We start from the raw sequence: 131,712 nt of genomic DNA, 5'->3' as shown, positions 1-131,712 counted from the left end.
CACGGTACGACGTCGCCGTGACATCACACTATGTCACAATGACGCCAAGGTGACAATGTCATTATGACAATATCAGGCTATGGCGACGTCATGCTATGACAGCATCATGCGTCGATGACAACATCATGCGTTGATGACATCACGCTACGACGTCGCCTTGATGTCACACTATGTCACAATGACGCCAATGTGACAATGTGTGACAACATCCTGCTATGACAACATCAGGCGATGGTAGCGTCACGCTATGACGCCATGTCAACATCACGCTATGTCACCATCATAGCATGACAACATCATGTGATGACGTCGCCTTGACATCACATTGACGGCAATGTCAATCTGTCGACGTCACGCTATGACAACATCAGTCAAGGATGATATCACGCTATGATGCCGTAAATCTGACATCACGTGATGTCATGGTGACATCATTGTCGCATGACATCATCACACGATTTCGTAATCAATGTCATAATAGTGTGATCCCATCACGTGACATCATAGCGTGATGTACTCACGTGACACATGATGTCATCATAGCTCCTGTTGTGGTCACATGACCCACAATAAAGGGGTGTTCCAGGCCCAGGCGGCCACGCCCACAAAGCCATCGCATGACATCACTTCCTCACGAGCCCCCGATGAGGCATCGTTGTGTTTTACGGCCCCGCCCGCCTTGGAGGAAGAGAATAAAGACGACAGGAAGTGGACACTTTTATTGTTCTTTTTACACGTTTGACCGCCGCCGCAAGGACGTCAAAGTTAATGGCTGACGGAGACACCGTCACTAATTAGCGTGCACAGTAAAATAAGTCAAAGTGGTCAAGCTAATGAGTCCACCAGAGGCTCGTTGTTCCAGTCCATTAAAAAGATCCATTGGACTTTTTTATTTGCTGCTTCTTCTTCTTCTTCTTCTTCTTCTTCTTCTTCCTCTGGAACATCTTTCAATCAACATGGTCACTTCATTAGGTACACAACATGACAACCCCATGAAAGTCTTCATTATTGTCTCAGTGCTCCCAAAACTTCCTCCATCTTCTTCTTTGAAAGGACAGAGCCGGAATATTAGGAACAATGTTTGCTAGCTCAGTGCTGTGCACGTTTGGCTGTGCGCGTGCACGTGTGCGTGCACATGCGTGATGAAATAAACGTAATTAACATCTTTCTTGAGTTCAAGCCGGAACATGAAAGGGAATCTCTAATCAAGCAAAAGAGCGAATTAACAAGTCAAGCTGAGGTCCAAACGCATCCGATTCAAACATTCAAACATACGCCCAGTGTAGCCCCGCCCCTAATATGCATATCAATGCAATTTCACTGTGGATGCTTAATGACTTATGCTAATTGATTGACATGATTAGCATATCAAATTGCTGTCATCAGGTGACGACACGTTCTTCTTCTTCATTGTCTACAGGTGTGAAGCTCTCCTGTGATTGGCTCCAAGAGGCTCCGCCCACCTTCCAGAGGGAAAACTTTCCACATTGTAAGTCTTCCTGTGTGTGTGTGTGTGTGTGTGTGTGTGTGTGTGGTTAAGATGAACTAAAGTGTAACTTTTAAGGTGTGGAAGGGGTTTAAAAGTGGATGTTGTGCTAAATAAATGTTGCAAATATTTTGCGTTTTTTTTTATTTTTTTTTTTCAGAAATGATGCAAACCTTTCATATACTTGCAGTTCTAGAAAGTTCCAGAGGAGAAAGAGGAAGAAAAGGGTGAAAAGATGGAAGGGGAAAAGAGGAAGAAGGAAGCCTGAGGTGAGTTTTGATGGGTGAAATGAAGGGAAGAGATGCTAGATGAATGTGATGGAGTGATGATGGATGAAAGATGAAGAGTCTAAAACAGGGGTCTCAAACTCAATTTACCTGGGGGCCACCGGAGCTAGGTTCTGGGTGAAGCCGGGCCGCATCAGGTTTTCAAAAAAAAACACATTTATTAAAAACTGGAAAAAAATCAATAAAAAATAAATCTTCAATGCTTTTGCTTCTGCTATAACCTACACTTTTTCAGTACTTTGGTTCCGGTTTTCCACACTAAAATATCTGTTCTCAAATATCTTAATTTTCATTTTTCTATACACAAAATTATATAAAAAAAATAAACAAATTAAGAATAAAGACAATAAATCTTTCATTCATTCATTTTCTACCGCTTATCCTCACAAGGGTCGCGGGGGTGCTGGAGCCTATCCCAGCTGTCTTCGGACGAGAGGCGGGTACACCCTGGACTGGTGGCCAGCCAATCACAGGCCACATATAGACAAACAACCATTCACACTCACATTCATACCTATGGACAATTTGGAGTCGCTAATTAACCTAGCATGTTTTTGGAATGTGGGAGGAAACCGGAGTACCCGGAGAAAACCCACGCATGCACGGGGAGAACATGCAAACTCCACACAGAGATGGCCCAGGGTGGAATTGAACCCTGGTCTCCTAGCTGTGAGGTCTGCGCGCTAACCACTCGACCGCCGTGCCGCCCTGTTCTCAAATATCTTAATTTTTATTTTTCCATACACAAAATAGTATTAAAAAATAAATAAATAAACAAATTAAGAATAAAGACAATCAATCAGTAATAAATAAGTAAAATAATAATAAAACAGCAAATAAGAAAAACGTAAGAAACCACATACAGTTGGTAGAGAAATTAATTTTTTTCAGATTGAAATGTACAGTATTAACAGTTATTTACCCTTTAACATGAACATTAATGAAACGTAATAATTTGACCCAATTAGCAAGTTAGCATCTGGGAGCAGCGTGGTAACTTTAACAACATGTTTGATGAGATGCTTTATCTTGACGTGTATTTTCCGTTTAATCATTTCCTGCATTTATTTGTACCCAGCGTCATAAGCCTTTAGCTTCATTGCTAATCCAAAGCAAAACAAGGCGGGGTAACAGGGTAGGGTAACAGTATGGGCGGGGCAAAATCATGTTAATTGTGTTTCCGGTGTGCACATAGCTTTAAGCTGTCATTTCGACATTAAACTTTGGTATCGAGTTGTGGGGCCTCAAACTAGCGTCTCGTGCGCCGCATTTGGCCCGTGAGGCCGCGAGTTTGAGACCCCTGGTCTAAAAGCTAATGAGTCGTCTATACCATTCATTCATCTGTTATTTCATCTATTCATTAATTGATTCATCCATCCATCCATTCATTCACTCATCTATTCATGCAGTCATCCATCTTTGTCTGTTTGTCATGTGACCAAGAAGACATTTTGTTTAAAGATTGTATTTTTACGGTGTGTGTGCTTGTGTATGTCTGTGTGTGTGTGTGTGTGTCAGATGACCTTTATTCACATTCATGTGTTTCCCTCCATGGACCGAGGAAGAGGAAGGACCCTCATCTTCCTCTTCATCCTCCTGTGAAGCGTCACTGCGGGGTTAATGTAAGTCATGTATCTCATTACACTCACATCCTTGTGTGTGTGTGTGTGTGTGTGTGTGTGTGTGTGCCGGTTCCTAAAAAGTTGAATGCTGGCCGTGGTTCTGCCTCAGCGGTCCGGTCTCGCTGCTTGTGGTTCCTCTGGGACTGTCCTTGGCTGAGAGTTTTCCATCGGAAGAACAACTCGTCAGCAAGTGGGCAGTTCTCGTTGCAGCACATCTGGATCTGGACTTTTGATTCCAGTCCAGTCAGGGAACATGTTAGAATCCAACGGCTTTGTTGGAGACCCTCCTTGAAGGATCTAGTACAGGGGTCTCAAACTCAATTTACCTGGGGGTCACTGGAGCTAGGGTCTGGGCAAGGCTGGGCCGCATCAGGTTTTCCAAAAAAAAAAAAAAAAAACACATTTATTAAAAACAGAAAAATATACAAATTTTTTCAGTGCTTTGGTTCCGATTTTCTACAATAAAAGCTCTGATAAAACATTCCACTGTTCTCAAATATATTAAATTTTATTTTTCTGCACAAAATAAGATGAAAACTAAATAAACAAATTAAGAAAATCAATCAATCAGTAATAAATAAATATAATAATAATAATAAAACGGCAAATAATAAAAACTTAAGAAACCACATATAGTTGGTGGGTAGACAAATTATTTTTTTCAGATTAAAATGAACAAAGCATTATTAGAGCCCTGTAGACATGACAAAACACGACTATAGTCACATTTATACTCTTTTTATTTACAACATATTGCGCAACTGCAGGGTCTTGAGACACATGCTAACTCGCAAACTAGAGAGCTAGCGACCTAAACGGTAGCCTTCAAGTTATTTCCTTTAAACTTAAATAGCCCAAAACTTACCACTTCCACACGGATAGGGAGGATAACTATTAACAGTTATTTAACCTTTAACATGAACATTAATCAAATGTAATCATTTTTTCTGGGTACATGATACCATACGGCATCCATATCAAACTTGCGCGGGCCGCACTAACATTAAACTTGGCGGGGGCCAAATGTGGCCCGCGGGCCGCGTGTTTGAGACCCCTGATGTACAGTATCTATGTAGCGGCTATATACAGTAAGGTATTGCTGTGTGAGAGCGCCACAGTGTGTTTGTCATTACGCTGCCACCTGCTTCCAAATTGTCCAATTAGAGTAGCCCGGTGTTGTCTTAGACGCTAACGACCCCCTCATAAGCTCCGCCTCCCACAAGGACGCCGTCCATCTGCGGCGTCCACTAAATCCCTGCTCTTAATGAAGACTTCTCCGTGCACGGCCCACTCCATCCTGAAGACGAGCACGTCTGACATGAAATCGATGCGTGCGGTGGGATTTTGTTGCGGAGGGTTCAGGTATCGGATTGCAGGTGGGCCCAGAGGAGCGGGGGCTGCCCCCGGCTGCCCCCCGCTAACGTTAGCGCACGGCAAGCGTTTGGCTGGCGGATAAACACGTCAAGCGCTAATAGGCTCCATTGTGATTACATGAAATCCTCACCTTTACAAGGTCTTCAGGCTCCGCCCCCCTTCAGCATACCGGAGGTCCGAGGAGGATCGGCGCCATAAATAAATCACGCTTCCAACTTTCCGTCTATTAGAAAGAAGAAAAAGTCTTCTTGTTGCCAGGACACTCACAGAATATTCATCAGCTCCTCGGGATGATCCGCTTTCTGGGATTTGACTCATCCCGCTCAGGTAGAACTTTCTCTGCCTCGCGGCCGCCAAACATCCAGAGTGGTTTCGGACCTCGCCAGCCGGAAGGGAACATCTTTTATTTAGGAGAGCACCTGATTTGCATCACTTGCTGCGGGTCGCTCCGACGCCAAACTGCTCCAAAATGCTCCTGTCCAAGATCGGCCTTCGCAATGTTGGACCGAACCTTTGAAACAAGGAACCTTGGAGCAGGATCTGCCATCCCGTGTTGGGATGGGAATGGGAACTCTAGTGACCCGACCTCTGTGCGGAAGTCTCCCTGCCTTGTATATGCTGCCATTTGGCCGCATCACATGACTCTAAATGTGTCACATGACTTAAATGCATGACTCAGGACTCTCAATATGTCACCTGACTAAGCGGTACGTTGCTAAAATTGATACATGACCATGAATGTGTCACATGACTCTAAATGTGTCACAACTCACGACTCTGACTGATTCACATGACTCATGACTCAATGCATCACATGACCCCTAAATGTGTCAAATGACAAATGTCACATGACTCTAAATGTATGATTCATGACTCAATGTGTCATATGACTCTAAATGTGTCAAATGACAATAAATGTGTCACATGACTCATGACTCAATGTATGATTTGTGACTCTGAATGTGTCACATGACTAAATGTGTCACATGACTCATGACTATGTGTCACGAGTCCAAATTTGACACATGACTAAATATGTTACGTGTTACAAGGCTCATGACTTAAATATATAACTCATGACTCTAAATGTGTCATTTGACTCATGACTTCATACGTGTCGCATGACTAAATGTGGTACGTGTTACATGACTCATGACTTAAATGTATAACTCATGACTCTAAATGCATCACATGATTCATAATGTATCATTTGACTCACGACTTAAATGTATGACTCATGACTCCATGTGGTACGTGTTACATGACTCATGACTTAAATGTATAACTTATGACTCTAAATGCATCACATGATTCATAATGTATCATTTGACTCACGACTTAAATGTATGACTCATGACTCCATGTGTCACATGACTCTAAATGTGTCACATGACTCATGACTTAAATGTATGACTAATGACGCCATGTGTCACATGACTCACGACTTAAATGTATGACCAATGACTCTCAATCTGTCACATGACTCTAAATGTATGACTCTTGACTTAAATGTGTCACATGACTAAATATGTGACATTAAATATGACTCATGACTTAAATATATGACCAATGACTCTCAATGTGTCACATGACTCAAAATATATGACTCTTGACTTAAATGCATCACATGACTCCAAATGTGTCATTTGACTCATGACATTAAATGTGTCACATGACTAAATGTGTTACATGAGTCATGACTTAAATGTATAACTCATGACTCTAAATGTATCACATGATTCATAATGTATCATTTGACTCATGACTTAAATGTATGACTCATGACTTAAATGTATGACCAATGATGCGTCACATGACTCTAAATGTATGACTCATGACTTAAATGCGTCACATGACTCCAAATGTGTCACATGACTAAATATGTGACATTAAATATGACTCATGACTTAAATATATGACCAATGACTCTCAATGTGTCACATGACTCAAAATATGTGACTCTTGACTTAAATGCATCACATGACTCCAAATGTGTCATTTGACTCACGACATTAAATGTGTCACATGACTAAATGTGTTACGTGTTACATGAGTCATGACTTAAATGTATAACTCATGACTTAAATGTATCACGTGATTCATAATGTGTCATTTGACTCACAACATTAAATGTGTCACATGACTAAATGTGTTACGTGTTACATTAGTCATGACTTAAATGTATAACTCATGACTCTAAATGTATCACATGATTCATAATGTATCATTTGACTCATGACTTAAATGTATGACCAATGATGCGTCACATGACTCTAAATGTATGACTCATGACTTAAATGCGTCACATGACTCCAAATGGGTCACATGACTAAATATGTGACATTAAATATGACTCATGACTTAAATATATGACCAATGACTCTCAATGTGTCACATGACTCAAAATATGTGACTCTTGACTTAAATGCATCACATGACTCCAAATGTGTCATTTGACTCACGACATTAAATGTGTCACATGACTAAATGTGTTACGTGTTACATGAGTCATGACTTAAATGTATAACTCATGACTCTAAATGTATCACGTGATTCATAATGTGTCATTTGACTCACGACATTAAATGTGTCACATGACTAAATGTGTTACGTGTTACATTAGTCATGACTTAAATGTATAACTCATGACTCTAAATGTATCACATGATTCATAATGTATCATTTGACTCATGACTTAAATGTATGACTCATGACTTAAATGTATGACCAATGACTCTCAATGCGTCACATGACTCTAAATGTATGACTCATGACTTAAATGCGTCACATGACTCCAAATGTGTCACATGACTAAATATGTGACATGACTTTAAATGTATGATTCATGACGCTAAATGTGTCACATGACTCATGACTTAGTGTTCTCCCCGGCGAGGTGTGGTCACCATGTTTTGGACTGTAAAAATAAGGAAATATTTGTTCCCACATAATCTTGGAACAACCCCCCACCTACCGCCCCCCGCCCACACACAGTCCTGGGTTGGCTATGTGCATGAACAGGACCGACCCGAGCAAGCAGCCTTCCCATCATCGCTTTGGACCATCAAATTCTTTTGCAGCCGTGGTCGTACTCTCGCTGCTCTGCTGAGTCCAATTTCCTGTCTCGCTCTCACAAATGTCAACAGTCCATCACGCCTTCCTAACTTTATTAGGACTCCAACATTTGTCCAACATCGTGCTGAACAATTTCACAAGTTCTCTGAGGGCCTCACCTCGTCTTCATCTTCCTCTGGTATGCTAATGAGCTTTTCTGATTGGCTGATTACCTGCTGCTGTTGGTTGGTCAATAAATGACCGCATGTCACTGTCATATGGCCGTGGCCTGAAACAAAGTGGCGGCCATGTTGGTGATGGAACAAGATGGCCGCCATTGAAAGCAGAGTTGTAAAAGTAGTGAGGAGTAAAAAGTGTCATGGCGGTTATTTATGGCCGCGTGCGTCTAATTGGCGTTCTAAAAGTGGCGGCGGGGGGCCAGTCGTGAGAGCCAGAGTCTCTGGGGGGTGCTGAAGGCTGAAGGGGGGTGGGGGGTCTGGAGGGGAGTTTCTGGTGGGCCCATAAAGACCTTGGACCGAGAAGTCAGCCGCTTCTCCTCTGTGGACACTTAGACGCCGTAATGAAGGCGGCGAGTCCTGACCCCGCCTCCAAACGCCCCCCCCCTTTTTTCCCCCACCCATTCTTGGTTTGTTTTGTTTGGCGTCGCTCGCCCCCTTAATTTGATTTGGACTCATAAAGGAAGGCTGTAAAAACACACAGACTGCTTTGTCCCTCCCCAGGACAGAACCTGGACTGTGTCCCTGCTAATGGACTGCACCACTGCGGCGGGGGCTTACTTTCTTTACCTCCAGACAAAAAAGAGAGGAGTCAGCGAGTCAGGTGGGGGGGTCTCCCAAGGGGTCACTTCAGGAAGTGTAACCTGATGTAATTGAAGCCATTAAGTCCCCCCGCCCCCCCCACTTTGAGCAGTGACTATTAGCTGCTAATGGCCACAAAATAAGCTTGTTACAAGTTGGGGGCGGAGCTACAAGGAGATTGTGTGCTTTGGGCGGGTTACCATGACGACCGTAATAAAATATATGGGGGGGGCACGTCGATTTGGTCATCAACGAGAGGTCATTCGAGTAGTGAGAGAAGGAGCTGAGGGTTGAAATATTTGGGGGTCTCCAGAGTGCGCTGAGCTCACAGGAAGTGGACTCTGGCCGTGATGCGTCTTCCAGATGTTTGTGGCCTCCGCACCACAATTAACATCCCTAAATCATGTACCGCCTCACTGGGAATATTCCGGAACATCCAATAAGTCAGCACAAAGTGGAGCCGGAGACACTTGTTGTGTCCCTGTGAGTCATCCACTTCCTGTTCAGAACCTTCATTGACGACCACTATTACCACACGCGGCCACTAGAGGGTGCTCTCTGAGACCATTCAAAACTCTACTGAAAACATTTGACGCCTTCATCGTCAGTCAGTGTGACCAAATATAACTGCAGCCCCCCCCTACCCCGTGTGTGTGTGTGTGTGTGTGTATCCAGTAGTTTTTCACACTAATGAGGTAATGAGGTTGTTAGCATGTTAGCGTAGTATGCCATGTTAGTGTATTTTAGCGTTAGCGGAGTTAGCATAGTTTTGCATGTTTGTGTAGTTAAGTGTGTTAGTGTAGTTCAGTATGTAGCATTGCATCATATAGTGGATCATGTTAGTGGAGTTTAGCATAGTGTGTAACCCTAATACTAATATAGCATATTAAGTGTAATTTAGTGTGTTAGCATGTTCGCATAGTTTTACGTTGTAGCTAAGCGTGTTGACATTTTAGTGTGGAGCACAACGTAGTGTGTCAGTGTAATTTAGTGTAGTTTATTGTATTAATCAGAGTGTTAAGCATAGAGTAGCGTAGATTTGAGAGCGCTAGCTGTCGAGCTAACAGCCTGGACTGTCAACTCAACGTTCAGTGCAACACTATAGCCGCACAGCCATAAGGGCTGGCATCTGTTAAACTAGCATAGCTTAGCATGTAGCTTGTTAGCATAGCTTAATGTGTTAGTATAATGTAGGACGTGACATGTTTGACATGTTACTGTAGCATAGTCTGTCTTGGTGTGTTGTTGTAACTTAGGTTACTGTAGTTAAGTGTAGTAGTGTAGTGTCTTGTGTTTTTAGCATGTCAGTATAGTTTAGTGTAGCTTAGCGTGTTACCATAGAGATGTTATGTGTGCTTAACAAGGTGTAGTGTGTTAGTGCAGTTAGTGTAGTGTAGTGTGTATCGCGTAACAGCTTGTTGTTAGCAGTTGTTAGCATAAGTATAGCGTGTTAGCAGTGTAGCATATTAAGTGTAGTATAGCAGGTCAAGCGCCATGTACCATGTCTAGCGTAATGTAGAATGTTTAGCGTCGTGTGCCATGTCTAGCGTCATGTAGCATGTTTAGCGTCATGTATCATGTCTAGCATAATGTACAATGTTTAGCTTTCTGTATCATGTCTAGCGTCATGTAGCATGTTTAGCATTGTGTACCATGTCTAGCGTAATGTACAATGTTTAGCCTTGTGTACCATGTCTAGCGTCATGTAGCATGTTTAGCATCATGTACCATGTATAGCGTAATGTACAATGTTTAGCCTTGTGTACCATGTCTAGCATCATGTAGCATGTTTAGCGTCGTGTACCATGTCTAGCGTAATGTAGCATGTTTAGCGTCGTGTACCCTGTCTAGCGTAATTTAGAATGTTTAGCGTCGTGTGCCATGTCTAGCGTCATGTACCATGTCTAGCGTAATGTAAAATTTTTAGCATCGTGTACCATGTCTAGCGTCATGTAGCATGTTTAGCCTCGTGTACCATGTCTAGCGTCATGTACCATGTTTAGCATTGCATACCATGTCTAGCGTCATGTAGCATGTTTAGCGTAGTGTGAAGAAAAAGGTTCCTTCCAGTTGAGAAGTGTGTTGATTGTCATGAAATAAGTCAACAAGACGAAGTTGAGAGGACAATGTTAGCATGCTTTAGGAGGTTGGACTGTTAGCGTGTACATTAGCGAGCTTCCCAGGAGTCCGGCAGCATCCAACGTAACCATTAAGAGCGAGGCTAATGAACTGTAGGATTAGTGAGGTGATAATGGCCGCCCTGCTCGCCGCCTTAAGTGGCGCTCTGTGTCGGGAGGACGCCAGCTTGTCAGGCGAGGAGCGGGAAAAGAACAATGTTCTGCTGGCAGGTGAGGGTCAAAGGTCTTGATGATGACATGCTATGCTAACGTTTTTATTCGGATCTTTCAAAATGTTATGTTATGTCCGACGAAGAGTTCGTGGGTGTGCTGCAGAGCAGAGGATTGTGGGTAGCGTAGTGCTCTAGGTGACCTTGTCTTAACAAGGACGTCCTCAGAGACAAACACGCCGTGCGGTCTGGTCGTCACGGCGACACTGTCACCACGTTATTTACATCAATCGATGGCTGAGGCCAGGAGCTGCAGGGGGTGGTCTTACATTTGCACCTCGCCAGGGGCCGGCCGTGCGTCGGCGTCCTCGTGCCTGCGGCGTCACGTCGAGCCTCGCGCCGTTGGCCTTTTCCCGCCTTTTGCCTTTTTTTCCCTCGCCGCGAGTCACGTGGCGGCTAAGGGTCAGCAGGTCCCAAACGCCCCCCGACAGACACCATCATGCCGCATCAGGAAACAAACTTCAACACGAAAGGACGCTGACGTGTCCTGATGGGAGCATTTTGGACATTGATGAGCGTTCAGGGTTGGATGTGTTTTTGTGCGCTCAGTAGGAAACATGTTGCGCACACGCACACACACATGATAAACACACACACATACAGGTTTGGCCTCCCCGAGGAGTCAAAGGCGTTGTTCGAGTCCGGGCCGGGTGTCCCCCGGCGCGGCGCTTCACCAGGTGTTGTCTGCAACAGGCAATTAGTGGACGAGGTGTAGCTGTCAATCATGGGGGGGGGGAGATTAGCTGCTTGGCCGTAATTAGCGAGTTGGAGGCTGGCGGACCCCCAGGATAAAGGCTTTGCCAATAATGGACCCTCGGGTATTAATTACTGAAGGTCGGAGGCGGAGGAAAGGCCGGGATCTTAGCAGCCGAGCTCGTAAGATGATTGTTTAAATTTCAAAAATAATACTGCTCTGACAGTTGTTGGCGGCCCCCCGGGGGGCTGGGTACAAGGTAGCCCACGTAATTAGTTTGAAGAGGGAAAGGCCACGCACACACACACACAGCGTGGAAAAATAGAAATGTGAGTGTGAAAGAGGAGGTGGTGGAAGAGGAGGAGCAACAACAACAACAACATGGCGGACATTTTGTCTAACACACTACAAGGTGGAGGCACACAAATAAAGAACATGGATTGTCTCTAATTGATGATGTCATCCACATGAGACAGTGAGTGTTCACAGTCAGCATAAAAAAAGACAATTAACATTTTATCACATAGCATTATTATTGGACTGCTGCTCTTGATCACGTGACACTTTAATGTAAAGAACTTGTTGTTATTCTGGCTGGTCACAGCTAACAAGCTGTTAGCTTGCTCGTGAGAGAGCTACGAGTGAATGTCCACCAAGTGGATAGCACTAATGTGCTAATGTAGCTAGCCATTAGCCCAATAGGTTGATAGCAAAGATGGTCTAAAGTAGCTATCCATTATCCCACTGGGTTGATAGCAAGGATGGGCTAATGTAGCTAGCCATTTGCCCACTGCGTTGATAGCAAGAATGGGCTAAAGTAGCTAGCCATTTTCCCACTGGGTTGATAGCAAGATGGGCTAACATAGCTAGCCATTTGCCCACTAGGTTGATAGCAAGAATGGGCTAAAGTAGCTAGCCATTATCCCACTGGGTTGATAGCAAGGATGGGCTAATGTAGCTAGCCATTTGCCCACTGGGTTGATAGCAAGATGGGCTAACATAGCTAGCCATTTGCCCACTAGGTTGATAGCAAGAATGGGCTAAAGTAGCTAGCCATTATCCCACTGGGTTGATAGCAAGGATGGGCTAATGTAGCTAGCCATTAGCCCAATAGGTTGATAGCAAGGATGGGCTAATGTCGCTAGCCATTAGCCCAATAGGTTGATAGCAAGAATGGGCTAAAGTAGCTAGCCATTTTCCCACTGGGTTGATAGCAAGATGGGCTAACATAGCTAGCCATTTGCTCACTAGGTTAATAGAAAGAATGGGCTAAAGTAGCTAGCCATTATCCCACTGGGTTGATAGCAAGGATGGGCTAACATAGCTAGCCATTTGCCCACTAGGTTGATAGCAAGAATGGGCTAAAGTAGCTAGCCATTTGCCCACTAGATTGATAGCAAGGATGGGCTAAAGTAGCTAGCCATTAGCCTAATAGGTTGATAGCAAGGATGGGCTAAAGTAGCTAGCCATTAGCTCAATAGGTTGATAGCAAGAATGGGCTAAAGTAGCTCGCCATTTTCCCACTAGGTTGATAGCAAGGATGGGCTAATGTAGCTAGCCATTAGCCGAATAGGTTGATAGCAAGAATGGGCTAATGTATAGCAAACCAATCACAGAGAGTCTGTCTTGTGACCGGTTCATTAAGTACCCGATTCACTTGAGTGAGTGACTCATACAAACTCGAGTCACTTCAAGGAAGTTTATCATCACTCATGACAGCTAGTAGCGTGTAGCATTCTCTTCCTCTACCCGCATAGCTAACAACAACAGATCGCCCCCTAGTATTCGGGAGGCACACTGCATTTGACCAGGACTTTACATAGGAGTGTGGAAAATAGACCAGAAATCTGCTCTGAACCACAAGTATTGTGTCCCCCCCGCCCCCTCCTCCTCCCAGGGGTGCCCCCACAGTAAATGTGTACCGTGTGCACCTGTGGCCCCTAGCAGTCCCTCGCTGATGTCCACAATAAATATGTCAGAGTGCTTGGCCTCCCCCCATCAGCGGCCATAAATAAACATTAACCACAACAGCAGTGCAATTCTGGGAGGCCAGGTGTCATTACTATAAATACATATATACCGTATATATACACAGTATATATACACTGTGTGTGTATGATAATAATAAGTGATAATAATAAGTTGACACGCATTCACACAATAATGTTTGTATGACACCATCAGGTACAGTACTTTAGGTCCTGCCTACACCACTGCACCACCCTGTGGTCACTCCTTGTAACTACACCCTCTTCTTGTAGTGGCCATGCATTTACAAGGACGACTTGTCCCGGGATGAGGGGGCGTGGCCATGGCCAGTGACGTCGAATTAAGGGTGCGTGTGTGTTTGTGTGTGTGTGTCACTGCTCAACTACTGGCAGCGACACATTCATTTTCTATACTGCTTAGGCTGGAGCCTATCCCAGCTAATAATTTATAACAAAACATTACTTTTCACTGTAACCTTGAGTGGCATCATGAGGACCAATCACAGCACCTACCTTCGAGGGGCGGGTTCTAGGCGGCGTCATAGAGAGGCTAATCCACGCAAACGTTGGCGGCCGTATCGCTGACACGATGACTAACGGACGATTAACTTGAGAACCTTCCTTACTGCCTGTCAATCATCCTCGCAGCAAAATTGTTTAATGAATAAATTTGCATGGACAATGGCGGCACTGCGAGGGAACATCTGGCCGGCGGCAAGCGTGCCATCAGATGGCCATATGGACTCCAGTGAAAAGTATCACTCACGTCACTTAGCGAGCTAATTAGCATGAGCGGAGCCGCACCTTACCTACAACAACAACGTCGCTAGCCATTAGGCCGCCAAGTGGACAGCAGTGATGGGCTAATGTTGCTAATGATTAGCTAGCTGCGCCCCCTACATTAGCATGTGGATGCTATGTAGTCGCTTTGGGGGGCGTGGTCAGCTAAGTGAGCAGCAGCAGAGGGGCAGAGCCTATCATGAATGTATCAATAAAGAGGTGAAGTGACAAGACGACAAAGTCAGGCGGTTAGCTTCCCGCGAGGCGCCAGCTGCAGGCGGCGCACCCGGAGGACAGGGCTACGACGGCGCCGGGCCGGGGCGGGCTCCCCCGTGCGACTGCAGTATTGATGAGGCGACAGCACGGCTGCTTGAGGATTCATTAAACATCTGGAAGGACAGATGTGTCGAGACGCCGCTACAGCCCTAAAAAATCACTTCCCATCTGGAGCCTCCAAACTGGAAAAGACAAGAGACCATTTTCTCCCCCACTTTCCCGCCTCACACACACACACACACACACACACACACCCGCACCTCCTTTTAGTCACTTTTGTTTTGCAACTCCATGGTCTTCCTAAGCTCCGCCCCCAACAATGTCAATTATAATGTTGCGTGATCCAGAAGAAAGGCTAACATTAGCTTAGCTTAGCCTAGCAAGGTGAACATCTGGAGAGATGTTGGAGATCCTTGATGGAGACGAGAGGCGTGACATATTTCACACGTCCACGCTCTCATTAAAGATGGAAGGTGCTTGGCGGTCTAATTGTTTTAATTTATTTGTTTATGGCCCAGGCGGCGGGGGGGGGGGGGGCGGAGGGGGCTGGTTGGCACTTTGCTGCTTTACTGGCAACATATGGACCACATTTATCACCATTTGCCGCCATCGGCCTAAACGATTTTATTAACTAATTTGTTACTTTACTCTTTTTTAATCAAACACATGCTGCGCACTCTAATGTGCTCATAATGCTCGGGGGCTTTGTAAAGAGCGCCCCCGCCGCAGGGAAATAAAGCCAGGACTTCAATGTGGGGGGAGGGGCAACGACTCAACGCTGCAGACACGCCTCCTCCCTACTCAAGTGTGTTGCTTAGCGTGTTGGCTAGCCTGTCCCAAAAACTGCTGTTTTTGTTAGCATGTTTGTTAGAACGTTGCTTAGCGTGTTCTCTTAGGTATATTTTTTTTATTTTTTATTGCTGGCATAGTGCTTAATGTGTCCTCTTATGAGTTAGCGGTCATATTTGTTAGCATGTTTGTTAGCATATTGCCTGTGTATTTGTTAGCATGTTGGCTAATATGTCCTCTGACGATTTAGCTGGTTTATATGTTAGCGTGTTGCTTAACGTGCTACTTAGTGTGTCTTCTGATTAGGTTGCTTGTGTATTTGTAAGCATGTTTGTTAGAACGTTGCTTAGCATGTTCTCTTACGAGTTAGCAGGTGTATTTTTTTATTTTTTATTGCTGGCGGAGTGCTTAATGTGTCCTCTTATGAGTTAGGTGATGTATATGTTAGCATCTTTGTTAGAACATCGCTTAGCGTGTTCTCTTACGAGTTAGCAAGTGTATTTTTTTATATTTCTTATTCCCGGTGTAATACTTAATGTGTCCTCTTATGAGTTAGGTAGTGTTTGTGTTAGCATGTTTGTTAACATTGCTGCTTAGTGTCCTCTCATGAGTTTGCGGTCATATTTGTTAGCATGTTTGTTAGCATATTGCTTGTGTATTTGTTAGCATGTTGGCTAATATGTCCTGTGATGATTTAGCTGGTTTATATGTTAGCGTGTTGCTTAACGTGCTACTTAGTGTGTCTTCTGATTAGGTAGCTTGTGTATTTGTAAGCATGTTTGTTAGCATGTTTGTTAGAACGTTGCTTAGCATGTTCTCTTAAGAGTTAGCAGGTGTATTTTTTTGTATTTCTTATTCCCGGTGTAGTACTTCATGTGTCCTCTTATGAGTTAGGTGGTGTATGTGTTAGCATGTTTGTTAGCATATTGCCTGTGTATTTGTTAGCATGTTGGCTAATATGTCCTCTGACGATTTAGCTGGTTTATATGTTAGCGTGTTGCTTAACGTGCTACTTAGTGTGTCTTCTGATTAGGTTGCTTGTGTATTTGTAAGCATGTTTGTTAGAACGTTGCTTAGCATGTTCTTTTACGAGTTAGCAGGTGTATTTTTTTATTTTTTATTGCTGGCGGAGTGCTTAATGTGTCCTCTTATGAGTTAGGTGATGTATATGTTAGCATCTTTGTTAGAACATCGCTTAGCGTGTTCTCTTACGAGTTAGCAAGTGTATTTTTTTATATTTCTTATTCCCGGTGTAATACTTAATGTGTCCTCTTATGAGTTAGGTAGTGTTTGTGTTAGCATGTTTGTTAACATTGCTGCTTAGTGTCCTCTCATGAGTTAGCGGTCATATTTGTTAGCATGTTTGTTAGCATATTGCTTGTGTATTTGTTAGCATGTTGGCTAATATGTCCTGTGATGATTTAGCTGGTTTATATGTTAGCGTGTTGCTTAACGTGCTACTTAGTGTGTCTTCTGATTAGGTAGCTTGTGTATTTGTAAGCATGTTTGTTAGCATGTTTGTTAGAACGTTGCTTAGCATGTTCTCTTAAGAGTTAGCAGGTGTATTTTTTTGTATTTCTTATTCCCGGTGTAGTACTTCATGTGTCCTCTTATGAGTTAGGTGGTGTATGTGTTAGCATGTTTGTTAACATTGCTGCTTAGTGTCCTCTCATGAGTTAGCGGTCATATTTGTTAGCATGTTGGCTAATATGTCCTGTGATGATTTAGCTGGTTTATATGTTAGCGTGTTGCTTAACGTGCTACTTAGTGTGTCTTCTGATTAGGTAGCTTGTGTATTAGTAAGCATGTTTGTTAGCGTGTTGCTTGGAATGCCTTCTGACTTAGCATGTCTTAGCATGTGTTAGCATATTGCTCGGCATGTCCTATGTTGAGGAAGCAGGTGTATTTTGTGTATTTTGGAAACCGCTGTGCTTTATGGTGAGCAACTCTGATAAAACTTTGGCTTATATTCAAGATGGCGGCACTTTGCATAAAAGATGGGACATTTTCTCCATCACTTTGTTCCTGTTAACCACTTTGCTCTGGTGTCTCTTCAAAACAAAAATGGCCGACGACATCTGGCGTGTGGCAGGAGTCACAGAGGAGAATGCCCACATCACATTTTAATCGAACATGTGGCGCCTCCTGCCTCAAGTCCTCCCGAATTCTGTTCAGCTGTTGACTTGACCCCGCCACCTAGGCCGCTGCCTAAGCCGCCTCCCATTTTGTTAGGTCACGCCGCCATCTTTCCTCCTGGTTCTCTTGTTAAAGAAACCCAAGCATTCCTTCTAGAAGCCTCAAAATGTCTTCGGGTGCTACACTCCAACGGGAGTTTCCCACCTCTTCTTTGTTTACACGCAGTCTTGTTGCCGTGGGAGACCACAAAGAGAGGCGAGCAGAAAACAACATCAAATATTAAACACCGACTAAAACGAGAAGGACGAAGACGAGGATGAAGATGATGAGCTGCCCCAAGGTCGTGACTGTCCACCCACTTCCTGTCCCCGCACTACAAACTTGCAATCGAAAGGAAAGGAATCATGGTCTCAGTTGGCACACTTAGTTTGGAATACTTCCATGAGTACACTTCAATAAGTGCACTGTTCCTGAGTGTGCATATGTTGTTACTTTTCAGTGCTTGAGTGCTGATCAGTGAGACGAGGTGTGCGTGCGGTCAGGTGAAGAGGTGGCTTCTGATTGGCTGTGAGACTTTGGTGAAGAGCAGCAGTGCATTGTGGGTAGCATCAAAACAAGCTCTGGTTTCGTCTCCTTGACCCAGAGCTGGCGGACATCTCCGCCCGCGCCCCCCGCCCCCGTTTCTCTCCGTGGACCAGGCTTGGTCCTGAGGGTCCATCGGCCCTTGACTGACTGATTAATGGACTGGACCGCAGTCAGCTGGTGAGATTACAGACTCCGCCTCCTCGTTGTGGGACGCCGCCGCAAAGACGAACATCCAGCATGTTCTGTGCCAACCCCACCCCACCCCCATCCTCCCCTCCCAATCTCCACACACACACACACACACACACAGCGCCCTGGAAGCTGAGACGTTGGGGAAATTAACGTTAGGATGGAGGAGGAGGGTGTGGTGGTGGGGGGGAGCGTGGGGGGCGTCTTGCCAAATCATCTGAGATCTTCGTCCTCCTCCTCCTCTTTTTCTCCTTTTTCCATTTTGTTTGTGCCTGCCGACGAATCCCAGGCCGCACTTTTTCGGCTCTCCATCAAATCCCGACCGTCCTCGCGGATCCTTGGCGTCTCGTTACGGCGCAGAGGCGGCAAAGACATTGAGATCAAAGGGATACTTCCTGTCATCAATCATGGCCGCCAACAAAGCTGCCAGCTTCCTACGTAAACATCACGCCGCCACATAAATCCTCGTCTGGCGCGAGGGCCGTCCTCGGACCCCCACTTCCCCACCCCACCACCACCACCACAATGTGCTCATGATCACGGCGAGCCTGAGCGGGAATAAATTGACCATTTAGTGCCTCAACAAGATGAAGGGGGAGTGACTTGTGGGCTTGTTTGACCTTTGAACCTTTGCTAAAGGGTAACATACCCAACCCGGTACATCTCACCTGCAACCCCGTTGTTTTGGGGTTTTTTTTATGCCAGCTGTCCTCTCTGCTTCCTTTGAGGCTCAATGAAGTGGTGGGTGGGGGCATGTGTGGGGGGGTTGCTAGTGGCAGAGGGAAAACTTCTCCAACAACCCCCCCACTTCCCACCCCCCATCCATCCAAGTTGTTCTGATCCCTGAGCTCTGGCACCATCCAAACCCCCACTGCACTCAGCATCTGCTCAGAGGATGAATAAATGAAGCGCTCCCTGCACACACACACACGCCCCCCCCCCCTCCCTGACTGACAGAGGCCCATCTTAATTGTGGCTGAAAGCTGGCTTTTCTCCCTGCTAATTAGCAGATTGTGGCGTTAAATGATTCAAAAAGTCTGGGCTGCGACGCCGCTGCCGATCATCACTTATTCACGCGGCAAGCGCCGCTTTGTGCCAACATGGCCGCCCGAGGTAAATTAATTTAGTCCAATTAGCAGCCGCTGTCAGGCCGCATCAGCATCTCTCGTCTCCACCGCACATCTCACAAATGTCAACTTCTTTTTTGGTCCTCTGCTATGTCTTCAACGGGAACAGGCCGCCATGTTGGCACCATGTGACCACAACGCGGCCGCCATGTTGACGGTATGTGGATGCCGTGTTGATGCTATATAGGTGCTATCTTGGTGCCATTGTTGGTGTTGTCTGGGCCCCATGTGACCGCTATGTGGATCCCATGTTGGTGCTATTAGGATGTCATGTGACGACCATGTGGCCGCCATGTTGGTGCTATCAGGATGTCATGTGACCGGTATATGGAAGCCATATTGGTGCTATGTTGGTGTTATTTGGATGCCATGTTGCCACTATCTGGATGTCCAGTATGTGGAAGCCATGTTGGTGTTTGTTGTTGCTATGTAGATGCCATATTGATGCTATGTAGATGCCATGTTGGTGTTATTTGGACACCATGTGACCAGTATGTGGACTCCATGTTGGTGCTATGTGGACGCCATGTTGGTGCTATGTGAACACTGTTAGTGGTAAGTGCATCGCCATGTTGGTGTTATTTGGACACCATGTGACCAATATGTGGACGCCATGTTGGTGCTATGTGGACGCCATGTTGGTGCTATGTGGACACCATGTTGGTGCTATGTTGATGCCATGTTGGTGCTATGTGGACGCCATGTTGGTGCTATGTGGACGCCATGTTGGTGCTATGTGGACACCATGTTGGTGCTATGTTGATGCTATGTGGATGCCATGTTGGTGCTATGTGGACGCCATGTTGGTGCTATGTTGATGCTATGTTGGTGCTATGTGGACGCCATGTTGGTGCTATGTGAACACTGTTAGTGGTAAGTATATTGCCATGTTGGTGTTTTCTCGATGCCATGTTGGTGTTATTTGGACACCATGTGACCAATATGTGGACGCCATGTTGGTGCTATGTGGACGCCATGTTGGTGCTATGTGAACACTGTTAGTGGTAAGTGTATTGCCATGTTGGTGTTTTTAGATGCCATGTTGGTGTTATTTGGACACCATGTGACCAATATGTGGATGCCATGTTGGTGCTATGTGGACGCCATGTTGGTGCTATGTGACAACCATCTGAATGCCATGTTGGTGCTACGCGGACACCATGTTGGTGCTGTGATGGTACGATCTGGATGCCATGTTGGTTTTAAATGTACGTGCTATGCCATGTCAGTGCTATGTGTATGCGTGGACGCCATATTTCACTCATGTGGACAGCGCTAGCTCGCGCTTAGCCTTGTTAGCTTAGTTGGCGTCAGTCACGCCAGCGACAATTGGACGTTAAAGTAAACAATAGTTAAACATACGTGCTGAGCTGCTGGTGGTCACAGATGAACGGTGTCTTCATCTGCGTCTTGTTCTTCTTCTGCTCGTCCATATGCTGTGTGGTTAAAGGCGGCCATGTTGCGTAGAAATGTTCACCCCTGAGACGACAGATGTTACCGACTGACTGAGTGAACAAGCAAGACTTTTATCAGGAACTATCTCGCCTCCACGGGCTTGACGCACGAGGGCCGGCCAATAAAGGCCACAGGTCACCTTCGCTATGTACGAAAGAGCGCCCTCAAGAGTGCAACTGATGTCCATGTTCACGTTTTATACACCAGCTGTTTCTTTGACATTTGATTCCTTCTAAATTTGGAAATGAAAGGTTAGCATGCTATTAGAAGCGATGGTACACATGCTAGTAACACGTCTTCAACACGCTAATGACAGCGGCGCAGTCTAAATATTCATCGACAACTCCCACCATTTATGATGGCCGCTTCCTGGTCGCTGACCCGGGCGGTCTGAAGAGCGTCACATGTCGTGTTGCGTGCTGAGAGCGCTCCATCAGGAAACGCATGAGTCATGAGCTTCCTGTGCGTCTCTCCGCGAAACGTGTGGGAGTTTTTAATTTGGGAGGAGGAAAGAACGAGTCGTCCCGGGACCACTTTGTCTTTTTATCAATCTGCCGTTTGTCTTTGAGGCCTCACCCCTCCCCCGCTCGTACACACCCCCTGAACAAAGGCTTTTATTGTGGAAATCTCACAGGAAACTCCCCAGATGTCCATGTTTTTTTTTTTCCACAAAAGCTCTGTGAACATCTTTTTTTACATAAACTGAATAGATGTTATTATTCACTTACTGTGTATATTATATTATGATATGGCGTGATCCAGACATCCATACGTTTTCTATGCCGCTTATCCTCATTAGGCTGGCAGGGGTAACTTTGGGCGAGAGGCGGGGTACACCCTTGACTGGTCACCAGCAAATCACATGGCACATATACAAAAACAATCATTTATACCCACATATGATGTGATATAATACTATATACGTATATCAGCTAGGAGACCAGGGTTCAATTCCATACTCGGGCATCTCTGTGTGGAGTTTGCATGTTCTCCCCGTGCATGCGTGGGTTTTCTCCGGGTACTCCGGTTTCCTCCCACATTCCAAAAACATGCTAGGTTAATTAGCGACTCCAAATTGTCCATAGGTATGAATGTGAGTGTGAATGGTTGTTTGTCTATATGTGCCCTGTGATTGGCTGGCAACCAGTCCAGGGTGTACCCCACCTCTCGCCCGAAGACAGCTGGGATAGGCTCCAGCACCCCTCGTGAGGCTAAGCGGTAGAAAATGAATGAATGAATGAGTTCTCCTCCTATTTTGTGTGGAAGTGGTAACTTTTTGGCGTCTTATTTTGTCTTTCCCCACCCTCGGCCATCTCTGTGTGGAGTTTGCATGTTATCCCCATGCATGCGTGGGTTTTCTCCGGTTTCCTCCCACATTCCAAAAACATGCTAGGTTAATTAGCGACTCCAAATTGTCCATAGGTATGAATGTGAGTGTGAATGTTTGTTTGTCTATATGTGCCCTGTGATTGGCTGGCGACCAGTCCAGGGTGTACCCCGCCTCTCGCCTGAAGACAGCTGGGATAGGCTCCAGCACCCCCTGCGACCCTTGTGAGGAAAAGCGGTAGAAAATGAATGAATGAATATATATATGATGATTCATATAGTGTACCTATCATATGTTACTGTGTGATATCCACCAAAGTAGAAATGAGTGCTGACCTCTGGGCTGCGATGCGTTCTGCCGTGCATCTTCTTTCTTTGTATCAAACTTTTCTTCTCCAATGACAAGTGAGTTGAGAAGCTCGGGTAGGCGTGGCCGCGCCTTCTTCATCTATCTGGTGTGAGTTCAGAAGGATGTGACAACACGTGGGCGTGTCCCCAGGGCCTCTCTTGGCGAGGCGGCGGCCATTGCCGCCGCCATTACAGCGAGGCGTTGCATTCTAGGGGGACTTTTGTGCTTTTGAAGCCCAAATTCTGCCGCTGTTTGCTTTCCCCGCACTCAGATGGGCGTCACATAAATAGCATGGCGGCGGCAGCGGTAGCGGTGGCGGCTTAGTTTGGCAGCGTTGTCTGTTGTTAATGACATTTTTCATGCCAAGCATGCAATCAGTCGCTAATTAGAGTTGGAGCACAGGATTGTGGGAGATGATAATGACTGTGTGGTCATCATCATCATCATCATCATCATCGTGAGAATCGGCACGCTAACACGCCGCCACTCGTATGATGAAGCTCATTTTCTTCGACTTCTTGCCTACTGCCTACATTACCCATAATGCACCTGCTGAGAACGAGCAGCATCTAAACAGGATTTCCTTCTCATGGTCAGCACTGGGCGCCCTGTGCTAGTGAGGTGTTCAAGTACACTGCGTATCTCTGAGTGTTCGACATGATTTTTATTGATTATGGCTGCAAAGTAACCCGCCATGATACCAAAGAAAGATGCAAGAAAGTGCGAAACACAATCAAATGCATGTAAAACTATAATTATTTAGTTTTTTTGTTCATAATTTGTCTGTGAAACACATGTCAGCTAGTCACGCAGAACATTGATGTGACAGTCTGGGTTTTTAGCTCCATGGCTAGCACCCAGGACTCTGTAGACCGTGGTTCAAGCCCACCACTGAAATAGGTAGGTTTGGTTCAGTACCCTAGATGAGGTCTTTAGGGGGGTGAGTGTAACGGGTGACAAAGTATGTTGGTAAAAAAGTAATTCAGAGTATCTGTTGACACCACTTGATTTAATACATAAATGCAATGTAAAAAATTAAAAAAATTAATTGATTTAGATAAACTTTCTAAGTTGCTAACTTTATTTTTTAAGTTATGTTCAAATAATAATGTTGGCTATTACATGAACTTAATTTAGCATGTCTCATACACTCAAGTTTTATTTATTTATTTTATTTAGCAAATTTTATATATATATATAATATATTAAGTTACTGCTACTTAAAAAGCTGTGTGCATTGTTATTATAATTAAGTAGACAACAAATTAAACTACTTTGAATAAAATGATTAAGTCAGTTGATTTTTTTGAGTTACGAACTTAAAAACTTTATTATTTTTATTATTCTTTTTTATTTAAAAACAATTATTCAGTAAGTATTACTTAAAATAAGCTTTGAGTGAAGAGTAAAAAAGCTAATTTGTGCAATGCAATATTGTTTTTTTGGTTCAAAGCAATTTCAAATTAAGTTGAAAGACTAATGGAAATTGTTGTGTTGATTTTTTTGTTTTGTTGTTGTTGAGGCTAAACATTTATTTTTTGAGTGTGGCTAGCGCTCTCGACTCTCTGTGGAACATGGGTCCATCCGGACGAGGCGGGTTCCATCTTGAATGGATTGGATTACGGTCATGAGCTTTGGGTGGTGACTGAAAGGACAAGATGGTGGGTACAAGCGGCCCAAAATGGCTTTTATCCATAGGGTGGCTGGGCTCTCTCACTTAGAGATAAGGTGAGCTGTCATTCCGGACAAAGTCGGAGTGGATGGATGGATGGATGGATGACATTGTTTCCTCTGAAAAAAATTGCTTCAGTTTCCATCTGACCTTTTGGGTTAGGTTTTATTTCATTTGAACATGCATCAGATTACAATTGAATGCATCCCATAATCAGTTCACAGTTCCACATGTCCAAAAGGAGTAGGAAGAAGCAAAGCTTATTAAATCCTACCCCTCCACCTGGTATTTTTACAATCACTAACTGTTACATTTGTTCACTTCCTGCTTTCCATAATACAGTTTCAGATTTTTTTTTTTGTTTTTTTTTAAATAATGTACCTCATACTGAAGTACGAGGTTATATGACATGAATATTTGCTATAACTTGTCAGATCTATTGTTCTGCCAAGTTTTTCATCCATTTTAAATTTCCTGTAAATGACAAAAATGCATATCATGATTGGCAGTTTACAGAAGTAGAGCATGTGCGAATGCGACATATTTGTTAAATGGGTTGGGATGATGCAGAAATCCATAAATTCAACATAAACGTGCGTTGAATCATTTATTGTAGTTAAAAAATCATATTTGCAGTTTGTCTTAGCTTGAAATGACAAAATGTGACAAAAGTGTACAATGAATATTTCAGTGGAATTTCAATCAGCAGCTTCACTTTGGACTTCTACTAAACAACGCGAGCAGAGACAAAACAGTGTGCTGAAACATTTATGTTGATGCACATGTATTTCCACTGCGCCGCACGACCCGGACGACGACCAGGACCAGGACGAGCGAGACGAGGAGTGCAGGGAAATGAGGCAGAAAGCTTTAAGTGCTGTAACGAACTTCCATATATAATGTAGAAGCATCCACATGATTATTATTAAAGACGCTGCTCTCGGAGGGGAAACAAATGTCAAAAAATGTTTGAGACGGCGAGGTCTGGTATCCACGGTAACGCATCCAAATATCCTCTTCTACCAGCACGCTAATTATCCCCAGAGGACGGCCACTTGGACACGTCATCTGATTAAGGACGGGCCAAACAAACTTCCTGCGAACAGGAACACAGGCCTCCTGCAGGGGTACCCCGCCCCCGGCGTGCCGTCACGCCAACACATGTTATCTTCATGTTTAAAATGTCACACGTGCGCTGAGCCATTGATTGAGAAGGACAGCTCCCAGCAGGGGGGGGGGTCTGGCCCCCAATGGACTGAGTTTGAACAAGTTTTTAATGAGGTCGAAGTTGGTTTGTCCTCTAATGGCGGTCCTAGCGTCCCGGGTGCCGTGTGTGTGTCACGCTGCAAACAGGATGAGGGCGTGGCGTGACAGTGACATCACTGACTTTGCTGATGAAGGCGTGAAGGAGAAGCACGGCAGAGAATCAGCTCCGCCCCCTAAATCCAAAGTTCCGCAAAAGCAGAAGAAGCTGGACAGTTCCTCCGTCATGGAATATTGATGACCTTCCTGACCACCTCTGTTTGCATGTTGGATCAACTATTCATGAAAGCACCCCCACCCCCATCCCATAATGAATGTGCAACGTTGCGTCAGGTGAGGCGTGAGGAAGGCAAAGGTGGCGCCCTGAGGAACGCCGTCTTCAGTCGCTTTCCTGGAATAAAAGTTTGGAAAACAACAACAACAATCATGTCGGCCGGCAAGATGCCAGTCATCAGCTCTCACAGCGACTTTGCACAAAGGCCATGTTTGATTTACTCCCATCATTCTTAGCGGCAAGCGCTTTTACACACACACACACACACACACACACACACACCATTGCGGCCATGAGCTCCCTTTTACACTTTTTTAAGGTGCCTTTTTCCCACCTCGCTGTTCCGTGTATGGAAAGGGCAGGGAGCAATGGTGGGGACAGTCGCTTCTCAACTACTCTTCCTTTGGGGGGGGGCATGAGAAATTTACATTATTCAGCATCGTTTCATATGATTCGACAGAATTCGGCATCATTCAGCATCGCATTTATCAACCTCATTCGGCGTTTATCAGCATCACTCAGCATTTCTCAGCATCTTTCAGCATCATCCTGCATCACTTAGCATCTTTCAGTATCACTCAGTATTACTCAGCACCATCCAGCATCACTCAGCACCATCCAGCATCAGTTAGCATCATTCAGCATTTCTTAGCATCACTCAGTATTACTCAGCATTTCTCTGCATCATTCCCTGCATCACTTAGCATCTTCCAGTATTACTCAGCACCATCCAGCATCGCTCAGCACCATCCAGCATCAGTTAGCATCATTCAGCATTTCTCAGCATCATTCAGTATTTATTGGCATTTCACTGCATCATTCCCTGCATCACTTAGCATCTTCCAGTATTACTCAGCACCATCCAGCATCGCTCAGCACCATCCAGCATCAGTTAGCATCATTCAGCATTTCTCAGCATCATTCAGTATTTATTGGCATTTGTCTGCATCATTCCCTGCATCACTTAGCATCTTCCAGTATCACTCAGTATTACTCAGCATCATCCAGCATCACTCAGCACCATCCAGCATCAGTTAGCATCATTCAGCATTTCTCAGCATCATTCAGTATTTCTTGGCATTTCTCTGCATCATTCCCTGCCTCACCTACCATCTTCCAGTATCACTCAGTATTACTCGGCATCATCCAGCATCGCTCAGCACCATCCAGCATCAGTTAGCATCATTCAGCATTTCTCTGCATCATTCACCATTGCACAGCATTACGCAGCATCCTCCAGCGTCATCCTGCATCACTTAGCATCTTCCAGTATCGCTCATTACTCAGCATCGTTCAGCATCACTCAGCACCATCCAGCATCAGTTACCAACAGTCAGCCACATCCGGCATCACTAAGCATCATTAGCATCTCTCAATGTTTCTTAGCGTCTTCCAGCATCATCCTGCATCACTTAGCATCATTCAATATCACTCAGTATTTCTCTGCAGTACTCAGCATCATCCAGCGTCACTCAGTATCATCCAGCATCAGTTGGCATCATTCAGCCGCATCCAGCATCACTCAGCATCATTCAGTATCTCTTAGTATTTCTCTCAGCATTTCTCAGCATCACCCAACATTTCTCTGTATTAATCAGATTTTCTCAGCATCATTCAGCGTCTCTTGGAATTTCTCAGCATCACACAGCACTTCATAGCATCACTCAGCATCACTTGTTATTTTCATCATCATCATTCAGTATCGCTCAGTGTTCTTCGACATCACACAGCACAACTCGACAATGTCAGCATCATTCAGCATCATACAATATTTCTCAGTAACTCTGCATTTCTCAGCATCATTCAGCATCACTCCCCATTTCTCAGTATCATCAAAGGCCATTCTGACGCTGAATCTGAATCATTCTGCATCACTTAAGCGTGACTCAGCATCGCTATCATGCTCGTGTCCAGCGGGAACTTTTGCAATGGAGCGTTACCTTTGAAGTCATGTGATGCATCAACTTCAGCATCAATTACAAATATGATATAAATGATAGCAGCGGCCTATGAAGGAAGTGTGTGCGCGTGCATTGGAATCAAACATGCTGCATGTTGATGACGTTCATGAGTGTGACTTTAGTTTGTTTGGTGTTTCTGATGAGTAATATAAAACAATTCAAGTATGCAATTCCTAATAATATTGACAATTATATAAAGTATTTAACATAACTCAGGTGTGATTGTAGGACTTTAAAAGCTTTATCACCGGATGCAGAGCTTTGGCCCCTGCATAAAAGTCTTTGAGCGACACCTGGTGGCCAAATGCAGATTCGTGTTAGTATCAGTAATATGTAGTATAAGTAAATATTTAGTTTATGGTTTTATTTACACATGTTTTATTATTTTACAATTATTTTAATTTGATAATGTGTTGAGTGTTTGCTATGCCAGCTCCTATGTACTGTATTATACTATACATAGAGGTACAGTATACAGGACTCCGGTCGCATTATCCTCCCCACCACTGGGGGGCGCTGTGTGACCTGACGTCGTTCCGCAAGAAAAAAAGACAACCGAAACGTCACCAGCTTTGTTGCGCGACATTCTTTCACCTTATCGTTGAATAAATGTCACTTTAATGGCGCTTTAACGTCTTAAGCGGTTTCACACCCACCGGGCAGTCTTTATTGTTCAGGTATGTTTAATTTAATCACTAATGCTAATGCTAACACAATGTTAGTGTGTTAAGCTAATGATGCTAGCTAAGTCTCAAACATGTTTGGTTTGGTTAACACACAAAAAAAAACAACACAGGCAGACACAATGTCATGTTAGTAAGTGACTATTTATCGCTTACATGTGCAGTAATTAATGCATGTTTCTATGTTGCGTATCATTCTGTGTGAATGTTCATTATAAACGGGTGTTAAATTGGTTTTGCTAATCTTTGTTTTACTGACTTTCTTAGCCTTTTTCCACACTTGGTCAAACATAAAAGCTTTAGTACGGTGGCCGACAGGAGTCAACAGTTTTTCACAAACTAAACACACAGCACGATAAATAAATACTTGGTAGTTTGTTAAAAAACACTGCGTCAATCGTTCTTACTTTGTTTTATGTAAGGGGATAAAGTCATATAAACCATACATAGATACAATTTCCAGCTTGATTGACTTGATTGACACAGGTCAGTCAGGGAGAGATTTGTATGTTCATCATGGTATCTGCTTGCTCAAATGAACTTCTCCATGTCATGGCTATGTCTGATTATATTGAGCAGCCTGACTCCTTCCTACGTCACAGTAAGTTCCTTCTCTGGTCCGACGAGGAGATGGCTGCGTTGAAGGAGCGGCGTCCTCAGAGTTTTGTTTTTTTTTCTCGTTGATGACACAAGAAACCGCACCAGCATTTCTCCAGGTTTGGCAGTGGTCCACACTGTTGCTCGGGCCTTCCCCTCCTGCCAAGACCCCCCCAACACCTGCCCCACTGATTCCTGTCATGTTTTCACCTCAGTCTTCTTCCCTGGCACTTCTGTCTGCAGTGTCCACGTCCGCTTCCTGCCATGTCTCGCAACCAGCGCCACCGATCATCTCTGTCTGACGCCGACCTCTGGTCTTCTCTGGGATCCACCAGTTTTTCAGACCGCCATCGCCCCTCACCAGACCACGATTTGTATAGGTCCCACTCAGAGTCCGGACAGTTGCCCTTATCCTCCTCCTCCTACCGTTTGTCTTCCTCATCCCGAAGCTCGCCAACGGTCAGCGCTCACAGCCTCCTGAGCAGCTGCGGTCTGGAACCCGATGACTTGTCGCTCCTTGCTGAGCTTCCTGAAGACGCCTTGACTCTGGAGTCGCTGCCACAACTCCTCCATCAGATTAAATCCAACAGAAGTCCGCTCCAGCCTCCTCCTGCTTCTTTGTCTCACTTGCCAAGCTTGGCAAACCGGAGAGACTGGCAAGATCGCTGGAGGAATCCCAGAAGACATGGTTCTGTCTCCCAGAGGGACCCCCCTTCGTCATCGTCAACCTACTACGATGTGGACAGCAGGCTTGCCCATTCCGGGCAAGACGCCCAACCAGGAAGACCAGCAAAAAACATTCCCTCCCTTTTCTCCCTGCCTGGCCCGGCTAACATGTTCTTTGTGCCTCCCATGGAGCGCCAACTGAGAACTGGGTGGGAAGATCTTCCCGACACCTCTTCCAATGAGCCCACCGGTGGCGCCATGCCCTGCAAAAGAGAAGCACAAGACTTCCATGGCACAGCTCCCGGGACCTACCCGTATTCGTGTTCTCTGTGTAATGTCACTGTACTCTCAGAGAAGGTTAGTACCCCCCTTCACTCTGATGGATGCCCTCTTTGGCGCCCAGTAGGGGATGCTGGAAAAGTGCTTGTCTGAGAAGCTGCAGCTTGTGGTGAGTGCATGTGTCCGAGGACGCACAAGTCATGTGACTGTTGTGTTTTTCAGAACTGGAACAAACACATCAACAACCCCCACCATGCAGATAGACAACTCCGACTACTGCAGCGGTGAGTTTACCATCGCTCTTTTTGGTGCTTCGGCTTGACTAGCTTCATGACCGACGCTGTTGTTTTTCCTCCGCAGCTTTCCGTTGTGGGACTGCCGCCTGGAGACATTCAGCAGGTTAGTTCAGCATATACCTGAGAATATTCCCATTCATCCACGTCACTGTATTCTCAGGGCATTGAATCCATCGCAATTAGACTGTTCAGGTTGTCATTTCGCCCCCCCCAAGAAAAAATCAAGAAACAGCCATCTTGGTTTTATGGTGGGTCCATGAACCATCATGACATTTGAATGGCACCCAAACCACCATCGTTGGCGGGTAGAGGTGCCAATCCATTTGACACCACTTGAGAACAAAACCATCACTGTCTGGACAAAGTTCTCAGACTAGATGAGTGGCGAAACGTCTTCCAAGACATCCTGAACAATCCAGTTGGGATCAATTCGATGGTCTGAGCTACCTAGCTACCTAATAGATACTATCAGCAAATGCAGCTCCTTTCCATTCCAATGAGTGCAGTTATTAACCCTGGCTTTGTTTTTAAAGTTCTGGCAGCCAATCAGAGAGGAAGAGAGAAGACAGCAACAGTAAGTCAGTTTTACCACATGCTCATGGTGTTCCAGTATTTGAATGACACCCCTTGTGTCCGCCAGGGTTGCGTCCCGTCAAGACTGTGGCGAAGAAGGTAAGGCGCAGCCAAGAAATTTACGTCCATGTCACCCTGGAGTAAACCTGCGTCTGATTAATCCGCCGCTTCCGCTTCCAGGCGGCCAGAAGAAGCAATGTGGTGTGCGTCAAGTTTCCCCCTCAGTCCGTGGACGAGTCATACCTCAGGAAACTTGCAGAACCCTTCGGCAAGATCACCAACATCCTTGTGTTTGGCTCGCTAGTGCGTACACGGCAAGCGTGGAATTGTAGATTGTCTGCCACGACTCAACTTTTACAGACGACAGACAATCTACAATCTTCAATTTTTGTGGCTTAAGTTCAGCATCAACACGGGCAGTGATGGAACAGGAAGTTGAGTATCAAACCTCTGCTGCTGACTTTTCCCAATAGGCGTTTTTGGAGATGGGCTCTGCCGACCAGGCAAAGGAGTTTGTGAAGTCTCACAGCCAAAGCCCTTTTAATGTGAACGGACAGCAAATTGACGTCAGCATCTCCAACTCCTTCAACTTTATGAAGGTGCGTGTTGTCGGCCAACCACACCAAGTCTGTCAAGGCCCGGCAAGGCTTCTCCTCAGGTTCTTTGTTGTTTGATCAGAGGTATCGCGTGCTCCACTTCACGCCGTCGCCAGAAGGAGACGACGACAGGTCAGACCTCCTCAGTGTCGTCCAACGCTTCGGCCAGCCTTTCTACACGCTCTTCCTGCCATCCGGGGTGAGCGCAATGTCACGACGCAGCGCCGCCAAAAAGCCCTTGCTCCACCTTCACCGCATCTTCCATCTTTTCAGGCGTTTATTGAGATGACATTTCTTAAGGATGCTCAGAAGTTGAGAGATTATTATTCCACCAACACCCTGAAGATCAACGGCAAAGTCCTCAAAGTTTCCTTCTCCGCAGAATACTCAAGTCTCATGTGAGTGCGACGTCACAGTCCAACTTTGTCCCAGCAGACTGATCCCCCACCCTGTCCCCACCCCAGGAAGGTTTCATCTGCTGAACGCTACCAAGAAGAATCAACCAAGAGGACGAGGAGCAGACATGAAGACAGCCTGTCCAGTGAGTCCAGAAAGAGGAGGAAAGAAGATCATAGGTCCAAGTCCCGTGAGAGGAGAGCCCGGTCCAAGTCTAGGGAGCGAAAGGCTAAGTCCCAGTCCCAAGACAGATCCAGCAGTTCCATTTCTAAGATGACTGAAGAAGAGAAACCTGCGACAGCTGGTGAGAAACGCGACCGAGGAACGAGACTAGTTCTATTCAAAAGAACCAGTCTCTGCAGGGTGGCTTATGGTGAACCAAGTCCCGTTGGTCTTGCATGAAGATCTTTTGTCCTGGTCCACAGAGTCCAGTTCTGCTTCTGCGGCAGCTCTGCTAAAACCCTCAGAAGATGGACACAAAGACCAAAGCATCTTGGATGAGTAGGTTATGTACATTTTGAGTTGTTTTATTTTGGAGTAATGTTTATTCACTTGGTGCGAGCCGATCCACCACAGGTCTTATTATTGTGCTTTTCGGTAGAAGTTGACATCCGTGACAGACGTACGCATCAAATCATGCCAAGCTGTCATGACTCACTTCCTGGAATTGTTTTTCATAATAAAAGCCTATCAATAGTGTGTATAAGCGTATTAAGCAGGATGGCGACTTCAAACTTATACATGTCAATGCGTTGCATCAGCTTCTCTGAAGAGGAGAGCGACAGGGAAGGGATGGAGGTGATCGGTGAGGATGGAGAGGACTTGGAGGCAGATGACATGGAAACACTGGAGGAAGCTGAGGAAGAAATGGAAAAGGAGGAAGAAGCTGACATGGAAGACGACTGGCCTGGACCTGAAGGACCTGAAGGTAGATATTTTTGGAAAAAACAACCTGCAGATGATTGTATTAGTTCCATAAAGGTGACAGTTTTGGTTTCAGGTGAGGAAGAGGATGAGGACCGTGAGGCTGATGGTGGGAAGTGTGGTGAAGAGCAACATTCCAACAAGAAAGAGCCAGAAGACGAGGTTGGGACCGTTAAGCTTGACGCCTACTTCCTGCAGATGACTGCTGGGAAAACACCTGACATTTTGTGTGTGTTTCTTCTAGATCCCAGTGAGTCTAGAAGACTGCATCACCGTGGATGAAGTGGGACAGGAGCACATCCACCACAATGGTATGGACAGTTCAAATTTTACATTTGTGTAAAAAAAAAAATAAAAAAAAAAAGTCCTTAATGCACCGTATGATCACAACACAGGTCAAGACGACGACCAGCAGGTACTGAGCATCTACTTCCTGTTTGTTGCTGGGGTTTGTATCGAGACAAGTCACCGACTGGCTGCTTCTTCTGGTCTTCCAGCAAGTATCTCGAGTGGTCTTCTTCAACAACCTGCCGGCACGCTACTGTAACGCCAAAAACTTCATCGCTTTGTCCAAGGGACTGGGGAGGCAGGTGCACTACATCCTGTTGCACGCCCAAAGGAAGGTATGAAAAATGATTGTCACCTTTTTTACAGCAGAACCCGCTTAAGTCAGTCCCAAACCGTCCAGTCAATAAAAATGTTATTATTCTAGGTTATTTGTATGTAAAATAAGGGGAGCTTTTGTCGACGCGTTGTATTGTTATTTTGATTATTGCTGAGCAGCGTGAAACATCAGGGCCACATCTGGACACTATCATCCAGGACTATAATAGTCCATCCCTATTAAATATATAAAAACAAGATTTTAAATTGAAAAATATGCACAAATCAGCGGTATAGACTACATGTGACAATATGATCCAAGACGTGCAACTCAACTTGGACTTTGTCGTCAATGACTCAGGATTTGTACTTTAGTCTATTGACTAAAATACTCCACATTTTCAGATTTAAAAACAAACATCGAATGTGTGGATTACATTTTTGCGCACTGCTTAAATCCAGAATGCTACGTCAGCACTCTTTCTGTGACCAAATCTTGTCCCACTGGTAGTACTTTATTTGAAAACAAACAATTCATCGTGCCTTTGTCTAATTTAATAATAAATTGTTAAAATAGAATTTTATTTTAGACACTAAACAGGAATGTCAGGCCTATGACTTTGGACTTCACCCAACTTGGACTTGGACTTGAGACTTGCTCCTACTCGACTTATACGGGTTCCGCCTCCATTTGACCCTTGTTAAACTTGTGTATAAATACTTGTGACGCCTTTCAGGGTTTCATAGAGATGTCCAGCACTGCGGAGGCTGTGAGAGTCGCCAATGAACTCAACGTCTTCTTCAAAAAGACGCGAACTGTTGTCCTGATCTCCAATAAATATCAACGCCTAACCCAAGGGTTTGCGCCACCAGTGGCTCATGAGTCTCTCTGTAGCAAAGACACTGGGCTAACATCCTGTACGTGTGTGTGTGTAGGAATAGGATTCCCAACCCAGACCAGCCCAAGAGTGGAAGTAGCAGGCGGAGTGACCAGCACAAAGACTCCAGGACAAAAGACAAAGAGTCCCAACACAGTAGGAAGAAGTCCTCCAGATCATCTCCGGAGGAAGAAAGGGAAAAGTCTATCAAAAAGGCACACGAGAAACAATCTGCATCCAGAAAAACTTCAGAGAGTCAGTCCAAGACTAGGAAGAGTCAGCAGAAAGAGTCGGAATCAGAGAAGACCCAAAAGCAGTCATTTGGCAGGAAGGGTCAGGAGAATAGTTTGAGTCAAGACCAAGTATCAGATTCTAGAAAGACCCTGGAGACCGAGTCAGAGGGAGGAAAGTCTCAGAAGATTGAGCCCAAAAAGACTGTAGATGCGCTACAGAAATGTGGAGAGACGCCAGAGAGAGATGTTTCCTCAAAGGCGTCAGAGGACATCAGTGCCATCAAACAGCCTGAAATAATGGACTCCAGGAAGCAGGAAAGTCTGGATGGCTTGTGTGAGACGTTGGCGATAAAAGCACCCCATGACGACGACTCGGTGCCTAAAAAGACAAGCCAAATGTCAGGTGAAAGTTCAAAGAAGCCCTCTGAAGCACAGGCAGCTGATTTGGCAGATAAGTCACATCAGGTATGTAGTTTTTGTTTTTTTGGGGACGTCAACAAGTTGCCACGGTGACACTATTGTATTTGCAGGAAGCTGGCAATGGATGTGGTGCCACCACATCACCCCTCCAGCCTGTTGGTAAGGTCAAAGTGAATCATCCCTCAGCCTCTATTGAGGGGCGGAGGTGATCCACGGTACTAATCTCAGGCTTCGCTTGATTGCAGGGACCGAGTTTGTGCGTCCGGTGGTCGGGTACTTTTGCAACTTGTGTCAGCTCATCTACGCTGACGAAGACGAGGCCAAAGTGCAACACTGCAGCAGCCGCCAGCACCATGACAAGTATCAGGTAAACAGTTACAGCAGTCAGGTAAAAGATAACTAATAAGAAAATAAGTGTAATCAGCATTGTTGTTATTTCAGGAGAAGATGAAAATGGTGAGCTGAAGGAAATCTTTTGTCCACTTTTTGCATTTTAATGTCACTAACTCTTTCACAATAAAGCTTTGTGACGAGTTTGAGTGTAAAACATTTATTCTAAAACATTCAAACAATGAACAGAATCACAAAGGCTGAACCATACTGACTTTCTAGTCTTTTAGGTGGAGCGCATCCTGACACTTTCAAACTGAGGTATTTGAACTACAGGAAGTGTGACTGGATCATGTGACTGCTAGGGGGACAACAAGGTATGTTGCGATGAAGCAGAGTCCGCCTGCTTGTCCTTTAATGTGCAATGTAAATATCAGCAGTCTGCGTCTAAACAAAAATTATGAAAAAGTATCAACACAAAAGTTTGTTGGGGGGAAAAAAAATGAAGTCACGCGTCAGCCTTCTTTGCTCGCTTCTTCTCCGCCTTGCTTTTTTCCTTCTCCAAATGTTTCTGGAACAACAAACATCAAGGTGACATTTCGGCCAATTTTGTCATGTTGACATGTTGTGAGCGGAGCCTCACCTGCAGCTTGTCGTAGTGCATCTGGCTGCTGCAGTGTGTTTTCTTGGCCATGTCCTCGTTAGAGTAAAACAGCAGGCAGACACGGCAGTAATACCCCATCTTGATGTGTTCCAGCCCTGCACACAAACACATTTAGACGCCTTCGCCAGGACCACAAGGAAGACTTTTGTTTCTGTTTTGCTCACCGATTGGTCTATTAGGGTCGAATGGTGGCAGCGGTAGAGATGCAGCGCTCTGTTTGGTTTCAGCCAGCAGAGATGACATCTGTTTGTCCTGATTGGCTGATGTCTCCATGGCGATCTGCTCCTCCTCCTCCTCTGTCGGCTGCATCACAGTGACACGTCAGGTGACCAAGATCAACATGTCAACGCTAGTCTCAGATGAACACGAACAATGGACTTACTTCCTGCTTCAGAAGACATGGAATGTTCTCTGTGGTGTCCATGTCTGTCTTTTCAACCAGAGGTTTCATTTCCTCCTGAAGTTTGATTTGCGCCTCATCCGCTAAGACCGCTTTGTCATCCTGAGGTGGCATGGGCTCCTCATTCTGCTCGACCGCCGCATCTTGAGGTTTCATATGTTCCTCGTCCTCCGTGACGGACCCTTCCTCTTGAGGATTCATGTGCTCCTCCTCTTGAGGTGTCTTTTGCTCCTCTTCCTCCTTGTCCGCCACCTCCTCTTCAGGTTTCTTTTCTTCCTCTTCCTCTTTGTCCGCCACCTCCTCTTGAGGTTTCTTTTCCTCCTCTTCCTCCTTGTCCACCACCTCCTCTTGAGGTTTCTTTTCCTCCTCTTCCTCCTTGTCCACCACCTCCTCTTGAGGTTTCTTTTCCTCCTCTTGCCCCTTGCCCGCCACCTCCTCTTGAGGTTTCATTTGCTCGTCCTTGTCCGCCACCTCCTCTTGAGGTTTCATTTGCTCATCCTTAACCGCCTCATCTTCTTGAGGTTTCATTTGCTCCTCTTCATCCTTGGGTTTGTCTTTCTTGATTTTCTTGGCTGGAGGTTCCTCTTCTGGATGTTTGGCTGATTTCGAAGGCGAGCTACTCGTCTCCCTCTTGACAGCACTGAGACACTGATGTCTGCACAAACAGTGAGCAGACCAGAACCCCTGACTGATGCGGAGACACAACTGAACAGGAAGTAGCTATCAAAGCAAAGCGTGGGCCTGCAGGCACACATCTATCAACTTTCAACACTCACCCATACTTGAGCTGCGTGTACTTCCTGCTCACATAGACGAGCAGTCGTCTACCATTTAACTTTGGTTGGTTGGCTTTGTAAGCTTCGGCCATTTCATACGCGTCCTCTGCCCTCTCCATCTCCAGGAAACACTTAACACAAAGACAAGCGTCGCTCGATACCCTGAGCATGTCAAGTCTGCAGTGAGATTTCACCAATGACAACGCTCCTTACCTCTCTCTTGATGCGGTTCAGGAAGTACTTCCTGACTTTGCCATAGGGGTGTGCCAGTTTGAAGACGTCCTCGTCTAAGTATTTGCTGTTGGGCAGCTGACCCACATACACCACCCTGCTGACGCCGCACTGCAAGAACAGGAAGTGACGTCAGCGTGTTTTTAGCACATGTGCGATCCACGAGCGAGGTGACCTTCACCTGGATGGTCGGGTAGGTCATGGAAAGGTTGACCCGCACCGGGCGCCCGCATACGGACGCGGAAACGTTCCCGTTGTAAAACTTGACCATTGCCCGTGCTTCTTTTTCTGTGGCAAACTGAAGGAAGGCCTGGAAGGAAAGAGACCTCGTTGTTTATTATGTTGGCAGCAGGTGAGTCCACAATAGTCCACTCTACTTCAGGTCTCCGGTCCAGGACCAGGTGCTTCACCAACTTCCCAAAAGGTTTAGCCAGCCCCAGCAACTCATCCAGGAAATTGTATCCACGTCTGAATCCCAGGACGTTGACCACCCTCAGCCCCTGACAGGAGGGAAATGGTCACAGGTCACGTCCCATCGTACAGGAAGTTGGCCCCGTTACACTGATTGACTGGCCATGTGAGCAGGGTCAGAGCTCGTGCAGATACATACCCCTCTCCTGGACGTGTCTGCAGGGAGAGAGAAGACAAAAGGTGAGTCACAAGCATCTTCATCAGTCATGTGATGGGCTTACCTATGTCTTCAGAATGATGTCCTTCATTTTCAGCCAACTCCTCCTCCTCCTCATTATCAGGGAGTTCGTCCAGCGTCACAAACTCCTCCATGTTCTCCAGGAAGTTCCGGTCCTGAAAAGTCTCACATTAAGCTTTGATGTTGACCTCACAATACCGTGTCAGATGTCTCCTTGGTGGAGCTACCTGCTCAGGCTCGTGTTCTTCAGCACTTCCCGCTTCTGCTTTCTGCTCCTCTGGCTCCTCCCCCTGCTCGGCCTTGACAGTAGCACGGACCACATCGGCAGGAGTCTCACCCGTGACACCGTCTTCATCATCAGGAACCTGGGATGATGTCACCTTGAGAACACTGGTCCAGTTAAGCCTGACAAGTTTTACTGTTGGATATCTCACCTTCTCCTGAACACCCTCTTCGGTTTCCTCTGGCTCCACCCCCTCTGTACCTGCCTCGCTTGTATTCTCGTCCCCCTCCGCCACTCCGGACACTTCCTCCCCTTCTTTGTCCTCCTCATCCTCAGAAGAAGACTTGGCTATGTGCTCGTCATCTCTGCTCCTGGAAGGCGACGTAGATGTGTTTCTGGATGCTGAGTAGCTGCTGTTGGCTCCGCCCCTCCGACTGTTCCCTGCAGCTCCTTCCTGTCTGCGATTGATGCTGCATCACAGAGGAAGAAATGTGAACCCGAGTCCTTTAATTCAGGTTGAGGTGTCACTATGGCAACCAGGTTTTGTGACTGACTTGAGGGTCTTGTACTTGGTGCAGATGTTGATGCGGATGGCTCGACCTTGGATGGTGAGGGGGTTGACAGTGTAGTACTTGACCATCATCTCTGCATCGTCTGACGTTCCCAACTGGACGAACGCCTGGAGGATACAACAGCATTAGTTCATGTGGGCAGGAAGTGACCACGTGTGTGTCAAAGTGTCACCTGGTTGGTCAAGAAGAGATGCTTCTCAACCACGCCAAAGCGAGCAGCGATGGTCAGTAGTTCCTCCTTCTGATCTTCTTCTCTGGGCAGGTTGGAGAAGAACACCACCTTACTGCCTCGTCCTTTGCTCTCCCAGGACAGCCTGTCACTCGGCCTGTCGGACGAGCGCTGGTCTTTCTATGGGCACCACAAAAGAGGCGTGTCAAGAACTTTGCGGCAGTGGTGGTGTCCTGGTGGTGGTGGTGGCGTCACCTCTATGACCATCAGCCGTCTAGATAGGTAGAAGGTGACGGGCTTCCCGTAGAGCATAGCCGGCTTCAGCTGGTAGTAGTTGACCATGTCCTGCGCTTCTTCATGACGCTCCATCTCCAAGAAGGCCTGTGGACACAAACACCATGGATCTGATCACTCAGCCACTTCTTCATCCAGTAACCTAGATGTTCTAGACTACTATAGTGCCGAGTGGTGGTCGAGTCTACCTTATTCTTGAGGATCAGGTGCTCCCGCAGACGCCCGAAAGGTTCAGTGAAGGCGAATAACGTCTTATTGCTGAGGGGCTTCCTGTCGTATTTCACCACCACCACTCTGCTCCTCAACTGTGGAAACATCTCACATCTTCCATCACCAAAATCACATCCGCCTCATGAAACTCTTCATGTTCTCCCACACTGACCATGTTTTGTCCTGACTGGTTCTTCCCCGACAGGCCAGGACCCATACCTGAGCCTGACACACACACAGTCAGTATATTATGCCAGACATTCTTCTTGACCATGGAAAGATTTGTGTCTCACCCCAATTGGACATCATCCCTGCTGCCGGCCCAGGCCCCGAGGGGGGTGGTCCAAGCAGTCCCGCAGACATGTTAGTGGACTCCATGAAGCTGTTGGAGAACAGAGAACATGATGATGATCCTTGAAGATGTTGAGTGATGTGTGTGGAGGTGTTACCTTCTGCCAGAAGCCACACTGGGGTCCCACTCTGGATACCTGCAGAGTCACAGGGTGGTCAATACAAAAAGTGTGTGCACGTCTGTGTCTGTGTGTGTGTGTGTGTGTGTGTGTGTGTGTGTGAGACACTCACATGTTGAGCAGCACTCGTCTGTTCTCGGCATGTCGCAAGCCATTTGTGTGTTGGTTCCACTCCTGCACGCACACGCACACAATCAGCACAAGCGCTCACTTTGCCGTGGCAACCGCGTGTTCCCGGCTGTGTGTAGCAGTTGTGTTTATAAAGTGTGCTTTAGCATTAAGTGTGCAAGGACAAAAAGTCATGACAGGAAGAGGACAAAACAGGATGGAGAAGCGACTGAGGTCCCGTGTGACTGCGGCGAACGGCGTGGCGGTACTCACCATGGTGGAATGCACATCAAAGTCGCAAAGTGAGCACACGTGGGGAAACATGGAGGGCAGGACTCCCAAGAAGTCTTGGACTTTTCCTTGTGACGGGGAGCCCTTCCTCCTCTGCAAAAAGCCAGGCTCGGACAGAGACGCCCCCTGCAGGCTGCCGTAGGAGTCGTGGCGTGAAGGCTCAGAAGGGAACCTCCCTCTGTTCCCGCCTCCATAATTCAGGCCCAGCCCACGGTTGAGGGAGACCTCCTGCTGGGAAGTGAAGCCAAAGTCTGACGGGCCAGAACCTTGCCCTAAAGAAGTCCCGCCCATCCTGCCCACATTGTCCCAACCGCCACCTCTGTAGGACTTATCTGACGACATGGAGGATGCTGCCCCCCGACCCGTGTCCCCCTTACGGTTCTTGAGCTGCATGATGATTTGCGGCAGAGTCTCCACACTGATGTCCTCCTCTGGAATCTGAGCCAGAGCATCCAGATCCGAGGGCGACAGCCCCAAGCTGGCAAAAAGCTTCATGGTGCTGCCAAGATTGCCGCCGCCGCCGCCACCACCGCGGGACATGCGGGAGCTGCTCTCCTGGCCCTCCATGCCACCGCCCACCCCTGAAGCCCCGCCCACCAGCTGATTCATGCCGAAGTTTAAAGTCTCTGCAGCGGCAAGGAGCCCCCGACCCACGGCGAAACCTTGTTGACTGCCGTCCATCTGCGACCTCTGAGACATGGCGTCACAAGGCGTAGATGCTTGCGAGGGTCAAAATGTTCTGGGAGGCAAGAGGATGAGAAAAGTTCAAGATGTGTCCGGTGGGAAGGATCCTATCAAGTTGAAGTCTGGAGCAAAGAGGGAAGTGCGGTCCTGAAAAACAGTTAAGGACAAGTAGACATTGTGGTCTTCGTGTCCACAAAGACCACCAACACTTTGACGTGCACGCACACAGCCATGGAAGCTACTGAGCGACAGTTAGCTAAAGAAGCAGGCCCAAAAGTCAGACTGGAGCTGAGGCGAAGAGGAAGAGATAATATCCCCTTGTGGACAAAAAAGGAAACTTGATGTAGAAAGGAGATCAAAGAATCAGAGAATGAATTATGAAAGAACATCTCCCATCAATAACTTGCAAGGAAAACAACTGATCCAACAACGGGATTGATCACTATAGATAGGATCAGGGACAATAACTAAGCTAAGTAGATGTAGGCTAACAAAGTAGCTAGGTTACAACGTAGCTCTGCTAATAAGCAACAAGGCTAACAGGTAGTAAGTAGCACTATGGTGTTTAATTTCCTTTTCTACTATTCACTGCGGTGTGCATATAGTACATATATGTATTTATAGTGCATTTTTTGTATTTAGTGCTGAGCATGAGCTCACCAATGCTAACGTTAGCCTTAGCCAGTTTGAAACGCCTGTTAACCACGAGTTAATGAGGATGGTTAGTTCCATTAAATGTCCAATATGTTGTACTTAACGTTATTAAATTACATGATAGTAGACTGTTTGGTGACTAAGGAGACGAGTCCATAATTAGACATTCTTACCTAGCAACTTGACCAAATGAAGCTTCGAAAGAATGCATTGGCATTCTAGGCTGAAATCTCGCGAGAACTCGTTGCCAGTGACGTCACAAAGGCCCACAAGTCCCGAGCCGGACATAGAACGACTGCAATTTATGGAAATAATGACGTACACTCTTGACAGAACGTTATTTTTTATTATTAATAATGTAAACAAACACCTGCGACGTTGTTTGACGTAAAGTAGCAACGGCAAATAAATACAAATGAAAAAATATCAAGTAAATGAAAGTCTGACTGTTGTTTACAATGGACCACAAGCAGTGTGTGACTTTTACTACACAATATTCATCACCGTTTAAGCCATCTGGTAATATTGAAAAAATAGTGTTCATTTATGCGTCAAAATCCATCTATTACTTCACCAAAAACTCTCGAGATGAGCAAGTTCTCTTCTGTCCGACGCTCCTCCACCATTGTTTTCAATGGACGGTTGGTCTATGAAGGCAACATTGTGATTTAGCCAATCATAAGCGAGCTCTACGTGACGTCACCAAGTAAACAAACAGTAGCCTGGCGGCCATTACAGTCCAAGGAAAGCTCGAGTTGACGGGTTGTTTTTCCTACAGAAACAAGTCGTTAGTGAGGTAAACAGCATTCTATTTGACATCTCACACGTATTTACACACGTCACACTCGTCTGTTTGGTGGGTTTTGTGGCTAATAACTTTTCCTCTGCTAGGTGACATGAAAGACCCGAGATTGAGCCACGCCACCTCGAACATGACCCTCAGCAATGACGTCACGCTGAGCAGCCTTCAGGAGAACCCCTTCGCGGAGTACATGTGGATGGAGCACGAAGAAGAGTTCAACAGACAGGTGAGTGACACCTGTCGGGTATGACGTCACGGCGCCACACGTCTTCATGGGTTCTTTGCTCCTGGCAGGTAGAGGAGGAGCTGTGGGAGGAGGACTTCATAGAGAGATGTTTCCAGGAGATGCTGGACGAGGAGGAGTGGGAGTGGTTTGTCCCATCCAGAGATCTTCCCCCTGGCAACCAGTGGCAGGAACATCACCCGCTCTTGGCGGTGAGGCTACATTCGAGGGTATAAGTGCCAAATTTGGAAAAAAAGTAGATGAATGGCCGTCTTGTGTGTGCGTGCAGACCAGCAGCAGCCTCAATCCCAATGCCAAGGAGTTCACACCCGGCATCCAGAAGCACATCATGTGACCAGCCACGCCGCCACTCCAGTGCACACTGTGATTTATCAACAAGACGGCTGGCCGATAAGGCCCACCGCTCCTGCTCATACGTGGGCGTGTCTCTGAATGTAAACACGCACTCCAATTGGCAGTTGTCACGTTGTGGTGTGGTTACTTCAGGTGTTCCCCCAAAATGCTTTGTGTCCCCCGCTGCTGCACGCTTACGCACTAACTACTGTAGAGAAATCACAGAAAGACAAAAAGGTATATTTTTCTTTAAAGTATTTGAAAATAAATGTTTAATGAATATTCGTGAACATTTGAATGATCAATTGTTTAATCATGGCTGACATGATGCTTTAGCGCCTTAGCAGCTAATTAATCGGTATTAATCCCACCCTTTAATGTGAAGGGGCGGGCCTTACATGCCACCCATGTGACTAAAGTCTTTCTGTGGTGCGACAAGCGACTCTAGAAGGCCCCCTGCGCCACCCTCCTGAAAAGCTGGCGTCTCTGCGGCGGCGTCATGTTCTCGCAGCTCTCCAGCAGGTTGGCGATGATAAGTGTCCGCTGAATACTCGACGACTTCACCCACAAACGACCATTCATGCCGACGACCATCTCGCAGGGAAAGAGCTGCTCCAGCTCCTCTCTGAGTTCACTGCGGGGGGCCAGCAACCTCCTGACTAGACCCAGCGACACCCTGAAGAGAAGACCGCCTCCACCAAAAACTCCCATCCCATTGGCTCGTCCTGAACTGTCCACGCACACCAGCTCCGCCTCCATGTCCTTATTGGCTACAATGAATTGTCCAAACACGAGGTCGCCCACCTGGAGCATACATAGGGGCGGGGTCATACAGGTGTATATGTCGGGGAGGGGGTGTCTGCCTTCAGGGACTCACCTGGACATTGGGGCGGTTCCTCTTAGTGGCGCCCTCAAACGCCAAGTAGGACAAAGATGCCTGCTCACTTCCTCCCACGTCTATCTTGAAAACGTCACCCGACTTAGCCGTCACGATGCCGATTACAGTCTCTGCTTTGGCGGGAACGTACTGGGAGCACGAGAGACACTCAAGTTACCAGCATGCATTGCGTATGATACCAACAAACACTCGTTCAATATATTTGTTAGCTAATGCTAACATGTTTCAACTCAGTCAGACATGTGGTTGTTAGTCGGGTCAATTGGGTTCAAACTCACCCTCTTCTGCTGGGAGTCCATCCAGAACATGTTGGGCTGTTTGTGCCGCAGGACTCCGCTCTTGCTCACCAGCAACCGGTCTCCGCTGCGCCTCAAACCAGGACCGCACACAACCTTTTCCGCCTTCACTGGCCCCGTCAGCGAAATGGTGTCGCCGGTATCGAACGAGAACTCATCTCCCGGTAAGAGAACCGTTCCCACTTTGTCTTTCAAACAGGACAACATTTCAAACCGCTTCACGCATGGACTGCGGCGTGCTGCCCTTGTTTAATGGACGTAATTGTACTGCAGCGACACCTAACGAGCGGGAGGAATAGTAGAGCCGGAAGTAGCCTACCAAGGCAGATGTTGATGACGGAGCGCGAGTATAACGCCGCCATCTTGGAGCGGTACCACACCAAACGTCTCAGTTTAGCCCTGCTGTATGTTGTACTGAAGTACTTTTTGAATAATTTTTCTTTTTGTAAACAAATCCATGTAGATATGCTAAGACGACTGCATTTTGGACTTTTGGATTTTATGACTGCATTCATTCATACAAATAACACAAAATAATGCAAACAAGAGTATGTAAAATTAATGTAAAAAAAAAACTTGTGTCATTTGATGTACATTTTTCCTCATGTTCTGGTGTTTGTGTTCTTTATGGTCTGGCAGATCTGATAGAGGTTCTATTTAGAACTGTGTAGAACTGGACCAGCAGCTCCTATGACCTCTGCTGAGAAGGACTTCAGCTGTTGTTGTTTTTGTTTTCCATCCATCATTTCAGGCTGTTTTAATTGTTATGCGGTCCGCTTTTTGCTGCACCTTCAGCGTCAACATTCATGTGGGGAGAGAACACACTCCTGGGGGACGCCATCGTGTGCGGTTGTTCACATGCAACCCTAAACCGCGTTTGTGATAGAAAGAGGCTGTGTCGTCGCGGGCACCGAACGCAGGCTGGAGATGGACAGCAGTGTGACTTTTGACCTCGGGCCCGATGACGACGAGGAGCAGGACACTTTGTTCTGGAGATGGGTCGGTGGGCGAGGGTTGCCGTGGCAGCAGAGAGCACTCTTGGCTTTGCCCCTGAAGTCGGCCGACACATAGTAGAAGATGAAGGGGTTGATGCAGCTGCTGAAGGTGCTAACAGCTAAGCTAAGCATGTACGGCATGTAGAGGTCACCGCCGTTCCCGTCCAGCGAGCTGTCGGCGTAGGTGAGCAGGAGCAGGATGTTGCTAGGCAGCAAACAGACGATGAAGACCAGCAGCACCAAAAGTGTCACCCAGATGGCGTGGGCGTAGCGCTTGCCTTCGGCCAGCAGGGTGCGCAGGATGCTGCAATGGCAGAAGAGAATGACGAGGAAGGGCAACAGGAAGCAAAGCGTGAACAAAGTGCTGAAGTATGGCAGGAAGAAGTTTTCTTGCTCGTCTTGGGGGAGAACATCATGGCAGGTGGTGATGTACAGCTGGTCCACCGCATACGTCTGTTGCGACATCAGCAGCGGCAACATCGCCGCCAGCAGTACCACCCACACGGCTACCGTCATGTACACCGCCGTTCGCTGACTGCGTAGACTCTTGGCACCAAACGGGTGAACCAAAGCGACGTAGCGGTCCAGAGCCACCAGCGCCAGACACAGCACCGACCCGTACATGCTCCCGTAGAACATCGCCATGATGACACGGCAGAATGGCTCTCCCAGTTCCCAGTGGTTCCCCCGGTAGTGGTACATGATCCGGAAGGGCAGCGCCAGCAGAAGCAGGCAGTCGACGGCCGTCAGGTTGATGAGCAGCGTAGTGGATGGAAGCCGCTTGGTTCTGAAGATCAGGATCCAAAGAGCCAGCAGGTTGGATGGAAGGCCCACCACCAAGGCCAGGAGATACAGAACTGGCAAGTACAAGACGGCGGTCGGCGCCTGGATGTCCTTCAGCTGTTTCTCCTTTAGAGTTGTCACGTTGCACAACACTTTTAGCCGGAAAGCTCGAAGACCTACAGAGACCAAATCATGTGTCAGTGTTTATAGTCAGAGAGACCACAATATTGCCTAGACCTGCACAGACCAGAACATTTGTCACTGCCCAAACCTGCAGAGATCAGAACAAGTATTGGTCTTTAGACCTGCACAGACCAGAATATACATCACTGCCAACACTTGCAGAGACCAGAACACGTGTCAGTCTTTAGATCTGCAGAGACCACAATGTGTCAGTCTTCCGATCTGCAAAAGCCAAGACATGTCAGTCTTGAGACCTGGAGAGACCGAAACATCTGTCATTGACAACCCAGAACACATGTCGGTCTTGAGACCTGCAGAGACCACTAGAACCAAGACGTGTCAGTCTTGAGACCTGGAGAGACCGAAACATCTGTCATTGACAACCCAGAACACATGTCGGTCTTCAGACCTGCAGAGACCACTAGAACCATGACGTGTCAGTCGTTAGACCCAAAGAGACCAAAACATCTGTCATTGATGACACAGAACACATGTCGGTCTTGAGACCTGCAGAGACCACTAGAACCAAGACGTGTCAGTCTTGAGACCTGCAGAGACCGAAACATCTGTAATTGACAACACAGAACACACGTCGGTCTTGAGACCTGCAGAAACTACTAGAACCAAGACGTGTCAGTCGTTAGACCCAAAGAGACCAAAACATCTGTCATTGACGACACAGAACACCTGCCAGTCTTGAGATCTGCAGAGACCACAAGAACCAACACGTGTCAGTTGTTGGACCCAGAGAGACCAAAACATCTGTCATTGACGACACAGAACACATGTTGATCTTCGGACCTGCAGAGACCACTAGAACCAAGACGTGTCAGTTGTTAGACTCTGAGAGACCAACACATCTGTCATTGACGACACAGAACACATCAGTCTTGAGACCTGCAGAGACCACTAGAACCAAGCCGTGTCAGTCGTTAGACCCAAAGAGACCAAAACATCTGTCATGGACGACACAGAACACATCGGTCTTGAGGCCTGCAGAGACTACTAGAACCAAGATGTGTCAGTTGTCAGACCCAGAGAGACCAAAACATCTGTCATTGACGACACAGAACACATGTTGATCTTCAGACCTGCAGAGACCACTAGAACCAAGACGTGTCAGTCGTTACACCCAAAGAGACCAAAACATCTGTCATTGACGACACAGAACACGTCAGTCTTGAGACCTGCAGAGACCACTAGAACCAAGGCCAACACATCTGTCGGACAGATGGACACTAAAAATGTGTCATTGCATCAACATGCACAGACCAGAACATATGTTGGTCTTTAAACCTGCGAAAACCAGGACTTGTCAGTCTGCACTCTGAGACCAGAGCATTTGTGAGTCCATAGACATACACAGACCTGAACATGTTTACATCTCTAGACCTGCAGAGACCACCGCATATGTTCATCTATAGACCTGCAAAGACCACAACATGTGTCCGTCTTTAGACCTGCAAAGACCACAATCATGGTTCGTCCCCTGATGTGAACTTTATTTAAATCTACAGACTAACAGTCCCGTAAGAAACAGGAAGTAGAATGTACTCACGCATGGACATGCCAGAACATTCTTCAGCGGAATGAGATGACGCCAGGCTGAAGACGGACGGCAGCAGCACAATGAAGACCAGAGTACAGAACAACTTCATCTTCTTCTTCCTCAGAACCATCTTGTCTTCTTCTTCTCAAAGTCTTCCAGTCAGCAGCAGAAAACCCGCCCCTCCACCTTCTTCTTCTTCTTCTTCTTCTTCTATCTGGTGGTTCAGCAGGTCCAAGCAAGACTTGTCGGGACTTGAGTGGTTTTGCTGATGAGGTCCAGATGTTTATGTGGTCCACAAGACTCGACTCGTCAGCGGAGAGTCATCTGTGCGTTTCAGTGCATTGTGGGTAATTGATGTGAAGAACATGCCGAAACTATTTCACTGATTTCCTGTTTGCATGGCGCTGTCAGCTGCTGATAAGACCACTTCCTGTCACCTTGTACCCACCAATGTTGCCATGGCAACACATTCACCGTCACTAGTGTTTAAAGTCTTCGTCATTTTTCTTCATATTTTCTAATTCTTCAATCTACAGTACTATTTATGTATCCTATCTATTAGTTTGGATCTTCATGAGTTAATTCCTGTAGCGTTTAGTCAGCAATAAAGTGATTAATAATTCATACTACGTTGGTCTGGTTGGTGGACAATGTTTATTCAGCATTTCATGATAAATAGGATACAGAGATGCACTATCTATCAGATTCCCGAATGTTCTCGCGTGAGTTGATAAAAATCTCGCCTGGCTCACCCTGTTGTGTCCCGGAGCAGAGCCTGTGCGCGTGCGCACTGCATCATCGAGTCGGACGGCCCCGAGCTTCCGTACCGTTCGCACATTAGCGGAAACAAAACACGGTTAAAACTCCCAACCGAAGCGGGGCAAATCTGCCGAAACCCTCCCCGACGTTCCACGGAACATCGGCGGCGAGCGCTGCTCGTGACGTTGTCAAGGCGACCCGTCTGTCCGCGTGCACACGGTAAGACAAAGCATCATGGCGCCTCTTAAAATGAGCGTTTAGTCAATGGAGTTCTGAATAGAAAGTCAGACGCGACGCGAATGGTGGTCAACAGGCCCTGGTGGTGATGATGATGGTGCTTGTTTGTGTCCTCACTGGCGGGGGGACAAGCTAAAGAAGACAGACACGGCGCGGAAAGACACATTAGGACATTTGAACAGTGCAATTGACTAACAATGCAAAAAATGTTTCTTTCGTGAACGATCCGTTCAATTTTTGGTATTTTGATTCATTTTGTGAGGGTGGGGGGACAAGGACACAGTCATTAGGAAGAAGACACGCGTCTGGTCCTGTTTCTTCTGTTCACCAGCTGTTATTTGGCATGTTGATGCAGTGGACGCTCAAAAGTATTCCTTTTGTGTGCTCACAGTTTGGATGAGGACACCATGATGTCCCTCAGCTGGGCCGGGCTCCGTGTCCCCTCCGTCCTGGTCCTGGTGCTGATACAGACCGCATCGGTGTCGGCGGCTCGCTCGGACCGAAGCATGGCATCGGAGGAATACGTCAGCGCCACGGTCAACGCCACAGTGCAGGACGCCAGAGGACACACCATCCACATGATGAGCAGCGAAGACGTCACGTACGGACAGAACTCTCCCAAAGTGGACGCCAGGGGCGTGGTCGTGGGACCCGCGCCGCATCACGGAGGTAAAGTGATGTGGTCATTCTGGAAGGTTCCCTCCTCCTCCTTGTCTTGTCTGTGTCCCACCGGGACATGTCCACACACGCTGAATGCAGCAGGTCTGCAGAGCATCGCAATGCGTTGAGGCGTTCAAGGTCGTGCTGTCTCTCAGGTGTCAGATTACACTCCGACTGTTCCAAGGACACTGCAGCTGAAGCATGCGGCATTCCCAGGCCGGCGAGCGTCTTCCTCGCCGGTTTCTCCGACATTGACTACGCAACCTTTGACCTTGTAGCCGAAACATGAAACAACAACGCTCGCCGCCTGTCTGCTGTTGCTAAGAAACCGTGTGTGTGTGTGTGTGTCCAGTGGTGGACAGGCAGGGCTGCGACCCCCACACCCGCTTCCTGGCCCCTCCCCGAGGTGTCCAGTGGGTGGCGCTGCTGCAGAGAGGAAACTGCACCTTCAAGGAGAAGATCCTGAAGGCCGCCGCGTTCAATGCCACCGCCGTGCTCATCTACAACAACTCCACCGACAAGACAGTCAAGATGGGTCACGAAGGTTCGGAAAGTTCCTTCCTTGTGTTGTTATGTAGCATGCTAGCAGCTAGCATGGCCTGAGCGCGGACCGCTGTACGCAGGAACGGGCGACACTGTGGCCGTGATGATAACGGAAGGCTACGGCAAGGAGATCCTGGCCAACCTGGAGCGGAACCTGACGGTGGTGGTCACCGTTCTTGTGGGTCAGCGCAGTCCTACCAAGAACATCAACAGAGGCTCGCTGGTCTTCGTCTCCATCTCCTTCATCGTCCTCATGATCATCTCCTCGGCCTGGCTCATCTTCTACTTCATCCAGAAGATCCGCTACAGTAGCGCACGCGACCGCAGCCAGGTATGCTAGCATAGATTTATTTATTAGGGGAGGCCCTTCACAAATAAATTTGGCATTACCTCTTGACCCTCGCTCTATAACAGGTTGCTTCTTAAAGGGGAACTGCACTTTTTTCATTTACAATCCTTAGGTGAAACATGAACATATTTATTTCTGTTTCTGGGCATTATAACACGAGAAAACAAGTTAATGAGCTAGCTAACAATGCACGTCATTGGGACATACCTATTTGAAGACCTTTAAAAATAACCTCTAATAACTTAACATGGTGAGTCGAGTGGTTAGCGCGCAGACCTCACAGCTAGGAGACCCGGGTTCAATTCCACCCTCAGCCATCTCTGTGTGGAGTTTGCATGTTCTCCCCGTGCATGCGTGGGTTTTCTCCCGGTACTCCGGTTTCCTCCCACATTCCAAAAACATGCTAGGTTAATTAGCAACTCCAAATTGTCCATAGGTATGAATGTGAGTGTGAATGGTTGTTTGTCTATATGTGCCCTGTGATTGGCTGGCCACCAGTCCAGGGTGTACCCCGCCTCTCGCCCGAAGACAGCTGGGATAGGCTCCAGCACCCCCGCGACCTTTGTGAGGAAAAGTGGTAGAAAATGAATGAATGAATGAATGAACTTAACATGGTGGGTCGAGTGGTTAGCGCGCAGACCTCACAGCAAGGAGACCCGGGTTCAATTCCACCCTCGGCCATCTCTGTGTGGAGTTTGCATGTTCTCCCCAGAGCCTATCCCAGCTGTCTTCGGGCGTGAGGCGGGGTACACCCTGGACTGGTGGCCAGCCAATCACAGGGCACATATAGACAAACAACCATTCACACTCACATTCATACCTATGGACAATTTGGAGTCGCTAATTAACCTAGCATGTTTTTTGGAATGTTGGAGGAAAACAGAGTACCCGGAGAAAACCCACGCATGCACCCTGCTGAGGGTGGAATTGAACCCTGGTCTCCTAGCTGTGAGGTCTGCGCGCTAACCACTCGTCCACTGTGCAGCCCTTGCCGTATTTTGATTATTTAAATCACTACCAAAACGTCTTTTTGAGGCGCATTGTTACACAAACTTAGGCAAGTCCTTCAGTAACAATAATAATGGCCGCTCTTCTTGGGATGGCTGCGTCTAAGAGCTAGGTATCCGCTGAGACGAGCAAGGTGTCGTGTTATTGGTAATATATTGGTAATATTGGTAAATACAGAAGTCAGTTAGTATGTAAATGGAACGTTTTTTAGAGTTTTTTTTTTGTGATAGCTTTAGCGTCAAAATATGTATTTCCCCTGCAGACTGTTGTTAGCTAGCTCATATTAACTTGTTTTCTCGCTCTAAAATGCACAGAAAAGGGAAATAAATACCAACTCGGTCACTTTGTTGATATTTCAAATGCATATTAATACTTAAAAAGTGGGTCGGCACAAATCCAGCGAGCTTTGGAGAAGTTGGAGAATGTTATCCTGCTGTATTTGTTTTGCTTTACGTGTCGTTAGCTTGTATTTTGTCCTGCGCTAATGATGTGTCCTCTTGGTCTGGTCTCAGCGTCGTCTCGGTGACGCGGCCAAGAAAGCCATGGGGAAATTGAGCACAAGGACGGTGAAGAAAGGAGATAAGGTAAAGATGATGATGACACGACGGACATCATCCATGACATCACTTATCCTCCTCACTCTGTGTGTTAGGAAACGGACCCGGACTTCAACCACTGCGCCGTGTGCATCGAAGCGTACCAGCTGAACGATGTAGTGCGCATCCTCCCCTGCAAGTAAGTCCCCGACGCCGATGTTGGTCACGTCATCACGCACTAACCGTAACGTCCACAGGCACGTCTTCCACAAGGTGTGCGTGGACCCGTGGCTCAACGAGCACTGCACGTGTCCCATGTGTAAGTTGAACATCCTGAAAGCGCTCGGCATCACGGTGAGTCCCCACCCTAGCAGCTGGCATCAGAACCCCCGTGGGCGAGAGAGGAGACGATCGCGTGTTTGTGATGTCCGCAGACCAGCGTGGCCTGCGTGGACAGCGTGGTGTTGGACGTGGACCGGCTGGGTGTCGCGCAGGACTCCGACAGCCAGAGGGTGCCGTTGAACGACAGGCGCCAGCCCGCCATCAGCGTGGAGCCACTGAGCCCGCCCCACCCTGAGGCCCCGCCCAGGACCCCCGCTGACATCGCCATCGCCGTGACGAGTAAGAAGAAGCGGCAACGTGTGCATGTGCACGTGTGTGTTTTAACGTGATGTTGCGTGTTTCACAGGCGGTCACTTTTTCAACTCGACGTCTCCTCGCAGCGTCATCTGTGACGTGGAACTTGCGGACCTCCAAGCCTCGCTCGACCTCTATGATGACAAGTCATGAAGGTTGTCGCCATAGCAACACCTCCAACACCATGTCTCTCTCTCTCTTGCTCACTCGCACACACACACACGCATACACACACACACACACACACACACATCATGTGACTGGTGGAAAAGCCAATATTCCAGAAGGGAGCGAGTGTTTATAAACTCTGGATCTGGTCTCACTGGACCTTTTACCTTCCTTCCCAGAAGAGGCAAAGACTCTCCAGGAGTTCCTTGCGAGGTTCTCAGCTCCTGGTGGTGGTCCTGAAGGTCAGAGAGAGGTTTCTCACCTTTTAAGAAAACCAAATTCCAAAATGGGCTCTTGCAATGGTTCCCTGGACTTTTTTAGTGGGTACTAAAAGGGCTCTTGAGAAGACTTCATGGATCCATAAATGGTTCTTCTAATGCTTCCTGGAAAAAAAAAGATATATTCCCAAAAAACATACTCCAGAGTGCCTAAACGTTCTTGGAAGAGCTCCTGGTGGACCTGAAGCGGAACTAATGTGATTGCAGCTGGATGCAGAACCAAAGAACCAGAATCTGTGTGTGCTTGTGGTTCCTTCAAATCTTGAGACCAGAACCAGAGCGAGACCGGGACCCTGACCCTTCCTTAAGAGACTTTGGAGAAAAGATTTAAAGGAACAGTCCCCCACCCGCCGCTGCTGGCTTGTGGTTTGTTGCTATGGTAACACCTGCAGTTGTCTTTTTGACCAGAACGTGGCATCCAAACCTCTGATGAAAGTCTGACATCAGGCTGACTCACCTTTTGCTCACAGCTTAGCACAATACCTGCGAGCACATCTTACGTGTTAGCTTATCCTAGCTTAGCACAGCGACAGGAAACCACAATAACAAAGTAGCTTGGCTTTGCTGTCAATAACGGAAACACTAATTCACGTTAAAGAGGCCAAGAATTGTGCTTATTAGTAAACACGCTAACGAGCTAAGTGCATTTGGGAACGAAATCCTTGCAAAGTTTGCACATTTGAGTGTTTATTTCATCTACGTTGGCGTAGATAACCGTAAGAAACCCTTTAAAGTGAAACTAAACAATCCAAATTTCTTTCAGTTTCCATTAGAGACATTTTTTTAATGCCATGTGGCGGACTGCTCCTTTAATGTGTCAATTAGCTCATCTAAAGGACATTATACAATCTATATGACCAATATAATCTCTATTATGTGTGTGTTGTGTCTCTGGTCTGATGATGTCATCAATCACTGTGTCTCTTATCATATTAAAGTGTCTTTAAAGGTTCTTCATGCCCTATACCGGGAGTTGGTATGATATGTCATGATGTTAGGTTTCCATGACAACACTGCAGCCTTCCTGGTAGTTCGTCATATAAGAGGCCCCTCCCACTGTTTCTTCAAATTGAATTAAAAAAGTGAAATATTATGTACTAACACTAGTTCAAATGTATTAATATTGTTACATTTATTTATTGACTGATCAAATTAGAATATTTTACAACAAATGCTGAACGCTGAACAAATGTAATTAATTTGCCAATCAGACCAAACGCACAGTGATGACGTAAGTACGTCCTCGCAGCGTACCCTAGTACGTCATACCCGGAAGTGATGCACAGTCAGCAGACTGAAGGGAGAAAAAAAATAAACAACAAAATCGGGCCGCCGTCCGTCACAAGCAGAACCTTAATAAAACCCGCTTCGTTAGCCGGTCCAGGGCGACTTGGAGCGGGTTGAAATGTGGATCCATCCGGAGGAGGTTCTGCTGGCCGGGGCCCTTTGGGTGTCCGAGCGGGCCAACCCATTCTTTATTCTGCAGAGGAGGCGAGGACACGGCCGTGGAGGAGGGCTGTCCGGTGAGTCTTCTCCACGTCCACCAAAATCCTTGTCGTGTCCAGTCAAAAACGCTGCAGCAAGTTATTCGTTTCTTGTCGACTTTTAATGTTTAAATAAAGCTTCCATCAAATTGGTTGAGCAGCCGTGAACTGAAGTGGTGAGTGTGTTTACGTGCAGGTCTCCTGGTGGGGACTCTGGATGTGGTTCTGGACTCCAGCGCCAGGGTGGCTCCTTACAGGATTCTGCTGCAGACTGCAGACTCTCAGGTCTACTGGAACATCGCCTGTGGTGAGTCTCGGACTTTTTGCAAAATAAAATGCAGCAAAAACAATAAGATGTTGCAAATGCCGAAAACACACACAGGACCCTGAAAGCAACTGCATGAGAGAAATGCTGCAAATTTGTTATTCTAACACTAGCTAATATAACTTATTATTGTGTGATTGATTTTGTGCTAGGGGCGGCACGGCGGTCTAGTGGTTAGCGTGCAGACCTCACAGCTAGGAGACCAGGGTTCAATTCCACCCTCGGCCATCTCTGTGTGGAGTTTGCATGTTCTCCGCGTGCATGCGTGGGTTTTCTCCGGTTACGTGAGGAAAAGCGGTAGAAAATGAATTAATGATTTTGTGCTATTTTGGTTATGATATCTGTCTTATGCATGTACATACTTACTGTATGTTTGCCCCTGTCACACCTTCTGAGCATAATTGACCCTCAACTGCGCCTGGCAGGTTCATCAAGGAGAGAGATCACGGAGCACTGGGACTGGCTGGAGTCCAACTTGCTGCAGACCATCTCCATCTTCGATAACGATCAAGACATCACCACTTTTGTCAAAGGGAAGATTTGCGTATGTCACTTCCTCTTTGTCGTTACCGGTCGGCTTCTCTCTCTTCCTGTCACTGAGTGACGTCACTTCCTGCAGGGCATTATTGCGGAGGAGAACCGACTGAAGCAGAATGAGGAGCCAGAGGAGGATTGTGGGAAGTTTCAAGAAGCTGAGCTCAAAATGAGGAAGTTGTTTGGTATGCCCGAAGAGGAGAAGCTGGTGAACTATTATTCGTGTAGCTACTGGAAGGGTCGAGTCCCACGGCAGGGTTGGCTCTACCTGTCCGTCAACCACCTGTGCTTCTACTCCTTCCTGCTGGGCAAAGAAGGTACGACCACTCAATCACAGGGTTCTTCTTTTAGGAAGTCCTGCACCACGGTTCTATCCGCCATCTTCTCTGTCTCTCAGTGACGCTGGTGGTTCAGTGGACCGAGGTGACCCAACTGGACAAGAACGCCACCTTGTTGTTCCCGGAGAGCGTTCGCGTCAGCACCCGTGACACGGAGCATTTCTTCTCCATGTTCCTCAACATCAATGACACCTTCAAATTGATGGAGCAGCTTGCAAATATCGCTATGCGACAGCTGCTCGACAACGAGGCGTTCGCCGCCGATCGATCTCTGCCGAAACCGTGCAAGACTCTCAAAAACGTCTCCGTGCTCAAGAGGTCTGGATCACTGTAGAAGGTCTCTTAGATAATCTTGACCTTTTAGCTTTATCTTCTCCTGTTTTCAGAGATTTGGATGCAAGGGCAAAGAACGAGCGCTACCGGAGCACCTTCAGGCTGACGCAGGACGAACGTCTGGACGGACACACTGACTGCACGCTGTGGACGCCCTTCGCCAAAATGCATGTAGTGGGCCAGCTGTTCATCTCCAATAATTACATCTGCTTCAACAGCCGAGAAGAAGACCTCTGCCAGTTGATCATCCCCCTCAGAGAGGTCCCGCAAAAACAACACCAGACTGTTGGAATCAGAACCATGTTGCATTCTTCCCATCATCCTTTGCCTCGCAGGTGTCCATTGTGGAGAAGGCGGACAGCAGCAGCGTTCTGCCATGTCCCGTCTCCATCAGCACCAAGAACAAGATGAACTTCCTGTTCGCCAACCTCAAAGACAGAGACTTCCTCGTCCAGCGTATTTCCGACTTCCTACAGAGGACCCCGGACAGCTCATGGGGGGACACGAGTCCAATGTCAGCCTTGGGTCACTTGGTGCGTATTTCATTGTGACGTACAGCTTGTGTAGGTCAGCATCTCCTGAGATCCTAAATGTTCTCGCTTTGTTTCATCAGGCAGAGTCCCAGTCTGTCCACAGGGGGCGCCACTACCATCCAGATGTCCCCACAGCCAGACAGGGTCTGCTGCAGCTCTACCAGAAAGACGCTCCAGAAGACCTGGGACCCAAGGCTGTGAGTCTTTACGTTTCTTCCTATGAATTGCTCCTCAAGGGTTTTCTCTGAATGTTTCTTGTTTCTCGTTTCTTGCAGATGAAGGAGAAGATGAAAGAGGAGGCGTGGAACATTCACTTCTCTGAGTTTGGCCGTGGCGTCTGCATGTATAGAACCTCCAGAACCAGAGATCTGGTCCTCAGTGGGATTCCGGAGCGCCTGAGAGGAGAACTGTGGTTGCTCTTCTCAGGTACTTCCTCTTCCTCCTTCTCCGTTGTTTATGTCTGTGCTGTTCTGTCACATCATCGCTTCGGATTGTCTCTGCAGGAGCACAGAACCAGATGGCGACGCACGTCGGTTACTATGGCGACCTGGTGGAGCAGTCGATGGGGCTTTGTTCCTTAGCCACGGAGGAGATTGAGCGTGACCTTCACCGCTCCATGCCGGAGCACAGAGCATTCCAGAACGAGACGGGCATCGCTGCATTGCGACGCGTACTCACCGCCTACGCCCACAGGAACCCAGGAATTGGGTACTGCCAGGTCAGAAACTTTAATTCTCACCGGGAGTTGTTTTAAGATTTAGAAGTGTGGTTAGCGCACAGACCTCACAGCTAGGAGGACCAGGGTTCAATTCCACCCTCGGTCATCTCTGTGTGGAGTTTGCATGTTCTCCCTGTGCATGCGTGGGTTTTCTCCAGGTACTCCGGTTTCCTCCCACATTCCAAAAACATGCTAGGTTAATTAGCGACTCCAAATTGTCCATAGTTATGAATGTGAGTGTGAATGGTTGTTTGTCTATATGTGCCCTGTGATTGGCTGGCGACCAGTCCAGGGTGTACCCCGCCTCTCGCCCGAAGACAGCTGGGATAGGCTCCAGCACCCCCTGCGACCCTCGTGAGGATAAGCGGTAGAAAATGAATGAATGAAGTGTGACCGACTCTGCCCCCTGCAGGCCATGAACATCGTCACATCTGTGTTGCTGCTCTACTGTACAGAGGAGGAAGCCTTCTGGCTGCTGGTGGCGCTCTGTGAACGCATGCTGCCCGACTACTACAACACCAGGGTCGTAGGTCAGTCCCACACAGCATCTTTGTACCCCAGGAAGTCTTTACCGCCATCCGTTTTGTTCCTGTTGCTCATAACAAAGGTTTTCCATGGCGTCATCGTGGCGCGCTGTTGCTAACAGACACGGTTTCTGTTTGCAGGAGCTTTGGTGGATCAGGGCGTGTTTGAAGACCTGACCCGGGCCTTCCTCCCTATGTTGCATGACCACATGCAGGATCTGGGGGTCATCTCCACCATTAGCCTGTCCTGGTTCCTCACCCTCTTCCTGTCTGTGATGCCCTTCGATAGCGCCGTGCTGCTCGTGGACTGCTTCTTCTACGAGGGCATCAAGGTCATCTTTCAGGTACGTGCCTCTACCTTTACTTCCTGGTTAGAACTCGTTTTGTGTTAGTCGACACACACGTGCACCTTCCTGCAGGTGGCGCTGGCAGTGCTGCATGACAACATGGACGCCTTGTTGTCCTGCAATGACGAGGGTGAAGCCATGACCATTTTGGGCAGGTACATGTTCTTGTTGTAGCTCCGCCCACTTCTTAGAATGGCTGTAAGTCCATATGTGCCTATATGTGTGTGTAGGTACCTGGATAATGTGGTGAATAAGCAGATCGGACCTTCACCTGTCCCTCATCTGCACGCACTGCTCACTAGTGGAGATGAACCGCCCCCTGAGATCGACGTCTTCGACCTCATCAAGTCGTCGTACGAGGTCAGAGGTTGATTGATAGAAGGATAGATATTTAGACTCTAAATCCTGAAACTCTACAGTAAACTCAGGAGACGTATTGTCTCAGTCTAACTCCTGGAGGCGAAAAGTGTCTAACTCCTGAAGCTTCCAGTCTAACACTTGGAGGCATACAGCCCCGGTCTCCCTGGAGTTGATAGACCGAGGCAATACGCTTTCAGGAGTTAGACCAGACCAGGACAATACGATTCCGGGGTTAGACTGAGACTATCAACTCCAGGGAGACCAGGGCTATTAGAATTTTAGCTTAGACTATAGCACTCCAGGACTTAGACCGAGGCAATGCGCTTTCAGGAGTTAGACCAGGACAATACGATTCCGGGGTTAGACTGAGACTATCAACTCCAGGGAGACCAGGGCTATAAGAAATTTATCTTAGAGTATAGCACTCCAGGACTTAGACCGAGGCAATGCGCTTTCAGGAGTTAGACCAGGACAATACGATTCCAAGGTTAGACTGAGACTATCGACTCCAGGGAGACCAGGGCTATAAGACGTTTATCTTAGAGTATAGCACTCCAGGACTTAGACCGAGGCAATGCGCTTTCAGGAGTTAGACCAGGACAATACGATTCCGGGGTTAGACTGAGACTATCAACTCCAGGGAGACCAGGGCTATAAGAAGTTTATCTTAGAGTATAGCACTCTAGGACTTAGACCGAGGCAATGCGCTTTCAGGAGTTAGACCAGGACAATACGATTCCAAGGTTAGACTGAGACTATCGACTCCAGGGAGACCAGGGCTATAAGAAGTTTAGCTTAAACTGTAGCACTCCAGGACTTAGACCTAGGCAATGCGCTTTCAGGAGTTAGACCAGGACAATACGATTCCAAGGTTAGACTGAGACTATCGACTCCAGGGAGACCAGGGCTATAAGACGTTTATCTTAGAGTATAGCACTCCAGGACTTAGACCGAGGCAATGCGCTTTCAGGAGTTAGACCAGGACAATACGATTCCGGGGTTAGACTGAGACTATCAACTCCAGGGAGACCAGGGCTATAAGAAGTTTAGCTTAGAGTATAGCACTCCAGGACTTAGACCGAGGCAATGCGCTTTCAGGAGTTAGACCAGGACAATACGATTCCAGGGTTAGACTGAGACTAAGTCCTGGAGTGCTATACTTTAAGTTAACTCTGAACTGTATAGTTTCGGTCTAATTCCTGCAACTGTCTCATCTCTGTCTAACTCTTGCAGTCATCTAGTCTCAATCTATCTCCTGTGTAGTCTCACTCCTGAGGTCAGAACTTCTTAAACTGTACACTGTAGTCTTGGTCTACTTCCTGAAGCCGTGTAGTCCCAGTCTAACTCTTGTAGACGCTAAATCCTGAAACTCTACAGTAACCTCAGGAGACGTATTGTCTCAGTCTAACTCCTGGAGGCGAAAAGTGTCTAACTCCTGAAGCTCCCAGTCTAACACTTGGAGGCGTACAGCCCCGGTCTCCCTGGAGTTGATCTCAGTCTAACTCCTGAAAGCGCACTGCTTCGGTCTAAGTCCTGGAGTGCGATACTCTCAGTCTAAACTCTGAACTGTCTAATTCCTGCAACTGTATAGTCTCTGTCTAACTCTTGCAATCATCTAGTCTCAATCTATCTCCTGTGTAGTCTCACTCCTGAGGTCAGAACTTCTTAAACTGTACACTGTAGTCTTGGTCTACTTCCTGAAGCCGTGTAGTCCCAGTCTAACTCTTGCAGGCATATTGTTTGGTTTGCTTCACTCTAACTGGAGCTTTCCATTGATTGTGTCAGCAGAAGTTCGGCAGCCTTCGTTCTGACGTCATTGAGCAGATGAGGTTCAAACAGAGGTTAAAGGTCATCCAGTCGCTGGAGGACACAGCCAAGCGAAGCGTGGTGGGTGACGGTCACCGGCTAACGTGCTAATGCAGGCCCGAGCGCTGAATGTTGTTTGTTGGCAGGTGAGAGCCATGATGACTGAGTCAGCCTTCAGCATTGAGGAGCTGGAGGAGCTGTACTGTCTCTTTAAGGTGGGGACGTCACACACAAATCACATGATTGACAGCTACCTGGTGCCAACACGATGCCCCCCCCCAACCCCCACCGTCCTGGTCGTTTCAGTCCAAACACATGACCAGCTGTTACTGGGGCTCCAGCAGCTCAGCGGCCGAGCGCCACGACCCGAGTCTGCCTTACCTGGAACAGTACCGCATCGACCCGCTCCAGTTCAGCCAGCTGTTCAGCGCTCTCGCCCCCTGGGTCTGTGGAGGCCACACCCCTGTGCTCTCCGCCCGCCTCTTCCGGATCCTGGATCAGAACCAAGACGGGCTGGTCAATTTCAAGGAGTTTATCACAGCGCTCAGTGAGTTTGGCCAAGACGACACAAACAAACAAACAAGTGGACTTGTTGTGTTGTTGTGTGTCTGCAGGCGGCATGTATCATGGAGACATGACGGAGAAGCTCAAACTGCTCTACAAGCTCCACCTTCCACCTGGTAACTCCCTATGGACGTGTGTGTGTGTGCTCATTTAGATGCCATTGTCTTCATTTGGGGCGGCACGGTGGTCAAGTGGTTAGCGCACAGACCTCACAGCTAGGAGACCGATGTTCAATTCCACCCGGGTACTCCGGTTTCCTCCCACATTCCAAAAACATGCTAATGTTAATTGGCGACTCCAAATTGTCCATAGGTATGAATGTGAGTGTGAATGGTTGTTTGTCTATATGTGCCCTGTGATTGGCTGGCCACCAGTCCAGGGTGTACCCCGCCTCTCTCCCGAAAGACAGCTGGGATGGGCTCCAGCACCCCCCGCGACCCTCGTGAGGATAAGTGGTAGAAAATGAATGAATGTCGTCATTCGTCATTGATGTCATAGACATTGAACATTGATTCTGATTGTTGTTTGTGTGGCAGCGTTGTGTCCTGAGGAGGCGGAGTCTGCTCTAGAGGCGTCCCAATTCTTCACAGATGACACACCCCCAGGTACACACACACGTTAGTCACATACACACATCACGTGTGTTTCTGTTAACAATCTTCATCATCTTTTTCTCCAGAAGCTTCCTTCCTGCCAAGTGTGGACATTATGGGCCAGCAGGAAGTCACAACAGGTTTGTGTTATTGCTTTTTTTTTTCTTTCTTCCTGTCGACCTCCAAATATCTTGCCCTTTTGGCTCCGCCCCCTGCAAGTCAATGTAATTGTAGTCTGGCCGATCACGTCAGGTTGGCAGAAACTCCATTGCTGTGTCTCTGTTGGTGCACTTGCATACTTACACATGTTCTTTTTGAGTGTGTGAGTACCAGTGCACTCGCTCGAGTGTTGAATAAACACTGGAGAAGAAGTCGGTAAATGATATGTCATTTCCTGTAAGTGCGCAGCAACAGTAACTGTCAAAATTTTGTGTACGCAATGCACATAAGTATACTGACAAAAGTATCCCATGTGAGACACAACCTGTGTCGTGATGTTGCACTTAATGATGTGATGTCCACATACAACCCTTGGTAGTCGCCATCTTGGCTATGTAGCAGGGAGAGCAGGGGGAGGGGCTAACCTGAAATAAGGTACCCGTTAAATAAAATGGTTACAATTCACCGATAAGAAGGAGAGAAGGTGTCATTTGTGGTAAGTACTGGATTTGGGACAATGCTAAACTGTCAAAGTCGTCCATTCAGGGACTAAGTACACTAGTTGATGTACTTAGGTCCATTAGTTGGTGTGGACAATCATAGCTGTGTGACTTTGCTAACAAAGTTCTGGTCTTGAAAGTGATGGCTGTGTCTGTGGACGCCCATGATGCAGGTGAGGAGGTCAAGAAGGATCCAGAAGGAGGCAGGTCTAGTGAGGAGAAGAAAGGTAAATGTCAAAAACTTGGAGATGTTGAGTGTTTGACGGCGCAAGTTACCTTTGACGTGTGTCTGCTGGCAGAGGACTACAGGTACTACCTGAGGATGTGGGCTAAGGAGAAGGAACCCAAGAACGAGACCATCAAAGACCTGCCCAGGATGAACCAGGTGAGGAGAACTTGATCCGCCCTGATGAGGTGACGCATCAACGTGTGTGTGTGTGTGTGTAGGAGCAATTCATCGAGCTGTGCAAGAGCCTGTACAACATGTTCAGCGAGGAGCCTCAGGAGCAGCAGCTGTACCACGCCATCGCCACCGTGGCCAGCCTGCTGCTGCGCATCGGCGAGGTCGGCAAGAAGTTCAACAACAACGGAGGCAAGAAGACAGACGGCGGCCAGGCCCCGCCCACAACGCCTTGTGACGCGTCAGGCGAGTCGCACACGTGCCAGGCGCTTGCCGATGTCCACCTGGAGTCGCCTGCTCCGCCCACGTGGGAGGAGGAGCCTCGAGACGACACATCGGTGTCATCGTACTCGATGGTGAGCTCCGGCTCGCTGCCGTGTGACGACATCGCAGATGACATGGTGCTGGTCTGTGGCGAGCGGCAGAGGCGTGGCAGCGTGCTGGATGCCGATTGGTCCATCAGCTTCGAGCAGGTGCTGGCGTCCATGCTGACCGAGCCGCCGTTGGTCGACTACTTTGAAAGAAAAAGGGACATTCAGGCCAAGATGGCCGCCTGCAAGGCGCAGCGAGTGGTGGAGCGTCAGACAAGCTCCGCCTCCTCTGACCACGAACTCAGCCAGCACTCTGTCTGAGCGACCTTTGTCCCATTTGTGTCCTCACGTTTCACGTCCTGTGCTGATGTCACCGGCAGCTGCGTCTCCACGGTGACGTCCGTAACCACACTTCCTGTTTTCTTCAGGAGAAATGTCTTTTAATGTGAAAGAGCCAATACTAACATGTCTTTATTGATCTTGTATTGATCGCTGAGTCCGGAATTAATTTCATGATTGTTGGGGATGATGATGATGATGATAAGTTCATGTTCTAACACGTCAATCTTCAAGTGACACTAATATGTTTATGTATATGAACACGCTTTTATTGTTTTGGACTTTTTAATCCTTTGTCTTGTAATGATGTCTAATAAATGACTTAAACCCGCTCGAAGGTCAGATGTCATTAATCTTGATAAAGTGATTGGATTTACTGTGACGACTCTTTTAATATTGCCCTCAGGACTAAATATTCATGAAACATAACGGAAACGTATCATCTCAAAGGTATCATCAATTCGATACACCCACCCGGATATGACGTCACGTATTTCCAAACTATTCCCGGGCAACCGAAGCAGAGGTTACCGTCATGTCTCAAGAGTTTCACGTCGTCAAATGTTTCAGCTGTCTAAGCTTCCAAGTACAACAGGTAAGAAACAACCGAACGCTAATGGCTAACAGATAGTACTTAGTTGTTTGTAGTAGTTAATATATTCGTGCTAAATGTACATGAAAGGAAATTACAGACGAGGCCCAAGAAGGCTTGCAGTGCTAATGCTAATAACATCGCTAACAGTAAAGCAAAGTGCTTCCGGTTAAAGTCCATCTGTGTGTCTGACATAAGTTCTTTGTTTTGGAATGGCAGGTGAAGAAGGTCAAAAAGTGGACGTGTAAACTCTGCGGAGAGAAGCAATCTTTGCTGAAGGTCAGCAGCTGAACTGAACTAATTGTCTTCATTATTTATTTTATAATTCACCAGTAATTATTATTTAACGCTGTGTTATCTGAGCAAAGGTGGTGCAGTTTTTGTTTTTGCCACATGGCGGCGACATAGCTTCCGTCTTCACTTAAGATAAACACCGATGATCACTTTATTACAACAATTTATTGTTTTTGGACATGCCACCGTGGTTTCATTGCTAGTCTGACAATGTACTTTTGTCACGAATGTCACCTGTGTGTTTGTGTGTTTTTGTTTGGTGCTCACAAAGGAGTTTGGTCGGGGAAGTGGTGCTGATTGCAGACGTCATGTTCAAAAAATGAACGCCATGAGAGGAGCCATGTTGGAGGAAAGTGACACCCAATCGCTATGGTAACCACTCGACAAATAACCATGTCTCCACCGCCTTCCACCTTCAATGATCTTATGATTGGCAGGAATCAAGAGGACGAGGCCGGAAATGAAGAGCGCAACGACGACCAAGTAAGAACACAGGTGGGCTTCACCCAGGTGAGCCGCTGGAGCAAGTACCTGGACCCACCCAAGGAAGACGATGATGTTTTGACAGACATTCAGCGTTTTGACAGGTGGGATTTGTTATATTTGTTGTGACGGCGCTTGCTCCATTTTGCTACCTTCTGAGCTTTCGCCTTTGGTTTGGCAGGAAACGAAGGAGAGAAGATGAGGGCGATGACAGCCGGACGCTGGAACAGGTGACAGCATTACACCATGTGTGCTAAATTCGACTAACGATGTCTTTATGCTAAGCTAGTTTGTGTTTGTCACGGCCAGACATCATTCAGCCAACGTGACAACACCCCCCACCAACCAGACCAAACCCCTCCCAGTTTGAAAACCACTGCCGCCAACCAAGCTTGTGACTTCCAGGAAGTGGGGGTCCAGTTGGTCAGTGGGAGGAGTCTACATGACGGTAGGGTTGCCATGAGTGAGGCCCCAGCCCTCACATGGCCCCGCCCTCTACTTCCTGGTTCCTCTATGTTTGAGAGTGAAGAAGATTTTGATGTCACCTTTGACCTGTGATGAAACAGACTTAGGTTGGTGTGCTTGATGCTGATTGGTCCACTGCTGTAACCGTACTTCCTCCTGTTGGGTGTTCATGTTCTATCACATCTATCTTTAGTTAGTGTTGTAACATTGAGATTAAAATCTATCTTTGCAATGTAATGAATTTTTCTAACTTCCTGGCAATCTATCCCTAAATGTTCCCAATTGGATTTAGATCAGGGGAACACGCAGGATAATCCAGTCCATAATGCCTCTGGAAGAAGTCCTATGTCAGGCGGGCATTGTGAACTGCAGTCATGAAGGATGCCCCCCTGCAATCGCTACATATAGCCATCTTCCATTCACATTCATTCAAATATTCTTCCACCTTTCAGTATTTGGGGCAATTTTATGACATTAATGGAGACTAATTTTTGTTCTCAAAAAGCTTTCATTGATATTGGGCATTTTGACTTCTTGTCATAATGGCTATTATCACCAGGTAACAAATTATGGACATGCCGAGGTATGCTCCTTTTCTCCCTATTTACAGCTGCGATAGTTTGATCATTTGGTCACGTGGTGCGTCGGGACCAATTGTGCGGAGAAAGATCACACGTGAGTGAGCTGCAGGTCAGTTCAAACTTCTTTTCACCGTCTGTAGTAAAATTCTGCTTTTTAATGGTTCGTATTCAACTCGCAGGAGCCTCCTACTGCGAACCGAATGGGGAAAGAGAAAGGATATATGTATCCATAAGCCATGGAAATGGTAAGTAAGGAATTGTTTGTAAATTAATGGACGAGGTTCGCCATCTGTCCACCTCTATTCATTTAAATGTAGCAATTGAACACACTCATATCATACATATATTGTGTGCTACAGGAAGCAATCTTGTCAGCTTCACTGAAATCTAAGTACTGAATTTATTTATCTAAATTTCAGCTGGGAGGATTACATTCTGCCACGCCCAAGACACGAAGCACCCAGCAGCCCAGGTAAGAGCTAGCTTAACTACTAACTACGGTGGGTAGCGCCTTTTACTCTCGCGTTTAGAAAGTATATTATAATGGTAACAGGCTATCGACAATCAGCTAGGGTGTTGCAAATGTCACATTGCCAATGAAGGCTATACATAACCTATTATGGCGTGTTCCGGTATTAAACGACTTGAACTTAATTGACAACTATAGCACCCTCTTGTGGTCAAACTGTATAACATGAAATAATTCCACTCAAGCGTGACATTCAACAGTGATGGAGTCGAAGGGCAACTAGTATATACATTTATTCTAATTGTATAGTTTTTTTTTATATTATTGCTGACAAATGGTGTTCATAGGCAGCTGTCTGAGGTTGATATTGTCCAACCATGTCATTTCACATCCATCTATATACGGTCCAGTGAAACATTTGAATGCACTTTACTTCCTCAAGTCAACATTCGTCGTAGCAAACACTGAGATGTCAATAGGAAAATGCTATGCTGCCACTTCCTGTCAACACTTCAAACATCACTACATACAGTATTAGCGTTTGTAAAAAATATGTTTTAAAAGTTTAAATAAGAGTTACCAGCAGGACTGCGATGCAAAAAACAAAGCAACATGCTGGCAAGTCCAGTCTGCTTCAGTCACAGCACCAGCTGCTGCTGAAACTAACGGCTTCCTTCTTTCAACCTTTCACGATAAAAGCATCTGGCATCTCTGTCAGCAGCAGTATCATAAACTAAAGGAAATGTTCCAGAAGAGTCTGGGTTTTTACTGGCGTTAGGATCCGACTGCCTATTAGGGTACAACAGTGTTATTTTACTGTGTGTTTTTATTTTGAAGGCCTGACCTCCGGATGTAATATCGTAATGTTGCTGAGCGAACCGGTGAGGATTTAAGTTAAAATACAGGAGCTATTGCAACATGAGGGCATCAGGCGAGAAGGGCAAAATGTGGTAGTTTCCTGGTGAAAACCGGCTTGATTGTGGTCTAGGCGAGGAGGCACCAAGGCGTCTCCTCCTGGTCGCACTCCAGTTTGGTGTTGATGACCGTGCACGGAGCGCCCCCGATGGTCAGCTGCTGCCGTGATTCCACTTGGTAGCGCAGGTTACTGAGCCCACCCTCGGGGTCCACCTTGAACTGCTCCTGCTTCTGGCTCGCTACACGCTTCTGGTCCCTTTTGCGCCAGGCGGGGTCGTGCACATGCATGAAGGTCTTGTATCCCGTCGTGATCCCGCTGGGCCGGAACAACTACAAGAGTCCAAAAGGAACACATAAGGAACTTGCGTACCTTTCACGTGAATGCACACCCACCTGTAATTGTGCTTTCCTTAGTCGTCTGTAGAACTCATCGTCCTCGCGGCCCCACCCCCAGAAGCGGTTGGACATGCCATTACACTGCACATACATAAACACACACTGACGTGATATTTCCAGTTATAAATTCCATAAATACATATTTTGCATAGTTCAGACTTAAGTACTATATGCCAAAATGCAGTGCACTGCTAAGACTGTAGAAGAAAGGGAATATGCATACTATATGCCTGTACTATAGAGCCTGACTAATTTAGCAATTTATTCATTAGTTAGCATCAGTGAATATGTAACCACGCCAATGCGGGTGTAACATACCATGTGGTAGTGTGCCTTGGTGAGCAGCAGGATTCCGCCCACATAGGTCTTGTAATGATAGATGGGGTGGAGCTCGGGCGACGCCACGTGGAAAGGTCCGTCGGCGGGGAAAGAATAGTCGAGCGCCTCATTGAGAGGCAGGAGGTCCACGTCGTGCATGGCCAGGTAGTCTGTGTCATTTCCGCTCTCCAAGTAACCCACGTTGATGAGAGATGCTCGGTTGAACCTAGGTTCGGGGGGGAGAGGGGAGGAGACAGGGCTGTCAGACAGGCATCCTCCCTTAGGAGGGTGTCAGTGGGGTCACACACACCTGTAGTGGTCCACCTGGTTGACAATGAGGATCTTGTGGCGGATCTTCTTTTTGTTGAGGAAGGTGTGCATGAACGGGACAAAGATCAGCAGCTCCTCAAAGCGCTCCCTGAAGGGGACCACAACAGTCAGCGTGTGAGGGCCCCACGACGTCTCATCCCTGCCGGTAGCCGCCGCCTGACTCTCAGGCTTGCACGGCTGCTGAGGGAGGCTTGCACCCTGGTGCGAGGGGGTGGCCATGTCTCCGGAACAACTGAGCTGCAGCCAAAGCAATGAAACGAGCAGCAGCAGGAGACAAAGTCCAAAGAGCTTCCATACCGAACATCTCCTTGGTAGAAACCTACAAACGACACACATGACCTGTGATGCACGTGCACATTGTCATCGTTAAACAACAGCGCCAATCAATCTTGTTAGACAACAGCGCCAATCAATCTTGTTAGACAACACGTCAAGCCAGTTCATTTTACAGATACTTGCAGCTTGGTCTTGGAATAAAACCGTTCTCCAGAGCAACAAAAAGTCAGTTTTCAAAACCACTAAAATTATTTAATACCGTTCCTGTGTTTTTTTTTTTTTATACAATCAGAATAAGACCGCTTATGTATGGTACTTGCATAGTACATTCCAACAGTGTTATTTTTACTTTGAAGGCCAACCAGTGAGCAGATAATGATCATGATAGTGACAATTTTGTTTTTGCAACACACAACATGCAAACATTAAAAGTCTTGCTTAATTCACACATTCAGAATTATGTTTGCTAGAAATATAAATACATGTTGAAGTTTGGGGACACACACAACCTTTCACTCACTCAGCTTTCTCTTCGTGATGAACAACTTTTGATGAGATATTTCTTGAAATGCCAACAAATGTACTTTTTAGTTTAAACAATGTTAAATAATTATAAAAGAAACGTGGACATAAGAATCCTACCTTCGCTCCTCCTTAAAGTAGAGTACAGGCTTCCTTCTCGACGAGAACATCGTTTGAAAATACATTCATCCACCAATGAATGTGCATTGCTTTCTTTCACATTTGAACAATCGTATCGTCAAGGTGCTCCAAGGTCGTACTTTAGTCACATTTGATTTAGCCATGAACCTGGCTATGCAACAGATTAAAAATCTGGTTTTCCGCTCATCTCGAGGCCAGTGTGTACACGTAGCATATTAGCATACCTGTGCCGCCTTATGCTAGCACGCGAGCTCCATCTTCCCTTGTGCTAACAAGCTAACGCGAGCTTAAGTGACAGTGCCACACGTCGACCGCTTTTGAAAATGTAAACCCGAAAGAACGAAGGCGTTGAAAAAAATAAAAACCCTCCGTTTCCCCCCCCGACTTAAGTCATGTTAACACGTCCTGCGATAGCATGTCCGAAACGTCTAAGCTCGAGTAGCAACAAAGCAGTGTAACAGGTTCCTACCACTTTCAAACCGGTGTAACAGGTATGTCCAATGCAAATGTTTGTATCGATCCTTCAATTCGGACGAACAGACAAACTAAAGGCTCTGTAATACAAAATGATTAGGGTACGAACCATATGTTTATAGTATTCTAAATTTAGCAACTTTTCATTTCGAATTTATGCCATACTGAGTTTGGTGTTTTGATACAATCAGTTATTGCCTATTTATAAAAAACATGTTTGAAACATTTCACTGTGTAGGGAATCTACAGACAAAGTTTACCCTTTTACAGGATAGGTAAAAGCTCTACCTGTAGTAGTAGAAAATTACTTTACAAACATAATGCCATTTGATAGTAAAAACAAGGGCAATTTTAATTGTAGATGAATGATAAATTAGCAATTATAAAAATTGAGGCCGAACAACATTTTTTTCAGTGTAGTCAAATTGGCCTGCAGGCCAACTTGAATGTTTTCATGTGCTGTAGACCACAAGTGGCCCCTGGGGAAACCTCTTCCGCATAACATAACATTCTTAACCTGTTCAAGTTGTTTTTTGTTATCTCGACTGCTTGACATATTACAGCTTTTTTGTTTGAAAGCCGAAAGATCAATCATTATCATTTCATTACGTTACCACTCTGGTGTATTATATTCCATTGACTAAGAGCCATGCTGTTTTCAAATGTTCCCGAAATGACAGCCAAGACAATTGAATGAAATGTTTTTACTTTTATTTGAACATTTTTCCGTTGTTTTACTGTTATTTTATTCTCAAATTGTCACTCAGTGAAAGCTAAACATAGTTAAAAACATGTTTTCTCAAATGGAAGTATAAAGAACACAGTGAACTCAAGCAAACGGGACAAACGGTTTGGAAAAAATATATTCAAGCCCCGTCATTCAATTTGTGGTTTTTCTAAATCTAAACCAACACAAACAGCGAAAGTAACAGAAAGGCGACCCTGCACGCTGATGACATTAAAGAACACCTCCTGTCCCAAACTCTGCATAGATTGTTAAAGAGTCATTTCAGTGTGTTTAAACAATTTAAAATGAGTCCACGAGACAACGCGCACTCTCATGATTATCACAGGCTAAAACAATGTTGCTGTGTTTTGTTTTTTTAACCTCCTGAGACGACCTGAGTGTTACAAAGACAAGTTGTCCAAAGTCATCAAATCAGACGACTGCGTGCACGTCAACTTGTCCAGCTAGTCGTCACAGTGGTCAAACATCAAGTGTATAAAATAATGAAACACGTAGTGACGACGTCTTGGCTCCCACGCTTCAGTGGATGAAATGTTTGAGGCCAAATGACAGCGTCAATAAATATTGTCAGCCTGACCGCTTGATAGCGACGTCGGTCAACAAGGTTTGAGTAACTTCTCTGCATGTCAAGTGCAGGCTGCCACAGCGCTCTACTGCATCACTTCGTTGGACATACACACACTCACACTCACACACAAGCACACGCACACAGACAGTAGAAGATTTACACCAGCTTCTTGGCCTCAAAGAAGCCCTTGAGGTGTCTCATCTGCCAGATGCCGATGGCCACCAGGATGAGGGTCTGGACGATAGACCACCAGAGGACACGCTGGTTTGTGCTGTCACTGGTTTGACGGAAGCGCTCCTCGCGGTACTGGGGGAGAAGCAACAGCAACGTCAACAGTAGTGCCAGTCATGACTAAAACATCATTGGTATACTGGGTTAAAAAGATGCTGCATGCTGATTGGTGGACAGAGAAACAACCAAGCGCTTGATGCTGTGTGGTCTTAAGCCTGGAACACCGCGAGACGATGAATCACTGACCCTCTGGTAGTTCTGCTCCTTCTGGATCTGATCCACCTGCTCCACCAGCTGTCTCACTCTCAGCTGCAGCTCCGTCAGTTTGTCTTTGGCGGCAATCTCAGCGTAGTTGTTGGCATGCTCCCCAACCTGGATGTCCAGGTGAACCCTCTGCAGCACAGCACCAGGGAACACTCGTCAGGATGTCACATTGTTTTTTTTTTAGTAGTGTGAAGTAAAAGAGTCAGGGTTTCTCACCAGCATGCCTCCAGCAAAAAGGGAGAACTTGGAGGAGTTGGAGTGAAGGCATATCTGATGTTCTCCAGGGGTGTGAGAAGTGAAGGTGAACCTTCCTTCAGAGCCGTACTGCCGAGACAGAATGACCTGCAGCAAGCATAGATGTCAGTTATTCAACTAATAGACACTCATCTGACATAAACTTCAAAGTCATTATAAATAACCTTCTCATCAGGGTCTTTGACCTCCACAAACATGCCCAGACCCTGTGTGGCCGGCAGATATTCTTCTTTCTGTTTGTCGTACAGCTGAGTCCGATAGTTTCCTGTAAAAGAAAACAAAATTCTATTATTTCCTCGTATGCCTGCCATGAACATTGGAATTAAGTACTACCATGTGGATCATCTCAAACGTATTTGACATTACAATAAACAACCACAATTAGCTGATTAGAAATACCGTGTTAACTTTAGAGTAATCGTTAAAGCAGCCAAATGCAAATAACACACATTAACACTTCCTGTAACTTTGATATAAACGATTACTCCATTCAGTGTTTGATTAACTTGCAGCGCGCTAGCCGTTAGCATTAGCAGGCAGCTTGCTCTCACCGATGATCATCGTCTCATCTGGGATTTCTTCTATGAAACATTTCTTTTCCGTCTCTCCGATGTGAAAGTACAAGGCGGAGACGAGGCCGTAGAAAACGTTCAAAAGTAAAAACGACAACAGAGCAGACCACATCCTGACAGACGCCATCTTACTGCCATGGGAGCGCGCGACTGCGGCTGCGCGGAGGCAGCAGCGCCACGTAAACCATGGACCTACGCCAGCCAATCAGCACACAGCAAACGAAGGCCTCCATCGAAAGAAAAAAATAGAAATGCGGATTTTTACTTGAAACTGATAAATGATAATACAATATAGAGAAAGCTCTGGTAAAAAATTCTAACAAATAGTGTTTCAATTAGAAAATAGGGACTTAATGGACACCCGAGGGCGCGTCACTTCCGCCAAGCTGTTGCCACGGTAACCAGAAATGGCGCCGGGTAAGTAGCACGGTCTTTGCAGCCATCAAATAAATGTATTGTGGTGAATGGGTTAATGGTTGCTTTTTGGATTATAGTATTTATTTGAAATATAACCCATGTTCACGTTTTATCACCAAGTGCTGCTGTTCTAGCTTTGACATATTTTAACATTGACGTCTTCGCGGAAGAAGTAGTTTGAGCATACGGTCAACTAGCAATGATAAAAGTTACGATGCGGAAGCTAACATTCCTCGTATTATCCTAAATAAATCTAAACTAAAGCCACTTTATTATGTAAACCACATGACAAATTAGATTATGAGATGAAATATATCAGAAGTTTGCATCGTTGTGCTGCACGTGATGAAGCTTGAACTCTGACGTCACTGGTGTCGTTTCTGTCTGCAGGAAGCCAGGCGATCGTATCCTTTGTGTGAAACTGATGCCAGTGATGCACTTGGATGTCTGTGGGGATGTGTGACCTTGACCTTGTGCCCTCAGCTGTCGTCCACTCCTCTGCAGGTCCTGTTGTACCTCAACAGCTGGTACTTTGGAGCTTTCTACGTGGCAGAAGTTCTCATGTTCATATATAAAGGTGCTCTCATCCTCATGTCTTTACTCTTGGGGTGTCAAATGATCAAAATTTTAATCAAATTAATCAGTTTTCTACTTAATTAATCATGATTAATGTGCGAAATATGACAATCAAGACTAGAGATGTGTTTTTTGAGTTGGAGATACATATAGGTCAGAATAAAGTAAGAAAAGAGCGTCAGACTTTGTGTGACTGTGTGGGGGTACGACACTATGCTTCAGTCTGCCGTCATAACAGAGGGGTATGGCCTGACATGATGCACATGCGTTAAGTACCCACAAAATGTGAACATAATTCATGAAATTAATTAGTTGGGTTTAGTCCAGCACATGTGTTTCTTCAGTTCCAACCCATTTCTTTCTCGCTTTCCGTCTGCAGGTATTTTACTGCCGTACCCGACTAATAATCTGGCTTTGGATGTGGCGTTGCTAGTTCTCTTTCTCGGACTGGAGATACTCAGGATCTTTTATGGTGGGTGGTATGGCAAAATGAATAAGTGTTACAGTTGTGTACATTTATACACGTGACAAAAAATATGCAATATAAGCAATATACACAACTGCACTGAAGTATAGAAAACAGCTGAATCCTACACTGGACTGTAAAGAGTTATTAATGGGAATGACGTGTGTGTGTGTGATCCAGCCTGGAAGGGCAATTTGTGCGAGCACTCCCTCACCACGGCCGTGTCGCTCTTTCTGCTGCTGCCGTGCGTCACTCTAGCTGCTTACTTCCTGCTGCTGCAGACCTTCGTCCTGCGCCTGGAGTTCCTCCTCTGCATCGTGCTCCTCTGCTTCTACTCTCTTCAGTTCTTGCTGGGTGTCCTCGCCTTGTCAGCATTCTCCAGGTCGGTTTATGACACCCACTGCCACAATCTGATTGTCCACAGGAAAAGTTGTCATTGTTTGTTTCCTTTCTGCAGGACCAAAGTTTACTGATGAGCACAAAGCAGTGACATCATGTGTGATTATGCTCATGTTTTTGGGATTGTCTGTGTAAATACATCTTTGTCTATGGAACTTTTTCTACTTTTATACAAAATGACCAATGCTGGGTAAATAAACAGTATCGGGACTGACGTTTGGCTTGTTCCTTCTGACCAAGCATCCTCCTCGAGCCGTCAGCGCAGACGTACACGTGTTTGTGGTAAACAACCTGACAATTAACTTATTTTGTCAGGTGAACAGCGTGATGGTCGAGTACCTACATTTTCTGATATCCGTCACCTTTCCTTAGGGCCCTTTACAGTGCATGCTGATGAAGCATCACTTACTGGATATTTCCTCTGTGTGTTTGTGCATCTGAGATGCACAACAGCAACAGGTTTTCCCACCAATATGGAATGTACTTTTTCATTAAGAAATCAGCAAATACATAGGGCTGCAACAAAAATCCTGAATTGTCAGGAATCTACTATAATTTCAGCCTTCCAACTGGGCAGCTAGCAGAAAACGGCGTTGACGACAGAACAATCTGAATAATGACTTGTTAGGAGAGGTGAAAATGTTGAATATTTCCATGCAGAACATCACTATTACATAAAGTCCACAAACTTTAGACTGAGACCTGCATGCAATCTCACTTTATAATAACGTACACACAAATATAGTGGTTACTGAGAAACAAATGACAAGTAAATTTAGTGCGTTTTTGTAGGCCTATATATTTTTTTAGTTTGGCTAGACAAACATGATTATATACAATATAATATATGATACATTTAAAGACAAAACATTGTGCTATTGTTAGTAGTTGTAGCATTTTCCTCGTTAAAGCATTATTTTATGCTAATTGCAATGTGCTGTATGTTTACTATTCTGACTGCACAGCACCGGAGCTGCAGTTATGTTGTCTGACCTCAGGGGGCAGCAGCGGCGCTATGTAATGTTTCCCCTCCGAAGAAGAGACCGGTAGCGCGCTGTCTGGTGACAACCACAGCACGTCTCGTTGGAGTCGTCAGCTTTTTTTTTTTAAATACTTATTGTTTTGAGGCTTAAAATGTACGACCAGGACGAAGGTGAGCTGCTAGCCTTGAATACTTTCACAGTCAACGCACGGGTTGTGTACATATACCTCAAATACATGCATTAACACAGGCGCTAACGCGTAAGCTAACATTAGCTCCAGTGCCGAGGAATGAACACAATAGCATCGCAGCATGCATAACAGTCGCTCACATCGTCTCAACTTTGGCTTTATCTAAAATATGAAGCAAAATCAGCTGGCATTATCGTCTTCTCTATTCCCTCTAAAAGCACTGAGGCTAATAATAGTAGCTACATGTAAAATAACCATGCTAACTCAAGCTAACTCGTAGAGCTTTGTTTAACCTAACATATCAGAAAGAATTAAGGATTTTACAAAGAAAGAATAGCCAAAAGTGTTGCTTTCCGCGTCTCGGTTAATTTAGGGAACATATTTACAATAATCAATGTAACAAGCATTGTAATCTTCCAGGACTGAACTTGCTTTTTGTGTCTGGCATTTAACCCATTGACCATTGATTTCAATGACTGTGTTCAGATAATCAGTACGATGAAGATGATGATGAGATCACACCAGATCTTTGGCAGGAAGCTTGCTGGATCGTTATTAGGTGAACTGATGATCATGTTGTTTAACAGTGAACTTCCTTCTGTCATTATTCGCCATTGTGAGGTGGAGACATATGTCACCTCTGTTAGCTCTTTTTTTTTTAAAAGCTACATCTTTTTCAGCTCTTACTTTGACGAGAAGGGGTTGGTGCGGCAACAGCTGGATTCATTCGATGAGTTCATCCAGATGTCAGTGCAGAGGATCGTGGAAGATGCTCCACCCATTGACCTCCAGGCAGAAGCCCAGCACACCTCAGGGGAAGTGGAGGAGCCGGTAAGCGCCTGGTCCTGGAGATTTATTGCCAGTTCAGTGCAGGCGTTGTGATAATTGTGGCGTCTGTTGCAGCCTCGTTACCTGTTGAAGTTTGAGCAGATCTACCTGTCCAAACCCACACACTGGGAAAGAGACGGCGCTCCGTCTCCCATGATGCCCAACGAGGCCAGACTTCGAAACCTCACGTAGGTCTCGTCGGGTCTGACTATGTTCTTCTTTTTCGGGCATATCTTGGTCTCACCTCATTTGTAAGATCGCCTTCTGATTTCCCCTCATAGATACTCGGCCCCTCTGTATGTGGACATCACCAAGACCATCATCAAGGAGGGAGAGGACCAGTTGCAGACGCAACACCAGAAAACCTTCATAGGGAAAATACCCATCATGCTCCGCTCCACCTACTGCCTCCTGAGCAGCCTGACGGACCGTGACTTGTGTGAGCTAAATGAGTGCCCGCTCGACCCTGGAGGATATTTCATCATCAACGGCTCTGAGAAGGTACGTGGTGGCGTGACTGCCTTGACCCCTGACTAACCATTTAATTAAAGCAAAGGTTATAATAGTATTAATAATTACTATGAACTTGATTATATTGGCTGTAAACTGGTGCGTTGTTGTTGGTGCCCAGGTGCTAATTGCTCAAGAAAAGATGGCCACCAACACAGTTTACGTATTCGCCAAGAAGGACTCCAAGTACGCCTACACAGCCGAGTGTCGGTCCTGTTTGGAGAACTCATCGCGTCCCACCAGCACCATCTGGGTTAGCATGATGGCCCGAGGAGGGCAGGTGAGTCGAAATGTCTGCTCGTTACCGAAATGGTGAGGTAACGTTTCTGACGTGTTTCTCGTCTCTCAGGGAGTGAAGAAAAGCGCCATCGGTCAGAGGATCGTGTCCACGCTGCCGTACATCCGACAAGAAGTTCCCATTATCATCGTGTTCCGAGCGCTGGGCTTCGTGTCGGATCGAGACATCCTGGAACACATCATCTATGACTTTGACGACCCTGAAATGATGGAGATGGTGATTATGATTATAGCGCACACTTGTTGATTTGCGCCGGGCTGACATGTGAGCGTGCTGTCGTTTTTTCCAGGTGAAGCCGTCTCTGGATGAAGCCTTCGTCATCCAGGAGCAGAATGTGGCCTTGAACTTTATCGGCTCCAGAGGAGCCAAGCCCGGAGTGACCAAGGAGCGAAGAATCAAATACGCCAAAGAAGTTCTGCAGAAAGAAATGCTTCCCCATGTTGGTGTCAGTGACTTCTGCGAGACCAAGAAGGCCTACTTCCTCGGGTAAGTTCATACCATTTCCCCGTCACCCTGCATCACTGTTCATATTGTTTGTGTGTGTGTGTAGGTACATGGTCCACAGGTTGCTACTCGCCGCCCTCGGCAGACGAGAGCTTGATGACAGAGATCATTATGGAAACAAGAGACTTGACTTGGCTGGCCCACTTTTGGCCTTCCTATTCAGAGGGTGAGTCGCTTACCCGCTCGCTTTAAGTGGTTTGGTCCACGTGTGAAGCAAGGAGGCTCTTTACCTCCTCACTGTCAGTGCTTTGTTCCTGTCACTCACATTATTGTGTGGCGGGTAACAGCGAACAATAGCATCTATATAAGACACCGGAAGATACCCCCCCACCACCTGCCTCTGTCAGGCTGCTTGAGTTTTCTCCTGTCTTCAGAATGTTCAAGAATCTGCTGAAGGAGATTCGAATCTACGCACAGAAGTTCATCGACAAAGGGAAGGACTTCAACCTGGAGCTCGCCATCAAGACCAGAATCATCTCAGATGGCCTCAAGTACTCGCTGGCCACCGGCAATTGGGGAGACGTGAAAAAGGCCCACCAGGCCAGAGCGGGCGTGTCCCAGGTGAGGCTCAGCAGTCATAAAGACAAGCTGGTTTTTTTATGTGTGTGCATTTTTGCATTTTATTGATGCAGTGCCAACCGTCTCATCACTTCTAGGTGCTTAACCGCCTCACCTTCGCATCCACACTGTCCCACCTTCGCCGAGTCAACTCCCCCATCGGGCGGGATGGAAAGCTGGCCAAACCCAGGCAGCTGCACAACACGCTGTGGGGGATGGTGTGTCCCGCTGAAACCCCCGAGGTGAGTGTTTGTCGCCTCTCCGAGTGTTGACACTACACTACACCATGAACGACAACGGACACCAAATTTGTTTTGATTGGTTGATTGGATGGTTCAGGGTCATGCTGTAGGCCTGGTGAAGAATCTCGCCCTGATGGCTTACATCTCTGTGGGTTCCCAACCATCTCCCATCCTGGAGTTCTTGGAGGAGTGGAGTATGGAGAACCTGGAAGAGATCTCTCCCGCTGCCATAGCAGAGTCAGTGTCCAGCACACGCACTTTTAGGACTACAACCATAGCAAGTGTGAGCATATTTTTAGGACTCCACACATAGCAAATGTGAGCATATTTGTGTACCCTTGCAGTGCCACCAAAATCTTCGTAAATGGCTGCTGGGTGGGCATACACAAAGATCCCGAACAGTTGATGAACACCCTCAGGAAGCTGCGGCGTCAGATGGACATCATCGTGTCCGAGGTAACGCCTGTTAGCCGAGGTAGCGCCACCTTGCGCGTGTTAAATCTGCGACGGTGTCTCTTCACCTGCCGGAATGTCGCAGGTGTCCATGATCCGAGACATCAGAGAGCGCGAGATCAGAATCTACACGGACGCCGGGCGGATCTGCAGACCGCTTCTGATTGTGGAGAAACAGAAGCTGTTGCTGAAGAGACGGCACATCGACCAGCTTAAAGAGCGGGAGTACAATAACTACAGGTGAGCCGCTGGTTCCACAGGTGAGCCCCACAGGAAGCGGGTCCACATTACCTGAATATCTTCCCCTTTCAGCTGGCAGGACCTGGTAGCGAGCGGTGTAGTGGAGTACATTGACACGCTGGAGGAGGAGACTGTGATGCTGGCCATGACCCCTGATGACCTTCAGGAGAAGGGCGTGGCTTACTGCTCCACCTACACCCACTGTGAGATCCACCCGTCCATGATCCTGGGAGTGTGTGCATCCATCATTCCTTTTCCCGATCACAACCAGGTGAGGTGAACTTAGCAGAGTCAGATGTCCGGAATGGAAGCTTAAATTGGGAATAATGTGGGAATCTTCCTAAGGGTCGGAGGGCGTACTCTGGGTCCACTTGACATCTAAAGTTTGGCTAGTGTTAGCACACTAGTGTTAGCGTCCATGCATGCAAAGTCACTGAGCACTAGAATAATAATAATGAATATAATAATAATAAAATACCACTGCTCCCTGCAGAGTCATGATAACGGACACACTCCAAAGTATAAATAAAATACAAAGACACAAAATAAATCTAACAGAGGTTACTGTTAACAGATAAAACTGAACTCTGAACCCCCAGCGTTACTTCCTCGGCTCCCATTTACAGCAACACTCAAGCATGAGTCATGTTTGTGTCTTAGATGGCTTGTTTTCTGTTATTATGGCTTCTATATTGGGTAATACGAATGTAAATGTGACTATAGGGGTGTTATTTCATGTCACAGCTCTAATTTTAACACTGTTTAGAAGGTTGTAACCAGGTTTCCTATGCTGTACAAAAATAATCAACGTATAAATAAGGAATCCTTATCACAGTTGGGGTCTGGAGCCGATTACTGTCAACAAAACGACTCCCAGTTAGACTGAAAATAATCCACAAATAGAGTAATTGATGTGATGCAGCAGAACAGCAGATCTGCCAACTTGTGTACTTGTACTCGGCACGCATTCAATTTGTTGAAGTTTCCACTGCAATCTTTGCACTGGTGGAGTGGGGGTGGGAATAGTACTAATAACATTTTCTCCAAGGTTAGCAGGTCTAGAATAAAATGTTGTCATTTAATTAACGCAATTACTCCTGCAAGCAATAAATGACAGCAGCAACCTTATACAGAATAAATAAGTGACTCAAAAAGACTGGAAATAATCCACAAAGTCAGAGAAATTGCTGTAATAAATGTGGGGTCTAGCAAACGGGCCCAAGTCCATCAAGGTACGAATGGTCTCTTCTTTTGACATTCAGTCCCCCAGAAACACGTACCAGTCGGCTATGGGCAAACAGGCCATGGGCGTCTACATCACCAACTTCCATGTTCGAATGGACACGCTGGCGCACGTGTTGTACTACCCTCAGAAGCCACTGGTCACCACGCGCTCCATGGAGTACCTGCGCTTCCGAGAGCTGCCAGCAGGTACGAACTCAGCCACTCGCCGACCGACAAATGAAGTTCATTGCTCTCTCACTGAGAACCTCCTCCTCTTCAGGGATCAATTCCATCGTGGCCATCGCCTCCTACACAGGCTACAACCAGGAGGACTCTGTGATCATGAACAGGTCGGCGGTGGACCGAGGCTTCTTCCGATCGGTTTTCTACCGATCCTACAAGGAGCAGGAGTCTAAGAAAGGCTTCGACCAGGAAGAGATCTTTGAGAAACCCACACGAGAAACCTGTCAGGGTAAGAAGTAAAAGCCTTTGACGTCATGTGACGCTGCTTCTAACTACGCGGAGACACTCATTTGTCTCTGTTCAGGGATGAGACACGCCATCTATGATAAACTGGATGACGATGGACTCATTGCGCCCGGAGTTCGTGTGTCCGGCGAAGACGTGATCATCGGTAAAACCGTGACGCTACCGGAGAACGACGATGAACTGGACAGTACCAACCGACGCTACACCAAGAGGGACTGCAGCACCTTCCTGAGGACCAGCGAGACCGGCATTGTGGACCAGGTGATGGTGACCCTGAACCAGGAGGGCTACAAATTCTGCAAAATCCGGGTGAGACCACATGAGACGCAATGAAACTTTACATTTTTTTTTTTTGGTCCTCATCTTTTAACATCTCCCAACATTTCTAACCCGCCAGGTTCGCTCAGTCCGAATTCCTCAAATTGGAGACAAGTTTGCCAGCAGGCACGGACAGAAAGGAACCTGTGGAATCCAGTACAGACAAGAGGTAGACAGGAAGCGACGTTGTCAACAGACAGGAAGCGTATCTCTTTGTAACAATTGTTTTGTTTTGAAGGACATGCCGTTCACGTGCGAGGGAATCACACCTGACATCATCATCAATCCTCATGCCATCCCATCCAGAATGACAGTCGGCCATCTGATCGAGTGCCTGCAGGGCAAGGTGACGTCACTCACCACAAGCTACTACAACATCATGTAATTCTTTGTAAACCATGCTTTTATTTTGACATTGAGGCGTCCTTATTTGCTCTCTGCAGGTTTCTGCAAACAAAGGTGAGATTGGTGACGCCACGCCCTTCAACGATGCCGTCAACGTGCAGAAGGTGTCCAACCTGCTGTCGGAATACGGATATCATCTGAGAGGAAACGAGGTCCAAAACAAACCCAGCTTTTTCGCCGTTCTTCAAACGGACGACCAACCGATCGATCAATTGATTGACTGATTGCTGTCTTCAGGTGCTGTATAATGGCTTCACCGGGCGCAAGTTGACGTCGCAGATCTTCATTGGTCCGACGTACTATCAACGCCTCAAACACATGGTGGACGACAAAATCCACTCCAGGGCCCGTGGCCCCGTCCAGATCCTCAACAGACAGCCGATGGAGGGGCGATCGCGGTGAGCCACTCACTCACAATCAAAATCTTGGTTGTCTATGGATGATTGTGTAGGTCTGATGTGTGTGTGTTTGTGTGTGTGACGTACGCAGTGATGGTGGCCTGCGATTCGGGGAGATGGAGCGCGACTGTCAGATTGCTCACGGCGCCGCTCAGTTCCTGCGAGAGCGTCTCTTTGAGGCATCTGATCCCTATCAAGTGCACGTGTGCAACTTGTGCGGACTGATAGCCATCGCCAACACACGCACGCACACGTACGAATGTCGCGGTTGTCGCAACAAGACACAGGTAACACAACACACGACACAACACACACACACACACACACACGTTATCACGTGATCCAACACACTATGACTTGACTATGTGTGTTTCAGATCTCGCTGGTGCGGATGCCGTACGCGTGTAAACTTCTTTTCCAGGAGTTGATGTCAATGAGCATCGCTCCTCGTATGATGACATCATAGAGCAGCTTTGACCAATCACCTTCTGGCAGATAGATTTGTTTTATTTTCCTAAACGTCAACCTTTTTTTGTGTATGTCGGTTTTGCAAACGAGAATAAAAGTGTTTGTCAAAATATTTATTCTGATTGATGACCCGCATGTTGTGCTGCACCCTGGTGGTGTGGAGTGTTAACTGCACACCAGCTTGTCAGCTTTATTGATGAACTGTTTATTGATGATACATATTGAGGGTGTCTACTAATAAAAGCGGCTTCTATATGCCAGGAAAGAGAATAAATGTGAGGGTGATCCAATGATGAAGATCGGCTGCTCACAGCTCTTCATCTTTCATCACTGGAAAGAAACGACATCGTTAATAACTGAGGTGAGCCACTCTTTTTCAATGAAAACTGTTACCTTTCTTGACGACAATATCATCGATGGACTCCACCACGTGAATGGAACCAACAGCCGATGCTTCCCCTTTCGAGTTTGTGGCGTGGCACTCGTAAGAACCCTCCTCCTCTTGGGTGAGTGGCGAGATCTAAAAGGTTAAAGGTGACATCCATGAATGGCTTGAAAGGAATACATTTCCATGATTTGTGTTTGAAGCGGAACAGACCAGAACCCAGCCTGTCACTTGATGTTTCTCCGGTCCTCCTCGAGTTTGGATGGCCAGGTTGTCTCTGTCCCCGGGAAGAAGCTCCACCTTCTTCTTCCCAGTCATCACCTAACGGGAGGACAGCATCATGGGTAAGTCTGACCTTGTTCAGACCTTTTACGCATAACTCCACGCACTTCCACTTGACGTTCTTAATTATTCATCTTAGAAGAAGGAAGTCTGAGCATGTAGAGTGTTGTTGTTGTTGTCAATGAGCGTGTGTACCTTTCGCCAGGTGAGCACAGGTGTGGGCACGCCCACTGCCTCGCAGCTGAGGTACACCTGAGAGCCGCTCACGTTGAAAACGCTTCCCGGAGGAGTCACGATAATCGGAGCTGCACAGACACGATCAGACAGGTCAGCAGGAATTCTGTTTGGTCTGAGCGCGCTCGGTGTGGAATTCCGTGTTTGGATGAGGATAAAGAGGATAAACGTTGACGTTCCGCCTCAACGAACAACATGAGTTGACATGCTGGCTGGCTGGGAAGAAACACCGCCAGCGTTCTTTCCGCGCCCGCGTTGCTTTTTGCAGTCAAAACAACTTAGCTTAGCATAAAATACATTTTGTCAACATTTTGACCTTGACGTTCTAACCCCTTCTTCTCAAGCAGGCGTTACAGTGACCTTTGAACCCTCCTTTCCTCCAGCAGGTGTCAGCGTGACCCTTGACCCGCCCCCTCCGCTAGCAGGTGCTCTCACCTGAGGCGCAGCGTCCTTTGTTGCGGACCGTCACTTCCTCCTGTCCGTCTTTCTGCGCACGCACGCTGGCGCTCTTCAGTGCGCACGCACTCGCATACGTGACGCCATCGCTGCCGCAGACCTGGTAGTTGTTCTTACACACGCACACGCCCAGCTTGCTCTTCTTGTCCTCGGAAGCCCGGACGCACTCCAGCCCGGAGCCGCAGCGGCGCGTTGCTGCACGGCGTCCGCCGCATTGCTCTCCCTCTGCCGCCGCGCACAGCGAGCAGCAGCCGCAGGGGTCCACAACCGTACCAGCGGGGCACCCCGTGGCCGGGAGAGGGGAGCACTGGGCCGGGTCACAGGGTCCGCATTCTGGAGTCGCTGATGCCTGGGCCAAGAGGATAGTCACAAGCGGAACCAGACACGCGAAAACAAAATTGGACTTCATGCCGTTCTCCTATGTAGATGGACTAGTGAGCAGAAGCTTCTGACAAGGGAATGGAACCAGGGAAGTTCTGGGCTCCAAGCTCCGCCTAATGGGATGAGGGTGTGTGTTGGGAAAGGGGGGGGGGGGTCTATGATGTGATCCCAGACAGCAGCTTTCTTTCATGGAATGTTGCTGACACACACCTTTTATCTTCATTATAACCAATCATATATGTTTATTTTTCTTAACAGGGCGAGGTTCTTGGCTCAGAGCTGGTCCACAACTTTCTTCTGTGCGTGCACACTAGTTACACACATACTACACAAATATACACAATACTGTCCATGAGCAACAATGGAGACAACCAGTTTGGACCAGAAAACAGGAAATGTGTGTAGGTCAAACTTGACTTTTATTGTCTGCTGTTGGAAGAGATGCAGTTGCCAGGAAATGAAGTTCTGGCTCGGGTCAACAAATCCTCTTGAGTCCAATAGCACGCATTGTTGGACTTCCTGTTTACTTGCAATATTTTCTGACAAAAGCAGCCAGTAGGTCCTTGTATGGTGTGTCGGAGCGTTGCGTGGGAACTTTGAGGAGCCTGTGGAGGGCAGGGGAACGAAGGAGTAGATTGTGACAAAGTCCCACCAGGCTGGAGGAGAACCAGTAGAGCGCCATGGACTGGAGAGAGAGGGGGGGGAAGAGAGCCAGCCACATTAGGTCTTCGTTTACTCTCAAATTTCAGTTCACCATGTCTGACTGGACCAGAACTCACCGAGGGAACGGTGGTGGCGATGGGAATCATGAGCAAGGAGAAGCCTCGCATGGCGTTGGTCACAAACTTCTGAAGAGAAGAGGTGTTGGACCTCTGGAGGGAAAAGATCTAAAAGAAGAAAACATCTCGTTATCTGGTCATGTGAGCTAACAGTTGTCAGTCCCACACCTCCACAATGAGCAGGTTGGTCAGGCCCAGAGAAAGTGGGAGGAGCCAGGTGGAGTCAGGTGATGTGAGGTCAGCAAACCACAGAGCGCCCCCTGTCATCAGATCAGGCCGCACCGCTGCAACACACACAGAGAGAGTCTACCTATAAGTAACAGATGGGCCAATCTGATCTCCAACGACCCAGCCAGACTCACCCGATTCTTCCAGGCTCAGGTTCCGGAGTGCCAGGGACAGGCTGATCCATAGGGGCAGCTGGACCCAGACCAGCAGGCTGGCTTTGAACGGGTGACAGTTGTCCCGGATGTACAGCTGGGACACCAAACGGCGCAGATTCTTCCGGAACTGGAACCTGAACAGGAAAAAGACCCCTCCCGTCAGGTAACAAGAAGACCAATGAGGGACTCGCCTCACTCTTCTTACCGACTCTGTTTTTCCGTCCAGCCTCTTTCCTTCGCTCGCACGGACACTTCGTATCGAAGCCTCTTGGCCAGCTCAGCGATCTCCACCTGAAGTGCCTCCACCTGCACGTTGCCGTGGTTACGGGTAAAAGAGGCCAGACCAGAAACAAAAATATTTGTGCTCACCTTGCCGATGATGATGAGCTGGTAGGCGGCGAGCGGCAACGTGACGAGCGTCCTGATGGACAGCGTGCTGACAGCGATGTTGATCCACCACGGCAGACCGCTGGCCTGCTGCATGTGGACCAGGAAGTCTTCAGCCAGGTGAACGGGGGCCGAGTGAGATACCTGGTGGTACCATCCAGAAGCAGCATCCCCAGAGGAAAGCTGGCGTCGCGCTGAGCCGTCGGAGCGAGTGGAAGGCGGCAGAGACTTCCTGAGGAATGCAGCGCCACAGGCAGTTCTGGCGGGAAGCCGTAGGAGGCGAACCCCCTCCAGAGCCAGCATGGTGGCACCGCCTGCTCTTAAAACATGATCTTTACAAAATGGAAGTTCATGTGAGTGGTTTGTTCCACACAAATGTAAAACATTGTTCCATACTGACAAACTCAAATGTTTGCTAGCCTCATCTCATTAATGTTGAGCTGTGACGTCACTAGGCGGCTCACCTGTTCACCTTTTTTATATTAATATTGACGTGAATGGCTGACATTGTAAGAAAACCAATAAAAGTAGGAATAACATTAAGAAATTAGCAAACTTACATTGATTAAAACATGGTACTGCTTCTGAGGGTCACAAAACAGTCTTTTAGGGGTTCTCGTCCCTTAGCTCCTCCGTCCAGCAGTCACTTCTCAGCAGACAAGCGCGTCGCATCTTTGATGACATCAGAACACATTCGGGCGACTGAATGTTACGTCATCATATAGCGATTAACAATAACACATAAGAAACAGTACGTTTATGCAGTGTAAAAAGAAGCAACACGATGTTATGAAGGACTTAATACATTTACTTAAGAAAGTGGTAACTCACCAGAAGAGGATTGTGATCAAATTAACACCGGAAACTGACTTTACAGTCAAAATAGAGGACTCACCCGTCGATTGAGTGTATATTTCAGAAAGTAAACGTAAGGTCGGAAAGTACAAAAATGTCCGCATTGAATTAGGAATGACGGACTGGTATAAAACATGCTCCTCCTTTCCTGGTGAACTAATTAATTAACTAACGTACAGAGGCGGAACTGGAACATAGCCATACAAGATGGCGGAGTACAGCCAGGCAGGGCTCGTCGGGGCTTTGCTGCTCTTCACGGCTCTGACACTCCGGGACGTTTACGTCGGAAGGTCGAATCCGCAGCAGGTCAACGCTCCCGGCTTGTCAGTGGACATGAAACAGGAGATGGCCGGCAAATCTGCCAAGTCGACCCTCTACAGTGGGCCTGTACTCAGATTCCAGTACTGGTAAGCTAGCGGCGCGGTAGCTAACAGTTAGCATGAAGACAAACCTTTCGAAACAAACATTAACTCATTTATGTAAGCGTATAATAGTGTAGCTCTTGTAAGTTATCCGAGTTATCCTGATTATGTAATGAATAGAGAAGAAAAGTAGTCTTTCTCGTTGCGTACACATATTACACAGCTTTGAGTGATTAGAGGCATTTCGGCTCCAGCAAGTGAGTCGACTCACTTTAGAGGAGTCGACTATTTCATCTTTTTCTCCCCCTTCATTTATTAATGTATTTTTTAAACCAAAATAATATAAAGTTATGTGTAAAATGAATGACTAATGTACATTACAACAAACCTTGATTACTATCAAAGCTTATTGTACTTCACAGAGGCGGTTCTTTCAAAGAGCCGGTTCGTTTGTCACTGAGACATCACATATGGACGTGGATTTAGGACAGAATGCCAACCATCATCTCATGGATTGCATTCAAGTCAATAATATCTGTCCATGAAATAATATAGTCTGATTCTGGACAAATACATGGACCACTAATTTTAATACGGACTAAAGTGCTGTTGTCTGTGTTTCTAGTATCTCCTGAGGCTACAATAAAGCATTCCAGGAGTACTCGCGGGCCATCAGCCAGCTGTACCCGGACATGCGCATTGAGGGAGAAAACTACCCCCCCACCCGTATCAACAGGTGATGAGTCTATTGACGACTGATTAAAGCATGATGCCATGTTTATGTACAATACAAAAGTGTACGTGTTTGCCACAAGAACCTTCTTGAAGCCTGTTGTGTCTTCAGGATTGTTGGCAACCTGATCTCGTATTTGAAGCTTCTCTCCATAATGGTGATTGTCAGCGGTCAGAACGTGTTCGCCATGCTCGGCGTCAACACGCCCAGGGCGTGGACCTGGAGTCAGGACAACAAGGTAGGTGGTTACTATGGCAACAAGTCATTTGGACATGTCCCAGACTCACGTCGACTGTCTTTGTCAGATCTTCTCCTGTCTGATGGCTTTCTTCCTCTGTAACATGATGGAGACACACTTCCTGTCCACCGGAGCCTTTGAAGTGACTCTCAATGGTGTGTTATGATTGGTCCATGACCTCGTATCAAAGACTGACTGGTTGTTTTTTCTCGGTGCCACCTCAGATGTTCCCATCTGGTCCAAGCTTCAGTCGGGTTATGTGCCAAACATCCAGGAGATCTTCCAGATCCTCGACAACCACCTGAAGATGAACCAGGTGGATTCCACCAGCTTCTCCACGGTTTAGAACTTTGATGATGACCAACAAAGCAACAGCAGGTGATGTTTTGTTCTCTTCATTTTAGAAGCGCTTTCAGCTGCAAACGATAAAGTACAGTTGGTTCCAGACCCGGCTGCGATAAAATGAATATTTTTGTAGTTCAAGCATAGAAAAATGGTTTGGTTTTTAACATTATTAGAGCATTGTAGATATTAAAAACCACAAAATAGTTACTTTTACACTCCTGTCATACGGCTGTCAGTATAATAGCAAGCTAACGAGCTAACTAGTTAGCTTTTCTAATTTACTAAAGTACCACTTCCACACTGAATGAGAGGAGAATCTTTTTTTTCCTCCATTCACTCTCAGCCACGGCATGTCTGCTCGGCTCTGCTGGCTTAGTAGCCAGTCTTCATGCAGTGTGAAAGGTAATGTAATGGCTTCTTACATTGTCTTTCTTCCCCACTCCCAAGGTTTGAAACTCTTTTAAGTTTACAATAAATAAATGGAAGGCCGTCTCTTGTGTCCCTGCAGCGATCCTGTAGCCTGTGCATTAGCAATGTGGTGTCTGTAAAGAACAATAGGAGTGTAAAGGTGACTATAGGGCTGTTATTTCATGTCTGCATGGCTCTAATAATCGTAAGAAATCTGTTTTATAAAGTCAAAAATTTGCGGAAATTCATTTACTGCAGTCAGGTCTGGAACCATTAACTGTGATAAATGAGGGGGCGACTGTACAAAAATGAAACACCTTCTCAGACGTCTGTCACATTTGCATTCAGGTGTCCTGGCTGAGCGGGGCGATCGGCCACTGGCGTCCATGAAGGTTCGGTCTTAAAGCAGACTCTGCTGGACCGCACCGGAAGTTTCCCGCCAATCGACAGAGCGCCTCCCACCGCCGGGGTCACAGCTCAGCACTGAAGTGATGGAGGTCGTCCTTATTTGTCATATATTTATTTAGTTTGAATCTTGAGGAAATGACGGTGACTTGTGTTAGCCTCACACCATCTACGATAGAGGGTACAAATGTGTCAATCATGGTTAAAGTGACCAGTGAAAACAGCTGAGTTTTACATTTTTTTTCCTGGTTGTCTTTTTGTGGGGACAGAGCCTAAAACAACTTCATTAAAGATGTCTTAAAAGACATAACGCCTCCTCCGACTCAGAACGCTCTGAACTTGCTGGACTTTTTGAGCCTTTAGTAGATATCTGCTGCATGGTGTCCCAGTCAGGTATTGATATCGGCTGGATATCAGCATCTGTTTATATTGCCCTACATGGGCACAAGCCGTTGATCTTCCAGATCACAGCAGTGCGTGCTAAGCATGGAGCGGGAGTGATGATGGCCGGGTGGCAGTATTTTTTGTTAAAGTCAAATGTTGCAACTGAGTGCAAAAATTGCCATGCACAATTCCTGTGGTGGCACACAACCATTCATTCATTTTGTACCACTTATCCTCACGAGGGTCACAGGGGGTGCTGGAGCCTATCCCAGCAGTCTTCGGGCAAGAGGCGGGGTACACCCTGGACTGGTCGCCAGCCAATCACAGGGCACATATAGACAAACAACCATTCACACTCACATTCATACCAATGGACAATTTGGAGTCGCCAATTAACCTAGCATGTTTTTGGAACGTGGCAGGAAACCCTCCTAGCTGTGAGGTCTGCGGGCTAACCACTCGACCGCCGTGCAGCCCTGGCACACAACCCAGCGAAGTTTAATACCACCCATTAGCAGCAGCATTACACAGGGAAATTCCCACAGGATGACAAGATGTCATTAACTGAAAAAGAAAGATGATGAGTCCGGATCTAGTCCGGATGCCTCCCGGACGCCTCCCTGGCGAGGTGTTCCGGGCATGCCCAGCCGGGAAAAGGCCCCGGGGCAGACCTAGGACATGCTGGAGGGACTATGTCTCACAGCTGGCCTGGGAACGCCTTGGTGGAGCTGGAGGAGGTGGCCGGGGACCGGGAAGTCTGGGCTTCCCTTCTAAGACTGCTTCCCCCGCGACCCGGACCCGGATAAGCGGAGGAAAATGGATGGATGGATGGAAAGATGATGAGCTCCTGTCAGTGGTGAATGGAAAATATGGGTTTAAAGCTTAATTCAGCACCACAAACCTCACTATTTTGTGAGGTATATGTGATATACTGCCACTACATTGTGGAAAAAACTATACCTTAGATGCTTTAAAGAAGTTAATGGGTCAGTTTTTCATCATAATTCACAACAGGTGGGAGGGAGGAGCATGTTATTGTATATTTGAGCAAAAGTAATAGAAAATCAGAACTTTGCATTTTTCAAATCAAAATGTCAAGTCATTGCAAATGTTCTACAAATGGAAGAAAATACAATGTTGCAGAGTGACGTGTTTGCATCACTCATTTGTTATTCTTTCATAAAAAGAAGATATCCTGAAGACTTAGGACAGACAGTGTGTCTTCCAAAGAAGACAGGGAATGAAAAAGTATTCTATTATGTTGGCAACGTGAAACATTTTCAACACCCCTGAGGGCAAAGCAGCTGTCTTTCAATTCTAGTGATGTCCCCGGTGTCCATAACCATGTCTTAAGATTGTGCAGGGACGACACCAAACGAGACAAGCAGCAGAACTTTTGGAAAACCAAGAAATAAAACCCACTTGTTTATTTTTCACGGTCCTCGTCACCAACTCACCTGGTGTCTTGCTGCAGATGCTGGTCTTTTCCTGTAGGATGCCTGTGATTGGTGCTGTTGTCTAGATGCACCTCACCCAGAAAAGGCCCTAAAAGGTCAGGCCCGGGTCATGCACTGCCCTGAGTCACGCCCACCGGGCTGCTGTAGGCTGTTCACTTCCTGGTTCAGAGTATTGGTCAGACTGGGGTAGAGACATGACCTTTGATGTGGTGAGTTTTGCTCTCTGCTGCCCCCTTCTGTCCTCTTCACTTGACAGGTGAGGAGGGGAGTGTTAAAGTTCATAGCTACCTGTCATGTGTCATACCTGGAACAAACACAAGGCAGACACAGCTGGGGAGGAGTGAGTCAAGCCCCCTCTTCCCCCCAGCAGAGGGGACGAGGGTGGGGTGGCAGGAAGAAGCTGCTTGCCAATTTGCATTTAATTATCATACATATACCTATATGAATGAGCATGTATGATTTATTTCACTTCATGGTTCGTTGATCAGTCTGGGTTACATTTCCGTTGACTTTCTCAGTTGCCTCCAGACCAGAGGGTGGCGCTCTTATTCCTGAGCGAAGCATCGCGCTTGAAGAAGACAAGTGCCGGGTGTTGCTAACGCTAGTATTATCTCTTGGGCAAGAGTACACATTTGAGTTGATGTTTTTTTCGTTATAATGTCGGACTATTTGTGTTTAATAGTTGTATTAAACCAGACGCCCGCCAAGTAACCGAGGGTGAGCACACGGACGGGAAGGGAAGAGAAGCTACTGCTACCAAGGAGAGCCAAAACACTGGCGGCTCGCTGTAGCTGCTACGTGGTAATGTTTGCGATTTAAAAGTTGTCTATTTCCGTCAGAACACTGCTACCGTACAAGTTCAATAACACTCCTTGTTCGATAATCGCCGTGACGGGACAGTACAGCCACTCTGCTATATGAATATGTGTGCTAGTTGTGTTAGCTTTATGCTAACAGTGTTAGTCTTACTCGGGGATAACTGCTAAGTATTATTATCGATTACATATGACACACATGTTTAGTGTCGGTATGGTTTGATTGTCTAAACGTGTGTTTTGTCTCTCCTCAGTGTGTATTGCTGCTGTCTCTGCTATGAGCAACACTGTAAGTTCCCACTGTCACCTTATGTTAAGTGTCTCCGGAATGTTACCACCATTAACAACATATAATGTAGTGGTGTGTCGGTCATGAACGAACGGGTGAAAAGAACTCGTTCGTTTTTGTGAACTGAACGAACGAGGTCACAGCCCCTAAAATACCAGTTCAGTTGCTAATGCTTTTTTTGATTGACTGAAGAGTCGGTTCACGGTTCCTTTTGCAGGGCGGGAGTAATTATATCTCATATTTGTTTTTCATTGAGGGTGCATTCTTAAGTTTTTCAATGCACATTTATATCAATATTTTCTTTATTTTAATTCATATTTGCACTGAAGTTGAGTATTTTCTTTTTCTATGGCATAAAGCATATTTAATATAACATACTTGATATTTAGGTCTATATGGTTTGGGCTTTTTACATTTATATTATTTATTGTAATATGTTTTGTATGATTAATACACATTTGCACTGTCTGACATTTAGTACTTTTTATTATTGTTTTGAATGCACCTCAAGATCGTAAAAAATGTTATTAACCATTATATTTATATGAACGGACTGACAACCAATTGACCGAAATGAACGGATCTTTTTACTGAATGAACCAGAATGATCCAGTTCACTGAAATAAATGTTTTTTCCCATGACTAATATAATGACGTTGTGGAGGTGGGCGTGTCCCGGCTAGTTGGCATCAGTAGCATAATGATTTTCAATAGGCCATGGGTGTCCAAAGTACGGTGCGGGCGCCATTTTTGTAGTCCCCATTGGCAATGGTCAATGAATTATGAGTGCTGCTTAACAAACTCATGACCCAAATTTTAAGACCAGTTGAACAATTGGAGGAATTTACATTTTGTATGCAAAAAATGTTACTGACCATCAAGATGCAGGACTATCCTCAGCCCAAATGAAGGTTGTTACTGGTGCCGAGTGCAGTCATTAATCATCAGTCAGCATCGTGAGAGAAGGCTTTTAAGAACCAAGAGCCTCGTCTCCTTTAATGCCACAAATGCCAGTTTGGAATTTGCGGAACAATAAGGAATTTGCACAACAATAAGTTTCCATATTGCGGATATGAAGTCAAGAGAGTGTGTGTCTGTGTGTGTGTTGGGGGTGTGTGAAGACCCCAAGGACGAGGAGGCGTGCCGAAAGACTTCTTGTGTCCAGAAGCCCCAAACCTACTGGCGCGAATGCTAGGAGGAGGGCTCATCCCAACACGAGGGCGAATGCTAGCAGAAGAACAAGTCCGAGAGCAGACATGGTGGTGACGACTCCCCCCACGGAGACCATCGATGTGATGGACAACACAGTGGACAGTGAGTACTGATCAGTGATCCATAAGATGTCAGTTGTTGTTGTGTGCGGTCAGCAATCAATAAGACGTTGCGCAGGTATGGATGAGGTGGTGGATCTGACATGCGAGGCATCAGAAGCGTCGCCTGTTGTCGACCTGACCAACAATGACTCAGTGCTGGTGAACACACACACACGCACACACACACACCCATGCAGCATGCTTACCTCATCAGCGGAGCTGGTTTTGTTGTTTCACCATGCTAACTGTAGCTTTGTGACATCCCACTTTTGACCCCTACCAGAGTTCTAATACACGTCCAACTTTCTGGCAGTGTGCAAGGCAGCATTAATGTAGCCTCAGTTAGCCTCCCAGCCCTCCATTGAAACTAACTCTTCTTCTATGTCTTTTTCTTCTTCCTGTGCTTCTGCTGACGTGGCTGCCGTGCCCCAGCTGGTGGATGAAGGTATTTATTAAAAAAAAAAAAAAGTCCCTTAACTAGCCATCCCTGATGCCTTCCCTGTCCTCTATCAGGTCCTCATAACAGGAGACACACATCAGGCGAGAGCTACGTCGTCAGCAGTGATGAAGAAGACACAACCCCTGTTCCTAGTGCTTCCACGTTGTCCTCTCTACAGGCCCAGAGCTCTGCCAGGTAATAGTACCTCATTGAAAACAAAAGTCGAATCCAGCTCAGATGTGTCCTTGATGTGGACATAGGTTAAATCCAGCTAATAGATGTGTCCTCGGTGTGGACACAAATCAAATCCAGCTAATAGATGTGTGCCACAAGTCAAATCCAGCCAATAGATGTGTCCCACAAGTCAAATCCAGCTAATAGACATGTCCCACAAGTCAAATCCAGCTAATAGATGTGCTCCACAAGTCAAATCCAGTTAATAGACGCGCCCCACAAGTCAAATCCAGTTAATAGACGCGCCCCACAAGTCAAATCCAGTTAATAGACGCGCCCCACAAGTCAAATCCAGTTAATAGACGCGCCCCACAAGTCAAATCCAGTTAATAGACGCATCCCACAAGTCAAATCCAGCTAATAGATGCGTCCCACGAATCGAATCCAGCTAATAGATGCGTCCCACGAATCGAATCCAGCTAATAGATGCGCCCCACGAATCGAATCCAGCTAATAGATGCGTCCCACGAATCGAATCCAGCTAATAGATGCGTCCCACGAATCGAATCCAGCTAATAGATGCGTCCCACGAATCGAATCCAGCTAATAGATGCGTCCCACGAATCGAATCCAGCTAATAGATGCGTCCCACGAATCGAATCCAGCTAATAGATGCGTCCCACGAATCGAATCCAGCTAATAGATGCGTCCCACGAATCGAATCCAGCTAATAGATGCGTCCCACGAATCGAATCCAGCTAATAGATGCGTCCCACAAGTCAAATCCAACTAATAGATGTGTCCAAGGTGTCCCCGCAAGTCAAATCCAGCTAATAGATGCGTCCTCACAAGTCAAATCCAGCTAATAGATGTGTCCCCACAAGTCAAATCCAGCTAATAGATGCGTCCCCACAAGTCAAATCCAGCTAATAGATGCGTCCCCACAAGTCAAATCCAGCTAATACATGTGTCCAAGGTGTGGACATAAATCAAATCCCATTAATAGGCGTGTCCTGACAAGTGTGTTTCAGGTGAGACAAAAAATCACAAGTGCAGTCCAGGTCGTAGACGTGTCCCTGGCAGAGAGCATAGTGGACAAGTCATTGCCTTTGTCTCCCCAGGTGGACTCCAGGAACGATTAGCTGTCCAGTCTGTATGGACACCTACTCGGAGGTGAGACTCGGGACACACGGCCAAGCTGACTCGTTTGTGCGTATTTAACCTCTCCTCCTCACAGATGGTGGACAGCGGCCGTTTGGTGGTGTCCACCAAGTGTGGACATGTCTTCTGCAGCCAGTGTCTCCGAGATGCTCTGTCCAGGTCTCACACATGTCCCACATGCCGCAAACGCCTCACCCCGCGCCAGTACCACCCTCTCTACATCTAATTGTTGATTTTTTTCATTTTGTGTGTTTGCTGTCTTCAAATAGAAATAAATATGTTACAACTGAAATTGGAACGCTCTTCTAAGCCGCCATCTTGTATTTTTTTTTAAAGGTTCAAACATCATTCAATTGTGCGCATGACGGCATTGTCACGAGGAAGGTAAACATCATGAGTCATTACCTGACCAGACAGACTTGAAGGTCTGGTTTGATCATGTCATATCTAGAATGTTCTAGAAGACTTACTCACATAAACGGAATAAAATGTTCATACTTACGAGGAGAAACTATTTCACTTTAATGTTTTTACGCACTTCCCAACGACCACGTGACTAAATAAGACATGAAAGTCGTTTTAATAACGCCTTCTTATCATTAACTCACATTAACAAAGTACAATGTTGATAATTACGAGTAGAAACAATTTTACTTTTTTTACTCACTTCCAGCGATCAAATGACTAAATAAAGACATTAAAGTCGACATAATAACGCCGTCTTGCCACAATGACTCTGCGAGTTTTTCCTACATGAATCATCTTGGTCACGTGACGCTGGAAAACCCCCTGATTGGGAAGTGCTTAGTCATTGCTCGGCATTTCATTGGTCCGTCTGGGTGGGGCTTAACATTTCAACCAATCAGGTCTCATGTAAATATTTATTTTTCACGGTGCCGCCCATCACGGAAATGGAAATAAATACAGTCAGCTGACAGCCTTTAAAAGCTGCGTCACAAAGCACGAACTTTATTCTCGAGTCGGACAAGTCTGTGGACGTCTTCGGGTGGAAAATATCATAGCTTCTGGAAGAAAAAGGAGCAGCAGAAAAATGGCCGTGACGGTGAAAGCGTACCTGCTGGGCAAAGAGGAGGCGGTGAGAGAGATCCGCAGGTTCACGGTGGACCAAGATGTGTCCAGCAGCTTCGAGTATCTCAGTAGCAAATGCTGTGACATGTTCTCCACTCTGAAGAGTTCTACCTTCAACATGTTCTACCGAGGTCAGACTTTGGGAACACTTTGGATATAATTGTAGGAAATAAAGTAAAACGAGGTGGTTTTGCTTGCAGACGAGGAAGGAGACCTGGTGGCGTTCTCCTCGGATGAAGAGCTGATGATGGGCCTGACCAGCATGAAGGACGACACTTTCCGTGTTTTCATCAAAGGTACCTTATCAAACCTTTTATTTACCTTCACATTGACTTTCATCAGCTAATGCTTAAATCGCGCACTTTCACATGTACACTTATCATTTTAAGTGTGCATTCACACTTGAGAAGTAAAAATGTTCCGCAAGTACCCGGATGTTGCACTCCGGTTAGTGAGTGCGCAGTGTGGACACCATATTGGCTACGCATTTAGTCATTTCAAGTAAGTGTGCACAGTCATGGATTTGGGACAGCACTACAGTGTCTTCACCCACGCCCCTAGGAAGTATGAAGTGTACATAGTGTGTACAATAAGTGTGCTTATTGTAGTCAAGTGTGCCAATCAGACCACAGCCCAATCTTCTGTTCAACTCATCTCAGTATCTTCACCCACGCCCTTAGGAAGTATGAAGTGTACATAGTGTGTACAATAAGTGTACTTATTATAGTCAAGTGTGCCAATCAGACCACAGCCCAATCTTCTCTTCAACTCATCTCAGTATCTTCACCCACACCCTTAGAAAGTATGAAGTGCACATAGTGTGTACAATAAGTGTGCTTATTGTAGTCAAGTGTGCCAATCAGACCACAGCCCAATCTTCTCTTCAACTCTTTTAACAGAGAAGAAAGAACATCGCCGAGACTTCCCACTTCACGCCTTCCCGCCTTCCACCTTCAACCACCCTCCACCCGGAGCCCCTCCTGCCTCCCACCCGCCCCTGCACCCTAACGTGACGTGTGACGGCTGCAACGGCCCCGTGGTGGGCGTCCGCTTCAAGTGCAGCGTCTGCCCCGACTATGACCTCTGCTCTACCTGCCAGGGGCGAGGGACGCACACTGAGCATGCTCTGTTACCCATCTGGCACCCGCTGCAGGTGAGCTACAAGATAAGCATCGATTACAAGGGCAAAGATCTAGAAGAGAAAATGTAGAATGTTCTTTGGCGTCGGCAGGCATGGTTCCCTCGCGGCAAGTGGATGAAGAGGATGAGACACTGCGCAAAGAGCCAGACCAGGGCGGGCGCCCCCGGAACTGCCCCCGCTGGTCAGTCTTGTTATTACCACCTGCCACTTGACGCTGCCTGTGCTTTAACTTTTAACCTTTGAACCCCCCTTAACCCCCCCTCCCGCCTGTGCAGGTGCTCAAGCCGGCCTCAGCTTCCTGAAGAATGTTGGCGAGGGCGTGGCAGCCATGTTGAGCCCACTGGGTGAGCGATGTCATTATCAGTGTTTACATGGGCATGGAGTAAATAGAATCGGATTATGAAGATCCAGTTCAACAAATATCAGACTGTTAATAATTACTTTCAAAATAAAAGCTCTAAGTGGGAATGTTTCTGTGCAGGCATCGACGTAGACATCGATGTGGAGCACCAGGGCCACAAGACTAAGGTGACCCCGCCCCCTCAGAGTGAAGGTGATGTGGAGATGAATGGGGACCCCGAGGAGGGGGGAGCCACCGGGGAGGGTGCAGCCGGAGGTGACTGTCAGCCAGCAAAGGTCAGTTAAGCGATCACTTCCTGTCAGCGTTTGATGACCCCGAAGTCTGACATGTGATCCGCTTGGGCAGGTGAGCAGAGACGAAGATGATGAGTGGACTCACCTGAGCTCCAAAGAGGTGGACCCGTCTAGCGGAGAAGTGCAGTCCTTGCAGGCCGGGATCCAGGACCTCAAAGTGGACCCGCGTCCTCCTGCGGACACACAGCAGGGTCCATCGGGTCTGAAGGCGGCGGCTCTGTATCCTCACCTTCCTCCAGGTAAGACCTCGTTTGAACCCCACTCTTGTTTTTTTACACTTGACCTCACGTCTGACCTTTGCACCCTCACAGAGGCTGACCCACGGCTGGTGGAGTCGTTGTCCCACATGTTGTCCATGGGCTTCACCGACGAGGGCGGCTGGTTGACACGCCTCCTTCAGACCAAAGATTTTGACATCGGAGCTGCGCTGGACGCCATCCAGTACGCCAAGAAGCTCTAGTGATGTCACTGCTTCTTTTGATTGATTTGTCTTCATTAAGAATCAATACATTTTTCTTCAAAGCTCAATAAAAACCTTTGGAGATCGTCAATATTGTGTTCTTGGGTTTTGCTTCTCTGGTTTTCAGGGGTATTTTTAGTATGGGGAGGGCAGTCTGATAATGAGTGATGTTCTGCCATGTTGCATCTTCAAGAGACGAGACAAACTCGCTAGCTTAGCATAAAGACGCTGTTAGCCTAGCTTAGCACTCCGGTACACGCGGTCGGCGATCGACTGGGCCACCATTTAGGAGGCTCTACACTTCTCCAAACTTCCCCGGAAGACTTATCTCCGGCTGAGAGGTAAAGCTGATAGGCATTTTTTACAATTTTTTAAACAGTTTTTACCATTTCTACCTCACTGTGGTCAACGACAAGTTACTTTACGACAGGCAGAGAAAGTGCTATTTTCTTCGCATGCTATGTATGACGTCATTAATAAAACATCGATTCAGTACAGGAATCGAGTAACCTTTTTATATAACAACTTTTGTTACTTTTCAATCTGATTCAAACTTCCGCGTTTTATTTTCTTGAATGGAGTTTTTACCGTAGCCGAAGCATAATGACGTCTCACTGCTGCCATCTTGCGGCCATATTGAAAACTCCGAAAAGAGCCATCAAAATAGTCTTTATTGCAAAGAATGCGTACAACAGACAGCAAGGAGTGACAGTCAGCGGCTGTGTTTGAATTCGGGGGACTGCATCCTACCAGGCCGGTAGCCTAATCGGGCTACGAAGATCAGACGTTCGGAGGCTCCTGCTCCAGCTGCGAATCAGCCTGGTGAGTTCAGACGGTCTAATCTTCCTCACACTTCCTGGTTGTGTCACGTGTTCTCATGTTTACCCTGACGTCCTGACAGAATAAATGCCTTCAATCGAGACACTAAAGTAACAAAATTGATGTCATTTTCTCCTTTTAAGTGAATCTTTTGCCACAATCTGAGCAAGTTAAAGGTTTCTCTCCTGTGTGTTTTCTCTTGTGTGGTACCATTTTCGTTTTGTGAGTCAATTTTTTACCACAAACTGAACAACTGTACGGTTTTTCTCCCATGTGTGCTCTCGTCTGTGTTCTCACGTTCCTCTTTTCTGTTAATTATTTGCCACAAACTGAGCAACCAATAGGTTTTTCTTTTGTGTGTGTATTCTCATGTGTGTGCCATTTGAGCGAATCTGGCAACACAAACTGAACAACTAAATGGTTTTTCCCGTGTGTTCTAAAACGAGGATGTCATTTTCTCATTTTCAGTGATTCTTCTGCCACAAAGTGAGCAAGTAAAAGGTTTCTCTCCTATGTGTGTTCTCTTGTGTGAAGTCATTTTCCTCTTGTAAGTGAATATTTTGGGCAGAATTTATATGGTAAGAGACACTAGAAGGCACACTGGAGAGAAACCTTTAAGGTGCTCAGTTTGTGGGGATACATTTTGACAAAACACATGAGAACATACAGGAGAAAAATGTTTTTGTTGCTCACTTTGTGCTAAAAGGTAACACAATTGTAGACAACACTATAGACACACAACAGAGAGTAAACATTTTTATTTCCAGTTTGTGATTAAAAAAGTTAATTCATCATTGGAATGTCACAAATTTTCCATCCATTTTATATGCCGCTTATCTTCACGAGGGTCGCAGGAGGTGCTGGAGCCTATGCCCAGCACAGGGCACATATAGACAAACAACCATTCACACTCACATTCATACCTATGGACAATTTGGAGTCGCTAATTAACCTAGCATGTTTTTGGAATGTGGGAGGAAACCGGAGTACCCGGAGAAAACCCACACATGCACGAGGAGAACATGCAAACTCCACACAGAGATGGCCGAGGGGAGAATCGAGACCCAAACTCAGGTCTTCCCGATCTTGTGGCCTACATGCTAACCACTCACAAATATGTATTTTGATAATTAGGCTATCACACTTTCTAAGCTAATCTGTGATTGACTGGCAACCAGTCCCCCTAGTAAGGATAAGCGGTATAGAAAATGGATGGATGGACTAGGTCACATATTATTGGATCGTAAAATAAAGGTTTTCCTGTCCTGGTTGTGATTAAAGGTTATCACATGATAAAAAGGGTCATTTTCCTAAAGGGGGACCAGGGAGGGTGCTGCCACTTCAGGGGTCACAGACTACAGTATTTTGAAGCTATAACCAAATCAAAATATACCACACACACGTTGAATAAACAATGTCAAATATTGTCTTTGTGAATAAAACCCCACCTGATGTCTAGTTGGGCCCGTTTGCGCATCACAAAGCGTGTCACAAAGACGATGAAGTAAATCACACAAAATGGCGGCACTGCCTTGACACACAATGTGAACTATTTGTGTTGTTATTTAGTTCCAGTGCCATTTGTGACAATTTAAGGTAAGTAAAGCTTTCTACTGTACTTCTTACTGTTCAGTAAACATTGCTTAGTTGTTGAAATTGTCAGGCAAAGATAATTGAAATTAGCTTTAATTGACTTTGGTGGTGGTGGTGCCTTTCAGTTTACTTTGGTAGTATTTTTTTATTTTTTTTTATTTTTATTTAATACTTTACAGTATTATTATAGTATTATCTTCAGTGCCTGGAGTTATGTGAAACAAAGTGTAGTTTGTCGTGATCACGGACAGAATTCAGGAATAAAATCTGGAAATTACTTAAGTAACTTTGATCACAGAATCATAGATTTTGTCGTTTTGGGTTACAACGTTGTTTACAAGTTGACGCTATTTTTGAATTGTATTTTTTTTGCTTGCTAGAGGTACATATTTTAGTGGAAAAGTGATTTTAACATGTGGTTGATGATATGAATAACCAATACTAATGTATCTTTTTCTCCTCAAGATGGCTGACATTCATAATTTTATAGTCTACGCTTCTCGGTAGAGCATGGAAGCTGAAGAATGACTGCATAGAATTTCATTATTATTTTTTATTTCTCTTTCTTTTTAAATTCTTCCAAGCAAATCTTAAAGTCGTCCATCCATCCATCTTCTTTTCCTTACCCGAGGTCGGGTCACAGGTCACAGGGGCCGCAACCTAAGAAGAGAAACCCAAATCTCAGATGGCCGAGCCACCTCATCCGGATTCTCTCAGTGCGGCGAAGCAGCGGTTCTACTCCAGATTTCTCTCGGATGACAACGCTTCTTCTCACCTTACCTCTAAAGGAGAGCCCAGCCACCCCGTGGGGGAAACTCATTTGGGCTGCTTGTACCTGCCATCTTGTCCCCACGGTCACGACCCCACGCTAATGACCTTAAGCGAATGCAGGAACGTCGTAGATTTGGATACGGAAGAGACAGTTAAGCAAAGTGGATGTCCTCAGCAGAAGAAGGAGGCGTCTTTTCAACGTGCTGACCAAACTCCATCCACACCCCCCACTTATCCACAGCCGTGTCCTAAGACAAGAAAGACAGTCAGCGAGGTGAATAAAGCCTACAGAGAAAGAGTTAAAGCAGACCCTCAAAGATACGAAACGCACCTTGCTGAAAGTCGCCAGCGCAGCAAAGAGTACCGAGATGAAATCCGCACGGATGAAGAAAAGAGGAGGAGGAGCAATGAAGCGGCAAGGTTAAGAATGGCGAGGATGCGAGCCAGGAAACGGGAACAGACTCTGGCTTCAGGAGGTCCAGCCAGATTAAGAACACGCAAAGATTGTCCAGCGAGAAGAAGAACACGCAAAGATGACAAAGACCAACACAAACTGAGAGAGAAGTGGAGGCTACAGAAACAAAAGCAGAGAGAGAAGTGGACGCCGCAGAAACGTGCACGTATAAACATGCAAAAGAGGAACGAACGGGCTGAAAAGAAGAGACAGGAAGTGGTGGCTGGAGTGTGTGAGCGAGCTGGTTCAACGCAGACTCAAACAGAAGGAAATGAGAGCGGAGAGTGCATCACTTTTGGTTCCTGATGTCGACTCACTCAAAGCCGTTATTGGAAAGATCCTGGAGAAGGTCTCGCCAAAAAAAGGGGGGCTTGTAGCAAAACCATATCAAACTACTTCAAATCATTTCTTTACAGGACTTTCAAATTAAGAGTTTTACCATGATGTTCTTGCTGTGATGTCATGTTACATTCATGTTCATGTTCATGAATTTATCCCAAAATCTGTGGAAATATTGTTATTGTTATCACTGCAGCATCTTGTTGAAGTATTCAATAATAATAAAGTCCGCAATATTATGTTTATGTTTGTGTGTACACCAGAAGTAGGAGCAAGTCTGTGGTTTACAGGTCTCAAAAGCTTTAATATCACGTCTCGAGCCAAGTCTCGGGTACAGATGTGCAGGTCGAGCCAAGTCTCAAGTCAGTAAAGACAGGTCGAGTCATGTCTCAAGTCAGTAAAGACAAGTCGAGTCATGTCTCAAGTCAGTAGAGACAGGTCGAGCCAAGTCTCAACAGTAGAGACAGTTCGAGTCAAGTCTCAAGTCAGTAAAGACAAGTGGAGTCAAATCTCAAGTCAGTAAAGACACGTCGAGCCAAGTCTCAACAGTAGAGACACGTCGAGTCAAGTCTCAAGTCAATAAAGACAAGTCATGTCAAGTCTCAAATCAGTAAAGACACGTCGAGCCAAGTCTCAAGTCAGTAAAGACAAGTCAAGTCAGTCAAGACAAGTCGAGCCAAGTCTCAAGTCAGTCAAGACAAGTCGAGCCAAGTCTCAAGTCAGTCAAGACAAGTCGAGCCAAGTCTCAAGTCAGTCAAGACAAGTCGAGCCAAGTCTCAAGTCAGTAAAGACAAGTCGAGCCAAGTCTCAAGTCAGTCAAGACAAGTCGAGCCAAGTCTCAAGTCAGTAAAGGCAGGTCGAGCCAAGTCTCAAGTCAGCAAAGGCAGGTCGAGCCAAGTCTCAAGTCAGCAAAGGCAGGTCGAGTCAAGTCTCAAGTCAGCAAAGACAGGTCGAGTCAAGTCTCAAGTCAGTAAAGACAGGTCAAGTCAAGTCTCAAGTCAGTAAAGACACGTCGAGCCAAGTCTCAAGTCAGTAAAGACAGGTCGAGCCAAGTCCCAAGTCAGTAAAGACGGGTTGAGTCAAGTCTCAAGTCAGTAAAGACAGGTCGAGACAAGTCTCAAGTCAGTAAAGACAGGTCGAGACAAGTCTCAAGTCAGTAAAGACAGGTCAAGTCAAGTCTCAAGTCAGTAAAGACACGTCGAGCCAAGTCTCAAGTCAGTAAAGACAGGTCGAGACAAGTCTCAAGTCAGTAAAGACAGGTCGAGACAAGTCTCAAGTCAGTCAAGTCAGGTCGAGTCAAGTCCCAGGTCAGTAAAGACGGGTTGAGTCATGTCTCAAGTCAGTAAAGACGGGTCGAGTCATGTCTCAAGTCAGTAAAGACGGGTCAAGTCATGTCTCAAGTCAGTAAAGACGGGTCGAGTCAAGTCCCAAGCCATAGGCTTGATGTTAAAGTTTGGTTAGCATCTCCCATATAAAATGCCATTTTAACAATTGCATTTTTACAACATCAAAATGTGTGACATAAAAATGTACAAGTCCAAGTCAGGGTCAGGTCAAAACTGTGTAAATTGTTCAGTTGTGTAAGCTCAATTTGTCAATACAAATAAATAATATATAAAAACAATGCTTTCATAATAACATTTTCTTTCATCCCTTGCTCCTTCTTACGTTTTATATCCTTTGCCATGCTGTATGAAGGAACCTTTGCTATGCTGTATGAAGGAACCTTTGCCATGCTGTATGAAGGAACCTTTGCCATGCTGTATGAAGAACCTTTGCTATGCTGTATGAAGGAACCTTTGCCATGCTGTATGAAGGAACCTTTGCCATGCTGTATGAAGGAACCTTTGCTATGCTGTATGAAGAACCTTTGCTATGCTGTATGAAGGCGATAGTCCCGCCCTTACGTCAGAGTGGACGTGACAGCACGTGACATAACCAGGAAGTGCAAGGAGGAAGACGGCTGGAGGAGGAGACTCCAAACGACTACCGTCGTTCTAAACAGACAAATAGAACTGCTTGACGGTCTTCCATCCAGGAAAAAAGGCCAAATGATTGCCAATGATATATTCGGGATGTTTGAAGCAACTGTTGCGTCGTACGAGGAGCAGCTTTCTCGGACGAGAAAGGAGATGGCGCGACAACGACACCAGGTAACCGGAAGTTGTTTGCAAGACCCAACTTGTGCTACACATTGGTGGTATGTCGCTGTAGCTAAACGATTCTAAAAAAGGCAACAGTGGTATATCACATGCGAAAACACTGGAGAAACACCTTATAGCTGTTCAGTGTCTGATAAACGATTCTTTCTCAAGTCAACCATGCTAACGCTAACACACAAGCAATGACACCGGAGAAAAACCTCTTTGTTGCTCAGTTTGTGGCAGGAAATTCGCTAGCAGGTTCATTTTGGTGCAACACATGAGAGCACACACAGGAGAGAAACCTTTCAGTTGTGCATTTGTGGTAAAGAATTTGCTCCAAAGGCACACACAATGACACACATCTATTTTGATGATTTAAAACATGCCTCAACATGCACTTGGTGGAAATGTGTGCCGTTAAAATAATCTTTTGTGCATATTTAATCCCATTTGACACATTCCTGACCAAAAGTAATTATATTCAAGCATAGAAACTAGTGAAATGAACAAAAAAACAGACACAAGGCACACATATGACGCATTCAAAGACATGGTGTAAGTGTAGTATTCTAGGCTCCAGTGTATAAGTGGCATATAAAATGAATGGGTGGAGATCATATCCAAATAAAGTCATCCCTCGTTTAGCGCAGTTAATTAGTTAATATCCACTAAGTACGACTCCTTATTTAGAAATTGAATGTTTTTGTAGTTAGATCATTCAAAGAAACCTGTTAATGACCCTGCAAATATGTTTTTAAGGTTATTAGACATTAAATAACACCCATGCATATTACCCAATATGGTGGACATAACAACAGAAATGTTCTTTTACTTCCGATTTCTATATACAATAGTACTGATCCTGGCTGATATATAGTCTCATCAATGTAATGTAATGTAACATGACTGACACCTAGTGACCAGTGTGGAATACTACATGTCAAACCGTGTCTCTTATTTTATTTCATTCAGCCATTTGCTCGAAAATTTCCGTATTTTCTGGTACATCAAAAAAGACAGCACGGCTTCGGGTCCGGTTCGGGAACACTCGGGCAAGATCGGCACATCACATCCTGTAAGCCTGTAAAATCATGCCTTCAAAATAAAAGACACGAGCCGGTAAAACTTATTTGATAAAATGTAAAAAATAATGTAAATGTTGACTGGCTTGACAAAATGACGACTCAAGGGCATTTCATTCATCTAATTCTCGTCACCTTTCGATGGTATAAGTCTTTATGATGTAGCAAAGTTCTAGAATTCTTCCCCCCTCACTCCCTCCCGTTGGTGGTGAGGGAAATCACGCGCGGCTTTAAAAGAAATAAACAAATAAGGATGTTTGACTTCAAAAGGCGAACGACCAGCATCGTCACAAAGTTTAACCTTTATTCCCGACTCGGACAACAGTTGGGAGCATCAAAACTTTTGGAAGAAGACAACGAAGCATCAACGACATGTCTATGACGGTGAAAGCTTACCTGCTGGGCGACGATGAGGCGGTGAGGGAGATTCGCAGGTTCACCGTGGACCCGGAAGTGTCCGATACCACCTTCGAGTATCTCAGCGGGAAAAGCTGTGATGTGTTCTCCAGTCTGCGGGGCTCTGCCGTGAAAATGTTCTACAGGGGTGAGGCATTTGAGTACATTTTGAAGCTGATTTTATGAAGAAAAATTAAATCAGAATTGTGATTGGAGATGAGGATGAAGACCTGGTGGAATTCTCAACGGATGAAGAGCTGAGGATGGGCCTGGCCTGCATGGAGCACAACACTTTACGTGTTTTCATCAAAGGTATCTTCACAGAACACATGTCTCACTCAACACACCCCAAATAGTGAGCGTACGGGGTGCCAGGTGTACTGTCGTGTAAAATTGTCATCAGCATTTCCGGGAATGGATTTGAGATGGCACTTCCTGTCAGAATTCACACCCTCAGGAAATAAGTGTACTATTTTTTTAACAGAGAAGGACCCTCTTGATGCCTTAGCCCCTCCCACCTTCATCACCCTGCCCTCTCAGGCCTCTCTGCATCCTAACGTGACGTGTGAGGCCTGTAACGGTCCCGTGGTGGGCGTCCGTTTCAAGTGCAGCATCTGTCCCAACTACGACCTCTGCTCCGACTGCCAGGTGCAAGGGACGCACACCGAGCACGCTCTGCTGCCCATCTCGGAACCGCAGAAGGAGGGCTGCATGACTGGCTTTCTGACCAAGGCGCGTTCTAGAGTGTTCTTTGTCCTTGGCAGGTGTGGTTTACTCGGGACCAGTAGATGAGGATAGTCCAGACACTTTGAATGAAGTCTTTATCAGGAGTCATTCAGTTTTCTTCAAATGGTCAATAAAACTTTTGGAGACTGATGGCATTGTGTTTTCTGCTTTGCAAAGTCATCACAGGTCAAATCCTTTGTGGTCAGGGGCGGGCCCATGTGAGGGGGAGGAGTCCCACCACTTTGTGACAGTGGCTTTAGGGATCAGGGTGGGTGGGTCATTCTGGTTTGTGACTGGTCTTAGCACTGACGGGGCAGTCTGGTTTGTGATAGTAGTCTTAGTTACAAAGGAAAGGGGGCAGCAACAAAGGCTCTGCCCCCCCCAGGTGTTGTTCTTGTTTGTGGAAGTGGTCTTAGGACTATGGCAGTCTGAGTGGTGGTGGTGTGCTTGGTGGGGGTATTTTTGCAACTGGTGGGGGCGGTGTCAGATTGGATGAATGATATGCGGCCATGTTGCATCTTCAGAGACGTGTCAAAAGAAGCGATGCTCTTGAGACTGGCCTTACAGATAACAACCAATAGCAAAATGCTGTAAATGCTGCAAAAACAAGACAATACTGCAATATTTGTTGAAAATGTGCAAAAACGCAGAATGTTGACTCTTTCTAATGGTGTGATAATATATTAAAATTACTAAATGACAACATACTCCACCTTCACATAACCAGTACTTGAATCTTTTGCATGTTTAGGTCGTTTTGTTGCATTGATTGTATGTTTCGTGGAGAACCAAGATTCGCCACTGTTCGGATGCCCTTGAACGCATCAGTTGTTGCCGGAAGTGAAACATATCACTTTCTCTGACGTTTATTTACAACACGAAGGCGATATTCTGTGACGCCATTATCATTACCGGCAGAAAAAAAACGAATCCGAAATTTCATTGTTATGCCAATTATCACACAATAGCCACCAGCGAGCTATTTTTTATAACAGAGGTATAGTTTTAGCAAAAACACAGTTAGCCGAGCTTGGTACACAGGTGGCATCTTGTCGTCACGTGGTCTCACGTGTTATCCAGGAAGTAAAAGATCAATGAAAAGATGAATGTTGACCAAAACAGTCTCCTTCAACGTGTCTGTCCCACACGTTTTGGTTATGAATGGATGAAAGCATCAAACAAACACAAACTTGATGACAATGAAGAAGAAAGCAGACGGTGACGGCGCGTGTCGTGTTTTGTCTCACGAGGTTGTTGTTGTGTTTTTGCGCTCGTGTCAGCGAGATCTGCAAACAGTGTTGATCCGGCGATTAAACGCACACAAAGGCGTCCGTCACAACATGGGGGGCGCGCGCAGGGCCACGTGCACGTGTCGGGAGCCTATATGTCACGGTCACGCACGCATCCAGGCACAATGTGCATGAATCCGGTCAGCATGAGGCGTGCACGGCTGCTCATCGTCTGCGTGACCATCGTCCTCTGCGCACGTACGTTTTCCTATATGAACGTGAAGTAGCCAATCAGAGAAGAGAATCACCTCTAAAGATGTTTCTTCTGTGTTTTCAGATGCTGAGGACAAATCCAGCATTTCCAGGAGGGTAAGAAATCTATTTTTCTTCTTTTTAAACCATTTCTCCACTTGAGGTGGGTCATCAAGATCAGACGTTACAAAATTTGCAAATTTTCTTCTATAAGCTGTGTCTCAATTCATGCACTTGTGTACTTTCACATGCACTTACTCCCCTGGATAGTCACCACTCTTGTGATGTTGAGAAAAAGGTGAGAATAACACAAGTGGTTGCAATTTACCATAAAAAGGAGAGAATTGGTCATTTCTGGCAGTTGCACAGCAACAGTGATGGCTTTGGGACGTCCAATTTTGCAAACTTAGGAACTAAGTACACTGTACTAATGAAAGTATTCCATCTGAGACATAGACTGTGCTCCAAACCGTGCACTTCCATATTTACATGTAGTGCCATCGCAAGTGGTTGCAATTTGCCATAAAAGGGAGATAATTGGTCATTTCTGGCAGTTGCACGGCAACAGTGATGGCTTTGGGACGCCCAATTTTGCACACTTAGGAACTAAGTACACTGTACTAATGAAAGTATTCCATCTGAGACATAGACTGTGTTCCAAATCGTGCACTTCCATGTTTACATGTAGTGCCATCTAAAGTGGTTGCAATTTGCCATAAAAAGGAGATAATTGGTCATTTCTGGCAGTTGCACAGCAACAGTGATGGCTTTGGGACGGCCAATTTTGCAAACTTAGGAACTAAGTACACTGTACTAATAGAAGTATTCCATCTGAGACATAGACTGTGTTCCAAATCGTGCACTTCCCTATTTACATGTAGCATCATCTCAAGTGGTTGCAATTCACAATTAAAAAAAGAGAGAAGGCTGTAAATTATGTAATCCTCATTTACAGTAAGTGCACAACAACAGTAGTATTAAACAGTAGTAAAAAGTCCACACACTCAGGAACTGAGTATGCAGTGTCAATAGTACACATACTGGAGTGTACAAGTGTGGAAGTGTATGATTTGGAACACATCCACAGCTGAAGTCTGAATCGGAACACTTCTGTACTTACTTAATCAGTGAGCATTTTGAGTGCATAAGTGTGTTCACACTGAGAAGTGCGCTGCCACTGTGTCTTAAATGGAATACTTCCAGTTGTACACTTCAGTAAGTATACTTTTTACACTGTATATACTTAGTTCCGGAGTGCGGCAACTTTGTCAGTGTAGTGCTGTCCCAAATCCATCACATTGTTGGTGAATTACAACCACTGGAGCTATAGTCCCTCCCCTATAAGTACATAGCCCTGATGGTGACAGTAGAGGTGGGTGAGTGCACAACAATAATAATCAATGTGGGACAGCACTGTACTTTGAGAATCGGCACCATAAGGCACTAAGTACGCAGTGGACATAGGATACATATTGAAGTGGAAGTGGGAGTCGGATTCTCTAATGGTGAACCATTGTGCTTATTTACACTTAAGTCTTGTAAGTGGATAAGTACATTCACACTGAGAAGTACGGCATAATGGATTTGGGACGGCACCGGAAGTAAGTACACTTAATGAGTAAATGTACTGACAGAAGTATTCCAGGGATTGACTTTTGTGTGAAGAATTCTATCTTCTCCATGGTGATTCCCATCACTTTGTGTGTTTGTTTGCAGCCATCCTGCAGCGGGACCAGTGTGACCCGAGCGTGCCCCCTCAACTATTCGCCGGTGTGCGGCAGCGATGGCGCCACGTATCCAAACGAATGCTCTCTGTGTGTTCACAAACTGTGAGTTTGTAACCCTCAGAAGGCCGTAAAACAATGTTACCGTGGTAACTTAAGTTGAGTGTGTGTGTGTGTGTGTGTGTGTGTGTGCAGGGAGAAGAACTTGGACATTGTGATTGTGAAGGACGGCCCCTGCTGATGACATCACACCATCATCATATGTCATCATTTTTCATTGTTTGTGTTCAATGTATCTTTCATGGCGTTACTGAAAAATAAAGTTTTTTTAATGTTTGCATAATGACCTTTTATGGATGTACGTCCTTCAAGTTAAAGGTCAACAACACGTGACGTGACCACATGTGTATTTCCATGTTGATTGACAGCCGTCATGCCGACTTGCTCACATCACGGGTTGAGGCAGACGGCCGCCCCGTCTTCACCTGTTTGAATGTGACACTCGCGTACGTGCACACGCTCGTGCACGTGACTCCAAGGCGGCAAACGGGAGCTCGGGAGGCGTCCGGTCAAGTGTGACTTCCTCGCTTTGTTTTTTTGTGCAGCTCCATATTGTTTCAGACACTTCCTGTTTCCTGTCGCTCGGCAGCCAGGAGGAAACTCCACCAGCTCCTCAATGTTCACTTCCTATCCGCATCACATCACCAGCAGACCGCCAAGCACAACTTCTTCCTGCGCTGCTCCTCACAAAATAGAAACCAGAAGTAGAATGATGATGGGACTACACACTCATGTCCACATGCAGTAATTAAAACAACATGAACATGAGGATACATCACATGATCATTGAAATACATATTTAAGGTGACAAAGTTGTATTTTATTGTATGAATTACTGAATTAATACTGAATTCAACGTTCCTGATAAATATTTTATGTATCTCAACAGTTGGAAAAACTTTTATTTTGAAATTGAAAACGCCGGAAATATCAGAAGTTGTTATTGTTCTGTTTTTACGTCTCCGCAGCTGAGCTGAGTCTTTCCTTCCAGAACCTTCAGAACTTTCTGTCGGACGCAGCGAACCTTACTGGTTCTGGATTAAATACTGGGTCTGGATTTGGTTCTTGGAGCTGGACTTATTGCTGACCGGATGTGGATCAAAGAGGAGGACTGGACTGACGTAAGTGACCGAGTCAAGTTGTTTAGGTTCGCGGTTTAGTTCTGTCACAAAATGTCGCGTTCTGGATCAGCGTCAGAACCGGAAACATAAAGCTGAAGTGGTTTTCACTGGTTTTACTGGTGTGGTGACAGGACTGAGCGAGTGGTGGAACAGGTTTTAGGATTTAAAGTGTCTGACTGGTCTGACTAGTTAGTTATACTGGTTGCAGCGACCAGTTGGACCGGCGTGAGACTGATTGCACCTGTTGGTTGGATTGCTTGTACTGGTTTGACTGGTTGGTGGTGGTGGTTTTACTGGTTGTTTGCATTAGTTGTACTGGTGGTACTAGTTAGTTGTATTGGTTACAATGATTACTTGTACTGGTTGTTTTGTATTAGTTGCACTGGTTGTACTGGGTGGTTGTGGTGTTTCTATGAGTTAGTTGTACTGGTTGGTTGTATTAGTTGTACTGGCTGTACTACTTGAATTGGTTGGTTGTGCTAATTAGTTGTATTGGTTGTGCCAATTAGTTGTACTGTACCAGTACTACTTAGTTGTACTGGTTGAATTGGTTGGTTGTACTAATTAGTTGTATTGGTTGTGCTAATTAGTTGTACTGTACCAGTACTACTTAGTTGTATTGGTTGGTTGTACTAATTAGTTGTATTGGTTGTCCTAATTAGTTGTACTGTACCAGTACTACTTGGTTGTACTGGTTGAATTGGTTGGTTGTACTAATTAGTTGTATTGGTTGTGCTAATTAGTTGTACTGTACCAGTACTACTTAGTTGTACTGGTTGGTTGTACTAATTAGTTGTATTGGTTGTGCTAATTAGTTGTACTGGTTGTACTAATTAGTTGTATTGGTTGTGCTAATTAGTTGTACTGTACCAGTACTACTTAGTTGTACTGTACCAGTACTACTTAGTTGTACTGGTTGAATTGGTTGGTTGTACTAATTAGTTGTACTGTACCAGTACTACTTAGTTGTACTGGTTGAATTGGTTGGTTGTACTAATTAGTTGTATTGGTTGTGCTAATTAGTTGTACTGTACCAGTACTACTTAGTTGTACTGGTTGGTTGTACTAATTAGTTGTATTGGTTGTGCTAATTAGTTGTACTGTACCAGTACTACTTAGTTGTACTGGTTGAATTGGTTGGTTGTACTAATTAGTTGTACTGGCTGTATTAGTTAATTACTGTATTGGTTGACCTGGTGTACTTGTTTGGTTGGACTGGTTGTACTGCTTAGTTGTGCTGGTTAGGTGTACTAGTTGCAATGGTACTGGTTATTGTAGTTAGTGGTACAGTTGATAGTTAAAGTAGTTAGTTAAACTAGTTGAACTAGTTTGTTGTACTGGTGATGATAAATATATGTACTGCATGATTGCACTGGTTAAACCTGTTGGTTGTTCCAGTTGTACTGGTTAGTTGTACCAATTACAGTGATTGGTTGTACTGGTTGTTGGTTAACTGACGTCTCCAGTCTTAGTTGCCATGGGAACAGCATCACTCAATGATGTTTTTGGCAGCAAAATAAGGAAAGTAATAAAAACACAAAGTGAAAAGTATGTGGGTGTGTGTGTGTGTCGGTAAGGCAAAAAGTTCGTTTTTGTAGAAGGCATCCATCATTTGGCGAAGGAAAAGAACATGTCTGCTTCCTGTCTTGTTGTCTTTTCGGATGTCCAACAATTCCTTGCAGGCAGCGTGTGCCATTGTCTCACACACACACACACACACACATACACACATACAAACAGTAACAGGATGTTAGACCAACGCGTCTTCCTCTTCAGAAACTCCCTGCCGTGATGTCATCGCCATCCACTCGGCACTTCCTGTTGAAGACGTTTTTCCAGTCAGCACATCTTGTGCTCACTACAGGTGCTACAACACCTGGGAACTCTCCACAGACAACAATGGCGGACATCTTTCTTTGTGATTGTTCTCTGGCCCACATTGGTGGCGGAGACATTTTTACACAGCAGTGTGATCATGTGACTTGCTGAAGTTCCTCGTTAGCATGAGATGGACTCGCACACGTCGTGGGTGACGTCATGTGGTTCCAGAAGGGGAACAATTCTTCTTGTGTGGTTGCTGGCTCTCTCGCCGCCCTCGGCGCCTTGCTCTCAAGAGTTCATCTGAGTGACAGGCGTTAAGTGGGCGGGCTTTGAGCAAGGTGACCAACGGCAGCTGAGAACAGGCAAACTAGCAGTAGCTGTACACAAGTGTTACTATAGCAACAGGAAAGTTCTCGCTGTTTGAGAATTTGGAACACATGAAGCTTTTGTGTCGTGTGGACAATCAAAGACATTTTGTCCAACATTCAGACATATTGTCCTCTTTCAGCCGACCAATCAGGTGGCGGTACACAGAGGTCAAAGTTGACACATTCCAGACTTTTTCAGGAAACACGCTCCACCCGTTTAACTTCAGGAAGTGTGTGTGTGTGTTTACTTCCTCCTGAGTCATGTGGCAGATTCTCGCTCTGTGATTGGTCCGTCTTCATCAGCTGCTCGTGAGACAAAGTTAGCCATTGATGTTCTCTGCTGGGTCATTGGTGGTTTCCTAACAGCGCACTTTTTGTCACCATGGCGGTGACCCCACCCCCGTCCCGAGGAGGTGGGGGGTCAGCCTGCCGCAGACTCACAATACTTAGCTTGTGTTAGCTGCCCCGCTACGTCTCTAAGGGGTCTTATGTGATCAATAAAGGATCAGACACAATTACAATACATTCACGCTGTCGGACTTGATCGCCTTTATGTTGTGTGTTACTTCCTGTTTTAAGACGTTTACGCTGTCATTCTAAAAACTGACTTAAAAGGCGCTAATATGCTAACACACTAGCCATCAAACCGCTTTGATGCCATAGGCAGACCATTCAAGATGAAAGACAATCGTCGTCATCGCGGGCATCAGTGATGGCGGCGGGAGATGGCGCTCTGACCCGAGCTGACGATGGTCGTCATGGCGTCGCTGGATGCTAACACGGCGATTGAAACGCTCCTGGCTGGCATCCATTTGGAAAGGTGAGAGTAAATGAAGCGGACGTTTTCCGGGACTGACTCTGCACCTCCGCAGGTACCTAGACTCCTTCCGGAGAGCTGGTCTCCTATTGGCTGAAGACCTCACTTACTTGGATCATGACGCCTTGGTCAGCCTGGGAATAACGGCCACCGGACATCGGAAGAGAATCCTGCGGCTGGTGTCGTACATCCAGAAGCGGGAAGCTCAAGGGACCAATCAGAGAAACGCCGCTGATCTCCGGTGGGCGCGCTGTCAGTCTGTGATGGAACTGCCGTCCTCAAATGTCCCCTCATTGCCGCCGCCGTCGTCGACAGGTCCCATCGGCTTGGACGCATTGAGGAACAGTTCGGCTCCGGATCTGGCCGCCATGATTGCGACCTCAGACGGTGGCAGGACTGCGGTGAAGCCGGTCCCCAAACCTAGAACTGTCTTTAACCGCCGCCGCACCGCGCCAATCCACTTCTGTCCAGTACCAGACCCGGTCTCGCCCGCACAAAGGAGACTTTCCCAGGAGTCCATCTGTTTTTCTGTGTTTGAGGACTTGAACTCTGCGGACACGCCCTCAGCTGCTAACATGCGGCGGGACGAGGCGGGGCACATTCACAGGTTGCCTTTTTCAGAGGTGGGTGGGTCATTGCCTCCCGTTCCCCCCAGGATTAAACGTGGGGTCCTGCCCACCGCGTGCCAGTCATCGTCCCCGTCATCCTCTTCGTCTCCCTCACCTGTCCGACCTGCTTCTTTGCCACCTTTGTCTCCTAGCCGTCCCGACAGCGGCAGGATGTCGGGATCATCCCGATCATCCGGATCGCCTTTTGGCGGGATGGAGATGGTATCCAATGAGATCTACTGGGGCACTTTGCCTTTGTCTGCCGCCCCTGGTAGCGGAAGAGGTTACTGTAGTCAGCCGTTAGCTCCTCCCACTCCGCCGAGGCCCACACCCGATAGGACGCTTGAGAGGAACAGGTAGTCCGCTCATCGCTTTGCAGTCCATCTTGCTGGTTTATTGTTATTAATGCTGATTCAATTCCGATGGCAGTGGTGGCGATTCAAGCAACAACTCATCGGAATCCATCAGAGGTGAGTGTGACCCGTGTGACCCGTGTGACCCGTCTTTGTGTAGCGCCAACACTGCAGCTGTTTTTTTGTGTCAGCAGAAGACCCCGACGTCATCAGTCCGTACTGTGAAACCGTCTTCCAAAGAGGAATCGGTCTGATCACTAGCGAGGTGAGAACGCTGCTTGTTTGACAATTCGCCTCAAGCGCTCCTCCATACTGTTTTATTACGCCGTTCAGAGAGAACGAACACGGGACGACGAAACGAGGAGAGGGGAGCGAATGCAGTCTGAGGATCAAGGGTAAGGTTTTGTACCTTCGCCCTCCCTGTATCCACTGTGCCAAGTGTCAATCAGCTGCCATTTGCCATTGTGCAGGTATCTCAAGGTGTCTTTGCCTGAAGCGCTTCACTCTCAGGGTTACAGCACTGTCGGCGAAACTCCGCCCCCTCTGACCAGCCTGGCACTCGACTTTGATGAGGACTTGACCATCTCTCCCTACGCCAGCTACACCTCCCTTAGCGAGAGAGCCACGCCCATCATCAGCGGCTGGTTGGACAAACTGTCTCCGCAAGGGTGCGTTTGATTTAAGTACCTGGTTAGACCATTCATTCATTCATTTTCTACCGCTTTTTCCTCACGAGGGTCGCGGGGGGTGCTGGAGCCTATCCCAGCTGTCTTCGGGCAAGAGGCGGGGTACACCCTGGACTGGTGGCCAGCCAATCACAGGGCACATATAGACAAACAACCATTCACACTCACATTCATACCTATGGACAATTTGGAGTCGCCAATTAACCTAGCATGTTTTTGGAATGTGGGAGGAAACCGGAGTACCTGGAGAAAACCCACGCATGCACAGGGGACTACATGCAAACTCCACACAGAGATGGCCGAGGGTGGAATTGAACCCTGGTCTCCTAGCTGTGAGGTCTGCGCGCTAACCACTCGACCGCTGTGCCGCCACTGGTTAGACCATGTAGAAGAAAAATACAGGGTGCGTTTGATTGATGTACCTGGTCAAGGAAAGGTACATTTACATGTAATGGATGGCGTCGTGGTTGTGTAAAGGTACGTTTGTAAACCTCACTCCATGATGCCTTCAGAGTCGAATTGGACATCCTGTTGACAGTTCAGATGCTTAGCGGAATCTGGTAAAAGCACAGTTGGAAGGTGGGACTGGCTTAGCTAGGTCAGTAACACCACATGCGGAACGTGTAGATCGGTTGCATTTGATTTAAATACCTGGTTGGACCAGCGGTGTGCGTTTCATTTATGTATCTGCTTGGACCACGTAGAAGAAAACCTCAGGGTGCGTTTGATTTAATTACCTGGTCAAATAAGGTAGGAGAAAGCCATGAGGTATGTTTGACTTTATTATCTAGTCGAGTGTGTTTGATTTAAGTACCTGGTCGGATCAGGTAGGCGACAGCCACGGGTGCGTTTGATTGATATACCTGGTCCGTGCAGGTAGCAGAAAACCATATTAATTCATTTAAATATCTGGTTGAGTGAGTTTGATTTAAGAAACTGGTCAGGCCAACAAAACCACAAGGTGTGTTTGATTTAAGCAGCTGGTCAGAGCAGGCAGGAACAAACAGGGTGTGTTTGATTGAAGTGACCTTAAGGATATCTCACCTGATCACCCACCCACCCAACGCTGAACTGTGTGTTTTTACCTCAGGGGTCAAAGGTCAGCACAGTGGCTTCTCCTACGTCGTCTCCTTTCTGCTTCTCCCTGCGTCTCCTCCCTCATGAAGAGTTGTCTCATCTCGTTCCTCTTGTCCTCTTCCTCCTCTTCCCGCCCTTTGAATGGGTGGGTCTTGGTCTTTTTTCCACTTTCCACAACTTTCTTCCTTGTGATGATGCTGTCCACCATATAAACAAGGTTATTTGTTTATATTGTAGATCCACGCCTATTCACGGTTTTCTTTTCTTTAAATTGTAAATAATTACTTTTTTTGTGGTAACATCGAGTGGTTGCTGACACTATCTGCAGGCTAAAAACGATGCTGTACCTATGAATCCAGCAGGGGGTGCTGTTTCATAAGTCAATTCACACAACATTTTCCAGCCGGAAGAAGCTTTGACAAGATTTTTTTTTTTTACTGTGTTTGTTGTCTTCTTTAATATCCAAAAGTCAATTTAACATATGCTTAAAAACATATTATAAGGTTTAGATTATTCATTCATTTTCTACCGCTTTTTCCTCACGAGGGTCGCGGGGGGTGCTGGAGCCTATCCCAGCTGTCTTCGGGCGACACCAGGGTACACCCTGGACTGGTCGCCAGCCAATCACAGGGCACATATAGACAAACAACCATTCACACTCACAATTTGGAGTCGCCAATTAATTATTAATTAACCTGTGTGGGAGGAAACCGGAGTACCCGGAGAAAACCCACGCATGCAAACTCCACACAGAGATGCCCGAGGGTGGAATTGAACCCTGGTCTCCTAGCTGTGAGGTCTGCGCACTAACCACTAGACCGCCGTGCCGCCCCGTTTAGATCATTCAAAATTTAGTCTTTTTGTTAATTGTTCTCCATTCTAGGCGGGGTCTTGGGGGAACTCTACTGTATAATATAGATCAGGCTTGGTCATGTGACTGATGTATGTGCTTTTATTTTGTAGGAATTATGTTTTCCAGAAGCGTTATGTGAAATTCGACGGGAAGAATCTGATGTACTTTGGGAACGAGAAGGTGCGATGGCGTTAAGTTTGAGAGTTGGGTTGGAAAGTTGATGCTCAACTGTTGTCGTTGATGTTGTCTTCCAGGACGTGTACCCTAAAGGAGTCATCCCGTTGGCTGCGATCCAGATGGCCCGCCCCTCTAAAGACAACAAATTTGAAGTAGTGACGAGTCAGCGTATTTTTGTTTTTAAGGCAGATAATGAAGGTAAACACATACATTGACAAAGTGTAATATTCAATGTAAAACACTTCACCACTGTGCGTGTGTGTGTGTGTGTCAGTGCTCAGGCGGCGTTGGGTGTCAACGCTGCAGGATCACGTCAGGGACCAGCTGGTATTGGGGGGGCGCTGGTTCGGTCCAGGATCTCACTGTCAGAAACATGGCTCACTGGAGCTGAAAGGAACCAAGTCCAAGGTTTACGTCGCCATCAACACGGAGCAGATTTGGCTCCACAAGAGCGAACAGGTGGCGTCATCAGCGTTCTCCTGCTCAGCTTCTGGAACACGCAGAATCTTGACATCTTTTCGATGGTTGCAGTGTTTTCGCAATGGAATCGGGATCACGGTGATCGAGGCTCGCGGTGCCACGATCCGAGATGGGAAACACAAGAGTTTCGAGCTCATTACGCCTTACAGAACCTTCAGGTATCATCATCATCTCCTCTGTTTGGATTGTCCGGCTTATGGTTCCACTTCCCTAGCTTCACTGCCGACTCGGACCGGGAGAAACGGGACTGGATGGAGGCGCTGCAGGACGCCATCACCGAGACACTGTCGGACTACGAGGTGGCTGAGAAGATCTGGTCCAACCGCTCCAACCGCATGTGTGCCGACTGCAGGGCCATCAACCCGGACTGGGCCTCCATCAACTTGTGCGTGGTCATCTGCAAGAACTGTGCCGGTACAGTGAGACCAGATAGCATCATTGTGAGCCAACATGGCGTGAGCTACATGCTGACAGGAAGTGCTAACAGCTGCGGGACCACACACTCATGACTTGATCTAAAGTACGTCTGTGTGTGTCAGGTCAGCACAGAGGTCTGGGGACCATGGTTTCCAAGGTTCAGAGTCTAAAACTGGACACCAGCGTGTGGAGCAATGAAATCGTGCAGGTAAGACCTGAACCGTCTCAGAACCTGAAACACATGAAGGATTGTTTTTCTTGTCTTTTCAGCTCTTCATTATGCTGGGTAACGACCGCGCTAACGAGTTCTGGGCGGCCCACTTGCCCCAGTCTGACGAGCTGGACTGCGACGCGTCCCCGAGTCAGAGACGAGAGTTCATCGGACACAAGTACCGAGACGGCCGGTACCGACTGGCCCATCCGGCTTTTAGCAGCCAAGAACAGCTACTCAAGGTGCGGATCAGAACCTCAGGAAGCAGACAGGAAGTGCACTGAACAGTCCACTTCCTTCATTTCCACCGCAAGCCACCAATTGTTTGTGTGTCCACCTTCAGGTTTTATGTTCTGCTGTCTCGGAACATACGCTCCTCAAAACGGTCACTCACATCTTTTCCGAGGCAAGAACCAGTTACCTGTCAGGCACCTCCCAGACCAGCAGAGACCTGCTAGTGAACTGCACCGCCCCGGGTCAGAACCAACACCGTGACTCTGATTAAGCTTGTGATCCTAACACACAATCTCATGACTTCCTTCAGATCCTGGCGTCTACGATGAGATCATGAAGACGGTTGTTTACTCGGGCTTCCTGTTCAGATCCAACTGCACCAGCAGAGGGACTCTGTCCCGCCGATCTCGAGAAGGTTCTGATCCTGGTTTTTGATAAAACGCTCTCCAGTCTACTTTTTGTATCACATTCTTGTCTGAACTGTGACAGACTTCCAGAAGTTCTGGTGTTCAGTGGATCAGTCGCTGCTCTTCTACCAGTCGGAAAGATCAACGGAACCGTGCATGGAGATCGTCCTCAAGGACGTGGTGTGTTTGGGAGTCAGTCGACCAGACTCGGGGAACAACAACAACGGCTTTGTGGACAGGTGACATGTTGGTCCACCCAAGGTTGGGTCCAAGTGAAACCAGGGTTTTAGACTTTGTTTTCCCCACTCAGGTTCCGTTACACCTTTGAGCTGTATTTGACATCGGACAAACTTTATCAGTTCGGTGTGGAGACGCCCGAGGTTCTGCACACCTGGACCAGTGCCATTGGGAAGGTTGGATTCCAAATGATTGTCCCAACAGGAAGTCTGACTCATTACTGGGGTTTTAATGGTCGTGTGCATGCTAGGCCGCCACGCCCCTCAGCTGTCACTGCCTGCTGACTCGGGAGTTTGAGCGCATCGGGCGACTGCGGTACCGAGCCATGTTGGACCCTCAGCAGTGGAAGGAGGCGTACTTTGTCCTGCAGAAGTCCAACCTCTTCATCTGTCCGCAAAACGACGGCGCCGCCGAAGATATTATCAACCTGAAGCGCCTGCAGGAGCTGAGTTAGTAGTTTCTGGTCTTCTCTAGACCAAATCCAGGGTTCTGTTTTTGACCGTGTTTGTGTTGAAGGTGTCACCTCGGAAAACCAGAACCACGACAAGAAAGACATTCTGGTGTTGGTTGAGAAAGGGAGGTGAGTGGACCTCGGCATCAGTTCTTTTTCTGAGTCGTCTAATGTCGCTATTGTGTTAGGACCTTCCACCTGCAGGGCGTCGGTCGCACGGACTTCACATCGTGGTACTCGGACGTCGAGCGGGCCGCCGGCGGGAAAGGTAACTCACTACGCGAGCAGCAGCTGAGCAGGAACGACATTCCGATCATCGTGGACAGCTGCATCGCCTTCATCACGCAGTACGGTGAGCAAAGCGGCCGTCGGACCACCGCTCGGACACGAATTCAGATCGCTTCAAGATGTCGGTGTCGTCGCCTGCAGGGCTCGGTCACGAGGGGATTTATCGCAAGAACGGAGCCAAGTCCAGAATCAAACTCCTCATGGAGGACTTTCGGAAAGATGCCCGGAACGTCAAGCTGCGCATCGGGGACCACTTCATCGAGGATGTGACCGATGTCCTGAAGCGGTTCTTCAGGGAGATCGACGACCCCGTCTTCATGGCCGACCTCCACCCGCTGTGGCAGGAAGCTGCCAGTGAGTCTATTTCCTGTCCACAAGGCCATCAGTGGAGTGAGGTCTCCTTCATGATGTATCATGTTTGTGCTAACAACGTTATTATTAGTCAATAATATGCAAATTTAAGCACATTTTATATATTTGAAATCTAAATTGAGCATTTTCAAGCATACAAATGGTTAAATTAAGGCATTCAGAAGCTTCATTCAAAGACACGTTATGATATGATATGTAGTATTCTACACTGGTCACTAGGTGTCAGTAATGTTACATTAATGAGACAATTGTCATTGCAGGGAGTACTCTACAGAAACAGGAAATAACAAAGGAACCAACAACATGGAGCTCTCCCATTGAGTCTCTATTATTATGCTCTAATATGTCTCATTTTCTTTTATTAAGGGCCATATATTGAGTATGATGGTGACTATAGGGGTGTTATTTCATGTCTAGAGGGCTCTAATGTTAAGAGTTAGATGGTCATAAAGTGGTTTCCTAGGTTCAAACTATGAAAATATAAATGATATGTAAATAAGGAATCGGGCTGCATGGCGGTTGAGTGGTTAGCACACAGACCTCACAGCTAGGAGACCAGGGTTCAATTCCACCCTCTGCGATCTCTGTGTGGAGTTTGCATGTTCTCCCCATGCATGCATGGGTTTGTTTAGATGTGCCCTGTGATTGGCTGGCCCTGTGATTGGTGTACCCCGCCTCTCGCCTGAAGACAGCTGGGATAGGCTCCAGCACCCCCGACCCTCGTGAGGATAAGCGGTAGAAAATGAATGAATGAATGTCTCATTTTCTCTTATTAAGGGCCATATATTGCATGTGAAGGTGACTCTAGGGGTGTTATTTCATGTCTAGAGGGCTCTAATGTCAAGAGTTAGATGGTCATAAAGTGGTTTTCTAGGTTCAAACTATGAAAAAATATATATAAATAATATATAAATAAGGAATCGGGCTGCATGGCGGTCGAGTGGTTAGCACACAGACCTCACAGCTAGGAGACCAGGGTTCAATTCCACCCTCGGCCATCTCTGTGTGGAGTTTGCATGTTCTCCTCGTGCATGCGTGGGTTTGTCTATATGTGCCCTGTGATTGGCTGGCGGACCAGTCCAGGGTGTACCCCGCCTCTCGCCCGAAGACAGCTGGGATAGGCTCCAGCACCCCCGCGACCCTCATGAGGATAAGCGGTAGAAAATGAATGAGTGTCTCATTTTCTCTTATTAAGGGCCATATATTGTGTGTGAAGGTGACTCTAGGGGTGTTATTCTATGTCGAGAGGGCTCTAATTTTAAGAGTTAGACGGTCATAAAGTGGTTTTCTAGGTTCAAACTATGAAAATATAAATATAAATAATATAGAAATAAGGAATCGGGCTGCATGGCGGTCGAGTGGTTAGCACACAGACCTCACAGCTAGGAGACCAGGGTTCAATTCCACCCTCGGCCATCTCTGTGTAGAGTTTGCATGTTCTCCTCATGCATGCATGGGTTTGTCTATATGTGCCCTGTGATTGGCTGGCGGACCAGTCCAGGGTGTACCCCGCCTCTAGCCCGAAGACAGCTGGGATAGGCTCCAGCACCCTTGTGAGGAAAAGCGGCCGAAAATGAATGAATGAAATAAGGAATCCTACTTCACAGTCCGGAACTGATTTAATGTGATGAACAAGTTATGACAAGGGCCGGCCCACATGGGAAGTTACATTTCCTATTTCCTGTTTACGCCTCAGAAATCCCTTCCAAAGGCGCACGATTGGACCGCTACAAGGAGATCATTCGAACTCTCCCACGAGTCAACAGGATGACTCTGGCCGCGCTCGTCAGTCACCTGTACAGGTGAGTCGTGAATGGATCCAACATGGCCTCCCGTTGGCATCTTGGATCAAACGACTTCTCCTCTCAGGGTCCAGAAATGCGCTGACCTGAACCAGATGTGCACCAAGAACCTGTCCCTGCTCTTCGCTCCCAGCCTCTTCCAGACTGATGGGAAAGGGGAACACGAAGTGAAGATTGTGGAGGATCTGATTGACAACTACTTGTACGTCTTTGATGTGAGTAGAACCTGTTGCGGACTTCCCGTTCACTCTTTTGAATCACATGATGGGACATTTGTTCTTGTCAGATTGACGAGGAACACCAGACTCAGATCGAGCTGGAGATCAGCCTCATCACCTCCTGGAAGGACACTCAGGTACGTCCATGCCATGACAGTGAGAGGAGCCCAACATCTGATGTCCTGTCTGTCTTTAGTTGTCTCAGGCGGGGGACCTGATCATTGAAGTCTACCTGGAGATGAAGATACCTGACAGCTGCATCACCCTCAAAGTACACACACACCTTCCCATTTACCTGAACCCTTACCCTGAACCCTAACGACCTTTTGGCACCTCCAGGTGTCCCCCACCATGTGCGCCGAGGAGCTGACCAACCAAGTGCTCTACATGAGGAACGTCCCAGCTGGAGACAAAGACGTGTGGATGACCTTTGAGGTCATAGAGGATGGCCAGCTGGGTGCGTGGACCACTTCCACACACAAATACTCTTGTAGTACACTTGTAGTACATGTGTGTATTGTTATTGTGTCCACAGAGCGGCCGTTGCATCCCAAAGAGAAAGTTCTGGAGCAGGCGCTGCAGTGGTGCAAGATGGCCGACCCAAGCTCCGCCTACCTGATGGTGAAGAGGGTCCCTAAAGGCGACGGCATCAACATCCTCACCTGTAGGTCACATGACAACAACACACACACAGACACAAATGACGTTCTTGCGTGTCGTGCAGCCTACAAGAGCGACCTGATGAAGGTGGGCGTGCTCAAGTGTCGCGAGGAGCCTCCAAAGCTCCTGCAGGGCAACAAGTTCCAGGAGAGAAGCTTCCAGATCAAGAAGAACAAACTGCTGCTGCTCAAAGACAAGAAGGTACCGTACTCGTGTCTCTCACGAAACAACAGAGGACCGCCGTGGAACATGTTCTTCTTCTTTGTGGTCCTCAGAGCTTCAAAGCAGAGAAGGAGTGGCCTCTCAAGTCCATGAAGGTCTACATGGGCGTCCGCAGGAAGCTCAAAGCTCCGACAAGGTGAGCCGTACCCGTATCGCTACGTTCGCCGCACTCGATAAAGAGTACCGTGCTGTATCTCATATGGAATACTCCCTTCAGTGCACTTCAATAAGAGTACTTAGTTCCTGAGTGCGCAGATATTGACAGTTAGTGCTGTCTCAAATCCATTACTGTTGTTATGCACTTACTGAAAATGACACAACTTTTTTTTTCTTTTATTGGTGAATTGCAACCACTCCAGTTAGTCTCTCCAAGATGGCGACTGTTGAGGGTTGTAATTGTCTATCACGGCGCACTTTGGCAGCCATTTTGAGTGCAGTGAACCTCCGGGGAACCGACAGTGCACTACATTTTGCCGTACTTAGCATGGAAGCATGGAAGTCTACCAATGGAGACACAGCACGAGCCTTTTGCGCTAGACTAGGCTAACGTGCGCTGAAAATGTCCTCTCATCAGGTCACATGACCCTGATGTCACATGATTGTTGTTGCAGGTGGGGCTTTACAGTCATGTCACACAAACATCAGCTGTAAGTACACAAACACGGGTTGACTTTTTAATAGCGGATGAATATGCCGACACCGTGTGTGTGTGTGTGTGTGTGTGTGTGTGTGTGTGAAGGTTCTTGTGCTGCACAAGTGAGGCTGACCTGTGGGACTGGATCAGCAGCTTCCTCAAAGCTCAGGTCAGTTTTTTTTTCCCCCATCATCTGGTTGCCATGACAACAGGAGGCCGCTCTGACTCCTCATCCGAACCCCGCCGCTCTGTTCCAGAATGATGACCCCGGGCCGCCCGTGCTCAGGCGTCACTCGTCTTCCGACATCGCCAAGCAAAAGTTCGGCACCATGCCTCTGGTTCCGATTCGAGGAGACGAGAGCAACAACAGCATGCTGACGGCCAATCAGACGCTGGTTCGTGTTACGACTCGTTCGCATGGTTTGAATGTGTGGATCACTTTTGAGTGTGTGTGGTTTTCGATCCACAGAGGAAGCTTCACGACCGCAGGACTCTCTCCATGTTCTTTGTGAGTCTTTGGTTCTTGTCTTTGAGGCCGGGACCTGGTCTGACTCGTCTTCTGTCCCGCAGCCCATGAAAGTGCAACAAGACTCGGTGGAGGAGCGTTCCGAGTCTCCGGAGCCGCTCTACGAGGAGGTGGGCGACTTCGGTCTGCAGGTGCTCAAATCCCTGGAGACCAGCTTTCTGACCAGCGGCGCGGCCGAGACGCAGGAGATCCGGGAGCCTCCGAAGCTCCGGCCCGATCCCGTCGGTAACTCGGCGAGAGACGCCGTGGAGACGTCGCAGTCGAACGCTGTCACGGGCCACGAAGACGCGGGCTGCAGGAGGTCTCTGCAGCCGTCGCAGGAGCTTCTCCTGCAGCAGCTATCCACTGCTTTCAGCAAGAAGGCTGATGAAGACGAGGAAGAGGAGGGGCTGGGAGTGGTTTGATTGATACAGTATTACTTTTAGGCCCCCATGTGGTGGCTGCAATAGGTGACGTCATCATCATCTTGGCTCTCTTGTTTAAATTTTTAAGAATATACATTTCAATTACATGCGTGTAATGACTAAAAGCTGCCTGCGGGTGGCAGTGCAGCACTTCCTGTCCATGTGAAAACCCTTCGTCTGGACTTCATTTGGACTCTAGTGGAATAAAAACTAGACAAGGTGCTTGAATGTATGCTGAATGTACACAATGGTTGTCATGGTAACCGTCTCAAACGTTTTGCACGCGCACTAAATTGATAAAAATGTATCCTAAAAGAACCTGAAGGAGCTCGACAGGCTGAAATACAGCGAGTGACCAGCAGGGGGCGGCAGAACAACGCAAACATGAATAGACGTGTCCACGGGGTCGCTGTCTAGGTGGTCCCAGTCCGTCCCAGCGGACCTGATCCAGTTGCTGTCATTGCAGGTTGGAGGCAGTCTAGCAGTGACAGCATGGTCCTCTTACTAGAGCACTTAAATGTGCTTGTGTAAGGTCCTTTTGTGACCTCGGCGACCGACCCAGCACCAAACCACTATTTGCCCCCCTTCTCCAACAGAAAACTGATCCGTTAAAATCTGTCGCTAAGTGGCAAAATGCCCTCGGGCAACACACACACACACACACACACACACACACACACACACACACAGACAGCAATATATCTCTTATCTCTTTGTCTCTATATTATATGTATATTAGAAGTATTTGATTTATATTATTTGGTTTACAAAGTGTGACAAAAATAACATTAAGCATTATAATTCCTCCAGACCCACAAATGAGTCCTGTCCCTTTAAGAAACTACTCCTAATCTCAACTGATGAATGACACCTGTCACACAAACGGTCTCACGCGCACAAGATCAAAGACGTGTCAAAAAAGGCCATCAGCGAGAAAGAGCGAGAGAAGGAACTAAATGTCAAAAATACAAGATGACAGTGAAGTACTCTGGATCTCCATGCAAGATTTCACCTGATCAGGTAAGCAGCTGCTACTGTAAATGATACAAGTCAACATAAACACATAATTATTTCCCTTTTCTGTGCATTATAACATCCAGCGTTATCATTTCATATACGTTACATTGGTGACAACATGTCATTCATTCATTCATTCATTTTCTACCACTGCTGGAGCCTATCCCAGCTGTCTTCGGGCAGGAGGCTGGTCACCAGCCAATCACAGGGCACATATAGACAAACAACCATTCACACTCACATTCATACCTATGGACAATTGGAGTCGCTAATTAACCTAGCATGTTTTTGGAATGAGTGAGGAAACCGAAAACCCACGCATGCACGGGGAGAACATGCAAACTCCACACAGAGATGCCCGAGGGTGGAATTGAACCCTGGTCTCCTAGCTGTGAGGTCTGCGCGCTAACCACTCGTCCACCGTGCCGCCCACAACATGTAATACTTACATTAAATAAACTTCGTTCCTATAGGCATCATCAACAACAACAACGACACAATGTCCGCTCTCATGGCTATGGCCGTGTCTTCCAGCACAAGACGATAACTATTTGACCATGTTTAATTGTTAACGTTGCTAACTCTGCATGAGTTATACATTTTTTATTTATATTTTAGCTATAAAAGGGTTTGTTACATGTACATAATTATACACTTTATACACTCACATAGGCATGGGGGCAGTCTTTTTTCAGGGGAAATTTATTATACTTATATATACAAGGATGCTATTAATCCATGTTATGCTTGGAGATGGGCTGCACGGTGTGCGAGTGGTTAGCACGGCTAGGAGACCCGAGTTTGATTCCACTCTCGGGCATCTCTGTGTGTACCTGCGAAGGTCACATGTGAAATAAAATGTGTATTCATGTAATTCTATAACAAGGCCTGCACAATTATTAGGTAGGCTTTTTTCATGCAAAAAGAAACTGCATGTTAAATGCGTATAAAAAAAAGTTGGGAAATATGAGAATTTTTGGAATATGAAAAATGCTTATGCTTAAGTTTTAAAAATGCTTATGCTTAAGAATTTAATGACTTAATCTCTTAAGTCATGATGAAGTTTTTTAATGTTTGAAATAAACTAAAGTAAAAAAAACACTTGTAGGCTGCACGGCGGTCTAGTGGTTAGCACATGGGCCTCACAGCGAGGAGACCTGAGTTCAATCCCACCCTTGGCCATTTCTGTGTGGAGTTTGCATGTTCTCCCCGTGCATGTGTGGGTTTTCTCCGGGTACTCCGGTTTCCTCCCACATTCCAAAAACATGCTAGGTTAATTAGCGACTCCAAATTGTCCATAGGTATGAATGTGAGTGTGAATGGTTGTTTGTCTATATGTGCCCTATGTGCTGGCCACCAGTCCAGGGTGTACCCCGCCTCTCGCCTGAAGATGGCTGGGATAGGCTCCAGCATACCCGTGACCCTTGTGAGGATAAGCGGTAGAAAATGAATGAATGAATGAATGCTTGGGGATCAAATAATTATTTTTTTTTTCTTTTAATTTTTTTGATGCGAACAAAGACGGAATCATCAGGTCACACACACACACACCAACACAAGTTTAGTGGTGACCTTGCTTTCTCACATGAGGTCTCTCCATGTGTGTGTATTTTTTTGGGGGGGGGCTGACATTAAATCCTGCATTGTGCTCTTCTATACATTGAACTTTGACCTCTACTGAAGCTCTGAATTGTTCTTGTTTTTTTGTTCTACTTCAACTTTTTGACTTCATTCACATTTCATCAAACACACACACACACACACACGATGCTTTGTAATGCTGACTTGGCTGGATGTCTGTTAAAATATGTCACACACACACTTGTTAATATCGTGCTTGAACACTGTGTGTGTGTGTGTGTGTGTGTGTGTGTGTGTGTGCCTCGCTCGTCCATCTCTCTGCAGATGTCTCGCTCTTTAATTTGCGTACAGAGCAACAATCAGCCCCATCTGTCCCCGTTTTACTTCCCCCTGAAAAATCATCTCCGTGCCCCCCCCTCATTACCCCCCCTACTAAATCTCCTCTCCTCCTAAGCCACACACACACACACACACACACACACACGCATCACAGCTCCCATGCAGAACCGTGTCCGTGTCATGGGGATTGAAAGCCAATCAAAAAGCTATAGAAGAGTGCTTTGGTGTGCACAGACACAATTGGGGGCCAATGGTGGTGGTGGTGGTGGGGGGGACGGGGCCCCCCACCAGCTCAGTGTTTGGGGGCCGCAGGGTCCCGTCAGCACCGTGAAAGAGGCTCAGAGCTGGCGAAGTGTGGACAGATGGGACGACACGGAGGGAGGAATAATCATGGACACACGAGACGTTTGTTTCCACAACTTTGCCAGAGGGCGGGGCCTAAGTTAGCATGCGCTCACCTGTTAGCATAATTGAATGATAAAACCGGTTCTGTCAAAAAAAAAAAATATATATATAGTATATATAGTATATAGAATATTGATCAGTCATGGAGCTCCTTCACCTGTCTGTGAACTTGGCATGACCTTTCCTGTCTGTGAGGACAAACAAGATGGCTGCTTTTTCTTCTTCTTGCTCTTCCTGAAGAAGGGGAAAAATAACAGGAACAAAAAAAGAAATAAGAACAGAAAGAACAGGAGCAAGAAAATGAAAAAGAACAACAAAATAACAAAAAAAAAATAAAGAACTACAAGAACACAAACAAGAAAAAAAACTATACTACTGCAGTATTGCAGTAAGAGACCTATAGTAATGTAGTACTCCAGTGACTTATAGTATTGCAGTAAGACCATTATTGTACTGTGGTGACACATACTACTGTAGTATTGTAGTAGGAAACATATTGTACTGTACAACTACAGTAAGAGACCTCTAGTAATATAGTACCTATGGTACTGTAGTTGGAAACCTATTGTACTGTACAAGTGCAGTAAGACACCTATAGTACTGTAGTACTCCAGTGACTTATAGTATTGCAGTAAGACCATTATTGTACTCTGGTGACACATACTACTGTAGTATTGTAGTAGGAAACATATTGTACTGTACAACTACAGTATGAGACCTATAGTACTGTAGTACTCCAGTGACTTATAGAATTGCAGTAAGACCGTTATTGTACTGTGGTAACCCGCTGTATTGTAGTAGGAAACCTATAGTACTGCAGTATTGCAGTAAGAGACCTCTAGTACTGTAGTACTCCAGAGACTTGTACTGTGGTGACACATAGTACTGTAGTATTGTGGTAAGAAACCTATAATACTGTAGTATTGCAGTAGGAGACAGTACTATATTACTATAGTACTCCAGTAAGTGCCTACAAGACCAATATTACTGTAGTATTGCAGTAGGAGGCCAATAATGCTCTAGTATTGTAGGAAATTTGTAGTACAGTAGTGAGCGACCTCTAATACTGTAGTACTGCAGTATGTGAGCTTTTGTACTGTAGTGACCTTTCCAATTGCAGTAGCAGAGCAATAGCGTAGTAGTAGTATTGCAGTAGTAGACCTATAATACTGTACTGTTGCAATTATGTTGACAACCGCTTATGTTGATAAAAAAAACGACAAAGAACCCGAACAACAAAAAATAGAACAAGAATGACAAGAAAAAGAAGAAAAAGAGCAAGAACACAAACGGAAAGAAGAAGAAGAACAACAAATTAACAAAAAAATAAAGAACTACAAGAACACAAAAAAGAAAAAAAGAAAAAAACCTATAGTACTGCAGTATTGCAGTAAGAGACCTATAATCATGTAGTACTCCAGTGACTTATAGTATTGCAGTAAGACCATTATTGTACTGTGGTGACACATACTATTGTGGTAAGAAACCTATAATACTGTAGTATTGCAGTAGGAGACAGTACTATATTACTATAGTACTCCAGTAAGTGCCTACAAGACCAATATTACTGTAGTATTGCAGTAGGAGTCCAATAATGCTCTAGTATTGGAAGAGATTTGTAGTACAGTAGTGAGCGACCTCTAATACTGTAGTACTGCAGTCGTAGTAGTATTAGTATTAGTACTAGTAGTAGTATTGCAGTAGTAGATCTATCATACTGTACTGTTGCAATTATGTTGACAACCGCTTATGTTGATTAAAAAAAAAACGAGGAAGAACCCAAACAACAAAAAATAGAGCAAGAATGACAAGAAAAAGAAGAAAAAGAGCAAGAAGAAAAACGGAAAGAAGAAAAAGAAGAACAAAATAACAAAAAATAAAAAACTACAAGAACACAAACAAGAAAAAAACAAAAAGAGCAAGAACACAATCAACAGAAGCAAAAGGAAGAAAAAGTGTTAGAAGAAAAAGAAACAGGAAGAAGAAAAAAAAATAACAAGAAAAGAGCAGAAAAATGAATAGAACAAGAAAAAGAATGAAAAAAAAAGAATGGACAAGAACCCAACAGGAACAAGGAAATGAAGGAAAAGCACCAAAAGACCAAGAACATGAGAAAACAAAAGAGAAAACAAAAGAACCAGAGCGGTCATGTGACTGCTTATATTTTGGTGCTCAGGTGTTCAACATTTCCCAGAATTCCTACGGCGCTCCTGAGCGCTTATGCTAATCAGCTCCACTGGAGCGGGATGGACGAGGTGATTGATGGCGTCCGATGGCCGACGAGTCCCTCACACTTGAGAGCTTCTTTTGGCCTTTTTGTCTTTCCGTCTTTTTTGTCCATTGACACCAGTGATTGTCCTACAGACGCCATTGTCCGCCTCACAAAGCCTTTTTTTTTATCTGATGGATAGATCCTCCTACGCTGCGGACACCGGGATGTCAGGACGTGAGGATGCGAGGAGGCCATCTTCATCCTCGGAAACGCACGCAGCGGCGGCCTGATCAGACACGTAGATGTACACGTAGTAGATCTACGTGGATAGACGTAGCGTTGGGCGGTCGTTGGCGTCCCCGAGAGCTGACTTGTTGAGTAAAGCTGTAGTTTGCTCACACGACTAGTGTGTGTGTGTGTGTGTGTGTGTGTGCACGTGTGTGTGTGTGTCTATGTGGAGTCGTCGTGTCAGCACAAATCCGAGCTGATCCCCAAAAGAAGTGTGAGGGCGAAGGGGGGTGGGGGGGCGGGTGTCTATTGAGGGGGGATTAGGGCACAAGACGAGTGAAGTGACTCGCTGGTTTTGAAATGAACCACATATAAATGAGTATGGGGGGGGGTTGTGGGGGGGTTAAAAATAAACTTTGATTATTGATCATAATCTATAGCTATGTTTAGCTTCCCCCCTCCCACCCCCCAATTAAGCTCCGCCTTTTCCTTGCTAAATGTTTACCTCACTCGCCCAACATCTTTTGTCCCATGGGCCCTGAAGGCAGCGGCCCATTGGGCGTGGCCAAGACTGCACACCCGCGTGGCTCAAAGGCACAAAGGAAGCAGCTTCACTGATCCAATAAAAAAAAGTATGTGTCTCTGTGAGGGGCGGGGGAAGAAGGGGGGGGGCATCCTGCTGATATCACACTTCCACATGGAGGAGGGGCTGCTCGTTAACTCCTCGCTGAGGGGACGGCGGGGTGGGGTGTGGGGGGGTTAACGACAATGACATCACAACTAGTACAAGACGAGGCCGAGGAAGGAAGCAAGTGAAGGAAACGAGGAGACTGTACATGTCAAAGGTCAGGCGAGGTGAGGTAATAATCAGCAAGGGGCGTG

General features: G+C 46.5%; 20 protein-coding genes and 1 long non-coding RNA gene across 26 annotated transcripts; 13 read left to right on the top strand and 8 right to left on the bottom strand.

Annotated features, from left to right (window-relative positions):
• Positions 1-28,376: 28,376 nt before the first annotated feature.
• On the top strand, positions 28,377-35,548 carry matr3l1.1 (matrin 3-like 1.1). 3 transcript variants are annotated; one of them, XM_058064414.2, is made up of 22 exons: positions 28,377-28,529; positions 29,376-30,155; positions 30,300-30,361; positions 30,438-30,476; positions 30,907-30,947; positions 31,014-31,045; positions 31,127-31,249; positions 31,420-31,545; positions 31,625-31,741; positions 31,816-31,940; positions 32,007-32,242; positions 32,364-32,439; positions 32,700-32,866; positions 32,927-33,024; positions 33,107-33,173; positions 33,258-33,277; positions 33,360-33,485; positions 34,203-34,324; positions 34,402-35,041; positions 35,107-35,155; positions 35,242-35,363; positions 35,438-35,548. In XM_058064414.2, the coding sequence occupies exons 2-22, from the start codon at positions 29,397-29,399 to the stop codon at positions 35,459-35,461; spliced, it is 3,171 nt and encodes a 1,056-aa protein (XP_057920397.2). In that variant the 5' UTR covers positions 28,377-28,529; positions 29,376-29,396; the 3' UTR covers positions 35,462-35,548. The 3 variants fall into 3 exon arrangements, with proteins under 3 accessions (XP_057920397.2, XP_078644748.1, XP_078644749.1); XM_078788622.1 differs by having other exon boundaries at positions 28,435-28,529; positions 29,138-30,155; XM_078788623.1 differs by lacking the exon at positions 28,377-28,529 and having other exon boundaries at positions 28,913-30,155; positions 32,939-33,024.
• Positions 35,549-35,816: 268 nt separating this feature from the next.
• Positions 35,817-42,003, bottom strand: matr3l1.2 (matrin 3-like 1.2). Of its 2 annotated transcripts, none has more exons than XM_058064407.2 (22): positions 41,895-42,003; positions 40,366-41,214; positions 40,097-40,158; positions 39,964-40,002; positions 39,808-39,896; positions 39,687-39,739; positions 39,493-39,609; positions 39,266-39,391; positions 39,014-39,190; positions 38,824-38,948; positions 38,481-38,739; positions 38,274-38,411; positions 38,090-38,201; positions 38,008-38,024; positions 37,775-37,897; positions 37,579-37,707; positions 37,380-37,508; positions 37,167-37,297; positions 36,373-37,045; positions 36,155-36,293; positions 35,970-36,085; positions 35,817-35,897 (listed from the first exon to the last, which is right to left on the bottom strand). In XM_058064407.2, exons 2-22 carry the CDS (start codon positions 41,080-41,082, stop codon positions 35,835-35,837), a joined length of 3,534 nt encoding a protein of 1,177 aa, XP_057920390.2. In that variant the 5' UTR covers positions 41,083-41,214; positions 41,895-42,003; the 3' UTR covers positions 35,817-35,834. The 2 variants fall into 2 exon arrangements, with proteins under 2 accessions (XP_057920390.2, XP_057920391.2); XM_058064408.2 differs by having other exon boundaries at positions 40,366-41,122; positions 41,895-41,987.
• A 351-nt stretch (positions 42,004-42,354) lies between these two features.
• On the top strand, positions 42,355-43,382 carry LOC131115851 (polyadenylate-binding protein-interacting protein 2-like). Its single transcript, XM_058064429.2, has 4 exons — positions 42,355-42,517; positions 42,613-42,749; positions 42,818-42,958; positions 43,036-43,382. The coding sequence occupies exons 2-4, from the start codon at positions 42,618-42,620 to the stop codon at positions 43,099-43,101; spliced, it is 339 nt and encodes a 112-aa protein (XP_057920412.1). The 5' UTR covers positions 42,355-42,517; positions 42,613-42,617; the 3' UTR covers positions 43,102-43,382.
• exosc3 (exosome component 3) lies at positions 43,350-44,710 on the bottom strand. The gene is made up of 3 exons (XM_058064425.2): positions 44,277-44,710; positions 43,978-44,127; positions 43,350-43,904 (listed from the first exon to the last, which is right to left on the bottom strand). The coding sequence occupies exons 1-3, from the start codon at positions 44,499-44,501 to the stop codon at positions 43,545-43,547; spliced, it is 735 nt and encodes a 244-aa protein (XP_057920408.2). The 5' UTR covers positions 44,502-44,710; the 3' UTR covers positions 43,350-43,544.
• A 337-nt stretch (positions 44,711-45,047) lies between these two features.
• On the bottom strand, positions 45,048-48,156 carry LOC131115783 (proteinase-activated receptor 4). The gene is made up of 2 exons (XM_058064424.2): positions 47,814-48,156; positions 45,048-46,248 (listed from the first exon to the last, which is right to left on the bottom strand). Exons 1-2 carry the CDS (start codon positions 47,932-47,934, stop codon positions 45,161-45,163), a joined length of 1,209 nt encoding a protein of 402 aa, XP_057920407.2. The 5' UTR covers positions 47,935-48,156; the 3' UTR covers positions 45,048-45,160.
• Positions 48,157-48,577: 421 nt separating this feature from the next.
• Positions 48,578-53,859, top strand: rnf130 (ring finger protein 130). Its single transcript, XM_058057654.2, has 9 exons — positions 48,578-48,782; positions 49,192-49,469; positions 49,813-50,004; positions 50,084-50,334; positions 51,873-51,944; positions 52,013-52,095; positions 52,154-52,250; positions 52,331-52,517; positions 52,585-53,859. Exons 2-9 carry the CDS (start codon positions 49,208-49,210, stop codon positions 52,683-52,685), a joined length of 1,245 nt encoding a protein of 414 aa, XP_057913637.2. The 5' UTR covers positions 48,578-48,782; positions 49,192-49,207; the 3' UTR covers positions 52,686-53,859.
• Positions 53,860-54,238: 379 nt separating this feature from the next.
• tbc1d9b (TBC1 domain family member 9b) lies at positions 54,239-63,471 on the top strand. Its single transcript, XM_058057641.2, has 23 exons — positions 54,239-54,501; positions 54,659-54,769; positions 55,213-55,331; positions 55,407-55,638; positions 55,719-55,977; positions 56,046-56,253; positions 56,328-56,525; positions 56,606-56,722; positions 56,801-56,951; positions 57,029-57,243; positions 57,656-57,773; positions 57,909-58,111; positions 58,187-58,269; positions 58,345-58,474; positions 60,263-60,361; positions 60,427-60,495; positions 60,587-60,827; positions 60,895-60,960; positions 61,381-61,449; positions 61,524-61,577; positions 62,270-62,323; positions 62,396-62,481; positions 62,544-63,471. The coding sequence occupies exons 1-23, from the start codon at positions 54,384-54,386 to the stop codon at positions 63,126-63,128; spliced, it is 3,585 nt and encodes a 1,194-aa protein (XP_057913624.2). The 5' UTR covers positions 54,239-54,383; the 3' UTR covers positions 63,129-63,471.
• Positions 63,472-63,618: 147 nt separating this feature from the next.
• mrnip (MRN complex interacting protein) lies at positions 63,619-65,151 on the top strand. The gene is made up of 6 exons (XM_058057743.2): positions 63,619-63,741; positions 63,958-64,017; positions 64,304-64,404; positions 64,470-64,619; positions 64,697-64,745; positions 64,825-65,151. The coding sequence occupies exons 1-6, from the start codon at positions 63,682-63,684 to the stop codon at positions 65,071-65,073; spliced, it is 669 nt and encodes a 222-aa protein (XP_057913726.2). The 5' UTR covers positions 63,619-63,681; the 3' UTR covers positions 65,074-65,151.
• A 553-nt stretch (positions 65,152-65,704) lies between these two features.
• Positions 65,705-74,112, top strand: tmem216 (transmembrane protein 216). 2 transcript variants are annotated; one of them, XM_058057691.2, is made up of 6 exons: positions 65,705-65,806; positions 65,981-66,033; positions 72,848-73,034; positions 73,413-73,505; positions 73,680-73,881; positions 73,957-74,112. In XM_058057691.2, the coding sequence occupies exons 1-6, from the start codon at positions 65,719-65,721 to the stop codon at positions 73,970-73,972; spliced, it is 639 nt and encodes a 212-aa protein (XP_057913674.2). In that variant the 5' UTR covers positions 65,705-65,718; the 3' UTR covers positions 73,973-74,112. The 2 variants fall into 2 exon arrangements, with proteins under 2 accessions (XP_057913674.2, XP_057913689.1); XM_058057706.2 differs by lacking the exons at positions 65,705-65,806; positions 65,981-66,033 and adding an exon at positions 72,398-72,457 and having other exon boundaries at positions 72,848-72,861; positions 72,941-73,034.
• Positions 66,441-69,453, bottom strand: b4galt7 (xylosylprotein beta 1,4-galactosyltransferase, polypeptide 7 (galactosyltransferase I)). Its single transcript, XM_058057677.2, has 5 exons — positions 68,908-69,453; positions 67,970-68,308; positions 67,660-67,885; positions 67,339-67,422; positions 66,441-67,275 (listed from the first exon to the last, which is right to left on the bottom strand). The coding sequence occupies exons 1-5, from the start codon at positions 68,970-68,972 to the stop codon at positions 67,015-67,017; spliced, it is 975 nt and encodes a 324-aa protein (XP_057913660.2). The 5' UTR covers positions 68,973-69,453; the 3' UTR covers positions 66,441-67,014.
• Positions 70,097-72,188, bottom strand: tmed9 (transmembrane p24 trafficking protein 9). The gene is made up of 5 exons (XM_058057731.2): positions 72,020-72,188; positions 71,633-71,733; positions 71,430-71,555; positions 71,196-71,342; positions 70,097-71,024 (listed from the first exon to the last, which is right to left on the bottom strand). Exons 1-5 carry the CDS (start codon positions 72,165-72,167, stop codon positions 70,875-70,877), a joined length of 672 nt encoding a protein of 223 aa, XP_057913714.1. The 5' UTR covers positions 72,168-72,188; the 3' UTR covers positions 70,097-70,874.
• A 790-nt stretch (positions 74,113-74,902) lies between the features above and the next one.
• On the top strand, positions 74,903-82,114 carry polr2b (RNA polymerase II subunit B). Its single transcript, XM_058058262.2, has 24 exons — positions 74,903-75,051; positions 75,558-75,630; positions 75,752-75,902; positions 75,975-76,087; positions 76,181-76,400; positions 76,531-76,689; positions 76,759-76,923; positions 76,997-77,193; positions 77,258-77,377; positions 77,586-77,772; positions 77,868-78,011; positions 78,109-78,248; positions 78,356-78,467; positions 78,550-78,704; positions 78,777-78,975; positions 79,967-80,135; positions 80,209-80,400; positions 80,476-80,726; positions 80,815-80,904; positions 80,974-81,081; positions 81,179-81,292; positions 81,378-81,538; positions 81,630-81,825; positions 81,915-82,114. Exons 1-24 carry the CDS (start codon positions 75,033-75,035, stop codon positions 82,002-82,004), a joined length of 3,525 nt encoding a protein of 1,174 aa, XP_057914245.2. The 5' UTR covers positions 74,903-75,032; the 3' UTR covers positions 82,005-82,114.
• Positions 82,099-83,838, bottom strand: igfbp7 (insulin-like growth factor binding protein 7). Its single transcript, XM_058058330.2, has 5 exons — positions 83,343-83,838; positions 82,869-82,978; positions 82,605-82,712; positions 82,400-82,526; positions 82,099-82,336 (listed from the first exon to the last, which is right to left on the bottom strand). The coding sequence occupies exons 1-5, from the start codon at positions 83,770-83,772 to the stop codon at positions 82,314-82,316; spliced, it is 798 nt and encodes a 265-aa protein (XP_057914313.2). The 5' UTR covers positions 83,773-83,838; the 3' UTR covers positions 82,099-82,313.
• Positions 83,839-83,995: 157 nt separating this feature from the next.
• cox18 (cytochrome c oxidase assembly factor COX18) lies at positions 83,996-87,347 on the bottom strand. The gene is made up of 8 exons (XM_058058296.2): positions 87,329-87,347; positions 85,854-85,965; positions 85,276-85,625; positions 85,112-85,212; positions 84,886-85,040; positions 84,692-84,807; positions 84,524-84,631; positions 83,996-84,429 (listed from the first exon to the last, which is right to left on the bottom strand). The coding sequence occupies exons 3-8, from the start codon at positions 85,594-85,596 to the stop codon at positions 84,268-84,270; spliced, it is 963 nt and encodes a 320-aa protein (XP_057914279.2). The 5' UTR covers positions 85,597-85,625; positions 85,854-85,965; positions 87,329-87,347; the 3' UTR covers positions 83,996-84,267.
• On the top strand, positions 86,286-88,955 carry selenot2 (selenoprotein T, 2). The gene is made up of 6 exons (XM_058058343.2): positions 86,286-86,555; positions 87,136-87,246; positions 87,355-87,481; positions 87,549-87,636; positions 87,706-87,859; positions 88,583-88,955. Exons 1-5 carry the CDS (start codon positions 86,356-86,358, stop codon positions 87,825-87,827), a joined length of 648 nt encoding a protein of 215 aa, XP_057914326.2. The 5' UTR covers positions 86,286-86,355; the 3' UTR covers positions 87,828-87,859; positions 88,583-88,955.
• A 1,965-nt stretch (positions 88,956-90,920) lies between these two features.
• LOC131107895 (E3 ubiquitin-protein ligase RNF4) lies at positions 90,921-95,122 on the top strand. Its single transcript, XM_058058355.2, has 8 exons — positions 90,921-91,281; positions 91,550-91,584; positions 92,706-92,898; positions 92,974-93,056; positions 93,330-93,342; positions 93,411-93,531; positions 94,632-94,683; positions 94,748-95,122. The coding sequence occupies exons 2-8, from the start codon at positions 91,573-91,575 to the stop codon at positions 94,895-94,897; spliced, it is 624 nt and encodes a 207-aa protein (XP_057914338.2). The 5' UTR covers positions 90,921-91,281; positions 91,550-91,572; the 3' UTR covers positions 94,898-95,122.
• A 495-nt stretch (positions 95,123-95,617) lies between these two features.
• Positions 95,618-98,104, top strand: sqstm1 (sequestosome 1). Its single transcript, XM_058058275.2, has 8 exons — positions 95,618-95,891; positions 95,961-96,056; positions 96,660-96,913; positions 96,992-97,082; positions 97,177-97,245; positions 97,383-97,537; positions 97,608-97,794; positions 97,867-98,104. Exons 1-8 carry the CDS (start codon positions 95,723-95,725, stop codon positions 98,013-98,015), a joined length of 1,170 nt encoding a protein of 389 aa, XP_057914258.2. The 5' UTR covers positions 95,618-95,722; the 3' UTR covers positions 98,016-98,104.
• Positions 98,105-100,986: 2,882 nt separating this feature from the next.
• Positions 100,987-101,936, bottom strand: LOC144894910 (uncharacterized). The gene is made up of 3 exons (XR_013625457.1): positions 101,530-101,936; positions 101,208-101,446; positions 100,987-101,087 (listed from the first exon to the last, which is right to left on the bottom strand). It is a non-coding gene; the product is annotated as an uncharacterized LOC144894910 (long non-coding RNA).
• A 1,999-nt stretch (positions 101,937-103,935) lies between these two features.
• LOC131112505 (sequestosome-1-like) lies at positions 103,936-106,489 on the top strand. The gene is made up of 4 exons (XM_078788457.1): positions 103,936-104,144; positions 105,543-105,761; positions 105,830-105,925; positions 106,098-106,489. The coding sequence occupies exons 2-4, from the start codon at positions 105,590-105,592 to the stop codon at positions 106,403-106,405; spliced, it is 576 nt and encodes a 191-aa protein (XP_078644583.1). The 5' UTR covers positions 103,936-104,144; positions 105,543-105,589; the 3' UTR covers positions 106,406-106,489.
• Positions 106,490-106,820: 331 nt separating this feature from the next.
• On the top strand, positions 106,821-109,881 carry LOC131111883 (putative pancreatic secretory proteinase inhibitor). The gene is made up of 4 exons (XM_058064135.2): positions 106,821-107,826; positions 107,906-107,937; positions 109,537-109,649; positions 109,740-109,881. The coding sequence occupies exons 1-4, from the start codon at positions 107,724-107,726 to the stop codon at positions 109,783-109,785; spliced, it is 294 nt and encodes a 97-aa protein (XP_057920118.2). The 5' UTR covers positions 106,821-107,723; the 3' UTR covers positions 109,786-109,881.
• A 710-nt stretch (positions 109,882-110,591) lies between these two features.
• arap3 (ArfGAP with RhoGAP domain, ankyrin repeat and PH domain 3) lies at positions 110,592-125,310 on the top strand. 2 transcript variants are annotated; one of them, XM_058064390.2, is made up of 35 exons: positions 110,592-110,725; positions 113,578-113,734; positions 113,787-114,695; positions 114,769-114,809; positions 114,887-114,957; positions 115,026-115,087; positions 115,163-115,360; positions 117,419-117,488; positions 117,563-117,683; positions 117,760-117,944; positions 118,017-118,123; positions 118,180-118,379; positions 118,505-118,590; positions 118,653-118,835; positions 118,937-119,069; positions 119,138-119,242; positions 119,317-119,473; positions 119,545-119,647; positions 119,722-119,920; positions 119,988-120,051; positions 120,111-120,274; positions 120,352-120,564; positions 122,279-122,384; positions 122,452-122,599; positions 122,671-122,739; positions 122,799-122,873; positions 122,942-123,059; positions 123,138-123,266; positions 123,327-123,463; positions 123,538-123,620; positions 124,096-124,131; positions 124,224-124,287; positions 124,376-124,513; positions 124,588-124,626; positions 124,689-125,307. In XM_058064390.2, the coding sequence occupies exons 2-35, from the start codon at positions 113,664-113,666 to the stop codon at positions 125,046-125,048; spliced, it is 4,944 nt and encodes a 1,647-aa protein (XP_057920373.2). In that variant the 5' UTR covers positions 110,592-110,725; positions 113,578-113,663; the 3' UTR covers positions 125,049-125,307. The 2 variants fall into 2 exon arrangements, with proteins under 2 accessions (XP_057920373.2, XP_078644599.1); XM_078788473.1 differs by having other exon boundaries at positions 123,138-123,463; positions 124,689-125,310.
• The last annotated feature ends 6,402 nt before the right edge of the window (positions 125,311-131,712 follow it).

The sequence above is a fragment of the Doryrhamphus excisus genome, linkage group LG23, assembly GCF_037039965.1.
Source record: "Doryrhamphus excisus strain RoL-2023G ecotype Guam linkage group LG23, RoL_Dexc_Guam_v1.1, whole genome shotgun sequence".
Lineage (NCBI taxonomy): Eukaryota > Metazoa > Chordata > Actinopteri > Syngnathiformes > Syngnathidae > Doryrhamphus > Doryrhamphus excisus.
The sequence above is the reverse complement of the archived record's forward strand: the minus strand, read 5'-3'. Positions and strand labels throughout refer to the sequence as shown.

What these genes read in the sequence shown, in the direction of transcription:
- matr3l1.1 (XM_058064414.2), top strand. Translation starts at nt 29,397, where the DNA reads ATGTCTCGCAACCAGCGCCACCGATCATCTCTGTCTGACGCCGACCTC. An exon ending in AGAAAGAGCCAGAAGACGAG is followed by an intron (nt 33,025 to 33,106) that starts GTTGGGACCGTT and finishes TGTTTCTTCTAG; the next exon opens with ATCCCAGTGAGTCTAGAAGA. An exon ending in GGAGCACATCCACCACAATG is followed by an intron (nt 33,174 to 33,257) that starts GTATGGACAGTT and finishes ATCACAACACAG; the next exon opens with GTCAAGACGACGACCAGCAG.
- matr3l1.2 (XM_058064407.2), bottom strand. Translation starts at nt 41,082, where the DNA reads ATGTCTCAGAGGTCGCAGATGGACGGCAGTCAACAAGGTTTCGCCGTG. An exon ending in ATCTCTTCTTGACCAACCAG is followed by an intron (nt 38,949 to 39,013) that starts GTGACACTTTGA and finishes TGTATCCTCCAG; the next exon opens with GCGTTCGTCCAGTTGGGAAC. An exon ending in AAGAACACGAGCCTGAGCAG is followed by an intron (nt 38,202 to 38,273) that starts GTAGCTCCACCA and finishes GAGACTTTTCAG; the next exon opens with GACCGGAACTTCCTGGAGAA.
- LOC131115851 (XM_058064429.2), top strand. Translation starts at nt 42,618, where the DNA reads ATGAAAGACCCGAGATTGAGCCACGCCACCTCGAACATGACCCTCAGC. An exon ending in AAGAAGAGTTCAACAGACAG is followed by an intron (nt 42,750 to 42,817) that starts GTGAGTGACACC and finishes TGCTCCTGGCAG; the next exon opens with GTAGAGGAGGAGCTGTGGGA. An exon ending in AACATCACCCGCTCTTGGCG is followed by an intron (nt 42,959 to 43,035) that starts GTGAGGCTACAT and finishes GTGTGCGTGCAG; the next exon opens with ACCAGCAGCAGCCTCAATCC.
- exosc3 (XM_058064425.2), bottom strand. Translation starts at nt 44,501, where the DNA reads ATGTTGTCCTGTTTGAAAGACAAAGTGGGAACGGTTCTCTTACCGGGA. An exon ending in TGGACTCCCAGCAGAAGAGG is followed by an intron (nt 44,128 to 44,276) that starts GTGAGTTTGAAC and finishes TCGTGCTCCCAG; the next exon opens with TACGTTCCCGCCAAAGCAGA. An exon ending in GGAACCGCCCCAATGTCCAG is followed by an intron (nt 43,905 to 43,977) that starts GTGAGTCCCTGA and finishes TGTATGCTCCAG; the next exon opens with GTGGGCGACCTCGTGTTTGG.
- LOC131115783 (XM_058064424.2), bottom strand. Translation starts at nt 47,934, where the DNA reads ATGGTTCTGAGGAAGAAGAAGATGAAGTTGTTCTGTACTCTGGTCTTC. An exon ending in ATGTTCTGGCATGTCCATGC is followed by an intron (nt 46,249 to 47,813) that starts GTGAGTACATTC and finishes TGGTCTCTGTAG; the next exon opens with GTCTTCGAGCTTTCCGGCTA.
- rnf130 (XM_058057654.2), top strand. Translation starts at nt 49,208, where the DNA reads ATGATGTCCCTCAGCTGGGCCGGGCTCCGTGTCCCCTCCGTCCTGGTC. An exon ending in ACCCGCGCCGCATCACGGAG is followed by an intron (nt 49,470 to 49,812) that starts GTAAAGTGATGT and finishes GTGTGTGTCCAG; the next exon opens with TGGTGGACAGGCAGGGCTGC. An exon ending in GTGCGCATCCTCCCCTGCAA is followed by an intron (nt 52,096 to 52,153) that starts GTAAGTCCCCGA and finishes TAACGTCCACAG; the next exon opens with GCACGTCTTCCACAAGGTGT.
- tbc1d9b (XM_058057641.2), top strand. Translation starts at nt 54,384, where the DNA reads ATGTGGATCCATCCGGAGGAGGTTCTGCTGGCCGGGGCCCTTTGGGTG. An exon ending in AGCTGTACTGTCTCTTTAAG is followed by an intron (nt 60,496 to 60,586) that starts GTGGGGACGTCA and finishes TGGTCGTTTCAG; the next exon opens with TCCAAACACATGACCAGCTG. An exon ending in GGAGTTTATCACAGCGCTCA is followed by an intron (nt 60,828 to 60,894) that starts GTGAGTTTGGCC and finishes GTGTGTCTGCAG; the next exon opens with GCGGCATGTATCATGGAGAC.
- mrnip (XM_058057743.2), top strand. Translation starts at nt 63,682, where the DNA reads ATGTCTCAAGAGTTTCACGTCGTCAAATGTTTCAGCTGTCTAAGCTTC. An exon ending in TAAGCTTCCAAGTACAACAG is followed by an intron (nt 63,742 to 63,957) that starts GTAAGAAACAAC and finishes TTGGAATGGCAG; the next exon opens with GTGAAGAAGGTCAAAAAGTG. An exon ending in GACATTCAGCGTTTTGACAG is followed by an intron (nt 64,620 to 64,696) that starts GTGGGATTTGTT and finishes TTGGTTTGGCAG; the next exon opens with GAAACGAAGGAGAGAAGATG.
- tmem216 (XM_058057691.2), top strand. Translation starts at nt 65,719, where the DNA reads ATGGTTCGTATTCAACTCGCAGGAGCCTCCTACTGCGAACCGAATGGG. An exon ending in ATCCATAAGCCATGGAAATG is followed by an intron (nt 65,807 to 65,980) that starts GTAAGTAAGGAA and finishes TCTAAATTTCAG; the next exon opens with CTGGGAGGATTACATTCTGC. An exon ending in CGAAGCACCCAGCAGCCCAG is followed by an intron (nt 66,034 to 72,847) that starts GTAAGAGCTAGC and finishes TTCTGTCTGCAG; the next exon opens with GAAGCCAGGCGATCGTATCC.
- b4galt7 (XM_058057677.2), bottom strand. Translation starts at nt 68,972, where the DNA reads ATGTATTTTCAAACGATGTTCTCGTCGAGAAGGAAGCCTGTACTCTAC. An exon ending in CCAAGGCACACTACCACATG is followed by an intron (nt 67,423 to 67,659) that starts GTATGTTACACC and finishes ATGTATGTGCAG; the next exon opens with TGTAATGGCATGTCCAACCG. An exon ending in TAAGGAAAGCACAATTACAG is followed by an intron (nt 67,276 to 67,338) that starts GTGGGTGTGCAT and finishes GGACTCTTGTAG; the next exon opens with TTGTTCCGGCCCAGCGGGAT.
- tmed9 (XM_058057731.2), bottom strand. Translation starts at nt 72,167, where the DNA reads ATGGCGTCTGTCAGGATGTGGTCTGCTCTGTTGTCGTTTTTACTTTTG. An exon ending in AGATGAGACGATGATCATCG is followed by an intron (nt 71,734 to 72,019) that starts GTGAGAGCAAGC and finishes TTTCTTTTACAG; the next exon opens with GAAACTATCGGACTCAGCTG. An exon ending in TCAAAGACCCTGATGAGAAG is followed by an intron (nt 71,556 to 71,632) that starts GTTATTTATAAT and finishes TGCTTGCTGCAG; the next exon opens with GTCATTCTGTCTCGGCAGTA.
- polr2b (XM_058058262.2), top strand. An exon ending in GCTTGCTGGATCGTTATTAG is followed by an intron (nt 75,631 to 75,751) that starts GTGAACTGATGA and finishes CATCTTTTTCAG; the next exon opens with CTCTTACTTTGACGAGAAGG. An exon ending in GAATCCAGTACAGACAAGAG is followed by an intron (nt 80,905 to 80,973) that starts GTAGACAGGAAG and finishes TTTGTTTTGAAG; the next exon opens with GACATGCCGTTCACGTGCGA.
- igfbp7 (XM_058058330.2), bottom strand. Translation starts at nt 83,772, where the DNA reads ATGAAGTCCAATTTTGTTTTCGCGTGTCTGGTTCCGCTTGTGACTATC. An exon ending in CAAAGGACGCTGCGCCTCAG is followed by an intron (nt 82,979 to 83,342) that starts GTGAGAGCACCT and finishes GTGTCTGTGCAG; the next exon opens with CTCCGATTATCGTGACTCCT. An exon ending in TGATATTGTCGTCAAGAAAG is followed by an intron (nt 82,337 to 82,399) that starts GTAACAGTTTTC and finishes GTTTCTTTCCAG; the next exon opens with TGATGAAAGATGAAGAGCTG.
- cox18 (XM_058058296.2), bottom strand. Translation starts at nt 85,596, where the DNA reads ATGCTGGCTCTGGAGGGGGTTCGCCTCCTACGGCTTCCCGCCAGAACT. An exon ending in AGCTCATCATCATCGGCAAG is followed by an intron (nt 85,213 to 85,275) that starts GTGAGCACAAAT and finishes GGCAACGTGCAG; the next exon opens with GTGGAGGCACTTCAGGTGGA. An exon ending in CCTGAGCCTGGAAGAATCGG is followed by an intron (nt 84,808 to 84,885) that starts GTGAGTCTGGCT and finishes TGTGTGTTGCAG; the next exon opens with CGGTGCGGCCTGATCTGATG.
- LOC131107895 (XM_058058355.2), top strand. An exon ending in GATGGACAACACAGTGGACA is followed by an intron (nt 92,899 to 92,973) that starts GTGAGTACTGAT and finishes GACGTTGCGCAG; the next exon opens with GTATGGATGAGGTGGTGGAT. An exon ending in GTATGGACACCTACTCGGAG is followed by an intron (nt 94,684 to 94,747) that starts GTGAGACTCGGG and finishes TCCTCCTCACAG; the next exon opens with ATGGTGGACAGCGGCCGTTT.
- sqstm1 (XM_058058275.2), top strand. Translation starts at nt 95,723, where the DNA reads ATGGCCGTGACGGTGAAAGCGTACCTGCTGGGCAAAGAGGAGGCGGTG. An exon ending in TTTCCGTGTTTTCATCAAAG is followed by an intron (nt 96,057 to 96,659) that starts GTACCTTATCAA and finishes CTCTTTTAACAG; the next exon opens with AGAAGAAAGAACATCGCCGA. An exon ending in AGCCATGTTGAGCCCACTGG is followed by an intron (nt 97,246 to 97,382) that starts GTGAGCGATGTC and finishes GTTTCTGTGCAG; the next exon opens with GCATCGACGTAGACATCGAT.
- LOC131112505 (XM_078788457.1), top strand. Translation starts at nt 105,590, where the DNA reads ATGTCTATGACGGTGAAAGCTTACCTGCTGGGCGACGATGAGGCGGTG. An exon ending in CGTGAAAATGTTCTACAGGG is followed by an intron (nt 105,762 to 105,829) that starts GTGAGGCATTTG and finishes TTGTGATTGGAG; the next exon opens with ATGAGGATGAAGACCTGGTG. An exon ending in TTTACGTGTTTTCATCAAAG is followed by an intron (nt 105,926 to 106,097) that starts GTATCTTCACAG and finishes TTTTTTTAACAG; the next exon opens with AGAAGGACCCTCTTGATGCC.
- LOC131111883 (XM_058064135.2), top strand. Translation starts at nt 107,724, where the DNA reads ATGTCACGGTCACGCACGCATCCAGGCACAATGTGCATGAATCCGGTC. An exon ending in AATCCAGCATTTCCAGGAGG is followed by an intron (nt 107,938 to 109,536) that starts GTAAGAAATCTA and finishes GTTTGTTTGCAG; the next exon opens with CCATCCTGCAGCGGGACCAG. An exon ending in TCTCTGTGTGTTCACAAACT is followed by an intron (nt 109,650 to 109,739) that starts GTGAGTTTGTAA and finishes GTGTGTGTGCAG; the next exon opens with GGAGAAGAACTTGGACATTG.
- arap3 (XM_078788473.1), top strand. Translation starts at nt 113,664, where the DNA reads ATGGTCGTCATGGCGTCGCTGGATGCTAACACGGCGATTGAAACGCTC. An exon ending in CTCATCGGAATCCATCAGAG is followed by an intron (nt 114,810 to 114,886) that starts GTGAGTGTGACC and finishes TTGTGTCAGCAG; the next exon opens with AAGACCCCGACGTCATCAGT. An exon ending in CATAGAGGATGGCCAGCTGG is followed by an intron (nt 123,060 to 123,137) that starts GTGCGTGGACCA and finishes TTGTGTCCACAG; the next exon opens with AGCGGCCGTTGCATCCCAAA.